The sequence below is a fragment of the Phascolarctos cinereus genome, unplaced genomic scaffold (assembly GCF_003287225.1).
Source record: "Phascolarctos cinereus isolate Bilbo 61053 unplaced genomic scaffold, phaCin_HiC Scaffold_5;HRSCAF=322, whole genome shotgun sequence".
Classification (NCBI taxonomy): Eukaryota; Metazoa; Chordata; class Mammalia; order Diprotodontia; family Phascolarctidae; genus Phascolarctos; species Phascolarctos cinereus.
Genome location: NW_027555958.1, coordinates 346,328,363 through 346,472,541, shown reverse-complemented (window position 1 = coordinate 346,472,541; position 144,179 = coordinate 346,328,363). Strand labels below are relative to the sequence as shown.

Below are 144,179 nucleotides of genomic sequence, written 5' to 3'. Positions count from 1 at the left end.
TCATTCTTCCCCCATTAGGCACTCAGAGGCCCAGACCACTAATACTATTTACATGTATATAAAGGTGCAGAGGTAGATATTGGTGAATCTATTGATCCAGGCTTATGCTTTCATTAATATAATGAAACTTCCAATAAGGAAATTGTCTTCCAGTGTATATTTACAGCAATGGTTTTGCAATTTATAGCCTTATAGAACTACTGAGGGGTACTGAGAGGTCAAATGATTTGTCTAGGGTCACACAGACAAGTATGTATCAAATGGGAAATTTGAACTCCAGTCTCCCTAATAATAAGGTTTAGCAGTTTTTTAATCACAAGGCCACACTGACTTTATCATTATCCCCATCATCACCATCCGCATTATCATCATCTCCATTATCACCATCACTATCATTATCTCCATTATCACCATCATTACTACCACCACTAGCGCATCAGTAACTCTCTGAATTCATATAATGATAAAAGGTTTTCAGAACACTTAACATTTTTGTATCTTTGATACTCAAAACATTTTAGGTGAGGTGAGTATTACAGGTAATATTAACTTGATTTTATAAATGAAGAAACTGAGGCTCAGAGAACAGAAATGACTTGTCTAAGGTCACAGAGTTGGTGTGTCTGATTCAAACCTGGATCTTCCTGACTTCAAGGCAAGTATTCTATTCACTATGCCATGTTGCTTTAAAAGAATAAAGGTGGTGTTCTTTCAGTCAAGGGACAAAAGCATACTTGGGGAAGAAATCTAGGGAAAGACACATGAAAACTATCAAGGTTCTAAATTTTATCTCACACTCTGGGAAGGATTATTCCTACAAATATTTTACCAAATAAATTCCTCAAAGGGAACATGCCACAGCAAACTACTTCCTATTATACTGACATCCTAATTCTAGTTGTCTGGTCTTTTTGCCAAAGCTGCCAATGGTATACACTAGTACCTCCTTATGAACCTCTACCCTAATCCCCCTTTCACCTCCCCAGTGTTATTGCAGCCTGGCTCACCTGTTGCCTAGTACACTTCACAGGGCCTTCGGAATCTCTACTCTGCTTTTACATCTCCATCTTTTAAGTGAACAGGACTCCCACCACCTGAAATCTAGCTCACCTCTAACGATTTTACATCTGTAGTAATTGTCTACTTTTCCCACTATCCCAATTCACAAGATCAGGAGGGGGAGTGTCCATAATTTTTGCTCTCCACTGTGGCTTTCAGACTATTTCTAACCACCAACCCTCAGTGACTGAATTTACTCTTTCAAGATTCATTCAATATGTTTGTAAATATCTTCTCTCTACCTACCCAGTGTTAGTTATAATCTATCTTATATCATGGGGCTTGATGCAATCAGAACAATGTTATCTACAAACTTGACCATATGGATAACCTCATCATTTATAAGAAATTCCTCTTCCATTTGAACCTTGGACATTTTCCATGACAGTGGCAGACCCTTTCAGCAAGCATACCTATCTCAGTCTTGTGCCATCAATAATTAGAAGATTGTTGAATAGCCTGCAGTTGCCTTTATCAAAGAATCTTGTGCGAACTTAATATAGGCATTAGAGAATCATTACTTGAGGAGAGCCTTAAAGGCTACATATTGGTCAACAAATTCTTTTGGTAATCAATAAAAAATAAATACAGTAGAATCTTGCATTTTCTGTACATTTTAGTCAGCTGTTTAAGTATAAAGATGTGGTTTTCTACAGTCATTTGAAAAGACTGCTTTTTCCCCTCATGTTTTCATCAAGGATACTCTTGCTACACCTATTAATAATTCTAAAGGTTTTATAAAGATGAGGAAGTTGGCCTATGTTTCAGTAATAATTGAGGTTCTCTAAATTGTTCTTTGAGTCATTAATGTCTGTAATTTTGTTCCTTCTTTTGGTATCTTTCTCTTTCTAAGATATATTGGGAAATGATCCACAATGCTTTTAAGATTTTGTCACTTTCAGAATAGATTTCCTTGTTGGGTACTTTGTCTAGTTCAGCTACTCTTTCTGACTTTGTCTTCCCAAATGCTATTTCTTCTTCATGTAACATGAGGACTGGGCTGTTAGAGTACAAAGTGGTTGTTCCATCATGATTGATGATGACAATAGAAATGTTGACTGATTTGTTCCATTTTACACCTATTTGTTCTCTTGTCATTTTCATGTATAAATGCTCTTGGGATGATTTGGCTTATCTGGGTCTCTTACTAAGCTTTCTATTTTACTTGTGTTTATTTCCAACACTTTCCCCTAGTTTTATAATGTCATATCACTTGTAATCTTACTCCTCTCCATGCATTCTATGGACCAGCCATACTGGCCTATTCTTGTTACTCACATAGTATGCTCCACCTTCCCTCTCTGTGTCTTCACACAGAGATGTGTTTTCCTGTACATAGCAGGTTTTTCTATCTCACCTCCTCCTCAAATTCCTGAGTTCCTTTAAGAATCACTCCAAGTACCACCTTCTGTAGAAGACCTTCCTGATTTCCCCAGTTGCTTATGCATTCATCTCCTGGATTACTTATTATCTATTTTGTATGTTTCTTGCATATACATGTTTATGTACATGTTTCCTATTTGAATGTAGGTTCTCTGAGGGCAGGGACTATCTCGCTTTTGTTTGTACATCCCCAAGACTTAGCAAAGCACCTAGCATATAGTAGATGCTTAATATATACTGGTACATTGATTGAGTCCTCCTCTGTAGTATTTTACAGATAGATTTGCATTCTAAGATGGTGTTATCTTTGGCAGCTATGTCTTCTCATCTCTTGATTTTTCCTTTAGTTAGATTTTAACTTGACACAGAAAACTCATCCTGATATGATTCTCATAACAATAGTTATTTTTGTCTAAAACATAGTTTCATTTGTGTGTGTGTATGTTTCTCTCTCTCTCTCTCTCTCTCTCTCTCTCTGAGAAGGAGAGAGAGAGAGAGAGAGAGAGAGAGAGAGATTTTGTCTGATGCTTTCTGGCTCCCTTCTGGATGAAAGTGCTATGATATATAGAAGTGAGGTTTCTGAATAGTTTAAATCTCTGGCCTTTTTCATTTTTCAATGCTCAGCAATGTTTTCCTATGTGTATTTTTTCCCACCCTCATCTGTGCTCATTTCTTCATTGAAGTTATTGGGTATCAGGGAATATACTGATTTGGTCTAGATAAGATCTTGTTGAATTTTTTTCTTAGAATTCTTAAATTCTTGGGGCAGCTAGGTGACGCAGTGGATAGAGCACTGGCCTTAAAGTCAGGAGGACCTGAATTCAAATCTGGCCTTAGACACATAACACTAACTAGCTGTGTGACCCTGGCAAGTCACTTAATCCATTGCCTAGCCAAAAAAAAAGAATTCTTAAATTATCTAAAACAGAAATTAGTACGCAAATTGCAATTTGTTTCATGGTGATCTTGTTGTTTATTATAAGCACCATAGGACACAATAATCAAATAGACAATGAAAGAACTTTTAAAATTGCTTTTGAACACAAAAAGAAACCAATTTCACCAAATAATTATATAAATTCTGTGCTTCTCCAAAGAAATCCTGTGACTGCCATATGTCCATTTAATTGTGACTTCTTTTGGTCTTCTGGTTTTACTTATTGCAGGAATATCAATATTAATTTGAGTCATTAAATCCAATGTTAAATTGATTTGCCATTACATCTCATATCTAAAGTGTCTATGGTTAAATTCATTTTTATAGATGACATATGAAAAAAGCACAAATATCTAATTGCTAGCTATACAAAATATTATACAGAATTTAGAAAGGGATTTATACAAACAAACATGTAGATATTATGTAGTATCCAATTTTTGGGTGTTTTATATCACTTCTTAATTTAAATTTGGTTTTACTTTTCCTTATATAAGGGCATTTCCACTAAAGTCTTACTCGAATGTCTTATCATAATGTGGAAGTAAGTCTGGATTCTTGAATGCCATGATGCCAGGAGCTCCTACTGAGCTGGAAAGACTTAGATTGCCAGCTTATGAATTGCCTGCTTATCATCTAAGGACCAGCCTAGCTAAATTCAGAGAGGCTCATCACTGGTCATGAAGTGACAGATTTTTTTCAACTGCATCAAGTCTCCAAGACTCCCTTTGAAGGGATTGAAGAGTTTTAATGATATCTCCATTGGTGGAGGAAAGTTCCACACTGATGAAATTGCAGAAACCTGAAGTAGGGTTTAAAGGGAACCATTTAACACAATTTCATTTGTTTAAGCACTTAAGACTCTTCAAACCTCAAAGATCCAGGAGTCCTGTTCCAGACTCCCAGCTTACAACTTTTTCTGCTGATAATCACTGGTTATCCTATCAAAACAAACAAGCAAACAAGCAACTCTTCTAGCCCTAGGTAGTATTTTCTTTGCAAAGTTACATGGCTTCTCTTTGTTCTGCCATGCAAGACTTTTAGGTATCATGGTATAAGCAAGTAACTGAACTTGGACTCTGACATGGTTTGAATCCCAGCTGTGAAGCCCACTAACTTATGAGTTATATAATCTCTTTGAGCCTTTATCTATATCTATAAAATGGAAGTACTACCTGCAGTATTGATATCAGAGGGCTGTTGTCAAGAAAAGTACTTTAGCCTTACATGCTACAATCATTATTTTAGCTTTAAGAGATTAGAGAGGCACTGTTAATGCATCTCCAAACAATATAAATATCACATGATCACTTAAAAAACAATTTGGAAAGTTTCCTTGACAGCCAAAGTCACTAACTGACTCCCCACAAATTCCTTAGATGAGCATTTTATAGCCTGATTTTATTAGGCAACTTCTTTCAGTGCTTAAAGGGACCTTATCCTCTTTCTTTCTAAATATCTTAAAACATTCTGGAACACAATGATTTTTCAACAAATAGACATGTAAACAGCAATTTTCTCATATACTGCATTTGCATTGTTGCTGAAGCTTAAGATAGTAATCGACAGTGACTGGCAAACAAACAAGAGAAAATTGTTCATGGAAGTAGTAGCAGCCCAGGACTGAATAACTGAAATGTTATCTGTCCTTGGAAAATGAGAATGTCTTTTAAACTTGGTCTGGAGGTTTTCCACATGGGGTAATAGTTATAAGTCACATTTATATGGCGTTAGATGATTACAAAGCACTACACACACACACACACACACACACACACACACACACACGATCTTATTTGATCTGCACAAGAACTCTACAAGCCTGACAGAAGTATTACTGTCTCATTTTTATAGGTGAGGAAACTGAGTATGAGAGAGTTTTAATAGCTTATCTAAAATAACAGTTAGCAAGTAATGGTGTCAGAAATTGAGAACAAGTGTCTTGATCACAAGTCCAGTGCTCATTCTACTCTATCCTGTCATCTAGGAACATTTTCTGAAGGGAAAATATTGGGACTCTGGCTGTATTTCATTCAGGACCTTGGACAAAGCATTGCCCTATAGCTTATTCAGTCTAAAACTACTGATAAAACAATTTGCTTCCCCAGCAATTTTTTTTTATTTACAAGAAAGGGTGTAAATCCTTAATCAGAGAAGGATTATTTGAAGATTTGAAGTCAATCAAGATCTTCCTTGTCAGTTTCCCTTACATATAGTCAGAACATCTTATATTATTTTTCATCTACTCTGTATATATAATTCCTCATTGCTGGTGAAATCACAAACTTGTAAATTTTTTCTGGAGTACTTTCTGGTAGTACAATGTAAAAGTTAAAAAAACCCCACAAATCCACTACTGGGAATATACTTTGAAAATGTTATTTTAAAAAACTGTCTGTTCAAAAGTTTTCGTAGTAGCATTATATGTGAAAATTGATAACAACCTAAATATCCAAAAATAAGGAAATGTTAAATTAACTATGAAAGATTAATATAACAGAATACTATAATGTCATTAAAATAATTGTGAGGAATGCCACAAATTCTAGAGAGACCTTAATGAAATAATGTAAAATGAATAGAGAAGAATGGAGTACACATGAACTACAATTATATAATAGGAAAAGTGATTGAAAATGCATATGCAAAGAATCTGGATGAGTACCTAGAGGAAGTGGCTAAAATTATTATTTTTATGCATTAAATTAATTTAAATATAAATAGTTGCTAAGTAAGATTTGTTTGAATTGATATTCAATGTTAAATTCTTAATAAAACTTTCAGTTTTTTAAAAGATCAATTCAGTGATCATAAACTCAATCAACTCTCAAGCACTGAGTGCCCACCATAAACCCACCACTGTTAGGCATTGGGGATACAATGACAAAAATGGAGTGGTCCTTTCCTTCAAGAAACTTGCATTCCGTCAGGGAAGACAATATGTAAGGGTATATATACATGTATATATACACATACATATATGTACATGTGTATGAATATACAGATTAAATGAAAATATAACTACATAATATTTGTAGTTTTGGTAAAGTATCACTAGTAGTAGCTTCGGCATCACAAAAGGGCTCATGTAAAAGGTAGAATATAATGTGAGTCTTGAAGGAAATAAGGGATTCTGTGACATGGTGGTGAGTATAGAGAGCATTCCAGGTGTGGGAAACAGCCAGTGGAAAGACACAGAGGTGGAAAAGGGAGTATCATGTATGAGTAACAATAAAAAGGTCAGTTTGGCTGGACCATAGACTGCAAGAAGGATAATGTATAATGATGCTGGAAGGGTAAGTTGAGACCAAAATAAAAACCAAGTAGAATATATTATACCCTAGAGGTAAAAAGGAACTCTGATTTAATTGAGCAGAGAAGAGAAATGGTGAAATCTGCACTTTAGGAAAATGAGTTTGGCAGTTTTGTGGAGAATAGTTTGAGGTGAAGAGAGACTTGGGGCAGGGATAGAACAGGCAAGAGGTGATGAGAAACTGAACTAAGATGATGGTTCTGTGAGATGGGAAATATTCTGGGGGGAAAAAAACACATAACAAAATCTGGTACCTGATTGGAAATCTGGGTTGAGTGAGGAAGACCCGAGGATAACACCTCAGGTTGCAAATTTTGTAGACTACAAGGTTGGCAATGCATTGGGCAGAAATAAGGAAGTTTGGAAGAAGGGTAGGTTTTGGGGGTAAAGATGATGAGTTCCACCTAAAAGATCTCAAGCTAGAAGAGACCTCACTCTTCAATCCAACCCCTCTCATTTACAGATGAGCACGTTGAGGCCAAGAAAGGTAAATGACTTACTAAGAAATGTAAATGAAGTTGCACAGGTAACAACACAGCTTAAATTTAATCACATACCCTCTTATTCCCAATACAAGGCTTTTTCTGTGAGTAATGCAATTGTAAGTTAAAAGCAAAAGATGATTATAGAACCCTGAGATTGCTTTTCTTATGTGTTTTACAAACTGAATCTAAAAACATTTTCACAGGAAGAATTCTATTCACTAGAAGTCTTCCAGAGAAATCTGGTTAACCACTTATCCAATATGTTCCAAGTGGAATTCATGATTTTGTGACCATTTGATTAGGAAACCTCTGAGGTACTTTTTGAGCAATGGTAGCGTTGGTGTAATACTCATATGGCCTCCCAAGATAACTATATTTACATGTCTGAGCTCATTTATGACTCCTGGGGTCAAGTAGGATACAAGGTTCTTGAGGGTCAGGACAATCTCCTTTTGTAGTTGTATCTATATTACCTTGTATGTTTTGTAGGTGTATACTATACTACCTGTTGATTGTCTAGTGTTTGGGAGCAAACAACTCACAGAAGTGGGTTCTACAAACTAGCTCTATGTTCAAAGTCTGTATTCTACAAATTATAGTCCATGAACCTCTAACAATGTTTAAACCTTTAGTATTAAAGCAGAGGACATCCAAAGCAAAGACATTTGAACAAATTAATGAAATGGCAAAATGATAAAATAGCATCAAAACATGTCCCCATAAACCTGGGGTTCACTCTTACTCAAACACATGTTACATCCATAGAAAGATTGGACACATATGGAGAGGAACCTACATAGGGGAAAATTTATCAAGTACCCATGTAGAAGAATGTACTTGCAGGGAATATTTGAGACCAAGGTGCAATTAACTCAATGAAAGGTCTTTTCTAGTGATATAATAGCCTGTTTCTAGCTGGTGTCGTACTCTCTGCAGATTGTTTCTTGGCTATAGACTCCAAGGTCTTCGGGTTCAGCTGAAATCTTCAGGAGGGTGCTGCTAAACTTTCTTATCTGAAACACTATAAGGACTTTTTCCAACTCTTCGAAAAAAAGGCAGAAAAACCTTTGCCCTGGTACCATCAGAAAGCCTCTCCTGATTTGTTTCCTTCCAGTCTTTGATCTACTGAGAACTTTTATTTCTCTAGATAGAGGTTATTGACACAAATAGCCCCCAACCTTCCCTGCTCTCTAGCCTCCAAGTTAACTAATGTACTTCCTTACTCTTAGTATTTTTCTTGGACTCTTCTTCCTGGTTATAGGGCTTTGTAGTCTCAGTCAGAAACCTCATCCTAACTTATGCTGATTATTCAATATGCTTCTGAATTTTCATCTTTTATAGCCAGGCTATAAAACAGATCTGGGAGTTACTTGTTCTCCAGCTTTCAGACCCAAATCTCTTCTGTTGTGAGGGTGATGAATGAACAGAGCAAAAGCACAGAGGTAAGCTAAGCCCAGGCCTTAGCCATTATCATTGCTACTTGTTCAGCCACATTCCTTGCCCCTTCATAAGAAGATGAGGCTGATCAGGTCTGAAAGGAACTTTGCTCTAAGTCTTAACTTGTGATTGCCATCATCCACTTTTCCCTCTCCAACACAATTCACATAAATCAGTTGCCAAATCTTGTGGATTTTACCTTACCAACAATTCTGCATCTATTTCCTGCTTCCTGCTGACAAAGCCAGCCAGGTTCTCATCAACTCTCACTTGGACCATTGCAATAGCTTTCAAATTGTTCTCCCTGCCACCAATTTCTTTCACCTCTAATCTATCCTCCACACAGGGGGCTAAAAAATTCTTCCTAAGACTCAGGGTCTGACCATGTTATTGCCATGTTCAAAACCTTCAGTGATTATCTTTCACTTATAGAATAGATTGTGGTCTAAACACCTAAGCCTGGCAATTAAAGTTATCCACAATCTGTCTCTAATTTTCCTTTCCAGATTTATTTCATATTACTCTATTCCCTTTCATCCACTTAAAGGATCCAGCCAGAATGGTTCACTTGCTATCCTCTCAACTCAGAATTCTACCTCTTATAAAGGCAGTCTTTCCCTCTATGCTTCCTAAAAGCCTTAATTATCTTCCAAGGTCACTTAAGGGTGCTAGTTCCTACCTGTTATACCTGACCCCCACCTCATTAATTAGTGCTCTTCCTCCTTACTTGTCTGGGTGTGTGTTGTATTCCCCTAGCAGGTTATAAACACTTTCATTTGGAATTGGCTAAGAAGCGACTAAAATGTCACTATATGTGCATATATATATATATGTATTACATACATATATGTACACATATGTGTATTACTAACATATATGTACGTTGGTAGATATGTATCAGTATTATATATTTGTCTACATAGATTATGTTCTATATAGAGAGATTCTATTCTATATATATCAGTACATATACATATACATATACATATATATGGATATATATATATATACATATACATATACATATACATATATATGGATATATATATATATATAATATATATCTCATTTTTCACCTACAGATTTTATATAATATCTATATCTATTTAAGTGTTTTCAGTATCTTAGCCCCTCCCACTATGTATACATATATGTACATATATGTGTATGAATTATACAGTGTGTGTGTGTGTGTGTACACATATACACAAAAATATATAAATTCAGTATTTCCCCCCCTCCAACCAATCCTCTTCCAAACTTCCTTATTACTTTTAATGACACCATCATCCTTCCAAGCACCCAGGTTTCCAAACTCAGTATATTCCTCAACTTATCATTCTCATTCACACTTTATATCCAGTCAGTTGTCAGATTTTGTCCTTTCTATCTCTATAACATATCTCATCTACCACCTCTCCTCTCCACTCATATCTACCACTCTATTTTAGGGTATAACTAACTACTCCTGCCTGCACTATTGCAATGGGCCCCTAATGGGTTTCCTAGGCAGTTAAGTTAGGTGGCACAATGGACAGAGTGCTGGATCTGGAGTCAGGAAGGACCTGAGTCCAAATCCTAGTTCAGACACTTACTAGCTATCTCAGCCTTGACAAGTGACTTAATCTCTGTCTGCTTCAGTCTCCCCATCTATAAAATTGAGTTAATAATAGCATCTACTTTGTGATTGAATGAAGTTGTTGTGAATGAAGTTCAGAGATAACACCTGTAAAGCACTTTGCAAATCTTAAAGCACTATTTAAATGCTAGTTATTATTGTTGTATATATTCAAATTTATTCTTCACAAGGATGCCCAATGCATCTGACTATGTTACCCAATAATCAATAAACTCCAGTGATTCCCTACCCTAAGGATCAAGTATAAAATCTTGCATCATTTAAAAAACCTTACAACTGGTCCATTCCTGTCTTTCCAGTCTTCTTACAAATTACTCATCTCCATGAATTGTTTTCCAGCCATACTGACTTATCTGCTGATCTTCACACTTAACACTCCATCTTCCATTTCTAGAACTTTTCACTGGCTGTGCCCCATGCCTACAGTGTCTCCATTATCGCTTCCTCCTCTTCCTAGAAGCCCTTGGCTTCCTCTAAAACTCAGCTCAAGGAGGCTTCTGCCTGCCTACTTTCCACCCTCTCTCCCAATTACATATGTTAGTGCCTTCACCTGTAAGGTTATCATGTATCAACTCTGTATGTAGCTTATTTATATTTATATACCTATGTTTTCTTCCCCATTAGAATGTAAACTCTTTGAGTACAGTGATTGTTTTCACTTTTTCTTTGTGTAACAGGGGGACTAGCTAATGGGAGTCCCATCCTTTGAGTCTTCTCCCTAGTGGATGCTTGGCGAAGATGCTTCTAGGCATGCATAAAGGAGGGCTTTCCTCTTCACCTCTGATTATGCGCTGGTGTTCTATGACTACTTCCTGTCCTTTGTGTAGTAAGGAAATGCTTTTTGGTTGGTTGCAGAACTGGAACTGAGTATGCACACCAAAGATTCCCAGAGGGAGCAACTTGAACTTGGTCCTCTCTGTGTTTGAATGAGAATGGGGGAGCCAAGTAAGGGAAGAGCTTCAAGCCCATTTCTACCCAAAGCTACCAAAAAGTCAAGGAGCCTGCTATTATTTCTATCTTTGTTGTGTGGCTATGACCTTGTGAACTCCAAATGGTTGGCAAAGAGCTGCCAGAGATCCAGAAATCATATCCCAAACACTCTTAATTATTTGACTGCTAACAAGGACAGAGAACACTTCTCTTCTGGAAACAATGAATAAACAAAGAGGGATAAGTCATCCCCTCCACCCAGGAGAGGGGCAAGCTTTGCACTGTGGGCCACAATGAAATCCTTCACTGACAAACATTTATTATCTCTGGTCAGTTCGCAATCTTACTTTAGCATTCAATTCTCCGATTGGCTTCCACACTCTTTTGTTCCCATCACAAGGTCAGAAGACCTGGGCTACCCTTGATTTCCCCACCTGGCTTTCCTGAAATTCTCTAGCTATACTCTCTCAGCTGTCCTTTCCTTTGGCAGTCTAGTGCTTTCAATATCAAGTCTACACCCCCACTAAACCACTAGAAACCAGATTCACTGTGCCCTGACAATGCCCTGACCACCTCCAGATTTCTTGTTTCTGCCACTCTGTGTAAAGGGACATGAAGTATGCTCAGCAAATGTGTGTTGGTTGAATTGAATTATGCACTGTGGGAATTCAGGGAGACATGACTCAGAAATGGAAAGGTCACAAAAGAGGAAAAGTAGAATTTGGATTGGGTATTGAAAGATAGGTCAGATATAGAAAGGCTGAGGGAAAGTAGGGCATTTAAGGAAGGGAAACATGTTGAACAAATTGACAACTTGAAAAATACAAGGCTTATTTGGTGGGTAATGACTAAATCAGTCTGATTAGAATGAAGCTTTTATGTAGAAAAGATGAGGCTGGAAAAGGCACAGAGATGTTGGAGAGCTTTAGATGCCAGGATTGGGAGACTGGATGTTACCTTAAAGGCAAGGGAAGGCTATCACAAGTTTTTGGTCAAGGGAGTGACATTGATTTTTTAAAAAGTTCAGAAAATTAATGTCATGGTATCATATAGAGTGAATCAGGTAGCTAGATGACTGGATTTGGCTCAGTCAGGAGTTCAAACTCAGCCTCGGATATTTACTATCTATGTGACTGAATCACTTAACCTCTATTTGTCTCAGCTCCCTTAACTGTAAAATGGGGGTAATCATAGCACCTACCTCCCAAGGTTGTCATGAGGATCAAATGAGATAATACTAGTAAAAAATGCTTAGCACAGCATCTGGCACATGGAAGGTGCTATGTAAATGCTTATAACTTTCCCTTCTCCTCCTCATTCAGATAAACTGGGAATAGGAAGATAAATTAGAGGCTATAGCTGTAATCTCAACTTCAGGTGATAAGAGTTTTAACTAGGTTAACAGCAATAGCAATAGAGAGGAGAGTTTAGATGTGAGGTATTATGAAGGAATGTGAAGTAGTTGGTGACTGGTTTCATGGCATGTTAAACTTGACTGCCTACTGGGTTAATTCATTAAATATGTGAATATCTGCTGTCAGACCCCCATCTACCATCTCCAGGGCTTGGTCCATGCTGTGTTGCTTATAGAAAAGTATTTATCTTTGTCTGTTGGAGGAAGCAGAGAGTAAAGGTAACTGCTGGGGATAAGAGAAATAACAATGAGCCCTCAACTCAGGGAAGCATGAATAAAAGAATGTTAAAGGGACCCTGATGGATTTATGGTAGACTTCCCTCAAGGCTTTCCTGACCTGAGGCATTATGGTATAAGGAAAGATATAAAGAGGAAACAGTTGCTTTAAATTCAGTAGATACAAGGTGGGGGGTGGGGGTGGGGCAAGAAAAGTTAAGGAGACTCTAGTGGTTACTGGAAAAATGGCTGTAATCAGCAGAAAGTTAGTATACATATAGACTAGCATGGATAATTAATTAAGGCTTTTGATTATTAGGTGATAGTCAATTAGAAGAGCATCATATAATCAGATGTTTTCTTTTCAGAGCCAATTACAGTACATAGCTAGGATATGGATAGGGTTGATTGCAAAAGTTTAAGAGGGAGACCTCACCCTGGGAGCTTATTCCTTCTTCCTGCTGAGGGCTGAATGAAGTACCACCAGGAAATCCTTCTGAGGCACCAAACAGGAGGATAAGCAGGTTTTGATCAATTATCGCTGGAGACCGTGACATAAGAACTATTCTACCCAAGGGCCCAATGATTGATCTGGAGGGAAGTGAGTCTCTTGGTGGGAGGGTGCTTTTGCAGGTGTCTTAGAAGAAGATAACTCTTAAGGGAGGCAGTGTGCTCTTGTGTACAGAGTACTGGTCTTAGAGTCAGGAAGACTTGGGTTCAAATCTATTATAGACACTAACTAGTCTGAGCCTAGGCAAGGCACCTAAGCTCTCAACCTCAGTTGCCTGTAAAAGGGGATAACAATAGCACCTACTTTACAAGGCTGTTATCAGGATCAAGTGAGATAAGATGCCTAAAGTGCTTTATAAACCCAAAAGCACTAGACAACCGTGAGCTCCTAATTTACCTAATTCAATTTTATTCAATTTAACAGATTTGCTAAATACCTGTTGACTGTAGAACACTGCTAGAAAGTGAGTGGGTGATACAAAATTTAAATAAAACTCTGAGCCACCTTTTGTAGATTTTACAGTATAGTGGTAATTTAGCAGTCCAGAGGTTAGGCATTTGGGTAGTTAACAGGCACAATGGATATAGTGCTGGGCCAGGAGTCAGGAAGAGTCATCTCTCTGAGTTCAGATCTGGCCTCTGACACTTACTAGCTGAGCAAGTCACTTAACCCTGTTACCCTCAGTTTCCTCATCTGCAAAATGAACTGGAGAAGGAAAGGGAAAAGTACTCCAGTACCTCTGCCAAGAAAACCCCAAATGGAGTCATGAAGAGTCAGACACAATTGAAATGACTCAACAAAAACAACAACTAGGCATTTAGCCTTGTAAGATTTATATGCCTATGTAACTGATGCCTATTCTTTATCTGTTCTGAGGATCATCCTTCTCTGGTGGACAAAGAGGTGGTGGTGAAATTAAGTTGCTATGATCTAAACTATGACCTAGTGAAGGAACCCTGAGGTGTTACCCCACCTAGTTCCATAAGAAAATGCAGTTGGATACTAAATACTCTTATCTCTTTGATGAAGTGTGAGCTTAAGCAGAGATCTTCGCCCCTTGCCCCAAAGGGAATCTAGCTCCCATTTGTCTACGGGCCCCAGCTCCTTATCTCCCTTTGAGGGCCTTGGCTCTACCCTTTGATCTTAAGCCTTTCAAACTTCTTCCTTCTAGTTCCTCTCATTGTCCATTCCATTTGTCTATAGGCCCCAGAAGACCCTTAAACTGTTAGGTTCCTTATCTACTCCCCTCATCTCCCTTTGAAAGCCCTAGCCTCACCTTTTGATCTTATACAGATGCCTTTCAAACCTCTTCCTTCCAGCCCCCTTATCTGGCCACCCAAAGTTACTTCAGTGTATAAAAAATCCACCCTGGCCCCGTTGAGAATCTCATGCCCAAAAGGCTGAGACTTTCTCATGCCAGCTCGTCCTTATGGGTGTCACCTAGCCTATGTGATTTATCACTAATAAACTTTTCCTCTGGCTGGAAGAAGAGTTGAGTTGAATTCTTTCAGGCAGGGCCCAGTGTCACAATCTCAGGGGTTCCTAGCAGCACCCCACAAACCTCTAGACCTCTTCATCTTCACTGTTTGAGTCCAATGGTGCCATCTGCCATATTGAATTTCTTTTATTTAAGTCACATCTCACATCCCCCAGGAAGCCTTCCTAGCTCAACAGTCAGCCCATTTTTCCAACTTGCCAATATAATCTCCAACACCCATTTCTCCACCAAATTACAAAAGATATTGTAATTCTGTGGATTGGATGTTTAAGGGTCTCATTTATCTCTTTATATTGGGAGGAAATTGAGGAGAGATACTTTGTTTATTGTCAAAATAAATGCTAAATACTTGGTATGCAACTAGAAGACAGTTGTAGTAGCATAGTATTAAGTGCATTGGACCAGGCATCATACAGTAAGCTTTGCCATTAATGACTGTTATTTTGGGTGAAATCACTAAATAATTATTATAATAACTGACATTTATGTAGTGTTTAAAATTCAACAAAGTACTTTGTCTACGTTACTTCATTCAATATTCACCTCACAATAGCCCTGAGAGGTGGATAGTATATTTTGCAAAACTTAAATAATTATATAATATGAACTGCTATTGTTGTTGTTATCACCTAGATTTTATAGATGAGGAAACTAAGGCTCAGAAAGATTAAATGGCTATTCATATTCACAGTTAGTATGTGCCATGTTGAGGTTTAGAGGTTGGGGTGCTGGGACCCCAAAATCACAACACATGGGTCCTGTCTGAAAGAATTCAACCCAAGCCTTCTTTCAGTCAAAGACAAGGTTTATTAGAACATCTGCCATATTGGCCATTATGAACATTACTGAGCTATTGGCTAGATTATAAGAATCTGAGCACTTTAATGAAGACAAGATGGACCTTATATACAAAAAGATTGTGGGAGGGATCTAGGAGTGGCCAAATAGTTTAGGGTGACAGGAGGATGGGTCTAAGGAGGATCTGGATGGGAGTGGCCAGTAAACTGGGATGAACAGATCTCCACTGACTTGGGGAGAATGGAGTCTAGATAGGTTATGGGTGGAAAGTGGCCAGGAGCAATTGGGAGGTAGCAGAACAGAATAGCCTCAGGTAAACTCCCAGAGATTTGGCCAGGTGGGAAAGTAGAGGATTTTTCCTTTTTGGAGTCCAGATCCCAAAGACGTGGTCTTTTCCTTTTAGGGGTTCAGATCCCATCCCCATCAGCCACTAGCAGAAGTCAAACCTAGATCTAGGTGACTCCAAGGCCAACATTCTCTTGGTCATATCAATATCATATCATATCATATCATATCATATCATATCATATCATATCATATCATATCATATCATATCATATCTCTAAAGTCACTAAACTTTTCTGAGGTTTAATTTCCTCATGTATGAAATGGTATGTGTTGGGGAGGGTTATATAATCCAATGTGATATCTAAGTTTCCTTTCAGCTCTAAAATTCTAAGCCTCCATCTCTGTCTGATCTCTACTTGTTGACTGACTCACTGAATAGATTGGGCAATGGAATGATTAGTCAACAATAAAAACTATAGATGAGTCAAGTTACACATGGAGATTGTTCCTATCCTTGCTTCTGCTTGCAACATTGATGCCTGGTTTGAAATATCCACAAACCCTTCTGCAGAAAGATAAAATATTTTCTTTCTTCCATTTTTGAGCAACGGAAAGAATTGGGTCAAAGACCCTCCATGGAGAATTCCCTGTTGGTTTTTCTGTCTGGCCTTTTAATATAGTGCTACCCAAAGAGACATAAGCATGCACTGACTCCACAAGCTTTCAAAACTTACTCCCTCAGCTAAATTTTAAATGAACCTTGTCTCCTATCTTAAGTTGCAGTCTTTGTTACTGCCTCACCCTGCCCTTTGTTTAAAGTTCATTCCTTATTTAGGTGATAAAGCACCTTTTCCTCCTTCCCCCCCCCCCCCCCCGCCTTTTTTTTTTCCTTTTTGAAGGATGTGATTTGGCTGTCTGAGAACTGGCTGAGGGACAAAGTGTTTGAATATGAATTCACCACTGGCAGCAACTCAGACTCTTTTAAAGATTTGTCTCCATGAGAAGGGCCTGAGGACTGAGGTAGCAAGGACTGATTGCTAGACTGCTAGACGTTGATTTTTTTTAAAACAGTCTAATCCTTGCAAAAAGAGAGTCAGCACCATCATTTGTGATGACATCAAAGCAGGGCAGGATTTTGTCATGTAATCTCCTATTCAAGTCCCATAGTTAGCCTGGGCTGGTAAGAGCCACAAAGCCTTGCACAGAAGAGAAGGAGATATGATTTGAGGGGTTCATAGGCAGGACCCTTCCTCCAAAATATCAACAAAATATCAACCTCACAACCTGTCATGGTCTAGCACAGGGGCTAGCCAGACCTTTGCTAGGCTAAAGGCACAAGTACTGGAGATCTTTGCCTATACCTGTCTTGACTGCCCTCATGGTTTGCTTTGGGCTCATAGCTTATTAGAGTTATCTATGTGCTTAAATAGGGGACCTAGGCTTCCAATGCTTCCATTCTACCTCTACCTCTCATTCCTGAGGCACAATTGTTTTTTTCATTCTAATCCAGGGGTGGGGGCCCTGTGGCCTCCTGGCCACAAGAGGCCCTCTAGGTCCTCAAGTGTGGTCCTTTGACTGACTCCAAACTTTAGTAGACAAATAACCCCCTTAATAAAAGGCTTTGTTCTGATATAAACATAAACTAAGACAGAAAGTCTAACCTGTGTTTAAATGCTAGGGATTTTCCTAACTGGAAGCTCAGAGCAACTGTGACTATATTCCTATCTTTTTGTCTAATACAAGTCCCCTAAAGCAGGGGAAGTTAACCTCTGGCCTCTTTGTGGTTGAAGAAAAATTCAGTTTACCAGAAATGTTTGGATAAAGACTCAGTATAGTATATTACCATATCTGTTGATAGCACTAGGAATGGAAGTTAGGAAAAGAGCAGACCTCTTCTTAGAACTATCTCCAGTCCTTGAGGAAGTAGGTGCACAACTGGTGCCTTCACCCAGATCTTCTCCTTTGATGTGTGTGTGTAGGGCCGATGACCTTTCTTGATGTTTCTCTTCTCCATCACAATGGATTCCTACTTCCTCTTTCTACTTTTGCTGCTTGACCTGGGCTGCTGGTTATTTCCAGCTCATCTCCTTCTTCTCCAAGGCTAGATCCTTAAAATCTCCCTCAAATCTGAATCTCTTATCTTTTGGCCTTGCACTGGTCTGCCATTTTATAGAAGACTCATACTGCACAAGTACATTTCTATTTGAACCATTTTCTGTGGTTCAATTTGAACCAATTTGAACATTCTTTCTGTCAATGTCATTCTGGTTTCTCCAAGGACCTTTTACACTTAATCTAAAGTTTTTGACTGATTAAGACTTGTTCTCATCTCATCAAGATATCTGGACATCTTACCACTTACTTTTTATGGGATGGATTGATTTGATTGACTTGCTCGATCACACCCCTCACTTATATTTCACTCCCCACTGAACACAATCTGATTAATGCCAAGTGGGTTCTTTCTTTCAGCATTTTTATTTTTTCTCTGGGCCAACTCTCTCTTGCCTACTCTGCCACCGCCATTGAAATGGCACCATCTGTCACTGTCTCTATTGCCATTCCAATTGGGCCAGTAACTGACACCTCATTGCTTGAGTGCCTGGGAATGGTGAAGACATTAGCTGCCTTTCATGTTTTCACCAGACTCTGTACCAAAGGAAAGAAAAGGATGCAGTCCCATTCCAAGCACAGACTTGCCTTGGAATCTATGTCCTCATGAGCTGGTCCTTGTGTGGAGAAAGATACTACTATATGATTTCCTCTTCTCTCTAGCCCACCAGAGCTCAGCAGGGAAACGAGCCTGAGAGATGGGGATTGCTTATTTAGAATATGTTGGGAATTTTGGCTCAGCAGACAAATAAATGAGTCCTCATGGCCATCTTAGGGGCAGCTGGATGGTGCAGTGGATAGAACACTGGGCCTGGAGTCAGAAAGAGGAGAGTTCAAATCTGACCTCAGACATTTGTGAGCTGTGTGACCCTGAGCAAGTCATTTAACTCTGTTTGCCTCAGTTTCTCATCTGTAAAATGAGCTAGAGAGGGAAATGGCAAACCTCTCCAGTATCTTTGCCAAGAAAACCCCAAACGGGATCTCAAAGAGTTGGATGCAACTGAAACAACTCAACAACAACAACAACAACAACAAAGCAGTCCAGTTTAGCTGTAATATAGAGTAGGTTGTCTGTTTTCTGTGTGTCTGATATTACAACCCCAGTTTCATACAGTTGGACATGACTGAAATGAGTCAGCAACAACATCTTGGCCAACTAAAAGGGTGTGTCCATCATGTGTCTCCAAAGGGGGCATACAACTCCATCATTACAGTTTTACTCCTTTGAATCCTTTAAACTTCAAGTTTACATGAAATACAAATTCTCCAAAAGGTGTCAATCTTAAGCCTTAAACAGATATTGGTGAACATTGGAATAGAGGAAGTAGGTGGGTTGTAGAGAGGTAGAAAGGTCAAGGGAAAGGGACAGGAAAGGAGGATAGGTGATCAAATAATGAAGGTGAAAAGACATCAAAAACAAATTTTTTTCCTATCTCATAAATTCCTCTCTAGAGCTCTGCTAGCTCTCCTCTCTAGCCCTGCTCACATGCCCCAGAACACCCTTATTTCCAGCTAGGGCTTTCCATAACATAAATTTATTGCACTTGCAAATTCTTGTAGCTCACAACAGGAAGAGTCTATAATCCTGTTTTCTGTAAAGAAATGCCTTTGGGATTGCAATTCCTTGTAATCCATCATACACCCATCTTGAAGTTGTTAAAAAAGGTGTATTGGTTCAGTGCTGAATTTTAGATTCAAAGCTCTTCTAGAAGGGCAATGGCTAGTGGCACGTGGATTCAATTATTCCCTTACCTCATCCACAACATGTTTAGATAGATGAAACCAGGTCAAAATGAGCATTGAAATGGGAAAAATATCTGAGAAGGATGACAGACATTCTGAGTATGTGTGTTTGTGTGTGTGGGGGGAATGAATGAGGGGCAAAGGCGCCTTTGCTTTAGTGATGTGGGCATTTATGATCTGGATATATCCATGTATATGAATTTTAGGTCTATTTTAGTAGCATCCATCTCTATCTTCCCCACCAGATGCCTCCATGAATCACTGCCCTCCAGACAGCAGCAAGAGACCTCCCTTGGGCGATTTGCCTGATTTCTTGTACCCTAGTGAATGCTTTGCAAATACATATGATAGTCCGGATAGCCAATCAGTGTCATGGGATAAAAGGTTTAGGACTAGAAGGGATCTTTTAGTACAGCTGCCTAATTTTATAGATCAGAAAACTGAAACCCAGAGAGGTTAAGTGAATTGCCCATTGTTACACAGATAATCCAAAACCTACATCTCTGACTTTGAATTTAGACTTCTTTTTAACATGCCATGTAGTTAGTGAGCCCCTAACATGGGGGTTCTTAACCCTTTTTGTGTCATGAACTCCTGGGTGAAGGCTATGGTCTTCTTAAAATAATATTTTCAAATGATAAAATAAAATACATAGGATTACAAAGTAAATCAAAGGTTAGTGAAAAGGTGTAATTTTTCTCATCCTAGTTCAAAGACCCCCAAAATCTCTCCATGGATCCTTTGGGGTCCAGATATTAGTGCTCTAGGAAATTTTGGTGAGGATGAGAACTCTTTTAGGTGGAGAGAATCAAAGTTTCATGGAGGTCATCTCTGAGTTGTGCTTGAAGGAAATAAAGAATTGTGAAAAACAGAGATGAAGCCAGAGTTCATTACAGGGGTGAGTGACAACATACCAAAACTTATGGGAGTAGGAGAAAACTAGTTTAGTTTAGAGAATTGCTAGTAGTCCAGTTTAAGGGGAGCTGGGTGAAACAGTGGATAGAGCACTGGCCCTGGAGTCAGAAGGACCTGAGTTCAAATTTGGCCTCAGACATTTACTAACTGTGTGATGCTGGGCAAGTCACTTAACCCTGTTTGCCTCAGTTTCCTCATCTGTAAAATGAGCTGGAAAAGGAAATGGCAAACCACTCTAGCTGCCAAGAAAACCCCAAATGGAATCTCAGAGAGTCAGACACACTGAAACAATTCAACAACAATAACAACAACGTAGTCCAGTTTAGGTGGAATATAGAGTGGATTTTTTGTTTTCTATGTGTGATATTACAATCCCAGTTCCTCAAAGGTAGAGGTTGATACAAAATAGTACTGTGGGAGGAAGAATGATTTGGGAGTCATGGGACCTGGGTTCAAATCCTGTGTTTGCAACTTGAATATGTAACAACATTTAAATGCCTTGGGTGGCCCTAGTTTCCTCATTTCTAAAATGAAGAGGTTGGACCAGATGGCCTGGGACCTTTTAGCTCTAGACCTAAGATCCTATGATTTCAAATGTCTGTGCCTCATTTTCTCCATTTGTAAAATGAAAGAGTAGAACTAGATGATCACTAAGATTCCTTTCAGCTCTTAATCTATAAATCTATGCCTTCCATTGTTATTTTTATTCTTCATTATACCTTGCACAGTGCTAGGTGTGCAATGAATGTTTCAAAGACCCATGATTTCATCTGTCTGGGCACTTCCTGTACTGATTCAGAAAGAAATCTCAATTTGTCATAGTATAGAGTATTTGTGAGTTTTCAAGGCAAAAAAAAAAGTATCTCATAGTAATAAGTTTGATGATGATGAGGTTGAGTTGATCCCTGAATAAGAGATATGCATTCTGTTCCTGAGATAATATTCAATGTTTTTTCCACTTGATTGGACGTGCCAGAGCTTGGATTCTTATAGCTTAACCATCTAGACTCAGGGTCACCTTCAGGCCATGATGAAGCATTACAGTAGGACTTTTGTGGAAGCTGACGTGTAACAGATTTGTTGCTCAGTTGTATCTGACTCTTTATGACCCCCATGGACCATAACATGCCAGGCCCTGCTATCCTCCATGATCTTTTGAAGTCTATTCAAGTTCATATTTGGTGTTTCCATGACACTATCTCTCCATCTCATCCTCTGCCATCCCTTTTTCTTTTACCTTCAGTTTTTCCCAACATCAGAGTCTTTTCCAAAGAGTCTCATCATTATGTGGCCAAAGTATTTAAGCTTCAGCTTTAGCATTTATCATTCCAGTGAACAGCCTAAATTAATTTCTTTAAGGGGCAGCTGGGTGGCACAGTCAATAGAGTGCTGGGCCTGGAGTCAGAAAGACTCATCTTCCTCAGTTTCAATCTGGCCTCAGACACTTACTAGCTGTGTGACCCTGGGCAAGACACTAAATCCTGTCTGCCTCATTTTCCTCATCTGTAAAATGATCTGGAGATGGAAATTGCAAACACTGTAGGATCTTTGGCAAGAAAACTCCAAATGGTGACACAAAGAGTCAGATATATAATAAAATGGCTTAATAAATGTTGAATTGAGTTGAATCTCAGTCCTTGACATTATTTGGAAATTGGGTCCATCAGTAAAGCCTCTTTTCTGTTTTTGTTTGTTGACATTACCTTCCTTATGGAATAGGATGGTTTCCAATGGAATGTACAGTATATATAGGTATAGGATGAGAGTTAAAAACATGAATAAATGAATGAATGAAAAGCATTTATTATGTACTGGACAATGAGCTAAGTGCTGTGGATATGAATACAAGAAGCAAGATAGTCCCTTTCCTTAAAGGAGTTTATATTATGATAGAGGAATACAAAACATATAAAGGAGTGGTGGAAAGGGAGTGGTTCTGGGAAGATAAAGGAATGGTGAGTAGAATCACAGAATTTTAAATTGATGCATCCTTTCCTGGAATGATAAAGTTGATTTGATTGCTAGAAGCAGGGTTGGAGGGTGGGATGGAGTGGGGTACAGATTATATGTAGAGGTATAGCAGAAAGAGGAAGTTAAGAGTGGGAGCTGGAAGAAGTTCTTCGGTAGGACTTGCAACCCCTGTAGAAGGCTATTTATGACTAAAATGGTAGGTTGATAGCAATTATCATTATCAAGGTCTCCATGAGAGAAAGATTGACTTAGATTGGCAAGTTCCATAATCTTCCCTCGGACAGACTGCTTTCCTTTGAGGAAGACAGCATACTGGCTCACTGCAGAAGAATGGTAAAGCAGCCTTTAAGCTTGTCACTAGAACAACAGGGAAAATGTTATTGGAAGATAAGCCATTTCCCCTGACTGCCCTGTACTGAACCACATATTTGATATTATCTGAACTCTCATCACAGCTTGACTATTTATTTATCCATTTTCCTTCTGGTCCACCACTTGGATTTTAGTTATTCATTGTACGTCATTTACACTCAGGTGATCCACCGTCAGGTTTTGATGGGTAAAAAAGCAAGGTGTTCTTGGGAAGGAACATACTGAGACACACATTTAACACTTTGTATTAAGCTGTCAGACCAACTAAGTCCCTAGGATAGTTGGAAGGGCTGAGGTTGTGCTATAGGGCTGGATTTGCCCTCCTTTCCTGCCATGTGCTTTCTTAAAACTCACTTTAGCCTGTTCTTTTTAGTTTTAAACCATCCATAGGGAACTTTATGGAAAATCTGAAGGGCCCCACCTTTTGAGATTTGGGGAATATAACCTATAACAAAAACACCTATAACAAAACCAGCCATCAGTTTGTTGTTGAGTCATTTCACTTGTGGCCAACTCTTTGTGACCCATCACTGAGACCTATTATAATGACTCACTGTGGCTTAGATGTGATTAGTGGCTATGCCAGAAGAGCTTAGTCCCTAGATCCATCCGAAGGAAGACTGGATCACCTAAATTTGGAGAGTTTTATCACTAGAAAGTGATGATGAACTGAGTCACAAAGAATTTTCTTTTTGTTTTATTTTGGCTGTAGCGACTCATGAATATTATGTACTAAGACACAGAGAAGTTGCTCTCTGTATTGGCAGAGGGGATACCCAAGCTAAGGAAATCATTGATCCTCAAAATATTAAAGTAACAATTTGCTAAGAAATACCTTGCTGCTCTACTATGTGACTGATTTAGTTATTTTATGGTCACATCATGCCAACTATTTAAGTAATAGTTAGTGTGTCCTCTATAAAAGAACTTAGGACACAGCATCTTCATTTAATTCTATCCCCAAAAGAGAATTTTTAAACATTTAAAAAATTATTGGTATCTTTCATTTTTACATTACCTAGATTTCCCAAGATTCCATCCATTCCCTAGATCCATCCTCTTCCTGACTCCCAGGGAGCCAGGATTTATAGCAAAGAATATAAAGAAGAGTCAACCAAGTGTCCCTCACTTCTTGCAAAGAAAAGAAGCAGTTGTATTCTCATATATCTTCTTTGGGTCCAAGTTTAATCATTAAAATTTCAGTGTTCAGTTTTGTAAAGAATAGTATCATAGAAGGGAACAATTACAGTTGAAATCAACTACTCTTATGCAATTCCATTGATAGAATTAAACTGGCTGTGGCTTGGACAGCTTGGGTGACTTGTTCTAGGCAGGGTAGCTAGCTAATTACCCAGCTCAGACCTAAACCCATCTCTTAACTCTCATATCAAGATCTTTTCTATTAGACTGACCACAATGTCTTATTTCTTGATATTAATATATTTACAAGACTTCTGTAGCACCTGAATTAAAATAAATAAATAAATGAAATGAAAATGTAAAGTAAAATAAAATGAATAAAAATAGTGTTTTCTCTTAGTTTATTTTTGCCTGCTGTAATCTTTTTTTTTTTTCTTTTGGTGCGCACAAAGGCAAGGTTCAGGGAAGGAGGAGGTCATGTCCCAGTGCCAATCATGCAGTAAGAAGTTTCCATCCCAAAACTCTCAGGACAGAGAGACATTTTGGGAATGCAAAATGATCAGAGTGCTTCAGAATGCTCCTGAGAAAGGAGATGCATGAGTTCCTTCATCTCTGTAGTCAAGCCAGACAATTCACAACAGACACTGTCTGTACCACTCTCTGGCTAGGGGACTGCAATTATCCATAAGGAGGTGAGAAGGCTGTGGAGCATAGAGAAACGTTGATAGATGGTGATGCCTTTTCAGTTTGCCAAGTTTTGTAGGGGCTATGAAAACTCCCTTGATCTGAAACTTGCCAGAACAAGTCCAGAACAAATGTATTTTGTGTGTAGTGGTGGTGAACAAGACAGCTGCAGCACATTTATTTGGAATTCACAGAAGATAATACTTTGGGGGAGAGTTTATGGTTCTGTTGAAAACATCTTAAGTTTTTTATTTTTATAGATCCTCTGGGTTCAGTTAATGTAAAATACCAAGGGTGGTAAAGTTTGTTTTGAGTTTCCTGGTTATTCCTCTCCCCCAACAAAATTCTCCCCCCACACACTCCCCAGTAAATACCATCCTTCTCCCTTCCCTGTTGAATGCCTGTCATGATGACAAGGGTGTTCAGCCTAGAGAAGTGAGGCTTGAGCGATGGTGGTGATGGAGTGGGAGAATAAGATTTGTCTTGTCATATCTAAAGGCTGTCATGTGGAAGAAGGATTAGCCCTGTTTTTATGTCACTCCTGAGATGCAGTATGGCATAGTGTCTGGAGAACTGGTTTCACTCAAGAAGAGCTAAGTTCAAATGTTGGCTCTGAGATATACTGGCCACGCAACCCTTGGATAGTCAGTGAATCTCTCAGTGTCCCAGGTCATTTTCAGAGACTATAAGTTGCAGGGTAGGTTCAGATCTGCATTAGTAATGGAAATATCTCATTGGGAGTTCCCTATAGCAATTGGTCAATAAACATTTGTTAAGGACCTACAGTGTGTAGGAACTGCTTTAAATGTTGAGGATACAAAGAAAGGCAAAAGATAGCCCTGCCCTCAAAGAGCTCACAATCTAATGGAGAATGATAAACCCACACAAGGAAGCTGAAAAGTGGGTTAAGGGAGAGAAGAGAGGATACCTGGTGGGGGCATACTCGGGGGTGGATTTTGAAATGGCTACTGTGGATACCTCTCTCAAATGGCAGATGTAGGAGGAGCTCTTTCTCTCTCTGATTAAAGAGGGGTAGGGGCAGGGGGTACTGAGAAAGTATGAGCTTAAGAGTTGATGTGATATAGCAGGATGATGAAATTCTGGAAGGAATACTGAAAGTCCAGACTTCTTTAGCTAGATGGGAAATGATAAGAGTACTAGTAAAATCACAGGTCTGGGCTAGTAGAGAGCCAAACCAGGATCAATGGTAGAAATCAGAGAGGGACAGATAACAGTTAACACTCAAATGGATTTGTGATCTCACTGATTCTAGTTGTTGTTGAGTCATTCAGTCATGTCTGATTGTGACCCTCTTGGCAAAGTTACTAGAGTGGTGTACCATTTCCTTCTCCAGTGAATTAAGGCAAACAGAGTTTAAGCGACTTGCTAGCATCACACAGCTAATCTGAGGTAAAATTTAAATTAAGGTCTGCCTGACTCCAGGCTGAGCATGCTATCCACTGAACCACCTACCTGGAGTTACCTCCAAAGATACAGACTGCAACCCACCCATGCCTGCCCATTCTTTGATTCTTGTTCCTATTCTGCCAAAAGTTCACTACAGGGGATCTGTCCAATCAAGGCCTTTCTTGATGTCTCCCAACATCAAGAGGGTACCTTTGGAACACTCTGTCATATTCTCTTCCCATCATACATTTTCTTAGTGACATACTTCACTTCTGTTCTTTAGAGTTTTTGGTTATTTATATGTTGTAGCCTGCTTATACCCACCATGCACCTCTCCATTTCCCTCTCTGGGAAATTTTTGGATCTTCAGTGACAGCAACAGTAAAGTATTAGTATGGAAAAGATGGGCCTTTGTTTTCATGGGCAGCAGAGGACCAGTAAAACAGCTTTGTAATTTCCCAAAAGCAAGTCAGCCTGCTTTCTTCCACCAGCTAGGTAGTGCAGTGGATAGAGTGATGGACATGGAATCAGGAAGACTTGAACTCAAGTCTGGCCTCAGATACTTACTAGTTGTGACCCTAGGCAAATCATTTAGTCTTTATCTGCTTGAGCTTCCTCATCTGTAAAATGGAGATAATAATGACACCTATGTTCCACGGTAGTTAGAAAGGTCGAATGACATATTTGTAAAGCACTTTGCAAACCTTAAAGTGCTCTATAAATAGCAACTGTTTTAGAGTACTAGCTATTTCAAGCTCATCATCCATCTATATTGTTTGTCCCACATAAGCATATTGTTGCACAGGCTCTGCAATGTGTCCTTACAAATCCATGTTGAAATCTAGGCAATAGATACTCTTCATCCACTTAGTATTTTCTGTATAGATGATCAAGCCAAAGTCCTTTGAATGATGACAGATGTCTTCCAGAATGATCTTTAATGTTTTAGGGTTTGATGCCATCAATACTATGCCTTCCACAAACAGGAATATCAGGAATGTCTCACCCATCCATAGGTTATCCCCTCTTGACCTGGACTCTGGGCTGGATCTTCTCTATCAGAGTGGCAAGCAAACATTTCCTTGCCTGATATCTATGATTAGAGGGTTATTGAACAGGGTTAATCTCGAATGATCTTAATAAATGGAGGGAACGTATTTTATTATAAAAGAGCTTACGAGGTAGCATTTTGTTCTATAGAATCTAATGATTTTTGTAATTAATAATCAATAAATGCAGTTGGGTCTTATATCCTCTATGTCTTTCAGGTAATTGTGAGAGAGTAAATATGTGGTCCATTTTTGAATAATGTTTGCAAATGCCTGTTTATGTCTTGTAGTAATCTCACTGAAGATGCCCTTGATTGTTTTACATAGAATTCTTATAAAGATTTTATATAGATGGGAGAGTAGGCATATAGGTTGGTGATTATTGTTGTTCCTGTTGACCTTTTAAAATACTTACAAAATCTGAGATTTTTTCCCCCGTCCCTTGGGTATCTCCCATGCCTTCAGATAGTGTGTATATTAGTCCTCCAATGCCTTCACAGTTCTATCATCTCCAGCATGCATCTCCTCTCTCTCTAAACTGCTTTTCTTCTCTGTTCTCTTTAGTACCATTTCTACCTTCTCTGTAAGTAATTTGGGGACTGTGATGTTAGGAATAATGTAAAGCTCAGTTGAGAAGCTCATTCCTTTGTTGATTACAAGCTTATAAACTTTTCAGCCTTTACAACTCTCAACCACATACTGTCATAGAGACATTAGCATTGATGTTGGTGGGGGCAATGTGCACAATAACAAAAATCAAAGTGGAATGTTCTACGTGGGGACAAAAATCAACTTCACAAAAACAATGTTGAAGTGGAATGGCTAAATTTCAATTCCTGTGAGAAAGATTTAAGGTTTTGAGTGGATTTCAAATACAATATGACTTAACAGTATGTTTTGGCATCCAAAAAACCTACTACTGTGCTAGAATGCATTATTCAGACAAGTCATAGTGTCCAAACGAGGATGTTGATAATTCCATTGCATTCTGTCTTGTTCAGAGCATATCTATAATGCTGTGTGCTATTCTAGATACCACATTTTAGGAAGGACAATGACACGTAGAAGAGATGAAACAGGTGTGCCAGAAACCAAGTCGTGAGGATTACTTGAAGGAAGTTGAGATGTTTAATACAGAGTAGGGAAGACTTGGAAGATAACGTGACATTGGTCCCTAAACAGGATTGTTATTTAAAAGAGGGATTGGATTTATTTGGCTTGTTCCTACAGAGAACTAGAAGTAATGGGTAAAAACTGAAAAGGAAAAAAAAATTAATTTAAAGATCATAAAATCCATAGTATTACAAATTTTGAGCTGGAAGGATCCTTAAATCCATCTGGTCAAAATCCCTCATTTTAAAGACAAGGAAAAGTTTGTTAACAGAATTCTCCAAAAGTGGAATGGGCTACTGGGTTATTTTGGAGGGAGAATAGTGGGTTGCCTATTACTGCAGGTTTTTAACTAGAAGCTAAATGATCAGTTGTTGGGAGTATTGTGGAAGATGTCCTTGAATGACATCAGGGGTCTCTCCTGACTCTGAGGCTTGATGATGCTTTGATTTGGTGCTATCTGGCACTTGATGACTCCATTTGAAAGAAAAAAAATTGAAGAAAGGAGTGTTGATGCTAGATTTCCTGCCATTTCTTTGACTTTGTACTATTTGAAAAGCAAACAAAAAAATCAGCATATTCTTAGGTTCTTTTGCCTACACAATAACAAACTTAACTGACAAACCATTTGTACACTGTGCTGACATGCCTTTAATCTAATATAAGCTCAAGAGCATCTTGATAAATGCCTTAAAAAAAAGAATTAAGTCTCACAGTTCTATTTGTATTTCCCTTCCATTTTCCTTGGCCAGTTTGGGATCTTGTTTTGGAGGAAAATTGGCAGGGAATCTTTGAGATAAGCCTGTACTTATCTCTATTGAACTGGAAATTACAGGAGTTGTGAATAACACCAGAAAGAATAGAGGATTTGAGTGTATTTGGATGGAGGTTTGAGAAATAATACTGGGAAAGGGAGTTTATAGACTTCTCAAGCTTTTCTTTGTGCTTTCTGATCTCTGGAGAGATTCCAGCCCAGATTATATTACAAGCAGAAGAATTTGCAATTTCAGAATTATTTGCCGCTGATTAATGCCTGACCCATGGGCACAGTGGATAAGAGGTGGAGAAGAATGTATTTTCTTTACCTGCTACTGTGGCAGATCAGGTAAAGAAAACAAAACAAACCAAAACTACAATTACCCATAACATTTGAAATAGACTTTCAGAAAGCTCAAAATAGAAAATATAAAATGAAAAAACAATGAACATTTAAAAAACCTATGGTAACATTTGAGGCTTATATGCCAGCATGTACTAAAATTTTACTGCATTTATATACTTCCTCCATTCCAAGAACTCCAAATGGAATCTGAAGGGACCCTAGAAATCATCTCATCCAACTAAGCATGATTTAGTTATTGTTTTTAGATATCAAACCAAAGTTTTGTATCTAAATTTTAGACACTAAAACCAAAGACAATTGGTTTTAGAATCAAAGAACTTGGCTCCAAATCCTTCTGCTGTTTACTGCTTATAACCCTGGAACATCCATTACCTTCTCTGGGCCACACTTACTTCCCTGAAACGAAGGAATAAGCCTAATTGACCCGAGTTAACTTCCCACTCTAAAAGCTTATGACTGCCTCATTTTACAAATGAGGCAGCTGAAACCTAGGGAGCTGAAGCAATTTGCCCAAATTTATATAACTAATTAGTGTCAGGGTTAAGACTGGGACCTCTGTGTTTTGATTTTTCCCAGGCTAATGCTTTCCTGTATGTTTTGGTGATTAATCCTTATATTATTGTGTGAAAGTCAAATTTTACCATCCTCCAACTTATCTGTAAGAGTCACTGAGGTTATTTCTGCACAAAAGGAATGTGGAGATTAGCGATTTTCAGGTGGAACAGAAACATTCCCAATGAACCAATGTTGGTCTGTGGATAGCACTTTTAGAACCATGGGACTAATTTTTTAAATAATTTTTAATGGATTAGTGAGTTGTGAAATTTGTGGAAATTGTGTTATATTTAGAGTCACAGGATTTGGGTTTAAATTCTGACATAAGAACTCCTCCCAAAATAGTTTGAGGTAGTTGCCTGAAGTACACCTCTGTAATACTACATGCTGGGTATGGAAAAGAGATGTGACCCCTGTGTGGAGAGACTTAAGAGGAGAGAGAGAAGCAGAGAAGGGGTTTGTGAGAAGGATGAGAGAGAAGCTATGAATTTCTGAATGGTGGATGAGAGATCTCAGAGTCTGAAACATGTAGGGAAACTGCCATCCCCGTTCCACTGTATCCATTAATTCCAGAACCTGAACTCCCAAAGACTGCTAAGATTGACTTCCTAGTGAGATTGTTAATTCATTGGTTGAACTGATTTTATCTGGTTCCTGAACCAAGATCTCCTTTACTCTTGTATTTTTTTATATATATACTCTGATCTATATAATTTACCCAATTTCTGTTTTCTGTTTGCTTGGATAACTTTTTTTTGGTGCCACCTCTGTTTTTCGTATACCAAGAATTTGATGGGAAGATGCTAAATTAGTGGGAAATAAAGTAACTGTAACTCTTTCCTTGAGAATAATTAGAGAAAGTTGCTTTTTTCTGAAATCCTAAAAGAACATGCCCCTAGACAACAAATATCTTAAGTGTAACAGATAGTTATAATTCTAGTCCAACATCCTTCTTTGATATAACAAATTGAAGGAACAATTTCCCAGTCATGGCTCTCCTGGATCCTGCTTGACTCTACCCAGTGAGGTTATTGGCAGAGTGATTGAAATACTCCTTCTGCTCCACACAATGGTGGAAATTAGTCCCCCAAAGACAGAACTGGCCAGATCCCAAAGCAGGTAGCTATATAATGATGCTATATACACATGGACCAGTTGATCAATATTAGACCATCTATCCATAACTAGGTTATACTATTTTACCATTTCCCCCCCTCTGGTTCAGGCCTAATTTAGGCTTATCCTATGGTTCAGGTTCATGATTAGAATAACATGAGACTTCATAGAGAATAAAAGATAGCAGAGACATCACCTTGCCAACAAAGGTCCATATAGTCAAAGTTATGGACTATAAGAGTTGGATTATAAGGAAAGCTGAATCTTGCAGAATCAATGCTTTCCAATTGTGGTGGTAGAGAAGACTTTTTTTTTTGGCTAGGCAATGACTTGCCCAGGGTCACACAGCTAGTAAGTGTTATGTGTCTGAGGTTGGATTTGAACTCAGGTCCTCCTGAATCCAGGGCTGATGCTCTATCCACTGTGCCACCTAGCTGCCCCTAGAGAAGACTTTTGAAAGTGCCTTGGGCAGCAAGGGAATCAAATAAGTCAATACTTGAAGAAATTAATTCAGGCTGTTCACTGGAAGGTCAAATACTAAAGCTGAAGCTTAAAAACTTTGGCTACATAATGAGAAAAACAGGACTCATTGGAAAAGTTCCCTAATGTTGGGAAAGATTGAAAAGAAAAAGAGATGGCAGGGAATGAGATGGATAGATAGTGCCATGGAAGCAACAGACATGAACTTGGTTAGACCTCGAGAGATAGTGGAGGATAGAATGACCTGGTATGTTATGGTGCATGGGGTCACAAACAGTCAAGCATGACAGAACAACAGCAACAACAGAAATAGAACACTTGGCAAAAGAAGTTTATGTAATAATAGCTTAGAAAAGATATTCAGCAAAGATGCAATGTCAGTTCACTCGGGCTTATCTCCTTTACCTCCTCATTTGTCATGGTATCATGTCCAGTCAGGAGGCAGTGGGACATCTTTCAATCCTGAAGAGTACCAACTATTTCTAAGCTGGGATTTTATGGTTTAGGAGAAGCCATACAACAATAGTTTGAGTCTTAATTTCCTGGACCTAACATGCTTTGAAGATGGTTTCTTTGCCTTTTTAGGGAAAAACTTGCATATATGCAATACCCTTCCACTCTTACTGCCATGGAGTCAGGAACTAGCTAGCAGTTATATAACAATCTATGATCCAATGAGGATGCTTGACTAAGAAGATATATACACAAATCAGCTGACTATCAACTTTTCAAGCATCTTTGGAGCATACACAATGCAGAATTGGAAGAGACATTATTTGGTTCTACCTGTACCCAAAATATTAATTCTATCTACTATCTACTTGAAGAATTCCAGTGACAAGAAACTTGAGATTTTTTCCCCTTCCCTAGGAAGCAGCCCATTCCATTGTTCAACAGCTCTAAGTATTAGGAAGTTGTTTCTTATGTTGAGCTGAAATCTGTCTATAATTGCAACCCATTTGCATGTACTTCAGTCTTCTAGGTCAAAAAAAATTAATACCACACGTTTATAATATTCCTAAGCAGGAAAGCATTGGTAAGTGTTTACAGCTGGCTTTCTGAAAAAAAAAAGTATATACAACACACCTTTAAGTTTCATCTGCAGTATAGTAACATTTTCTCCAGCACTTTCTTAAAGTCTAGATAATCACCACACCCTGATTTGTAGTGTTTATTCTTTTCTGATGTGTAAAAATATCACACTTAAAATTTAATATTTGGCTCTCAAGAGCTAGTTCCAGCTAGCTCCAACACACCCTTCTTTATAAAGTTTACAAAGGTCTGTTGGAACCTATGATGTATGTCCACATATTTTTTATTATGGAAAAGATAGATAGTTGTATATTATATCAGTTGTTCTCAAAGTGTGGTCTGGTGATCTTTGGGGTTCTCTGGGATTCTTTCAGTAGGTCTATGAGGTCAAAACTTTGATAGTAAAATCTTTTAATCTCTGATATTTTGTAAACATCAATAGAAATAACCCAGATAAACAAAAGTTCTTTGGGGAGGTCCTTAATATATTTAAAGAGTCCCGAGACCAAAAAGGTTGGGAACAATTGGATTAGATGATAATACAATTAGGTAGATTTAGAAGTATAGCCATTAATGCTTTGATGTCATATTGGAAGTTTCCAGTGGAGTGCTGCGTAGATCTGTGTTTGGCTCTATCCTGCTTAATATGTTTTTTTTTAAATAAGTGTCTTATATAAAAGCATAGATGAAATGCTAATTGAATTTACAGGTAATGCAGAGCTGAGGGGAATAGATGACACAGTAGATGACAGAGCCAGGACTCAAAAAGAACTTGACAGGCTGGAACATTAGACTGAATCAAATAGAATACAATTTAATAGGGACAAATAGAAATATACTTGTGTTAAAAAGTTAACTTCACAAGGATAAGAGAGGGCAGACATGAATATAAAACTGTCTGATGAAGATCAGATTAATTTAGTCAACCTTAAGCTCAATACAAGTCAGTATTGTAATATTACAGCTAAAACAGTTAATGCAAGAAAGCTAACAAACTAAATTTTACTTCCTGGAGTAAGGATGGAGACTATTGTACTCTATCCCAGCTATTCCCACAGACTGAGTATTGTATTCAGTTCTGGGTGCCACATTTTATAAGGAACATTGTTAACATGGAGAGTGTAAAAGCCTTGAATTCATTCCATTTTGGGATCACAGAAAGAAATCAGTGATGTTTCGTCTGAAGAAGAGAAGACTTTTTTTTTTTTTTAGTGGGGGGAGATCACTATATCTGTTCCAAGTATTTTAAGGACTATTCCATGGTAAAGAGGTTATATTTGTTCCTTTTGGCCCCACAGGGCATAAACTCAGAGCATTGCACAAAAGTTGCAAAGGAACAAATTTAGGCTTATGTAAGGAAGAATTTCCTAACAATCAGAATTACCTGAAAGTAGAATATGCATGCTATCTCAAGAAATAACGGCTTCACCCTCACTGGAGATCTTTGAGCAGAGGTTCAATGACCCTGTGGTGTTTGTATTATATAGAAGATTAGTTTTTCCATTTTGGATTGGATGAGATGATTACAGAGGAGGTGATTTCCAACCCTGAAACTCATTGACTCTCTGATCTTTTTTCCTCACAACTGCACCATGTAGTAGGTAGTACAACTGTCACCACTTTCATTTTACAGATGAGAAAGTAAAGTCTAATGTCCTTTCCATAGCAACACACAGTTTTTTGCTATGTTACAAACCTTCAAATATTGGGAAAGAATAATAGTATCTGTCTCAGGTATCAGACATCCCCATTTCATGAAACCTGTTCTTGTAGATAAGGATTTGATGCCTCTCTCCTCTGCAATCCCATCCCCTGTCACTCTAGCTGGCTGCCCCTGGATATGCTTCTTGTTCTGGAATTTAAATCTCTCATTCTTAACCTTACAAAATCTCTTGAATAGACAAGGCTGCCTGTAAGTTGGATGATCGTGAGTATGATCCAAACAATATACTATATGCCTATTCTACAAGTTTGTTTGCCATCTCCCTAAAATATTCTGGTAGTCAGTGTAGAACAGCTTCTTCTTGCCAGGCAGGTGTCCTGTATGTCATGGTATTTATAGTGTTAAGAATATGTTAGGAGACTCGGAATCTGTGGCCATATAAGAGCATATCCAGAGTAGAACCTTTCCAATGTTGTTATGAAGGCAATTGAACACCTTTATTTGACCATTTAACCCTTAGAGGATGGCATGGAGAAGTTCAGAAAGATCCTTTGGGAGACTCAAAGCTTGTCTTCTATTTTGTTTAGTTTTTGTCTTGTTTTGGGGTCTGCATACTGTTTGGTAACTCATTCATCATCTGAGAACTGGATAACTCCTTATTCTGAATTGTTCTCCTGCCAGAAAAAGAAAACCATTATTTTCTCTTCACACGAGATCTGTATGTCATTGAACATCTCATTTATCTAATTTCATACTATTATCCATAACTAATTCACTAAAATGATGGTGCTAATGATATGTTTGGGGTTGATGACTTAGTGCCCACAGGAGATGGCACTTGTTTGATAATGAGGAAATGGAAAACCACTCTCTGATCTTTAATAAATATCATAGCACTTAGTGAATGACACCTTAGCAAACAGCCACACAGAAAAGAGCCTGGCTGAAATGCAAAATATAGTAGTAGATGTTTGAAGTACCCACCAATTATTTCTCCTTTTTTTTTTCTCTTCAGGATTTGACTAATCATTTCTAAATACAGATCTTCTCACTGGGCACCTGCAGGCTTCATTAGTGGGTGCAGTACATGTCTACCTTATTCCTGTTGAGCTTCCCTAACCAGATGTAGAACCATTTTCATTTCCCAGTGAAGAAGCTATGTAGTCAATTAGTTTTCATGATAGTAAGAAAGCAATTATTTGACATCTCTTTGAATGCTCTTCCATCCTTATTGTTCTAAGCCTCTTGGGGGGAAAAGAAAGAAATGTAATTAACTTGGCAAAGTCAGCCTTTTCTCAGGAGAGTAGAAAGTTTTGCATGCCAGATTGCTACTTTCATAGGTGTTGGTAGTAGATGATGTAAGTGAACGGAATACATAGCTTGATTAATGAGGTGTATTATTTGGTAATTATCAATCCAAACCTCTGTCCATTCTTTTTCTGCCAAAAAGGAAACTGTTGCCCTATATCATCTTGTTGAGTGGAGGATTCATGCTTGACAGCTGTAAAAGTCTAGAAAGGTCTGGAGGGGAGGGTGCAGTGTGGTTTAGTCTTTTTTGTCTTTCTTTCAACAGGCTGTCTCTTCTTTAGACATGCCCTTTCTTTTGCCTGGCATCTCTCCTTTCTTTTGAATCTGTTGGAAAACTTCCACACTTGAAACTTATCTCCCATGCAATCTTCCTTCTTTTCACCCCCCTCACTGTGACATCAAGTGTAGAAAACCAATCAGACATGCCAGAGGGAGACCTTGACTCTCTTGATAGAACACCTGGTATTCTTCTACAGATAAAAGGTGCCTATTTTGTGGTATTAGCCCAAGTGTACCTACACTGGACTTGGTGAGGGATGACAAGAAAGAGCCTGAAACACCTGGGGTCAAGTCCAAAAGGCATCTCTTGCTGCATAATCAATTCCCTTCCTCCTTCTGCAGTCTGGAGGTCATCAAATCTTTACCAGACCCAGATCCCATGTGTCCCACCTATCTCCTCCAGATTATCATTCCATCCTTGTCTTAATAATGGCTATGATCTGGATTTATCTCACACACTGCCCCCCCATGCTGCTCCCACATTGTGCCCTTGGGGTTGCCTGGTAAGCCACAAGCCTTTTCTTCTTAGTTAAAATATGGCTATCATAAAACTCTATTACTGTGCATTAGTGACCAGCCTAATTCTTCTCTAAAACCTCCTTTAAGTCTCAGCAATCGGCCAGGAAAACAAGATAACAATTATATGACAGAGAAGGAATCCTAGCCTAGAAGTGAAGTAATACTTCTGATGTGTGTGTGTTGGTATGTATGTATGTATGTATACACATGCATATATGTGTGTATATATATGTATGTATATATGTATGTGTATATATATGTATATATGTGTGTATATATATATATACATATATGTATATATGTGTGTATATATGTATGTATGTATATATATATATATATATATGAAGGACAGGAGATTAGGAGAAGTGGGGAATGTGTGCATACAACCCTGAATGCTCCATGGACAGAGGATAATGTAGATTATTCTCTTAAATCTGCAATGACTTTAATATCTATTGGTCACATAAGACTATTAGTTATGCTTCTGAGTATTGAGCCTTAACCTAAAGCCTGAGTGATGCTGAGCCATATTTTAAGTGACAAGACAATCCTATAACACTCTGTAGACATGAAGAAAATCAGGACTGGTTATATATAATTGCTGGCATACAACTTTGGGTCTGGGGCAAAATTCTCCTCTCAGGTTCATATTTCAGATTTCAAGTTATGGCAAAGAACTGACTCTTCCTATGTGCCTGGAATGTTAATACTAAGAGATAGAACTGGAGCAATCTATTGGAACTGATTATGTGACTGTAAGAAGAAAGTGCTGACCTGACTTAGCCTTTAGGAAGAGGAAAGAATATTTAGAGATTACTAAAAACTCAGGGAGATCTGATCATAACTAGGGTGTCATTCCTGCCACAGTTTAAAGCTTGGGGACAAATAATGAATGAGTTGATTTGTCCCTCTTCTAGACTGTGTCCTGACCTTTAGTAATTGTTACTGGGAGATTTTGAGCTTTATCAGGCTAACATGGCAATGGAGTACCTGCCCAATACATGGACCTCTAAGATTGAAGACTTTAACATACCAGAAAATTATTAAATCCATATTTATGTTTTAAAATGTAAATTATAATTTAATTTGTATTAAATTATAAATAACACAAAATCAGCTATGTTAATATTTGCTAAATACCCATTATGAGCAAGATACTTTATCAAATAGATAAAGCAAATTATACCAAGGAAAAGAGTACAAATCTCTAAGTACAAAATGTTATAATTTGTTTACTCTTAACTTGACTATGAATAATCTATTTTGGTCCATTCTACTAAGCATCTTCCTAGTTGTTTTAAGCAGTCTAAATCCTAGTTTTTAATAATTATTTACATTATTCTTTGCTGCTAATTGAGCCATAAGTGAGCATATACTCACTTTACTTGGTCTGCTTCTTTCTTGTCCACTAAAGCAGTCAATCTCTTTCCTGATCTTTCTGGAACAAGACTCCTGGAATAATATGACAAACTTATTCTTTCTATGGTGTCTTGCTGAAGTAGAATAAATGCTGGACTAGATCACAGAAGATCTGTATTTCAGTCCTGGTTCTGTTACTAACCAGCTCTGTGACTTTGAGCAAATCACTTAATCTCTATGGGTTTCAGTTTCTTCATCTGGGGTAGGATTGAAGTAGACAATCTCTAATTTTTCTTCCTTATCTAATAATCTACAGGATTACAGCAAATACTTTCCCCATCTAAAACAAAAAGCTCCCACCCCTCCTTTTTGTGAAGTCTTCCCTTAGCAATAAATCTTTTCTTCAAGATGCTTTTTATATGGTAGACCTGTGGTTTTCCTCATTAGTAAAACATTTACTCACTTAGACTACTGCTTATTAAATTACTCACTGACTTTAAAGAAGTCAGACTCTTACCCAACAATCTATATATGTTAAGTATTGTTGAACCATGATAGCTTCATGATAGTAGAGATTATTTAATTCTTTGTATTTTGTATATTGAATACCAAGGACAGTGCCTAGCACATATACTGGGCACCCAATAAATGCTTATAGGTTGATTAAACCATTTAACATAATAATTACAAATGAAACAAACTGCTTCCCCCCCTCCCACATGCACTTATGAAATCACAGAATAATATATATGAAAACTAAGTAGGGACAGGGTCATTTCTGAAATAATGTAGAGCTGGCCCTAGAGACAGAAAGATCTAGGTGCAAGCCTTGTCTCAGCCACATCCTGGCTTTGGAAAATGGGCAAGTTACTTAACATCTCCATGTGCCAGGCTACTCTCCAAGACAATGTTATAGAAGTGTGTTGACCTGCACTGGTGTTAGTTTCCAAATCAAGTGTCCTAGAACCCTGGGAATTTCACCCAGCCAACTGTGCAGAACTCATATAATTCTGAAAGGATACATTGCAGGATTATTCTTTTTCTATCTCTAACTCTTTCTCTTTGTCTTTGTCCACGTCTTTCTTTTTCATACTCAAACTTACACAATTAGGAAATCTTTCCTTCCTTCCTTCCTTCCTTCTCTCCCTCCCTGCTTGCTTGCTTGCTTTCTTTCTTTCTTTCTTTCTTTCTTTCTTTCTTTCTTTCTCTCTTTCTCTCTTTCTCTCTTTCTCTCTTTCTCTCTCTTTCTTTCTCTCTTTCTCTCTCTTTCTTTCTCTCTTTCTCTCTTTCTCTTTCTCTCTCTCTCTCTCTCTCTCTCTCTCTCTCTCTCTCTCTCTCTCTCTCTCTCTCTCTCTCTCTCTGTTCCTCTCTTCCTCCCTCCCTTTCTTTCCTTTCTTTCCCAGCTGAGCAACAGTTAAGGGGGAGAGATGGCTATAATATCATAAGCAAGGCTGAATGAGGCAGACTCCAAACAGCTGCTTCTCTGATTCACAGTGGCTTTCCTATATGGCTTCTCAGTGGGAACCTGGAAAGGAGAGTACCAAACCTGGCTTGTCATTAAGATGACCCTGGGAGGACTAGACAGACTGAAAGTTTCACTTATAGTGTGTAGAAATGGTACAAACATTCTCAGGAAGCACAGTAAAATAACCAAACAGGTTGCTTTTTGATGTTCTCCCTGAGAAAATAGGATTAAATTTCACCAAGGGAAATCAAGACCAAAAATGTTCAGAGGCTCATAGATTTAAAGCTATAAGGGACCATAGGAATCAATGAGTCCAACTGTCTTTGAAGCCCAGAGAGAAAGAATGAGTGACAGACCCCAGGGCTCAGATATAAGTAAGTGGCAGAGCTGGGGTCCAAAGTTGGGGCAGCTAGGTGGTGCAGTGAATAGAGCACCAGACTTGGAACCAGGAAAAGTCATCTTCAGGAATTAAAATCTAGCTGCAGGTGCTTCCTAGTTTTGTGACCCTGGGCAAGTCACCTAACCCTGTTTGCCTCAGTTTCTCATTTATACAATGATATCGAGAAGGACATGGCACACCATTCCAGTATCTTTGCCAAGAAAACCTCAAAATGGAGTCACAAAAAGTCGGACATAACTGAAACAGACTTAACAGGAAGAATTCAAACAGTTCCTTTGACTCCACTGTACCATAGTCCCTCTCCATCAGCAGATTTTTTTTTTTAAGCTTGAAGGCTTAGTGGAAGTGATACCAGTTAGGGAACTGGAGAAGGTAGAACCAAATCCTTAAAGGGAAAGGAGGATGTAGAGAGTGAATGTGTACTGGTTTTTCTAAGAAGGTTTGAGTGTGGTGTGTGTGTGTGTGTGTGTGCGCGTGTGCGTGTATGTGTGTGTACGTGTATAAACCTCACAGAAATCTTGACATTCACTAAGTCTAAGATTCACACTGGCTTTAAACATGAAAATTGACCTTACCAGATCTCTATGATCTTTTGGTTTTCTGGAACCCCCTTGTTTGATTTTTAAAAAATGTCCTGCAGTATTGGAGGTGGCAAGGCAGAAGAGGTACATTAGTGTTTGCTGATTCTGTTTATACTTGTCTATGTTAATTGGTAATTCCTAAGGAATGAAGTTTACCTTACTCCCCATTATTCCCTCCAGCTTCTTTAGTTAATAATAGGCTTCTGTCATCATGCCTCACTCATGGGCCCTGGGATTATTCTCGTCTTGAAGGTCATGAGGGCATAGGTGAGAATAGTGGGACACGTAAATTGTTGATCACTGGGCCTTTCCAGTCCTGAGGATACTGCTGCTCTTTGTAGGGAAAGTAGAACACTCTGGAGATAATTTATAAATGTGGACCTGTGGGTCCCTAGGTTGAGACCATAGTAAAGTGTATAATCATGTAGTATTTCAGAGTTCACAAAAGGCATAGAATACATTATCTCATTTGGTCCTCACAGCATCCCAGCAAAAGAGGCAGTGTGACTTTTTAAAATTTTGTTTTTAGATCTGTGATTTCACTGATGTATGAAACTGCTGATAAATTTACTTCCTCTACCAATGCAGATCAGAACTGATCTGTAAATTGTCTAACCTTAAGAATCCTCTGGGAAAAAAAAGGGGGAAGCAGCTAGATGGCGCAGTGGATAGAGCACTAGCCCTGAACTCACAGTGAACTGAGTTCAAATCCGGCCTCGGACCAAGCACTTGACACTAGCTGCGTGACCCTGGGCAAATCACTTAACCCCAGTTGCCTAAAAATAATAATAATAATAACAACAACAAAAAAGAATCCTCTGGAACACTGAGTGGTTAAGTACTCAAGTCATACTACAAGGATAAGGCAGAAGTAGGATTTGAATCCAGACCTTTCTGACTCTGAGGCTGCCTCTCTGTCCACTTCCCCTTGTTGCCATATCAAAGTACTGATACACTCTTTGGGACTTCTCCATCATGTCCTCTTGGAAACTGTCATTCTACAAAGCCACATCAGCCTTGGTACTCACAGCTCATCAGTGTCTTCTGGCCCTGAGGCCCCTCTGATTGCACAGTGGAGTTAGAGAGCTCTTCCCAAAACCTTCATTTAAGAAGATCACCCCATCCAGCCTTGTCTTGATTTTCCACCTGGCTGTACTCCTTTGGAGTTCTTCATCATGTTCCATTTTTCAGCTTCCTTTTGTGTGTGGTCTTCCCTCATTAGACTGTAAGCTTCTTGAGGGTAGGGACTGTCCCACCCTATTCCCCTCCATCTTTAACCCCTCAGTGCTTAGATCTGTGCTTGGCACATACTGGGCATTTAATAAATGTTTATTGACCAACTGTTGTCTCCTTTTTATAGATGAGCAAACTGAGGCTTAGATAAGTAAAATTAGTTATTCTAAATCACACATGTCAGAGTCAGTAACCGTGTCAGAGATAGCGTTCAGTCTCAGGCCTTCTGAACCCAAGCCCAGTTCTCATTAAACTATAGTACACTTTTTTTTTTGATGTTACAGCAGAGTCCAGTTTTAGTCATCTGAAGCTTTTTTCATCATAATTATCATTATCATATATTTATTGTGTTCTCTAATCAGTCATCTGCTGAGTGCAAGGACCATGGGGAAAATCTGCCATTATATTTCATAGGTCCCTAAATTTTTGTGAAAGATATGAATGACAATATGACTTGGAAAGTGAGGTGGCCTAAAGGTCAGGAAGACCAGGGTTCAAGTACTGTCCCTGAGCCATAACTGTCCACATGACCCTGGGTAAGTCACCTGATCTCTCAGGCCCCTGACAAAGCTCTAAAATTTAATTTGCACAATAGCTTCAGACCAGCATTGGCACAAGAAGTTGTCTATACTGATGAAATCACAAGTCCCAACCCACTCTCCTACCCCAAAGGCATGGTATTAGGAAGAAAGAATACCAAACAGAAGAAGAAGAAGAAGAAGAAGAAGAAGAACAACAACAACAACAACAACAACACAGCACTTGGCTTCAAAGAGTCTACAGTTGACTGGCAAAGAACTGAAGAATAATCATAAAATTTGCCTTGCTCCTGCTACCCCTGTCAAATGAGGAAAGGATAATATATTGTCTCAGCCTTGTTAACATTTGAGCTGTGGGGTAAATAGAATGTTGGACTTGGTTTCTGATCCTAGTTTTTCTACTAACTTAATGTAACACCTTGGACAAATCACTGAACCTCTTTTAGTCTCAATTTTCTCGTATAGAACATGAGGATCTCATTTGTATTTTGTTCCTCGTGGTGATGAGATTTGAGGAAGGGTTCTAAGGTAGAACCAAGATAGTATGTAAGTCATTTCCTATTCACTATGTGAAATGCTTCAATTCACTCTGAAGCTCCATTAATCAGAATTGTATTTAAGATGACAAGCTTTCTCTCCTAAAATGCAGATATTTATGAGAAAGGTTGCAATATTAATCATTTTTATATTAGCATAATTCATAATCATGGACTATTTTTCTGCTAATGTCTTGCTGAACTCAACAACATTAAGAGGACAGAAGTGTAATTGAGGCAGGTAGAGGGAATTTTGGAGCATGGGGAGCTAAGAAAATAGAATATTACATTGGAGGACTGTAAGCCAGAAGAGGGCAGCACCGAGTGCTTGACCTTTGGGTGGGATGGAGAGAGATTCTAAGGCAGAGAAAGAATAAAGGAATAAATTTAGGATGACTGATTGCATGGAAATCCCCTTTAGATCCAAGTCAAATAGAAGCCCAGTAAAGATGTCAACCCAGAACTGGTAGATGTGGAAAGAGAATGGAAGGTCTCCTATAATGGATTTATACTAGATATGTCAAAATCAAATCTGACAGTAACATTAATCCACACCTGAAGATATGTGTGAGTTGCATATCAACACAATTAAAAAATGTAATATTATCTATGTTCTATTGTATTTTTATTTATTTTGTTTAAACATTTCCTAATTACATTTTAATCTGGTTTAGTTGGCACTGGGGAGCATTGTGGGCCACGAAGCCTCTCATTTACATTATTGGTTGTTTTCTTTGAGTTGTTTCACTTGTATCTGACTCTTCATGATCTATTTGGGGTTTTCTTGGCAAAGATACTGGAGTGGTTAGCCACTTCCTTCTTCAGCTCATTTTACAGATGAGGAAACTGAGGCCAACAGAGTTAAGTGATTTGCCCAGGGACACACAGCTAGTAAGTGTCTGAGGTCAAATTTGAACTCAGGTCTTCCTGACATCAGGTCCGGCACTCTATCCACTGCACCCCTAGCTGCCCCTTAATAAGTTTTTAGTGATGTCATATAGCTTATCATCATTCACATACATCAAGATGTTTTGATTTGACTCTCTCTTTAATTTGGAATAAATAAATACTTAGTTTTATCTAGGAGAGGTAATAATAAATTTAAACCTAAGCAGAACCAAAGTGAGCTTAAGCTGTCCCTCAGAAAATGTTATGTTTTATATTAATTACTCTTGTAATTACTGTGTTGGTGGCTTATTTTAAATAGAGAAGAGTTTTCCATGTAGACATTAAATACTCTCACATTCTCACCATACTTAGGTTAATTTAACAGATTTGCAGTATATGAATAAACCATGAATGCATAATTGAATTGAAGGCTTTACAATAATTAACAATGACATATCACTTTCAGATAGCTTGTTCAAATCTTCCCTAATTAATCAATATTAAGTTGCTCTTTCCACCACTAAAACTTCATTTCTCATCTGGCTGTCCTCCTTTGACTTCTCCAGCATCTTCCCAGGAACCTCATCATTGAGAAACCTCACCCTCCTGTAAGGTTGAATCAGCTTTGGATGAAGGGCTTTTGTGAAGCTTCATGTGGGGAGGATAGCCAAGTACGCTATCTCTTCATTTCCTATAGGCCCTCAGCTCTAGCCCTGCCTCCCCCAGATTTGGGGCTTCCTTTTGCATGCTGTTGTTCCCCATTATATTATAAACTTAAGGGAAGGGACTGCCATTCTTTTTTTGTATGTATATACCCAGCACTTAGCACAGTGCTTGGTACATATATTAGGTTCTTAACAAATGTTTCTTCACTGACTTCTTTGTGCCCTATTCTTCTCCTTAGCCAATTTTCTTATAAGTGTTTACAGGGTTTTTTTTTTTTTATGATCCAAGCAGTGAATGTTTTATATAATGTATATAAACATGTAACTGGCCTACAGTTGGAGGAGTTACTGGTATTCTCACCTTTTGGTAGTAGATACATTATATTAATATTTATGGAATCAAGTTTGCATCTGGAAGGAAGCTGTTAATGCGCTTTATAAGTAATTCATGTGCCCTGTGAAATATTTGAGCCAATGATTATGGATTTTAACCCAGCCCCACTTTCTCATCTTGCAGAGAAAATAGTTTCAGTCATTTCTCTCAGTGCCATTCATTACATTAATAGTACAGCAGCTTCCTGTTTCTCATTTGATTCAACTTGCTTTTTCATTGTTAGACTTTTTGTGACTATATAGCTAGCCAAAGATTTTCCACATCCTCCTTCAAGGGTTCTCTCTGGCTTCTGATTTCTTTCTTTTAAAGTCTCTTTAATAAAGTTTTTAATTGACATTGCGTTGTTTACTTTGTTCTTTATACTATTTTGACTCCTTGTGTTATCTTAACTATTTGACTTTCAATTGCTGATTAAGGAAGGAATCTAGAATTTCTGATATACCTTTGTTTTTCCAACTTGCATCTTGAAGTGTAAACTGTAATCATTTAAGACAATGAATGAATATATACAAAAAACTAGTATTACTATTAACTTTCCACATGCTTCTTAATGTTTTTTAAAATTTATTATTTATTTTTAACAATATTTTAAAAAAATGTTGAGTTCCAAATTCTCTTTCCCTTCTTTCCCTCCCTAACCAACTGAGAAAACAAACAATATGATATCAATCATATATATAAAATCATGCAAAACATATTTCCATATTAGCCATATTACAAAAAGCAAGAAAAATAAAGTGAGAAAATTATTCTTCAATTTGTACTCAGAGTTCATCAATTCTCTGTCTGGAGATGGATAGCATTTTTGATCATTGTCTTAAATCATTGTATTAATGGGAGTAGTTCAGTCTTTGACAATTAATCTTCATTATACTATTGCCGCTACGGTGTACAATGATTTCCTGGTTCTGCTCACATAACTCTCCATCAGTTCACATATGTCTTCCCAGGTTTTCCTGAAAACATTAATCTTACCATTTCTTATAGCTCAATATATACCACAACTTGGTTAGCCATTTCTGAAATGATGGACATCTCCTTAATTTTCAATTTTATGACACCATAAAAGAAGGGTTATAAATATTTTTTGTATATGTAGGTCCTTTTCCTTTGCTCTCTTAGGGTAGTGCTTTTGTAGGTCAATACCTAGTAGTGGTATTGCTGGATCAAAGGGTATGCACAAATTTGTAACCCTTTGGGCATAGTTTCAAATTATTCTCCAGAATTGTTGGACCAGTTCACAACTCACCTAATAGTTCATTAGTGTACCTATTTTCCCACATCTGGAAGAATAAAAGTGCAAATACATCTCAGAGCTCCACAAAGAAGGTTTTTTTTTTTTTAACAAAGAGAAAATGCTATTAGTATTAGCCCACTTGGGGCCCTGTGATCCTTACAACATATGGAGTCTAGTTATCATTTAGTTTAGGAGGAAAATGAAGCAAAATAAGCAATTATTTGCAGTAAAGGGACGTTATATGTATTTGTAACATCTGTTTGTGATTTCTAAGCCATGAGTGTCTAGAATGAAAGGGAAATCACAAACAATAGTAAATTAGACTAATAATAACAGAACAAATTATTGACAGATTACCCTTGTATTATTGCCCAGTTGCTTTGTAACCCTTTCCAGATTAAGTTTGGAGTCCCTTATTACCTGCTCCAAGTTGGAGCAAGACTTTACAATATCAAAGAACAAAAATCCATTGTGAAGGTATATGTGGGGAAGGGTGTACTCCAATTACACATTTGCTTATTACATGCCAGAAAATTTATGGCCCAAATTTTCCACATGACATTAAGAGCCTTTAAAACCATGTCCTCCTGGTTCCCCAATCCCTAGAGCATCCCTGATACTCATCACTGATGCCACTTCCCTGACACAGCATTGTAAAAAGCACAAAACAGCTAAAATTTAGAATCTTCTCAAGAAAGAATACAAGGTGCAAAACAGGAAATTCTAGAGGCAAACTAAAAATAATTTTTCAATATGTGTAGAAGAATAAAAGCAAAACATGAAAGAAGAATCCTCCACTTCAAGGGTTAAATCAGGTTCAACCTCCTCCACAGAATTTTCACTAATGTCCCTAGTGGCTAATCTTTTCTTCTCAAATTACTTGATGTTATCATTTATCTGTGTACATTTTAAAGTGAAAGCTTCTCAAAGGAAGGGACTATTTTTCTTTTTTTGGGAGGCAATGGGGTGAAGTGACTTGCCCGAAGTCACACAACTAGTAAGTGTCAAGTGTCTAAGGCCAGATTTGAACTCAGATCTTCCTGAATCCAGGGGTGGTGTTCTATCAGCTGTGCCATCTAGCTGCCCCCCTATTTTTGTTTTTGTGTTCTCACAGCCTAGCAAACTTGTCACTTAAAAAAATGAATTGAGTCACTGAGTTCTTCAGTGAAGCCTGGCTTATTTTTTTCTTCATCTTGATAAATCTAGCCAAAGGATGGTGATAGTGGAGTGGATTAGACTCCATGGTTGGGTGCTTTCAATAAGACTAGGAAAATTCCCCTGAAATCAGTGTTTTAAGGAGTTTCAGGCCACAGCTGTTTCCATGTTCTCTGAGAAAATTTCAGACATTGAGGTTAACCTACAGACCACAGGGCATAGGTCCAAATATCCCTTGAGGCTGCTCTCCAAAACAGTGAACTAAACTTTCTAGTGTCTGAAGCTCAGGAAATCAGGAGTTCCTATAATGCTTGCACATAACAAATAACAAACTAGTTTGTCCTTATATTTCCCAGAGATAAAAAGTGAGGTCTGCCAAATAATCATACAAAAACTGCAAATACAGCTCATGACAAGTAATGAAATAGGTTGTTTTTCCCTTCTGAATAATGAGCATTGCATGGCCCCGTAAAACCATTTTTTAAAATGTCACTTGAAAAGCAAACAATAAACTCAACTTCCACACTAAGCCATCTGAATGACTCAATTTGGATCTGTAGAAATTGGATTAAAGAAGCATTAGTCAAAATGGCATAACAAGGTGTAATTTTCCAGTAACTCAAGTCTGGGATCTTTTTATTTGAGAGATGTAGTGAATTTCCTTCAAAAGCCCTGGGAAATATGGCCTTCTTTGTCAGTGGATGAAAAGAGGTGGGAAACTCATTTCTTCTTAACCACCAACATTCTTTTTAAATCACCCTCTTTTCTCCCAGCACTATATATAGAAATGAAGTCTTTCAAACTCAACAATTTATTTTATTTATAATCTGGGAGTTAAATTTTGGCTCCCTGGGCATTTCTGAATTTTCATCCACATGGATAGCAAAGAATAATGGAATTAAACATTTAGGTTCATCACCACCAAGACCAAAGCAGAGAATTTAGGAATGAAAATCCTGCATACAATTCACTCCAAAACCCCAAGTGGGTTAATACTAATAGCATTTTCTCTTTGATAAAAAAAAAAGCAAACAAACAAAAAAACCTTCTTTGTGGAGCTCTGAGAGGTATTTATACTTTTATTTTTCCAGATTTTTATTTTCAGTTTTCCTGGGGGCAATGTAGAAATATTAAGATGATTAAACAGCCTTACAAATTTCACTGCTTCTCTACTTCTTGGTGGAAAGGTGGGTAGTGGTATCTGCAGAAGGTACTATGTGGAATATCTCTCAACTTCTAGACTCCCTAGGGTGTGGCTGCTAAGGAAAATTCAAACCTGGAATAGATGGTAAGCTTGTACACACTCTAGGATAGCCATGGAGCATTCCTAGAATATCACCTTAATAGTGCTCTTTGCCTAATTCTGTCCCTGGTCAAGCCACATAAATTCTCAAAACTTTTCAGGGCCATCTCCCCTTTCCCTTGTAGGCCCCTTCTACCATTGCTGAGTTCTTCGTGGAGCCTTCATTTTGAGGAATGACTCAGGCCAGCCTTGCTCCATTTTCTGGATTTCATCACCATGTCCTTGTGCAAGTACCTATTCTTATCTGGCCAGCTCCTTGTAATATGTCATCTTCCTCTATTAGAATGTAATCTCCTTGAGGGCAAGGACTATCTTTCTTCTTGCTTGTATTTATATCCCCTGTGCTTAGCACTGTGCCTGCCATATAGTAAGTGCTTATAAAAGCTTGTTGACTTGACTGAAACCACAGAGATATAAGGAAGATGGTGCTTTGGGGGCTTTGACCCAGGGTACTGATAACACTTGTATTGGTATACCTCCATAATGTAGAAATAACTGAACAGTGCCTAATTGGTAAAAACAATTAATTGAACCAGGAAGCTACTTTATGACATGCTTCTTTCCCTTAGTGGCCATACCTCAGGGTGAACTCCTCCTCGAACTCCTTCCTGCCCAGCTGTCCTCCTCACCACCTCATGTAATGCATTCTGGGGTCCCTTCTGCCCAGGCCCTCTCCCCCAACAGTGAACATGAGTTTAAAAGCTGATATAAGGGTGATTTTTCAAAAGTTCATGTCACTTCAGGCAACAAATTTGCTAGTTCTGGCTCTGATAGGTGAGCATTCCCTACACCTGTATGCTGGGTAGGGAGAGACTTTTGCCTTCTTCCACTCAATACTTTACAAATTTATGATGGTCAGCTTTACCTACCCTTAGCCACTTAATCCCTTTCAGGCAAGAGGCAGACATAGCTTATTGTAGTAGAGATAGTAGAGGGATTTGAGGGCAGAGCCAAGATCATAGAGAAAACACAAGAACTCATGAGAGCTCTCCCAAATTCCCCTCCGAATAACTTTAAATAACATCTTAAAACAAATTCTGGAGTGGAAGAACTCACAAAAGGAGGGAATGAAACAATTTTCTAGCCCAAGACAACTGAGAAGGTCAGAAGCAAGACACTTTTGAAGATGGACAGGGTGAAAAGAAAAAGAAAGTATAATAAATGGGGAAAAAATAAGAGGGAGATACACAGTAATCATAACTATAAAAAATTACAACAGGGTTCTCTAATAAAGTCCTCATTTCTGAAATATAGAGAGCTGAGTCAAATTTATAAAAATAAGAGCCATTCTCCAATTCATAAATGTTCAGAGCATACGAATAGATGATTTTCAGATGAAATAATCAAAGCTATCTATAGTAATATGGAAAAATGCTCTAAATCACTATTGATTAGAGAAATATAAATTAAAACAACTCTGAGGTACCATACCACACCTATCAGATTGGCTAATATGACAGAAAAGGAAATGACAAAGGTTGGAGAGGATGTAGTAAAATTTAGATACTAATGCATTGTTGATGAAGTTGTGAACTGATTCAACCATTCTGGAGAGAAGTTTGGAACTATGCCCAAAGGGTTATAAAACCATGTGTACCCTTTGACCAAGCAATACCATTACTAGGTCTGTATCCTAAAGAGATAAAAAGGAAAAAAGGAAAAGGATCTAGAAGTATAAAAAATATTTATAGAAGCCCTTTTAATGGTGGCAAAAAACTGGAAATCAAGGGGAAGTCTATCAATTGGGGAATGGCTGAACAAGTTGTGGTATTTGATTGTGATGGAATACTATTGTACTGTATGAAATGATGAGCAGGATGCTTTCAGAAAAAACTTGGAAAGACTTACATGAGCTGATGCTAAGTGAAATGAGCAGAACCAGGAAAACATTGTACATAGTAAGAGCAATATTTTATGGTGATCAACTGTGAATGACTTAATCATTCTCACAATTCAATGATCAAAGACAATTCCAAAGGAATTATGGTGAAAAAATGCTATTCATCTTCAGAGAAAAAACTGATGGAGTCTGAATACATATTGAAGCATACTTTTTTAAACTTTGTTTATTTTTCATTTTTTTTCTCCCCTTGGTCTGTTTTCTTTTACAATATGACTAATACAGAAATATGTTTTGCCTGACTGCATATGTATAACTTATATCAAATTGTTTACCTTCTTGATGAGGGGTGAGGAGAAAGAGGAAGAGAATTTGGAACTCAAAATTTTAAAAAATGAATCTTAAAATTGTTTTTATATATAATTGGGGAAAAATAAAATATTAGATAATTTTTTTAAAGTACAGAGATTTGACTAGATTTAGACACTGGCTTGGAGCAAGATCCAGAAGACCTAGGTTAGGATGCCAACTCTGTTCCTTAGCTTTCATCCTTGGGCAAATTTCTTCTTTGATCTTCAGTTACCTTTTCCATTAAATGAATATCCTGACTCTTTTGAAGAGTTATTACAAGAAGCAATGAGATAAAGCTCTTTGTAAAATACTAATGCTTATAAATCTAAGGCATTACTATTATTTCTCCCCACGTTATATACATATATATGCATATTTATGTCCCATGTAAAAGAAACTCCTTTAATCTCTCTTTTATAGTTCGTATACAATTGTGTACACAAGGATGACCTACTATGATTGATGATGATCTGCTATTGATTAAACTGACTTAGAATCATAAGATTTAAAGCTGAAAGGACCCTTGGAAATCATCATGGTACAGTTACTCTTCTACAGATGAGGAAACTGAGGCCAAGAGAAATGAAGCCACTTGCTTCATTCATACATATAGTAAGTAGCAGAACTAAGATTCAAAGCCAGATGTTCTGGCTCCTGATCCAGCTTCCTCTTGGTCCTTGGGTTACTTCTGGGTTGCAGGCTGCTAACCCCAACCCCTGTCATTTACTTATCAGGAAATGAGTCGCAACTATTGTATAATTTTGAAAATATATAAATTAAATTTCAAGTAAGGATGGAAGGAAACAGGCATTTATTAAACAGCTGCCATGTACCAACCACAATGCTTTATACATATTATCTTTCTTGATCCTTACAACAAGGGAGGTAGGTGCTATTGTTAAATCCATTTTACAGTTGAGGAAACGAGGCAAACAGAGGTTGTGACCTGCCCAAAGTCACACAGCTAGTAAGTGTCTGAGGCTAGTTTCGAAGACAAGTCTTCCTGACTCCAGGTCTAGGGCTCTGTCCACTGAATCACTTAGCTGCCCAATTAGCACAATCAGAGAGGTAAATTGTCCATGAATTTAATCTCCAACACTGTTAGAGATTTTCTAGTCTGCTGTTTTAGTGTTGATACAGGTGACCTTGCTGAGAGATGACTCCTTTTCCATTAAATATTGAGTGTCTACTATGATAATAATCACAGTAAAATTTATGTAGTACTTTACGGTTTAGTTTATGAATGCTCTCCTGACAACATCCTTTGAGATAGGCAATGTATGCAAATCCCCAAATCAATCAGCAAGCTATTGGAATAAATGATTGGAGTAAGAATCCTAAAGTGAAAAAGTGAGAGCCTAAACTAAAGTGGTAACCACCTGGAAAGGAGAGGAAAAGGTTACTTTAGGAGATCTTCGGAAAGAAGAATTCAGAGGACTTGGTAACTAGATATAGGACCATCATTATCATCATCATAATTTATGTGGCGCTTTAAGGTTTGCAAAGTACTTTACATATATCATCTCACCTGATCCTCACAGCAAGCCTATAATGTAGGTATGTTATTATCCCCATTTTATAGATAAGGAGATGGAGGTTGAGAGAATGTCTTTAACTTGCTCACATCGTGAGTCATAGGGTCACAGAGCTAGTGATCATTTGGGACAGGATTTAAACTTAGGTCTAACTCCAAGTCACTTACTATTCACTGCACCACCTAGCTGCTCATTTAAGAGAAGGAAGAAAGGTAGCTGACCCCAGTGATCTGGGTCTAAGTGATGGGAATGTCACTTGGGGTCAGTGGTACTGAGATCAACAAAAATAAAAGAGGTGGAAAAGTAACCAGTTTGACAAAGTTCAAAATTGGACTTGTGGGGTTTGAAGTGACAGAGGGAAATGTTTAGCTGGCAGTTGGGACTGTTTTTTTTTTTGTTGTTTGTTTATTTTTATAATGATCCTACATTGCAATCTAGGAAGGTAGAGGGTAAAGCGTATAGAGTCCATAGTGGACCTGCAATTGGGAAGACTTAAGGTCAAATGCAGACTGAGGTGTGAGACTGAGCAGTGACTTAACCTCCATCTCAGTTTCCTCATCTGTAAAATGAGAATAATAACAGCACCTCTTTCCCAGCCTTGTTGTAAGAACAAAGTGAGATAATATTTGTAAAGTGCCTTGCAAACCTTAAAATGACATTTAAATGGTAGCTAGGTGTCACAGTGGATAGAGTGCCAGGCCTGGAACAGGAAAACATCTTCCTGAGTTCAAATCTGGCCTTAGACACTTATTAGCCGTGTGACCCTGGGCAAGTCACTTAACCCTCTTTGCCTCAGTTTCCTCATCTGTAAAATGAAGTGAAGGAAATGGCAAACCACTCTTAACAATGAGATTGTTCAGAAAGAATTTCTTTGCCAGGGAGGCTTGCTTTATTGTTGGCTCAATTATAACAGACATCACAGATAACATTCCTGTGGAATTGTGCCTAACTAAATTTTGTCCCTTTCCCCTCTCTCTTGGACTATGGTTGACTGAGTTCCCATTGTCTTCTAAAGTAATTCCTTCATCTGAAGATAAAGAAAAAGCATAGAAAAACAAGAGTAGTTGGCTACCTTCCATCTAAATCTATAATCAAACACTGTTTCCAACATTAGGCAAGCAGGAATATATTGCCTTTCACCAGAAAAATGAAAAACTCAAGTTTTGAATGTGAATAGCTTTGGGAAATACAACAGGATATGGAATTGTAAGCATTGAACTGGGTGTCAGCAGTCCTGAGTCCTACTCTTGATGTAATATACGTAATATTATTAATAATAATATATATAATATTATTAAATGTGTGTTATTGTATAATTATATATTAGTAGCATATCTGTATTAGGTAATTATATATTGATTATGTGGTATTATTAATAACAACATGGTAATGATAACAGCAACAATTGTGAGCAATTACATTGCACTTTAAAGTTTTCAAAGCGCTTAGTAAATGTTATTTTATTTTTGTCATCACAACAGCCCTGGGAGGTTAGTGCTATTATTATTCCCACTTAAAAAATGAGGAAATTGAGGCAGATAGCTGTTAAATGAATTGCTGAGGGCACACAGCTGGTAAGTGTCTTTAGGCTGGATTTGAACTCAAATTATCCTGTGGCTTCATTGCTGTATCCACTGTGCCGCACATCTGTCTCCATATATGAACTTGGGGAAGCCACGAGTAATTTAACCTCTTTTTGCCGTAGTTTACTTACCTGTAATGTGGGCGAATTAGCCTACGTGATCTCTAAAGTCTCTTCTATCTCTCATCTATGATCTGTGACTACAGTGGCAGAGAAGCAAATCCAGGCTTAATTGAAGGAAAACTCTAATGAATAGAGTTGTCCAAAAGTGGAAGGAACTGTCTAATCAGGTAGTGAGTTCTCCAGAATTTAGAGCTCTAATATACATATGTGTACAATAAACACATATGTGTATTTATGTACATACAATAAACATATTGTATGTGTGTATCTATGTGTATAGTGTGTGCATGTTTGTACAGCAATGTGTGCACATTCACCCACAACTTGGGAGAATCTGGTTTTTGTCCTGCTACGTACTACAAGTACTCCCACTCATCTATTCTTTCTGGATAGGAACAAAAAAGCCTAACACCTATGTAGCAAGAATATTCAGTTCAAATAGGAAGTTACCAGATGACACAATTTCTTTCTATCTCAAGTGAGCCCCTATTTGTCCCCAACTCCACCCACCTCATTGGCTCCACAAATAGATTGCTCCTAAACAAGAAAATTGCTAGTTAGGCCTCTACTTCTCCCCACAGATCCTTGAGCAAAAGTTGGGCAAACTCTTGTCAGTTATATTTGAGAAGGATTATTGTTCTGGTAACTGTTAAACTTGGGTGACTTTACACAGCTATAGGATTCTGTGACACTAAGTTTCATTTTTATAGGAACTCATTCCAGAATCAAATAATCAGACTTGAAATCCCAAGTTTTTAAGACTCCAAGGAGCTGGAATTTATGGCTAAAGTTGAAGTTTACTGCTGAAGTATATGACTTACCTTTTGAGTTTGACCTTGATAAAATGCTGCATAATAGGAAAACTCGACTTGGCAGTAGGAGAGAAGTAGCCAGGAAATTTGAATTTGGCAAGGTGGTTAAGACATGAGATAACTTTTCCTTTGTTTGTCAAGGCTTGATCTTGTATGAGGGCTTGGTGAGATTGAGGCACTTTGAGGATCAGTTGGGTAAAATACTCCAGAACCAGAAGGCAGGTGAGAGGTGCCAAAATCCAGCTCTGACAGTCAGAAGCCATCAGCCACAAATGTCTCTCAGCATGCCATTATCTGGCTCATTCGAGCCTTCTTAGTCCTTAAAGATGACCTGTTTCTTGAGCTTCCCTTTCTTAGGTATTGAATAATTCTGGGTCCATCCCTGTCATTCTCCTTGTGGTTTGACCTTCTGGTTTTTTCCTTTGCTTAATTTTTTTTTATTGATTTCTTATTTTTATATTACCTTCATAACTCTTCCCTCTCACTTACCCAGAGAGCTATTCCTTATAACAAAGAATAAAATGAAAGTTAAAAGTCCTAAAACAAACAACACTGAATATTGTATAATTATAGTGACCAAGGTTGGCAATGGAGAAAAGAAAGGAAAAACATTTTCCTCCTCTTTTTTTTTTTCAAGACAGATGGGGGACTCTAGATATGGAACATATTATGTACTTTCTGTCTTAGTTAATGTTAGCAAGTTTTGCTGAACATATTTTTTTCTTTATCACTTATACAACAAACATTTATTAAATGTCTGCTATATAAAGGCATTGTACAAGGTGCTGGAGGTAACAGAGACAAAAATGAAACAGTACCTTCCCTCGAGAAGCTTATATCCTATTGGAAGATTAAAAATATATACATAGGAAAGTATATGCAAAATAAGCACATGTAAAGTTAATAAAATGTAATTTGAGGGGAGGCATTGGTAGCTAGGGTTATCAGAAAATGTATCATGTAGGATATAACATGGGGAAATGAGGACAATTTTGAGAGACACTATGCTGGTAGAATTTACAACTTGTAAATTGATTAAATATGTAGGATTTGTGAGGTTGAGGACTCAAAGATGTCTCCAAGGTCACAAACTTGGGTTACTGGGAGGACATTAGTGACCTCTATAGAAATAAAGAAGTCAGGAAGAATGTTAGTTTTTGGGAGAAAGATGAGACATTTCATCACTATTATTGTTTCCCTTTGTTTTGAGCGAACCATTTGTTTAAAACATTGTTTAAAACAATGACGTCTCTTTTTTTCTATCCTTTCTTCCAATTTATTATTTATTTTTACCTTTGCTCTAACAGTTCCGACTTCACACTGGCAGCTGAAATGACTGGTCTATCTTGAAACAGACATGGTGAGTCATCAGTTTCATTTAAAAACAGTTCTATCTCTAGGTACTTACATCCAATCAAACAATCAAACCTATTATGTGCTGGGCTCTGTTCTAAGAGCCTGGGGATACAAAGATAAAATAAAATCCCTGCTTTCAAGGATCTTTCATTCTATCTGGGAAACACCATATGCATATAGAAATTCATGCAGAATAAATATAGAACAAACTCAAGGTGATTAAGGAGAGAGGGATGTGGTGATGTGTAAAGCTTGCTTTCAGCTTATTAGAGCTGAACGTTAAATTTTTAGTGTGAGCATTTAAACCTTGGAAATTGATAATAATTAAAATCAGGGCTTGATTTATAATTGTGTTGATTGTCTTGACTTAGGAAAGTTATGTAGAAAATGTGCTTAATGCAGATTAAACTGAAAAGTATGTCATGCATACATTACCTAGATGTTTACCAACATACCCCTGGCCTGGAGGACACTAGCAGATACGGGATTAGAAAAGGCTTGATGTAGATGCTGCTTCAGCTGTGTCTTGAAGGAAATGAGAGCTTCTTTGGGGTGCAGGTGAAGACAGAGTGCATTTTAGGAATGGGGAATGATCCAATGTGAAAGCATGGAGGTAGGAGATGAAGTGACTTGTAAAGGGAATAGAGAGAAAACCAATTTACCTGGATCTTCGAGGGATGTAAGGATAGGGATGTCCAATAAGGCTAGAAAGGTTGGGATCAGGTTGGAAAGGTATTTCCAAGTCAAAGAAAGAAGATTGTTTTTGATCCTAGAAGAAATAAGGAGCCACTGGAGTTTATGAAGTAGAGGAGAAACATGATCATACCTACAATTTGAAAACAACTTTGGCAGTGGTGTGGAGGATGGCTTGGAGGAGAGAAACACTAGAGACAGGAAGACCAATTAGGATGCTATTGCATGTTCATGCAAGAAGTGATAGGGGTTTGGTGTAAAGCAGTAGCTACATGAGTAGAAATAAGGGGTCACATGCAAAGGATATTATAAGATTTGGCAACTGATTGCATATGTGTGCTAAGGGAGAATGAGGAATCAAGGAAAATACTAAGGCTAAAACCCAGGAGAGTGAAAGAATGGTGGTCCTCTCGGCAGAAATAGAGTTCAGTAAAGGGAAACCTTTGTGGGGAAAGATGATGAGTTGTTTTAGGTGTGTGGAATTTGAGATATTTCTAGTATGTTTAACTCTCTTTTTGAAGAAAGTATTTATATTATCAAGGCATAAACCTTCTGTCTAATCTGCTAGTCATTTATCCTTTTCACTCCTGGATTCCTAATTATATTTTCCAGCCTAGTTTTTTTTTTCCTCATCCTCTCTGCCCACTTTCAAGTTGAAGTTGCCAAACATCAATGTATTATCAACTCAGAAGGATATTATAAAAATTTCCAGATAACTTCTCTATTTGTCCTCATCAATGGATATTGGTATGTAAGTTGCAATTATCTTCATAATATATAGCATGTGAATCAATCAACTCTGAATTGCTGGGTTCATTATGGGGTATTTTGGAGGGTAAGAATATCTCATTTGGTTCAGGCTCCTATACCAGAACCTCTGAAAGCATCTGAACTCACTTTGCACCCATACTGGTATACTAGCCAAGGAACATACACTTAAAAAGTAAAACATTTAATTAGCATTAAAACAATTTGCAAAGGAAGAGAGAAGTGATTTCACACACATTCCTGAGGAATTACAGTTTAATTCCACCTAATCCCTCTCTAATCCCCCTCACCTCTAGCACACTAAGGGGAAGGAAAAAAATAATCACCTACAAGAGTCATGGTCCAACATGGGAAAATTAGGTCTCACAAAATCTCTAGCACAGTTGGGCCAAGGTTGACTAGCTCCACCCACATAGTACCAGTTTCTCCTAATCAGCTACATACTGCACAGCATGCTGGGATATGTTTGCCTTTGTCTGAGTCCTGTTATCATAATATCCATTTGCTTTCCTGTATGTCTCAAGTCCCTCATTAGAGTGTAAGGCCCTTGAGAGCTTTAGTAAATAGTAAAATATCTTTCCAAGAATGTTTATGTGTACATATACATATGTATTTCCTATATATATGTTTATTCGTGAGGTAATTAGCTTTTAAAACTTCCTGTAACTTTTTTTTGTTTTTTGTTTTTTATATTTTTTGTTTTTTCCAATGGTACGTTTTCAGAGAAGGAAAAAGTTGAAGAAAAGGTACATTTTTCTAATCCCAATGTATCCAAATGCCTCTACAAACAAAACAAAATTACCATCTCAGAAATTTCACCCATTTGTCTTTTAGCTTTTGAACTCTAATATTCTTACAATTTAGAGTGATTTTTTGCCTGTGATGGAAGAGAAGTAGGTGATGGCTTCCCTTCAAGCTGTGGAAGCATGTTTCAAAAAGCCTTATTTTATGACACAGCCTTCAGGGATTTTTATGGAGAGAGAAGCAAATGGATGTGCAACAGGCTCCGAGTGCACCCAGAGCCATGATGTGGAAATCACTGTAACAGGAAGATGATAGCTTCGTTCATTTGTTCCTTGAAGGGATATGGGGGGGGGAAGGGAAGGAGAAAAAGGAATTAGGGCAAGATGCTTCTAGTATAAAACTTTGCTAATTTGAATTCCATTAATTTGGAATTCCTAATAATTCAGATGAGGGCTGGTTGATATTAACCTTGGCCCTTCCTTTGAAGAGAAGGCTTATTAAGTAAATTAATAGCATAAATTAGATTTGGGACATTTAGATAAATTACTTAACTTTTTCAAGGCTTATCAAATGTTTTAGAAATATTTAAATATATGCTTACAGCTGCTGAAAGACTAAACTCTTATTGTTATTTATTTGAGCACTTTATCTGAGACACTTTATTCAATTTAATTGAATAACCATTTGTTAAACACTTGCTGTATAGAACACTCTGTGCTAGGCTCTGGAGTCACAAAGACAAAAATAAAACAGTCTCTGACCTTAAGGAATTTATACTCTATAGGCAAATAATAATAGGTATGCTTTACAAATATTACCTCATTTGATCTTCACCACAACCCTGGGAAATAGATGTTGTTATTCTCCCTGTTTTATAAATGAAGAAACTGAGGCAAATAAAGGTTAAATAACTTGCCCAGAGTTGAAAATTAAGTGTCTGAGACACAGATCTTCTCATCTCCAAGTCTAGTGTTCTATCCACAGAACCACATCTATTTCTAGTTTGTTACCCTAGTTCTAGTTATGGCATATACTTGAAAATTAACTGCATTTCTTTTGTAGAAATAGCTATAGTTTAGACTTTTCACAAATTCATATGGGTTTTTCTAAATCAGTGAAATTTTCTTTGAAAACTTGGAAAACATATAGGCGGCTGAGGGGCATGATGGATAGAGTGCCAGGGCTGGAGTTAAGAAGACCTGAAATGAAATCTAGCCTCAGACACTTACTAACTGTGTGACCCTGGGCAAGTCACTTAATTTGTTTGCCTCAGTTTCCTCATCTATAAAATGAGGATAATAACAGCACCTCTCTCCTATGGTTATTGTGAAGATCGAACCAGATAGAAATTGTAAACCCTTAGCACGGTGCCTGGAACCTAGTAAGCACTATATAAATATTAGCTATTATTATTATTATTATTGTTGTTGTTATTAGTAATAGTAGTGGTAGTGGTAGTAATAGTAGTAGTAAAGTGCTCAGCATAGTACCTGGCACATACTTAACACTATATAAATGTTAGCTATTTTTATTATTGTTATATTGAAAGGTAGTTTATTTTCATCCAAATCTATATTCAGTTTTTTCTTCTTTGGGCTTATGCTGCCTTTCACAGCAAGAGCTTGATGCAGCATAATCCTTCTTTTTCTTTATAGGTCAAAGTTGAAGTGACATCCTTTAATTTTGACCTTTAGCTGTTAAAATTGTGAGAATGAGCACATCATGTGTCATCTGACCCCATGGTTGAGTTCTCCTGTGAAAATAAGCAGTTTGGAATCAGGTTAAGGGCAAAAGGTTGTTGTCTTCTGAACAGATAACATATTTAGTTAATAGGAATAATTCACATCTTTGGGATAAAAAGAAAAATCTGGCACTTCCAGAGGTTTCTCAAGCCCAGGTGCTAGTGATTCAACCACTGGCTTGTCTCCAGACCCCCCACTCCCTCCCTCCCCCAGCAAGAACGCTTTCTGTTTCAAGCAAAGTGGCCAAATTTCTTCTTCTGGGAATGAGCCTTGAATACAAATCCTGAGACAAATTTCTTAAAAAGACCATTGATGCACATGAAAAAGTATAGAAACACTCCAGTGTTTTACCAAATAATATGCAGCACATGTCAGGAGTATTGTTTGGGAAACTCTCTAATAGACCAAATAGGGAAAAACGCAGCTGGTTATTTAAAAGATAGATAAATAAAAGCCTTTATCTTTTTTTAATGCCTGTAGGGCTGAGAGACAGGAAAGAGATTTAGGTTTTATTTTGAGAAAAGTGAGGCATATTATTTAAAGTTCCTTGTTCTTCATGGCTGAAAAAGGAAACCAAACTCGGTCTTTTGGATTCAGACAAGAGCTTCCCAGATGTTCAGTTGATTTGCTGACACCAGCTGTCATTTACAAGCACCTTAGTGGAGTGGAGTGGTGTGTGTGTGTGTGTGTGTGTGTGTGTGTAAAAATATAGATTATTCACATTTTTGTGTCAAGATGAAAGAAAAAGAAGTTAAGTGATATGGTTAATGAAGTTTAGCAAAGTAGAAATCTAGCTGGGTTTCTGTTCTGTTTGTTTTTTCTTTCTCTAACTAGAACAAAACACATTTGGGATGGAAAGGTGGTGGAGGGAGCTGCTTGTTGCAGAGAGTATTTGGAGTATAATTGTGTCAAGGGAGGAAATGGTCTGGCCCCTTCTCTCTCAGGAATTGGAGGGGAAGGTAAGTTTGGAGAGGAGTGTCACAGGAATGAGAATAGCATTTATGTAGACCGGTATGAGGCGAGGCATGTGAGTAAAGGTTACCATGGGGTAAAATGTTCCCCCCAGATGTTAGTGTCTTGGTGGCAAAACCCATTTATCCCATGTTTCCCTAGTTAGAGCTCTGCTTCAAGAAAACAGACTGGAACAAAACCAAACTTTGTTTTGTTCTTAGTCCACCAATTAGCTCACACATTGCCTTTATTAGATCCTTGTTCTGATAAGAACTTCAAGGCAATTGAGAAAATAGCCCTTCTAAATGTTCATGTCCTTTCTCAGAGTTTTTAATGTTTGTTTATTAAACTTTCTGACTCGAGGCTATGGTTAGACATTTATAGAGCATCGCTTTAAAAAAAAAATGGACCACCATTTTACTAGCCAAGTTGAACTTGAATCGACTTGAAATGAAAGAGCCTAATATGTTGTAAATGGGCAATTTGGATAATGCATTAATGGTATTAACTTTCCAGAATGGAAATTGAACCTATTACATGTCAACAGTGAAGGTTGTATAAGGTGTATGAATCAATCATCTGTGCTAGCAAGCTGAATTCAGGACAGTAAATTTATTTTCTATGGCCATTTGAGAACAGAACTTTACTTTTAGATGAAAACCACATTTAAAGAGAACCAACCATGTTATACAGGCAAAGCATTTTCCATGTGAATAGCCATGTCTTATGAATGAGTTCATAAAATGAGAGGAAATGCAGAGACATTGGAAAGTGAACGTGCCAGAGATGTGGCTTGGTGGTGATTGCTATTATTACTATAGTGTTTTAGAAATCTGGGACCAGAGGTGATTACACTATGAAGTATACATAGTTTTGTTGAGTATCTTTGTCCATAAACAGTCTTGATTGATGACATGGTAAAAAGTGGGCTTCTTCCTAGAATCAAACCTGAACCTTAAAAAAATGTCCTGTCAGATTGATACATCTGATGTACTTAACCTCTTGCTGCTTTGGTCATTATGGTCTACTTATACTGAGCCCAAACCTGCCATTTTGGAAACTACTAATAATAATATCTAATATTCATATAGTGCTTTAAGATTTGCTCTGCATTGTACAAACATCTTCATTTATCCTTACAATAACACTGGGTATTTTCTTCTTTTTAAAGATGAAGAAACTGAGGAAAAAATGGTTTTTACTTGCCTGGGGTCACTCAGCTAGCAAATGTCTAAGACTGTATTTAATCTCAAATTCTCCTGACTCCAGTCCCATAGCTGTAGCCGTTGAACCTCTTACCTACTTCTCACTCATTTCTGGCAGTATTTTACTCTCAGCAGAACAAGTCTAATCCTTTTTCATACATGACAACTTTTCTTTTCTTTTTTAATTTATTTATTTTATTCTGAACTTAAGAAATAAAGCATTTCTATAACATAGTTGAATAGAAAAAAAGATTGTACATGAAACAGCAAATTAATTATACACAACCTGCTATTCTTTTTAAATATTAAATATTAAAGTTATCATATAACTTTCTTTTTTTTTTTCTTCCTTTCTCCTCTAGAGCTGGCTACCATTAGACACAAATACATACATGTGTACGTGTGTGCATATGTATACATATGTACATACATATATGTAAGATCATTCTATATATAATTGTATTCATTGGTTCTTTCAAATTCTTACAAAAGGCCATTGTATCAACAATTATGTTTTTCTTTCTCCTACTTAAACCTTCCTGGTTCCTTTCATTTGTCCTTCCGGATGACATCTCAACACATGTCACTATTTTGGTTGTTCTCTGAGCACAATAGTGCAGATATAGTCTGACCAGTGAGTAGTACAGTGATACTGTTCTTTACATAGGCCTGAAACTTATGCAGCCTAAGATGGTGCTACTCTTTTTGACTATCACTGCTGATTCATATTGAGTTGGTGCTCCTGTAAAACCCACAGATTTTTTTCCATAGCAATCACTTGGTAACTATGGCCTCCATTACGATATTCTACTTGCAAGCTGATTTATTGAATGCAAGTGTAAGAAATTATTCATAAGGTCTTAGATTTAGAGCTAGGACAGACCTTAGAGTTCATTGAGTCCAACTCCTTCATTTTACAGATGAGGAAACAGAATCCCAAGAGGTTAAGTGACTTGCCCAGGATTACAGAGATGGTAAATGTCATTTATCTCTAAGTAAATTTCATGTTGTTATATATTTCGTCCCTGAGAATTTTTTGGATCCATGATCTGTTATACTCACATGTTAGCTATTAATACTAGTTTTTGTCATCTGCAGTTTAAAAAGCATTGCCATCCAAGTCACTGATGAAAAATGCGAGGAGAGTCAAGCACAGATTCCTTGGGACTTTACATCAAAGGCCTCTTTCCAAATTGACATTGGACTATTGATGAGCTGTCTTTGGATTTGCCCATTCAAACTGGTTCAAATCCACCTAATTGTGCTATTGTTTGGCCTACACTTTGCCATCTCGTTTACTATGATATTGTGTGAGACTCATCAAATGTTTTGATTTAAAAAAAGTAAATTGTATCTGCATTAAGGTAAAGGGACAAACATTGATTGGACTTCTGGGATCCATTTCTTTTTCTGGAGCACTGGTGAGTAGGGAGACAATGGAGGATAAGTTCAGCCAGTGTTAGAAGTTTGCAGATGCCAGGAAGCACCGAATCTTCTCCCCACTGTCTGATTTGTGCATGTATGAATAAAGTTCAGTTCTAATGTGAGTTACCCCACACACTTCTATTTGAAGTCTAGTATGGAGGCTACAGATTTAAAGAACTCATTTCTTTCTGATCTCTCTCTCTCTCTCTCTCTCTCTCTCTCTCTCTCTCTCTCTCACACACACACACACACACACACACACATTCTCTAGTTTCACATAGAAGAAGTTTAGAAAATCTCAAGTAATGTCATTTAACAAAGAGGTTGTAATCGGGATGCAGTCAGTCATTGAATTAGCATTTATTAAGCACCTACTATGTATGTATCAGGCATTATGCTTATGAGATACAAAGAAAAGCACCAGTCTATTTTCTCAAGGAATTCACAGTCCAATGGGGGTGACCACATGCAAACAACTATGTATAAGCAAACTACATACACATATACACACTTATATAGAGAGGAAAAATTGAAGGTAGCTCAGAGGAAGGTACTAAAATTAAGGAGGATGGAGAAAGACTTCTTTCAGAAGGTGGAACTTTATCCAAGATCTAGTAGAAGCCAGGGAAACTAGGAGGCAGAGACCAGGAGGGAGAACCTTCCAGATATGAGGGATAGCCAGTGAAAGGGAATGAGTCAGGAGATGGAGTGTTGTGTGTATGAGGAACAGCAAGGAGACCAATGTCACTGGATCACAGAGTACATGATGGGGAGTAAGGTTTAAGAAGACCAGAAAGGTAGGAGCGGCAGGTAATGAAAAGATTTTAAAGCCAAGTGAAGGATTTTGTATTTGATTATGGATTTAAGTAGCACAGTGGATAGAATGTCAGGCTTGGAGTCAGGAAGACTCATCATCTTGATTTCTGGCCTCTTACTGGCTGGCTTACTAGCTGTGTGCCCCTAGGCAAGTCACTTAACCCTGCTTGCCTCAGTTTCCTCATCTGTAAAATGAGCTGCAGAAGGAAATGGCAAAGTACTCCAGGACTTTTGCCAAGAAAACCCTGAATGGAGTCATAAAGAGTTGGACGTGATTGAAATAACTGAGCAACAAAAATTATCTGGAGGAGGAAATGGCAAACCACTCTGGTATCTTTGCCAAGAAAACCTCAAATGGGGTCATGAAGAGTTGGACATGACTGAAAATGACTCAACAACAACAACATGGAGGTAATAGGAAGTCGCTGGAGTTTATTGAATAAAGGGATGACATGGTCAAATCTGTGCTTTAGGAATATTGATTTGTCAGCTGAATGGAGAATGGATTGGAGTGGGGAGAGATGCAGTGTGGTATAGAGAGAAGGATGCCAGACTCGGAGCTGGGAGAGACCTGAATTTAATTACTGTCTTTGATTCTTTTGAACTAGTGACATTAGCTAATTCATTTCATTTCCATAAGCCTCAGCTTCCTTCTACATAAAATGGGGGTAATAATTCTTCTATGATCTTCCTCACTGGATTGTGCAGTAGAATGTGGTTGCTAAGTTTTAAAGCTCATTAGAAACCTGAGCTATAATAACATACTGAAATGTGGCTGCTGCTATGAAAGAGAAAAAATGGCATTACCATGCGTTGCTCTCCAGACATGGTGGAGTTCCTCCAGGAACACATTTCTGAACTCCACTAGAATGTCTACCTAGTCTGTCTCTGGGATACAGGTTGGTCTATCCTTCTAGACCTATTGCATATCACAGATAAACAGGCTATATATCTGGGTAGTGTGGTAAATTCTTCTGAACTGCCATTTTTTTTTTGCACAAAAAAAGAGAGAAAGAAAAGTTACCATTTCCTTTCTCTATTCCTATAAGACATCCCTATGCTAGTCTTTTCTTCCATCTATATAATATTCTAAAGACTTCTTATGACTTTCTTTTCCAATGCTTAACAACAGGATATTAGGTAATGATGCTCTTACATTTTGAAAAGGAAGGATGCAGGTCAGAGTTTGTTGAGGGAGGTTGGAATACTGTTAAAATCTTGTTAATTGGCCCATCCTGGATCTAAGTTCATTTTTAATTAAGAAGCAGCTATTCTATTTGAAGTAATATCACATTTTAGTGGCTAGTTACTCTTTTTTCCTGTAGTTTTAAGCACTTTGCTTCCACATTGACCTATTTGCTGTTCTCACCTCCTGACATTTAATTTCCCATCTTCATGCCGTGCAAAGTTTGTCCCACATATCTGAGATGTTCCTCTGCCTCACCACCTTTTCTTGGAATCCCTAAGTCTCTTCAAGGCTTTGTTCAATTGCTACCTTCTTCAAGAGGGCTTTCCTGATGCTATCCTCTCCCCTAGTTGTTAATCCATTGAGGGCAACTAGGTGGCACAGTTAGAGTTCTGGGCCTGGATTTAGGAAGACTCAACTTCAGTAATGGTACCTGTGTGCCTAGGATTTTGTGAGGATCAAATGAGATAATATTTGCAAAGTGCTTAGCAGAGGGCCCAGCATATAGTAGGTACTTAATAAATGCTTGTTCCCTCTCTCCTTCTCCCCCATTGCCTTATATTGGTTTTATATTTATCCATTATTTATTTTTCTTTTAACAAGTTGCATCCCCCAGTATAATGTAAACCCCTTGAGAAAGGGGATCACTTTGCTTTTATATTTATATTCACATTGACTGGAATAGAATCTGACACATTGGAGATACTAATTAAATGCATATTGAATGATTTAGTCAATCACCAAGCATTTATTAGGTATTTGCTATATGCCAGGCAGTGTGCTAAAGCTGTGGATACAAAAAAAAAAGGAGCTAATATTCCAATGGGGTAGATAACATGTGAGTAAATAGGAATATATATTTAAAAAAGAGGAATATGGTCAGATTCTCCAGGAAGAAGATGTGAACTACGCTTATTTCTTCTGCGTTTTTAGAATGTTTTTCTGTTCCCTTTTTGTATGTGTGCCTTTAAATGTGTGTGATGATGATGATGATGATGATGATATTTAGCATTTACATACTGCTTTAAAGTTTTGCAAAGTGCATTATGTTATCTCAAATAAGATATTGGGATCAAATGATCCTTACAAAGTCTTGCAAAATAATTGTTATTATTATCCCTATTTTACAGATGAGGAAACTGAGGCTGAGAGAGGTTATGTGATCCGCCCATGGTCATAGGGACAATAAGTATCTGAGGCAAGATTTGAACTCAGGGTTCCTGACTCTAAAACCAACATTCTATTTACTGCACCACCTTGGTGTCTAGCTGCACTATTATGATTATTGGATTAATTCATGGTCAGTAGACCACACCCATTATTTTGTGTTTGTTCTTGGCTTAGCTATGCTATGCTCTCTGAACCAATTACCATTCTGAACACACATTTATGAAAATAAATGGTTCATGGCCATGGAACAAAATAAAGCATCTGACCCATATAGGGATTCAGCCTGAAACTAAGTTTCTTTTGGTGTTATATTCTCATCAAATGAACTAACTGTCCTGAGTGTGTACTAGGCATTCATTTAATGATGTCCTTTAATGATGAGTCAGGTTCTCAACTTGGGAAAGATTTCAGGGCACAAGAATGGCACTTAGTAAATGATCTCCACCAGGAAACTAAATTAAGACACAAGAGAGGGAATGATGAGCAGCTAACTTCAGATTTTGTTTAATCCACCAAAAATTTAGGCAATGCCTGAACTTTTAGGGGAGCAAGAAAAAGAAGGACTGGTATAGTTGCATAGCAGAAAAGGAATAATAGAGGCTAGAAATGGAAGAGCATAGTGAGTGCAGGGCAACAAAATCAGAGTTTTCTCCCATTTGCCTCTTTCTCTCCAACATGAACTTAAAAGATTAGGCAATGAAGAGTGAATGAATCAATATATATTTACTGAATATGTTATGTAATAGGTTCTTACTTGAGTTGGAATGCAAAAGGAGAGGTAGAAATAAATTTTAGCTGTGAAACAATTTAATTAGGGAAGACTTCATAGGAATAATGGAACAAATGAATGGTGGATTGAAGCCCTCAGAGACACTGATATGTATGAGAGCTGGCACCATCATATTTCTTGACCTCTAGGGCTTTCAACTCTAGAGACTGCTGCGAAGGGACCTTTATTAAGTGATATCATTCCCATGTTCCTGATTTGAGCTGAGATCTTATCTCTTAGATGAAGATCTTATTTACCATTGTGTACTCTTTAATTTATTCTAATCTGAAGAACTTTAACTTCTTTATGCTGTTTTCTTTGGATAAATCTTCACTATTTACTCTTTGTGAGGGTCTCTTTTTATAACCAGTATTTAGTGGGAATTAGCTAAACTGGTGAGTCTAAGCTAAGGGCTGCCTTAGCCCTTATGAGTAACTAGCAAAGTAGTTTTCTTTCTGAACCTCCTCTAAATATTGTATACCTAAACAATAGATATTTGAGGGACTGACATATAGATATAATTGTAGCCTAATACCCATCTTGGAAACCAGACAAGAGATTTCCCTTGGCTAGCTTGGATTCTATCTGCTACTCATCTCAGCTAGCAAGTCTGAGATGGCTCTTCTCCCATTCTCTGCAGGGTGGGTAGGTTGGGGAGAGACCTCAGATATCTGTCCATAATAACCTAGAAATCGTGTCCATAGAGTTAGATAACACATACATATATATAGTACATATACACATATACACATATATACATATGCATACATATACATGCTCACTGAAAAAAATAATTATTTTCTTATTCTATTAATAATCAATTTTATATGTAGGACCCAAAGATCCTGTTTTATGTGGGGTGTGTTGTGTGTGTGTGTGTGTGTGTGTGTATTCTTGCAAAAACAAGGAAAGTCGAACGTCTCATTTGCTGTCTGTTCTCTAATTCTTGGGGGTAGCAATAGAGTAGCACTTAGTGAATAACATAACTAAATGTTCCCCTGTGACCTGAAGGAGTTAATATGTCTTCAGAAAAATATGCAACAACCACCTTGGCTAGATAGCATCTGTTTCTGTTTCAGAAAAACTCAACTATTTTGGAAAATGATTTTTAAAACCCAGCTACACATATTTCCAAAGATGCTCTGACTGTCTCTTCCACTGTGTCAAATGCCTCTCTAAATGGAGAAAGTTGTTTTTGCTTCTGATCCCAGTTGGATTGGGCTCATGATATCCACTGCTGTTGCTGGCCAGCCTTCCTTAATGAAACCAGTCTGATCAGTATGGCTTAGGCATGGGGAGGTTTGATTTGTTTTCCCTGAATTGCTTTTCTACCCTATTTTTAGCACCACTGTTCACGAAGAAAATAAAGATAATCATTCCAGAGATTGAATATCGAATCACTGGGAACAGAATATAAATTATAGCCTAGGCGCAGGGATTTGGCCCACATTCCCCTCCTCACAAAGAATAAAAATGGTTGCACATTCAGGAAATACGGGTTTAAGGATAATCAAAACTCAAGGAAATTTGAGTGGAAAAACCTTCCCTAGCTAGGTGGAAAGTTAATTGAACCCTCTAGAAGGCCAAGCCAGATCCATCTGCTTCCTTTTTCCTTAACTTCATGTTATTAATCTGGACAAGTTCTTCAAATGTTATTAAAGGTAGCTATTAGTATTTCCTGAATTCCGATTTTGAGTAAGGCAATGACCAGTGGTAATGGGGTGCTACAGAGTATAGGTAATATAGTCACACAGGTGCAAGGCATAGTAGATAGAGTGCTAGAGTTGTAGTCAGAAAGACCTGAGTTCAAATTCTGCCTCAGATAGCTGTGAGACATTGGAGAAATCACTTAACCTCTGTAAGTATCTATTTACTCATCAGTAAAATGGTGTTAATGATAGCACTTCATAGCATTGTGAGAATCAAATGAGATCATATTTGTATACTGTCATATGAACATTGCCTTTTTAGGGGTAGCTAGGTGGTACAGTGGACAGAGTGATGAACCTGGACTCAGGAATACCTGTGTTCAAGCTTGGCAAGTCATTTAACTTTTATTTGCCTCAGTTTCCTCATCGGTAAAATGGAAATAATAATAGCACCTACCTTCCAGGGTTATTGTAAGGATCAAATGAGATAATAATTGTAAAGCACTTAGTAGAGTGCCTGGCACATAGAAAGCTCTATTTAAATGTTAGTTACAATAACAATTATATTTATTATTATTTTGAGGAGGAGAGAGAGGAGGAAGAGAAGGAGGAGGAGAAAAAGGAGGAGAAAGGAGAGGAAGAGGACAAGAGGAAGAGGAGAAGGAGAAAGAGGAAGAAGTGGAGGAGGAATATATGATATCTCGTTCCTATATTCTAGGACTTTACAATCCTCCTTTCTCTTCTGTGGCAAAGATAACTTGAGTGTGGCAAGTTGCCCTCTGGATTCTGCTAAAAGCTTATCTGGTGGCAACCACATCAATTAAACAACCACACCTTTGTTCTGATTTGCTTACAGCTTTCCTCCTTTTCTGGTCTGCTTCCCAATGACCCACCTCGCCTCCTCCTCTGTGAGCATCACATCCGTGGCTTTGCTCGGCTCAATTCTCCCTTCACAAGTTGAGAGTTTAGCTTGCCTCCATTCTCTAACCGAGCTGCTTAGATTGCAGCCCATGGCCAGAGTACTCTTCTTCCTTGACTCTGCCTCATAGGATCAGCTCATGTACCATCTACTTACAGGAAGCCTTTCCTGATCTCCTTAGTTATTAATGCTTGCTCTCTTTTCCTCCTCATCCCCAAACAATCATGTATGAATCGGCCTGTTTATATGTTGTATCCTCTAGTAAAATCTAAGCTCCTTGAGGGCAGGGACTATTTTTCTTTTCATCTTTGGATGCTTAGGGCCCAGCAAAGTGCCTTATGCCCATGATAGGTACTTGATAGATTCTTGCTGCTGAATTGGAGTGGGCTACATTATAGTAGTCTCCAGTTGAAGCATATGCATTAGATAAAGCAGAGCCATAACTAGAATGGGACAAATGGGGTTTTGCATGTCAGTACTGACATCTATTGGAGTCAGAAATCACTTCTTGGGTGAGCACTTCCTCCCTCAACAGTAATGCTCTTGCACTTCACCTCAAAATCCTTCCCTAGTCCATACTATGAATGATGTATAGTCACCACTGCCACCTATCCTAGTCTTGGTGCTATAGGGTTTCTCTTATGGGACCAGCCTTTCCCCAATTCTCTCTCACTGGGGCAAAAGTTAGACTTTGCCTTCTCCAAGTATGATTTTGCCTACAATGGGATTATTCTCTGTTCTGGTACTGCCTGCCACTACCCCCATGATTGTTTTTTCCTATGGGTAAAAATATTTCTATTTATACTTCTGGGAAGAAATAGAGAAAGTAGAGAAACATACAGGATTTGATCATGCTTTATTATTAATAAAAACTTCCCAAAATTGTGATAACACATTTTTATATGGCTTTAATGTTTTTGAAGCTCTTTCAGATCTATTGTTCCCATAACATCTACATGGGGAAGTAATATGATTCCTCTTTAACAGATGAAAACTCCGAATGAAGCCTATGACGCCTATGTGACTTGCCCAGAGACATTCAATAAATAAGTGGAAAATATTAGCATCTGTCTCCTGTCCTGGTATTTTTCCACTGATATAATGAACAGAAAAATTTCACTTGGAAAAGATAGAAATTAAGTTACTTTTGACTTTCCCAAGTTCTTATATTCAGGCAGTTGGGTGGCACAGTGGATAGAGTCAGGATCTGGAGTCATAAAGAACTGAGTTGAAATTAGCTTCGGCCACTTATTAACTGTGTGACCTTGAGCAAATTATTTAAACTCTGTTTTAGTTTCCCCATCTGTAAATAGGGATGGTAATAGAACTTATCTTCTAGGTTCGTTGTTAGAATAAAATGAGATAATATTTGTAAAAAAAAAGTTAAAACATTTTGCAGACCCTAAGTAGTTATATAAATGCTTGCTATTATTATTATCAAGGGCAAACAGTGGCATAGCTAAGATTTGAGTAGCAGGTCAAGTGCCTTGGGGTGATAGGGAAGGTAAATGAATGGGCATACATAGGATCAAGGCAGAGTACCGCATATAAACTTGTGAATAGAAGAAATTAGGCATTGAAGAGAGGGTTCCTGGCAGAAAACAGGTCATGGTTAGGAGGAAGGAAAGGAGAAAGGTGGAAGAGTGTAGATAGGTAGCTTTGCTGCTCCAGTAACAAACATTGCTACCGACCCTCTGGAGTCAGGTGATGGGCAGGTGCAAGGATAGCCATAGTTCCCAGCCAAGCATCAAATTTACTTAACTTTATGATGTTAAAGGAATGGAGAGATAGACAAGGGGGAAGAAGAGAGACCAATAACCAGAACAATGAAGATGAAGAGGAGAAATAGTACAGAGAAAACCAAGAAAAATGCTGAGGAAAATAGAATTTCCTAGAAACGTATCTTTTATTGGATTTATGTAAGAAAGTCCATTTATGTCAGATCATTTCAGAGAAATATTGGCAGGGAGGTTTGATTTTGCTTGTCTATGGTATGCTATTAGAAGTATTGCAAATCAGAAGCCTCAGTGGTAGCAGGTAGAAAAAATTTTTTTTTCCTTTTAACATGTTCTTTTGAAATATATGACTAGTTTTTTCCTCAGAAGTTGTAGGTGCAAAATCTTATGCTATGGTGTAACTCTAATTTCGCTTAACCTCAAGACTGAAAATCGCTCTTCTCCATCCCCACTTTCACTTTGCCCTTCTTGATTTTCTCCACCATTTCTTCCTCCTCCACTTTCTGCTTTGGCCCCGAGGTGATTACGGTTCTAGAAGGATACTATATGTATAACAGCTTCCCTTTTGTCTTCTCTAGGTTTCTGTATTTCATGACTGTTAAAACACATGAGAACCTTGAACCTTAACCTCCAGTCAACCATCCCATAATGTTTATCCAGCAACAGGTTAGCTCCCCCGTCTCTTTGCATCCAGACTGTGATCTAATCTTAGACGAAATTGCCAAGTTTATTTCTTTGTCTTTCGAGCTTCTAACAACTTCCTTTTTCCCTTTTCAATATTGTTTCCCCCTTTTAGCCCTTCTCCTTTAGGAAATAAAGGATGTGCTTTCGGGGCATTAGGCATGTCAGTCACCAGCCTCAATAAATTTATTCTTACTAAAGTGCAAATACTGAAGTGTCTAGAAGGGTATTTGCATTTTTAAAAGCTTAAAAAGGGTAATGATTAGTACAAAGAAATGACATGCTAGCCGTATTTCAGCTTTTATTGGAAACAACTTTAGGGAGATTTTTCTTAGGATTCTGAAACTAGGAAGGCAACTAACTACTTACAGGCATCAGAGGCCATCTTTGCTCATAACATGAAAAAGGGTAGTATTAGATATGAGCTTATGGGATTGGCACAGTAGTGTTGTAAAAGTAATTGCAATGAGCTTGGTGGTACACTGGACAGAGTGCCAGGCCTGGAGTCTGGAAGACTCATCTTCTTGAGTTCAGATCTGGCCTCAGGCACATTTACTAGCTGCCTGACCCTGGGCAAATCACTTAATCCTTTTTGTCTCAGTTTCCTCATCTGTAAAATGAACTAGAGAAGGAAATGGCAAAGCACTCCAATATCTTTGTCAAGAAAATCCCAAGTGAGGTTATGAAGAGCTGGACATGACTGAAATGTCTGAACAGCAACAAATCACAATACTAACAACTCATAGTTATATAGCACCTTAAGGTTTAGAAGGGGTTTCTTCAAAACAGCCTTTTAAAATAGGTAATATAACTGCTTTAAGAGGCACATTATACATGTCACCCCATTTTACAGGTGGGATAACAGGACCTGTTCAGTGATTTGCCCAGGGTCATACAGCTAGTAAATATTAGAAGTCAGATTTGAACTCGGGAAGAAGAGTGATTCCAGGCCCAGTACTCCATTTACTACAGCACCTAGCTGCCGTACCTGAAAGTCTTACATGATAATAAGTGCCCAGCTCCTTCTGTTCCTCATTCTGACTATCTACAATTTTCTCTGCTTTATAAGATAATGTTGTTTAGGATCACACAATTTTCTTTTTCATAAGATTTTTCAGATGAGTTTAAATTCCAATCTAGTGTTTGGCAACCACGTCTCTATTTGGCAAGCAAGTCAAATGTTGACTGATCAAAGCATTTTCTGGGCTTATTTTTTCTGTTTTGTTCCCTTGTACCATTTAATTTATGTTGGGTTAACTTCTGGATGAAATTATATATTTTGTCAATGACATTTCTGTTGTCCATTTTATATGTTTGATTTCCACTGATGTATTTAAATAATTAAATAATTCATGGTTAAATCTTATTAACTTTATACCACTTATTTTTCTCAGTATTGGTTTTATTTATTATAATTTCTGATTTTGGCCTGAACCGTCAGTGATCTGCAGATATACCAACCCTATTGGGAATATAATCCTCATTTTTAAGATTTAAGGAAAATAGTAAAATTAAATAAAATTATTTGGAAAAAAAAGTAGTCATGCTTAAAAATAACCATCACGTATGTAGTGCTTTAAGGTTTTAAAGAAACTTTACAAATCTTGTATCATTTCATCATCATAACAACACTGGGAGGTAGATGTATTATTATCCCCATTTTATAAATGAGAAAACTGAGGCAGCCAGAAGTTAAGTGACTTGTCCTGAGTCATATAGCTAGCAAGTGTCTGAGGTTAAATTTGAACTCAGGTCTTCCTGACTCCAGGTCCAGCCACATACTACATAGCTACTTGCTGGACTAGAGAAATTTCTTGAAAATGTGGTATATAAATTGGGGATTGGGAGGGTGAGGAACCTAGGATTGTGGATACTTGGTACCATATGCACAAAGAGATTGTGATGTTCTCAAGTTTCCCTCCAAAAGCAGGAAAGAATGGTGTTGTAAAAAAATAAGCAATATATACATAGCTGATCTCTAGGTCTCTTTTGGTAGTCAACTTTTTATTCTCCACACTTACTAAAAGGCTCAATGTGAGTGGAGAGCATCCAAATGTCATGTCTGCTCTTTCAGGAGCTATATTTCTGCTCCTGTTTCATGCTCTGGAAATTAACTTCTGACAGAATAATTAAACCTGACCATAAAGGTCTGACTGAAGCTGCCTCATCATTTACCTAATCAAATCCTTCAGAGATTATTTGGCCAACAATCAACCAGCAAGCATTTATTAAACACTCTGTCAGGGACTGTGCTAAAGGCGGATGACAGAAAGACAAAAATGAGACAGCTTCTGCCCTCAATGAGCTTACATTCTATCTGGGAAATGAACATATACACATATAAATATTAAACATTTATATGTTAAATGTATTTGTAATACATTTAATATATTTATATATAATGTATTTGTAATATGTGTGTACATTAATATAATATATACACACATAAATATATCATACATAAATACATAATACATTCAAGGTGGTTTTTGGCAAGGAGGGGGCTCTAACAGATGAAGGGGATCAGGAAAGGCATTTAAGCTGAACTTTGAAGGAAACTGAGGTCTCTAAGAGATGGAGGTTAGGAGGGAGGGCATTTCAGTTGTGTGAGACAGTCTGTACAAAGTCAAGGAGACAGGAGGTGGAATATAGGGTGTGAGAAAGAGCAAAGACTGGACCAAGGAGTACATGAAAGAGAAAAATATAATAATGCTGCAAAGCTTGGTCAGAGCCGAATTGTGAAAGGATTTAAATGCCAAAGAGAGGAGTTTGCATTCGATCCTACAGGAAATAGTGAGCCATTGGAATACATTGAGCAGGATAGTGATATGGTCAGACTTCTGCTTTTGGAACGTCACTTTGGTATTTGTGTATAGTCCCCACTTTACAGATTAGAAAACCAAGTAACATAGATTAAATTGCTTGCCTAACATTGCAAAATTAGTGAGTATTGGGTATAGAACTCAAATCTGCCATCTTGTTCCAAATCCAACTTTGTTCCATGAGGCCAGAGGCAAATTTTTAGGGAAAAGATAATGAGTTCTATATTGACATGTTAAATTTGAGATACCTGAAATGGTGTGCTGGTAAACGTTTAACAACCAGCCATCTGAGGAAAAAAAATGCCTTGATATGCTTAATTTTAATCCATATTATTAACATTTTCTCCATCATTTTCTTAAGTTATCAATCAAGAAAAATCGAGCCCTGATTTGTAGCATTTGCTGATTTCCAAGTTCTAAATATTCATACTGAAAAATTTAACAATTGATCCAGCTCCAATAGATTTCTGTGCTTTTCAGACATCTACTTCCAATAAAAGTTGGTATTTTAGAGCTCAATAGAGAGATCAAGAAGATACTTAAATCCACATAGCCCTCAGGACTCAAGAATGTAGAAAGAAATAAGAAGAGGACAAGGGACAGAGCCTTGCGGAGTGAGGGAAACACTCATAGTTGAGGGCCACTATACAGATGATGATGCGACAAAGAAGATGGAGTAGTAGTCAGGTTGGAGGACAGCAAAAAGAGAACAGTATCACAAAAACTCAAAGAGGAGACAGTATCCAGGTGGAGAAGGTGTTCAACAGTTAGAAATATTGCAGGGATGTCAAAGGCGGGAGGGCTGAGAAAAGGCTATAAGATTTAATTAGAATAGACATTATCATCATCTTTCAGAGTGATGGTAAGTAGTAGCTAAAGTGGAATGGGTTCCTTCTATAAACTTTCTGGTTCATACTTTCCTTGATAGAAGGTAAAGTTCTTTAAAATCTGTTAATGTCTACTGGGCTAGAGTAATCACAAATCTGATTTACGCTAACAAATCAGGTTAAATGACAATGCCATTAAGAATTTTAAAGGGAGATTTGCTTGGATAATTTGCAATTTGATAATCAGGATGGGAGACTGACTATAGGCATAATATAACTCCGAAAAACTTGTCTCTGGCTTACCACCTACAAAGCATTATTCTTTTTTAAAATTCTTAGTATTTTATTTTCCCCTAATTACATGTAAAAACAATTTTTAACATTACTTTTCAAAACTTTGAGTTGCAAATTCTCTCCCTTCTTCCCTCCTTGTGCCCCCCCCCATTGAGAAGGCAAGCAATTCTATATAGGTTATACATGTGTGGTCATGCAAAACACATTTTCATATTAATCATGTTGTGAAAGAAAACATAAACCAAAAAAAAAACCTCAAGAAAAATAAAGTTTAAAAAAAAGTATGCTTCAATCTGTATTCAGACATGATCAGGTCTTTGTTTGGGGATGGATAACATTTTTCATTATGGTCCTTCAGAGTTGTCTTCAATCATTGAATTGCTGAAAATAGCTAAGTCATTCACAGCTATCATCTTACGATATTGCTGTTATGTTGTACACAGTACTTTTTACTTTGCATCAGGTCATGTAAGTATTTCCAGGTTTTTGTGAGAGCATCCCACTCATCATATCTTGTAGAACAATAATATTCCATCATATTCCATCCATCCATAGCAAAATTTGTTTAGACATTCGCCAGTTATGGGCATCCCCCCGATTTCCAACTACCTGCCACCAGAAAAAAGCTGCTATAAATATTTCTGTACATATAAGCCCTTTTCCCCTTTGTTCTTTTAATCTCTTTTTGGATGAGGACCTAATAGTGGCACTGCTAGGTCAAAGGGTATGCGTGGTTCTATAGTCCTCTGGGAACAGCTCCAAGCTGCTCTTGGTTGAATCAGTACATGATTCCACCAGCAGTGCGTTAATGTCTCATTTTTCCCACATCCCCTCCAACATTTGTTATTCTCCTTTTCTGTCCTATTAGTCAGTCTAATAGGTATGAAGTAGTACCTCAGAATTGTTTCAATTTGCATTCCTCCAATCAATAACCATTTAGAGCACTCTCTCATATGGCTATGATAACTTTGATTACTTCATCTGAAAACTGTTCATATCTCTTGACCGTTCATCAATTGGGAAATGGTTCCTATTTTTATAAATTAGACTCAGTTTTCTATATATCTGAGGAATGAAGCCTTTATCCGAGAAACTTGCTTCAAAATTTTTTCACAGTTATGATTACTCAATGTTTTCGCTTCCATCCTATTCCCCTGCTGTTTATTCTCTTCTCTCTCTCCTTTCATCTTGTCCCTCCTCAAAAGTGGTGTGGTTTTTTTTTTGGTTTGTTTTTGATGAGGCAATTGGGCAAAGTGACTTGCTCAGAATCACCCATCTAGGAAGTGTTATGTGTGTGAGACCAGATTTGAACTCAGGTCCTCCTGACTCCAGGGCTGGTGCTCTATTCGCTGTGCCACCTAGCTGCCCCCTCAGAAGTGTTTTGCTTCTGACTACTGCCTCCCCCAATCTGCCCTCCCTTCTATCACTGCTCCTCTCTCTTATCCTCTTCTCCTTCTACTTACCTGTAGGGTAAGATAATTTTCTATATCCAATTGAGTGTGTATAAGGTTCCCTTCCCCCTATTTCCCCCATCTTCTCCTCCACTGTAAAAGCTTTTTCTTGCCTCTTTTATGTGAGATAATTTACCCCATTCTACCCCTCTCTTTCCCTTTCTCCCAGTGCATTCCTCTATCTCACCCCTTAATTTTATTTTTTTTAGATATCCCTTCATATTCAATTCACACTTGTCTGTCGATATATACTCCTAACTGCCCTAATAATGAGAAAGTTTTTGTGAGTTACATTTATCATCTTCCCATGTAGGAATGTAAACAGTTTAACCTTATTAAATGTCTTATGATTTCCCTTTCCTGTTTACTTTTTTTTTGTCTAGGCAATGGGGTTAAGTGACTTGCCCAGGGTCACACAGCTAGTAAGTGTTATGTGTCTGAGGCTGGATTTGAACTCAAATGCTCCTGAATCCAGGGCTGTTGTTGTATCCACTGTGCCACCTTGTTTACCTTTTTTGAATCTTGTATTTGAATGCCAAATTTTCTATTCAACTCTGGTCTTTTCATCAAGAATGCTTGAAAGTCCTCTATTTCATTGAATATCCACTTTTTCCCTTGAATAACTGCTAAAGCCTGTGTTATCCTGATTGTGGCTTCATGATACTTGATTTGTCTCTTTCTGGCTACTTGCTAATATTATCTCCTTGACCTAAGAGCTCTGGAATTTAGTTATAATATTCCTGGGAGTTTTTATTTTGGGATTTCTTTCAGGAGGTGATTGGTGGATTCTTTCTATTTCTATTTTGTCTTCTGGTTCTAGAATATCAGGGCAGTTTTCCTTGAAAGATGATATCCATGCTTTTTTTTTTTTAAATCATGGCTTTCAAGTAGTCCAATAATTTTTAAATTTTCTCTTCTGGATCTATTTTCCAGGTCAGTTGTTTTTCCAATCAGATATTTCACATTGTCTTCCATTTTTTCATTCTTTTGTTTTATTGTTTTTTGAGTTCTCATAAAATTATTAGCTTCCGTTTGCTTACTTCGAATTTTTAAGCAATTATTTTCTTCAGTGAGCTTTTGTGCCTCCTCTTTCGTTTGGCTAATTCTACTTTTTAAGGATTTTTTTTTCTTCAGTGGATTTCTGTGCCTTTTTTTCCACTTGGCCAATTCTGCTTTTTAAGGCACTCTTCTCGCCATTGGCTTTTTGTACCTCTTTTATCATTTGGCCTATAATGTTTTTTAAGGTGTTATTTTCTTCAGTATTTTTTGTGTCTCCTTTACCAAGATGTTGATTTATTTTTCATGATTTTCTTGCATCATTCTCATTTCTCTTCCCAGTTTTTCTTCTATCTCTCTTACTCCATTTTAAAAATCCTTTTTGATCTCTTCTGTGATTTGTGATCAATTCATATTTTTTTTCTTGGAGGCTTTAGATGTAGGAGATTCGACTTTGTTTTCTTCTTCTGAGTGTATATTTTGATCTTCTTTGTCACCATAGTAACTTTCTGTAGTCAGAATTTTTTTCTGTTTTGTTTTGTTTTTGTTCACTTTCCCAGTCTATTTCTTGATTTTTAACTCTTTGTTAAAATGGGGTTCTGCTTCCAGGGTGGAGGGCACACCATCCCAAGATTTGGGGATTGTGTGTAGCTATTTTTAGGTCTCTGCTGTACTGCAGCTGCAAGCTTTGGTGTACTAGTGCTCCTCCTCACCCAGGGATTGCCACCCAGGACTGTGACCCAGATCTGAATATGGGCAAAGAAACAACATCTTGCCCCTAGTGCCAACAAAGAGACCCTTGAATCCCTTCTGATCAGTTGTTCAACCTCCTTATGGTCTGTGGGCTGAGACCTTCAGAAGCAGATGCTACCACTGCTGATTCAGTGCTCCCAAGAGTTGCTCCTGGTTTGCTGGGTCCTGGTCTGTACTAGCACAGCTTGCAGTGTACTATGTTCCACTCTCATCCAGGTATGACAGACCTTTCCTGCCAAACTTCTAAGTTGTCTTTGGCTGGAAAATTATTTCATCCCTACTTTTGTGGGTTCTGCCACTCCAGGAATTGTTTGGCATTATTTAAAGGTGTTCAGAGGTGTTTTGGGGATAACTCAGATGAGTGACCACCTTTTATTTGCCATCTTGGCTCTGTCTCCAAAGCACTATTCTTTCAAACTCTGGGGTAGCCTCTCCTTTCTGATGCAGATATACTGTTTTACAATATACATTAGGGTAACTATGGACCCAAATACTATAATTTCTGAATCTGTGCCTTGTTGGAAGATATAACTCCTTGAATTTAAAGTATAACTTTCATGTAAAAGGATTGGAAGGAGTTCTTTCAGGTTGCTTATAGGAATCCTTTCAAATACCTTCTCACAGTATTCTTGCCCCAGTAAAAAACATAGATAGCCTAGGCAATATTTTGTAGAAGGCAAAAAAAAAAAGTTTCCTTAAGACATTCTTGATACTTTTCTTGTTCAGAGTAGCCAACAACCTATGACCTAGACTCATAAGTGAAGTGTAAGGTCCTTGAGGTCAGGGACTGTTTAGTTTTTATTTTTGTATCACTGGTGCCTTGCAAATTATAGGGATTTATTTATTATTTATTATTTATCATTACTTGTTGAATAAGAGCAACTGGGAATGTTCAAAGGTTTTGGCTGAGAGAGTACTTGTCCAGTTGGTACTAGCCCCTCTTACTTCTGGTAACCATGAATGACCACCAGAATAAAAAAATATGGCCTGTTGGAGGAGATGCAGTAAGACTCTGTGGAGTGTGTTGCTCAGGCCCTAGAGAAGCATTATATAGAGAAGGACATCATAGCCCATATAAAAGAGTTTGACAAGTATGTAGTACAACTCCACTTGGAACTGCATTGTACTGTGGAACTTAGGCAGTTATGGAACCCATGAGATTAAGAACTTAATCTACTTTTACCTGGGATAAGTTGCCATTCTTCTGTTTCCAATTTGATTAGGCGAGGGTCTCTGCTACTTACTTAATGATCCATCCAGAAAACAAAGTCTGCAGCCTAAATTCCAAATAAGAGTCCAGTGGAATACTTCAGTCTTCAGGTTTTTATACTATTGCTGCTATAGGCATGCAGCCTAAATTCCAAATAAGAGTCCAGTGGAATACTTCAGTCTTCAGGTTTTTATACTATTGCTGCTATAGGCAGCATTCTATATACTAATGTGCTGTCGTTATGAAATAATGAACAAAACAGCTTATATTTGTATTTATTTTCTAGACCATATTTCATTTTCACTCTCTCCCACTCTACCAAATCCAAATCTTCCTTTAAAAGTAAAGCTATTAGAGATATATGTGTTATCAAAATTTCTTAAAAGATTGGCTAAATCTCAACCAGTATCACTTTAGGGAACCCTCATCCTTCCTTGCCAATTGCTAAACATCTCTCCTGAAGAGTTAAATCCATTTCCCTATCATTTCTATCACTTTTTAAAAGTCTCCTTACAGGAAGAACTTTAAACTTCTGTCAGTCAGTCATACATTAGTGCAAATAGAGGTATACGTTTAGACTTTCTCAGAGGTCTAAGAGATAAATAAAAGAATGTTTGATTCCATAAGTATAGGAAACTTCCTCCATCAGCAGATTTATTACCTGTCATTGGCTTAGTAGAATCTAGAGAATTCTTGCCTGAGTCTCAGAAACTTACCTAGGCTTACTGTAATAAGAATCAATGGTGGGATTTGGACCCAGAGCTTCCTGATTCCAAGTTGAACACTTTGTCCCTTATACCAGACTGCCTCTTCTCAGAGGAATGGATTGGATTGTAATGTACTGACTTTTAGAGATGTGAAGAGAAGACAACCAAGGTTGGCCACAGAGTGTTCAGACTAGGAAGCTGGTAGTAAATATACTCCACAATTGTATGTAGGACTTCTGGGCTCTGCTCTTTCTCCTATTACCTACCAGGATCTAAAAATTGGTGGAGGAATGGGCAACACTTCCTAACCAGTAAAGCTTGTTAACTATTTGACTTGACTCTTCTTAGATGAAACCAAATTATGCTTTTGGTTTCCACGGTTCCATTCTCCAAAGAACTATGGTCATTGTTTTAGTGATCACTGAAACCTACTCATTTTGCCTGGGAAAATAGAATAATGATAGCTTACATTTATAATTAGTTTTGTGTTCTCATCATGATAAGGCTTTTATGTAGGTTATTGTTGTTTAGTCATTTTCATTTGTGTTCTACTCTTCACAATCCCATTTAGAGTATTTTGGCACTCATTCTAGAGTGGTTTGCCTTTTCCTTTTCCAGCTCATTTTACAGATGAGGAAACTGAGGCCAACAGTTAAGTAACTTGCTTGGGATCATATAGTAAGTGTCTGAGGCCATATTTGAACTCATGAAGATGAGTCTTCATGACTCCAAGCCCAGTACTCTATCCACTACACCACCTTGATACCCATTTGAGTAGCTAGTTTGAGTATTATTGCCCCAGAGTAGAAAACCAAAACTCTGAAAGATTGTTTACTTGTCTATAGTCACACAACTAATAAGTTTCAATCCCAGCTCTCAAACCTACTGTATGGTTCCAAATCCAGTTTTGTTTGTCTAATCTAGGCTGTATAGATGGTGAGAAATTGATACAGGGGCAGAGTGACTGGTTTTCCCAAGGTTACAGAATTGTTTAGAAATAGAAATAATAATACAACATGGAAAATATTAATAGTGGATGACAAATCAGTGCTCTAACTGAAATCAAGATACTCTTTTAATCGAGTTTTTTAAAAAAATTCTTGGTATGAATGTTTGCAAGCAAAATGTACTTTATCAAAATTTGCATTTTGTCCTTCATGGAAGATAAAGTAGTTGAATTTTTGAAAATGTTCTTTTCTCAGAATTAACAATAAAGATAACAATGTCACTGCTTTCTTTTAAGTTTTTTTTAAGTGAAAAGCTTTCAAATTAATTACAAGTGACCACGATTTGTATCAGTCTATATCTCCACCAGCATAGGGAAGGAGCTGACAAATATAGAAAGCATACCTTAGATGGGCTTGAATTCAGGAGGACCTAAATTCAAATCCAGCCCCAGAAACTTAGTAGCTAAGAAAGAAAGAAAGAAAGAAAGAAAGAAAGAAAGAAAGAAAGAAAGAAAGAAAGAAAGAAAGAAAGAAAGAAAGAAAGAAAGAAAGAAAGAGAAAGAAAGAAAGAAAACAAATTACCTTAGAATCTTAGTTGCTTATCTGATGGTAGAGAGTAAGGGTAGATTAGTTCCTTCATTCACATAGAAGAATATAACTCTGCTCTAGTACATACCCTGGAACAGCTGGGGTTTAACTATGTGGCTGGGAAAGGACATGTGGCTTGAGATTCAAGAGCAGTAAAATCATAGAATGTTAGAACTGGAAGAGACCTTGTTGGGCATCTCTAATCTCATCTTTTTGCTCTCCTTAAATAGAGAGAGAGGAGGGTTTGGTGTCTGTAAGAAGGCAAAATAAAAGTCGTTAACTTTACCCTTTTCTAATCTTTCTGTGGTGATTTGCATGGACCTAAGCAGTCAATTTGGGGCAAAATAGTAGTTTAAAACAATGCATGTACCCTAATTTAAATAGCAGACTGAGCTCAGAAGCAAATCAAGTTCAAAAGACAGACTAAGTGCTTTTGCTAGTTGACTAGGTGTTGCTTGTGACTCACAAAAAGTCTCAAAAGAACTCCTCTATGGGGAAGAAAATGCACAGAAGTTGCAATCAGAAGACCATCAGCAAAGAAAAATATGCCATAAAGACAAGCTCAACAGAGAAAAATAGCAAGTTGGAGCACAGTTTGCAGCTCATTTACATCACCAAACCAGCAGATGACATTGGTGATTTTGCAGGAAAGCAATAAGCAACAGCATCAGGGGCAGAGGGGAGTCCAGGGAAAATTACAGCTCTAAAAGCATGTTTTGTTCAGCTTATGTATGTTCCCTTTGCATGTTCCCTGGCAATAAGGGTTCCTTGCATCTGTCTCTTCTCCTTCCAGTGACATTAGAACCTGTGTGAATAGACCCTCGTGTATATAGTGAACTTTTCCTTGTCATTTATTTTGGTATGCTGTTTAATTAAATGTCTTTTGCTTTAAAATAACATGTGCTCTAGCTGTTCTGGTAAAAGGAACATTGGTAGCAGCTTGTCAGCCATGGTTTTGAATAGATTCTAATTCCAAGCATACCTTAAACTTGTAGTTTTCAGGGGACACACATTTGAGTGGATCTAGGATATGAGGAAATCATCTGAGGCCCAGATAGAAGAAGCAATTTGCTTAATAACACATGACTTGTTAGTGCCCTACCTGGCAGTAGCAAGTCTTTCCCATGAGGCAGATAACAAAGTGGATAGAGTCCTTGAACTAGAGATAGGAAGACCTTAGTCTGAATCCTATCTTAGTTTCTTGTTAGCTGTGTGACTGTGGGAAAGTCACTTAACATCTTCCAGTCTTAGTTTCTTCATCCATAAAATAGGATAATAATGTCACCTATCTCACAGGGTTGTTATGAGGATGAAATGAAATAACATATATAGTTTTACAAATCTTAAAGCACTTAATAAATACTAGGTATTATCATTAGACCAGGAGTTCTTAAACTAGAGTCCGTGAACTTACTGGTTTTTTAAAAAATATTTTTTTGTGGATGGTTTCTGTTTCTTATATCACAATGGTATTTCAATGTATCCCTCCTTATCTTCTTCCCTAAGAGCTATTTCATATGACAAATAGTGGGTTTTTTTAAAGGAAAAAAATGTCAGCACAACTAATCAATATATTGAAAAAGTCTAAAAATATGTGCAATGTGTAACACCTGTGGGCATCCCACTTCCACAAAGGGATATGATGGGATGTCTTCTCATGTCTCTTCATTTGAATCCTATTTAATCTTTATAATTTTGTACATTTACTTTAGGTTTTTTTGGTGTTTCATTGTTCTATTTACTTTGTTGTAATTACTCTGTATGTTATTTTCTTGGTCCTGCTTACTTCACTCTGCATCAGTTCACATAGATCTTTCCATGCTTCTTTGTGCTCATCACACGTCATTTCTTCCAGTGTAGTAGTATTCCATTATATTCATGTACTTCAATTAGTTTATCCATTCCAAAATCAATGGGCAAATATTTTGTTTCCAATTCTTAGCTATCACAAAAAGTGCTTCTATAAATATTTTGGAGTATATGGGAACTTTTTTCTTTCCTTGGAGTGCAGTAATAGAATCTCTGCTTCAAAGGGTATGGGCATTTTAGTCACTTCATTCACATAATTTCAAATTGCTTTCCAAAATGGTTGTGCCATTTCACAGCTTCATCTGCAATTAGTATCAGTGTGCCTGTCTTCCCATAACCACTCCAACATTGGCTTTCGCCATTTTCTAGTCATTTTGGGGGGCCAATTTTCAGGGTGTAAGGGGAAACCTCAGACTTATTTTGATTTGCATTTCTCTTATGCATTTTTGTTTATTAGTTCCTCTCTTCTGCTTTTATTTGGATATCTATCTATCCATCTATCTATATTCTGCCTCTTTTTTTTTATTACTCTCTGCAGGTAGATTCACTCTTCTCCACTTAGCTACTTCTGTTCATTAGGCTTTTTAAAATTTTCATTTTTTTGTACCCCTTTCAAAAGTATTTTTTAATTCTCTTCATTATCCATCTTCTCTTTGTTTATTCTACACCCTTATTCTCTGATTCTGTTTTCTCTCATTATTATCTGTTTTCACTCTTTTCTCTCTATTCTTCATACAATCAAAGTTTCCAAGGTATCCATTCTTGGCTCTGCCCCCTAGATGCTTTCTGCCATTGTTTTGTAAGATTATCCCATAGATTCCCCTTTTCCATTGTTCCTCACTCTCAGAACAATGCCAAGTATTGAAGGTTTACTTATCTATGCCCTGTCTTGCTGACCTTTTTCCCCCTACATTTCCCTGGGTCCATGCTGTCCCACTCCTCCAAGTGCCAGTTGACCCAGTGGTTCTGACTCCCTCCTCCCAGAACAAGTAGACTTTTTGGGCACCAAAACCCTGATCCCTCATCCACTTTAAAGTCCTTATCTCCCTTCACCCATGGGAGCATTCATCAGTAGAACTTCCACCCACCTCAAAAGTAAGACTTTTTTCCTTCCCTCCCCTTTTCAATTTCTCCCCACCCCTTCCTCATGCACTCCCCTGTAGGCTTTTCTCTTTTTGAGACCACAGAGGTTACCCTTTCCTTCACTGCTAACTCTTAATTTGACCTAAGTCCTCTCTTTCCTCCTACTACCCCCACCCCTTTCATGTACTCTACCATGTTGTAATGTATAGGCAGGGTATTACCAGATTCTGTCTGTAATTTCCTTAGCCTGCCTCTTCATGTTGCCCCTCCTAGATTTCTGTATTCCCTCCTGTCTCCTTGTGTAATTTAGCTGTTGCTATCTGTATTTATTCACTCCTTCTGCATTTCTGGTCTGCAAGTCATCAGGAGAAAGGCCTTAACATATAGAGGGAACGACATTCAAATAATGCAAAGCTATTCTATAGCCACTAGAAAAAGAAGGAAGAATGGAATAATGTGTTCCAAAGATAACTGGAGTCTTTAGTACTTTCAGTCTTTTTTTTTTCTGACTCATTTTTCTTATTGTTCATTTCTGACTCCCTCTCCTCTGATTGTGGTTTCCTTGGGGGTTGGATCTCAAAATGTCTCAGTCTCCTCCCACACAGAGCAATCCACATACCACCAGCCTGGGTCTTTACTCCATCTGACTTTTGGGTGGTTAGAAGTGGCCCCAGCTAGATTCTGTGTTCTTCCCTCAGGCTATACAGCATTCCACATTGTCTTGTCCTGTTGACCCATCCCACATCCTCTGTTCCTTAGTTTTCTGGCTTGGCACCAGAAGTTAAGAGCTTACTGATACCAGTAGTTCTCCAGCATCAGTGGTTTAGTGCTCTCAGAAGTTCAGAGCTTTGCAGCAATAGTGCTGGGGTTCAGAGAAAATGTCTAGTCTGCCATCTTCCCATAAAGTAATTAAAAAATTTTTTCATAAATATTTCAACATAATTGGCTTCTTATCTTTGTGAAAATATTATGAAGTGACCCCTGGTAAGTGTAACTCAGGGATTTGCACACTTTTTGCCCTAATGGATATAGTCAAACTTAAGCAGTGATAGTCATAAGGCAGTAATGGAGAAAGATGAAAGGAGAGGAAAAAGATAATTAAGAGAAGAGGGAAGAGAGAAGAAAGGAGAAATAAGCAGTATATCTATACTAAAGATTGATAGAATCATGTTAGAGTCTACCTGTGGGCAAAAGGGAGAGCTGACCCAGTCCTTGCTGCCATCCCATTATGTGACACTCTGCCAAAGCTCATATTTTCACCCTCTGCCAACAACTGACACCTCCTTATGTTCCTAGCCCATCCTCCAGCAAGACTGATAAAACTCAAGTTATTTTCCTGACGTAGAAACTATGCTTAAAATCTATATTATGTTGCTCTGGTGAACCATCACTTTCTTTTTTAAAAAAAAGTTTAGCTATCTATCTATCATCATCAGCTAGCTCTCCAGTTTTTACATTACCTTTATTTCCAATACATGTATTCCTCCCCATGTCCATACCCAAAGTCTTCCCTTATAAAAAGAAATAAAAATTAAAGATAAAACAGTAAAGGTAACAAAAAACCCAAATCAAAACAACAACAACAAAAAATGGTCAGCCAAATTAACCAAGGGCACCTAGGTGGTGCTGTGGGTGGAGCACTGGGCTTGGCATCAAGAAGGCTCATCTTCATGAGTCCAAATCAGGCCTCAGACACTTACTAGCTGTGTGACCCTGGGCAAGTCACTAAACCCTCTGTGCTAATTAATATTTATATAGTTCTTGATGGTCTTTTATTTTTTTTTTATCCCCAGTGTTTAGCACAGTGCCTTGCGCATAGCAGGCATTTAAGAAATACTTGGTAACTTGGCTTGGTGGAACTGTGCTTTTATTGATGTGGGAATTGCTCACAATATTGTGAATATTCCCCACAAATGCAGATTGAAACTGATCCATATCTGTCCTTCTTATGATGTTCTTGTTCATGTCTTCCAGCAAAGCTCCCCAATGAATCCACCTCGCATTCTGGGGAAGGGCATTCTCTAGATCAGGGGTGAGGAATCTGCAGCCTGGAGGCCAGATGTGGCCTTCCAGGACCTTGGTTTCAGCCTTTTGACTGAGTCCAACTTTTCAAAATAAATCCTTTTATTAAGAGGATTTGTTCTGTGAAGTTTGGATTCAGTCAAAGGGCCGCACTTGAGGACCTAGAGGGCCACAGGTGGCCTTGAGGTCACAGGTTCCCCACCCCTGCTCTAGATTTTTTCACTGAAGCACAAAGGCTCCTATATCATTTATCCCTTGCTCTCATTATGGGACTGGCTCACCTTTTTACTAGCTATACATTTTCCTGATCCTATCCTTTACATTGCTTTTTCTATATAGTTCTTCATTGGTAATATGTTGTAGGCTACTTGTGCCCATCTTTCACCTTTCCATTGCCTTTGGAGTAACCCTCAACTTTTAATTTTTAGAGACAGTGGTACCCTTGAGTCATAGTTTTCTTTATATGTTATATACATATATATCATCACAAGGAAAGGGATTATGAAAAAGAATTTAAAAAAATTAATTTCCAAAAGAAGGTTGGTGTCACAATCTAGCGGATAAGACAACATGCAAATGTCTAGGTACAAACAAGATATGTACAGGGTAAATTGGATATAATCTCAAATGCAGGAAATTAATATTGAAGACTAGGAAGTAGTATATCTCCATAACACTCTGCATTTAAGAAATACATAATTCACACTCTCGGAAAAGATATAGTTCACAGAAGATGTAGAAAAAATAATAGTAAAACATTCAACTAGGCATATAACTTATTTAAGCAAGAGATACAGGGATAGTATACCTTTCTGTGACTTGAATCCTTTTAATCTTGATTAAGGACTTACTATAATACAATAATTTTTCTTTTTATTTTGTTTACTTCACTCACTATCAGTTTATATTAACCTTTCCAGGTCTCTCTGAAACTATCTCTTTCTTCATTTCTTATAGCACAATAGTATTCCATTTCATTCATATATCATAATTTGTTCGGCTGTTCTCTAGTTGATGGGCACTTAAGTTTCCAGTTCGTTGCCACCACAAAAAGAGCTGCTAATTTTTGTGTGTGTGTGCTATGCATAGTTTTTGTACATATAAGACCATCTCCTTTTTCTTTGATATATGTGAAAGTATAGGCTGAGTAGTGTTATGGTTGATCAATAGGTATGCAGTTTTAGTAAATTTTGGGGCATAATTTCAAATTGTTTCTAGATAGGTTGTGCCAATTCACAGAGCCATCAATAATGCATCCATGTACCTGTTTTTCCACTAGGATAGCCAATATTTATCTTTTTTTTGGTCAGCTTGGCCAGTCTGAAGGAGTGTAAAGTGAAACATCATACTTGCTTTAATTTGCATTTTTCTAATTATTAGTGATTTGGAGCATTTTTTAAAAAACATGGCTTTAGATAGTTTGGGCTGCTTGAGAACTGACTTCTGGGGGTCCTGAGAACACTTTCTCAGGGTCAATGATGTGAAAACTATTTTCACAATAATACTAAAATGTTTTAATTTCAAATATGGTAAATACCTATAGATATAATCCACATAAACAAAAGCTCTTTGAGAATTCTCAACAAATTTTGAGATTGTAAAGGGATCCTGAGACCAAAAAGTTTGAGAACCACTGCCTTAGATCATTTATCAATTGGAAAATGACTTATTCTTATAAATCTAAATCAGTTCCTTACATATCTTGGAAACGAACTTTTTATTAGAGAAACATAATGCAAGGACTCCTCCAGCCCCAACTCCCTGTTAGTTGTTTCTCTTCTAATCTCAGTTGTATTGGGTTGGTTTGTGCAATTTAAAAAATTTATGTAATCAAAATTGTCCATTTTATCTTTGATGTTAGTTTTTGTCTCTGTTTTGGTCATAAACTCTTCCCCTATTCATAGATTTGAAAGATAATTTTTTTCCTTCCTCCTCTAATTTGTTTATGATGCTATCCTTTATATCTAGGTATCCATTTAGATCTTATCCTGGTATAAAATGTGAGGTGTTGTTCTAAACCTAATTTCTGTTAGACTTCTGACTAGTTTTCTCATAAGTTTTTTTCCAATCAAATAGTGAGTCCTTACCCAAGTAGACGGATCCTTTAAGTTCATTAAACACTAAGCTGCTAGGCTTGTTGGGTTTGGTATACTTTGTTCTATTTCACTGATAGATCTATATTGTGTTCTATTCCACTGACTGATCTTCCATATTTCAACTAGTACCAAATTGTTTTAAGAATTACTTCTCTGTGGTATAGTTTGAGACCTGGTACCACTAGATATCTTCCTTTCCACTTTTTTTTTCATTATTTCCCTTGATATTCTTGAACTTTTGTGCCTCCAGATGAATTTAGTTATTATTTTTCCTAGTTCTATGAAGTAACCTTTGGCATTTATATTGGTATGGCAATGAATAAGTAAATTAATTTAGTTATTATATTGTCTCAGCCTACCCACAAGCAATTCATATTTCTCCAATTATTTAGGTCTGTATTTCTATAAACAGTGTTTTGTAGTTGTATTCAAAATAAAGATAATAAAGACAATAAAGTTGTACTTTTTCTCCATCCAAGTTCATGAATCCCTGAAATCTATTCATGAACACCTTAGGGGTCCATGGACCCTAAATTAAAAAGCCTTATTCTAAGGCTTAAGTAATAAGAAACCAGCCCTAGCTGGTTGTCTATCCAACTACATTTCACAGTCTGAACTACTTTCTCCCTCCCCCTTTTCCTCCTCCCTCTCTCCCCACCTCTCTCAATGCTACATTGATGCTCTTCATAAACATATATTTCACTACAGTTTTCCAGTAATCTTTTTCTCCCTCCAAAAAGACCTTACATTATAGCACTTTTTTTCCCCTTGGTGAATCTCGATATACTCCCAAATAGTTTAGAGAATCTGTAGTTACTTTGAATGCAGTTTTCCTTTCTAACTCTTCCTGAGAGGTTTTGTTACTTATAGGTAGGAATGTAGATGATTTATGTGGATTTATCTTATATCTTGCAACTTTATCACAGTTATTAATTATTCCAAATAATTTTAAAGATTGACTCTCTATGGTTTTCATTCAAACAGAAGCATATTTAGGAACTCATCACCTATAAAGAATCCATATTCTATTTGGACTCTGCCTTGAACTCTTTTAAACATTTTTAGTGAGAATATGTTTCCTTGTTTTATGCCTCATTTGATATTAATATCCAGAGGCTTTTCAAACAAATTTCTTCCTATTGCTGCATTTTTCAAAGAATTTTGTAGAACTTTGAGATATGTTGGGAGACACCTTGCTAGAGCCTTTAGGGCAGTCCTTTGCTCTGTGGACTTTATTGCTTTTTTATGATCAACAAATAAGCATAGTACGACCTTTTATTTGTTATGCTTTTCAGTCAATTATGCTACAGTACAGATGTTATCTACTGGAGAACATCTATGAAAGTTTGTATTATTAACCCTCCATCAAAGATGGCCTCTGTGTGTTACATTGCCTTTGTAAAAATCTGGAGAAAATAATCACATGAGTCATTAGTTATTGATGTTGCACCATGTACTCCCTTCTTTTATAATAATAAGGTTGGGAGATTTTCCTCCCTGAAGTCTTTGTATACTCTATCTTTCAAATACCTTGAGAACTGATCACTCAGTGCTTTCAAAATAACCTAGCTTCCAGCACAGTCTTCTTCTGTTTATTTTTGGTCTTGTTCAAGAGCTTCTTTCATCTCTGTTTTCTACAGTACAGTTTCCATTTCATATTGAAGAACATCTAGGACTATGATGTCAAAGTCCAAATGACTCCACTGTTATTGATGATGAAAAAAAATTTTTTTTTAATAAAAACCCTTACAGATCATTTCCATTTTTTATCTGCTTGTTTTCTTCCTCCCAGTGTCATCTTTAAATGCTCTTAACATGACCGCTTACTTTGATGTCATATCAAGCTCTTGGCAAACTAGTTTTTATATAATTTCTTGTGGCTTTTTAGGTGATACTACTCATAATAATCCTCTAGTCTCCTTCTTAGAATTTTATGTTGATATATAATTCAATAGGATAACTGATATTTATATGTTCTCAGTTGTGGGAAGCACTTTACATACACAGATATATAATATCATTTGATACAATAACTTGTGAGGCATTGGGTATTTTTATCCCTTTTCATAGATAAATAAATTGAGGCTGTACAAGTCTCTGTGGCCATGGTTAACCAGCTAGTAAGTGTAGGAAGCAGGATTTCAGTACACATCTTTCTGGACTTCAAGTCTGGTACACTTTGCACTGAAGTGTTCTGTCTTTAAATTAATATTACATGATAATACAAAAGAAAACTTCAATATTATCAGCATGGGAGACTCCTATAGTGGGAAGACCTCTATCAGTGTAAGTAAACACCCCTCTGTATAGTGCTAGGGAGTTGCCTGAGGCATAGTGTAGTTGTTATTTATGGTTCTGCAGCTAGCAAGGGTCAAAGGTGAGACTTGAACACTGGTGGCTAACTCTAAGCCCATCATTTCATCCATTATGAGGATAAAGACCTTTTTTTTTTTGATCTGTGAATTTATTGATATGTAGGACATTTCCTCTACCAATGTTAATCTGCAAATGCTTTGCAAGTTGCATTCTTAAAAAAGTTGCTTGGGAGGCACTGGAAGGTTAAATATTTATCTTCCAAGGGTCACACAGCTAATACATGTAAGAAGTGGAATTTGAACTTAAGTTTTTGTAACTATCTCTGCCTTTCTCTTCATCCACTATGAAACTCTTTCCCTTGCTACCTCCGTTATGTGACAATATTATTAAAAACAATTAAAATCATGAAAAGAAATATAAACCTTAGATACCTGTCTCACTGATGTCATTTGGGCTCAAGTAGAAAACCACTTTTTAACTTTCTCTGAATATTTTCATTTTTGTTTTAGATTAAAAATCTATTCCTTTATGTATTATACATGTATAATGGAGGACTGGCCAATTAACTCAGTCACTCTGAGCATTCACAGAGTGCTGTAGAGGTAATTCCCCATGTGGAATCATATTTCCAGGAGAATTATGATAATGTATAATGGAAGTTCTTTGGAAAGATGTTGGAGTACACATAGATGTTCTGTAACTTGTTCCAGGCTAAACACATGCTGAATTGGAGATTCTTAATTGCCTGTAGCTGCGGAGCTAAAAATGGGTGGTGATAATGGGGTAAGATTCAAAAGGCCTTAGTTATCCTCAGCCCTTCTCTCGGTTGGACTTCTCTCTTGATTTGACTTCCTTGTTTGGCTAGATTTATTTTCTTCAGCTGACTTATTCTTGCTAGACAGTGTTCAGTGAGAGACAAGTGCTGTAAGGAGAGGCACTTCAGGCCATCCTCCCATCCAAGGCTGACAGATGGTCCCATAAATATGGGCCTTGGTTTTTGTTCTTTTATTTTAGGAGAATGTAGTTAGACACAATGATCTGAGTTTCTAAAGGCCAGGGCAATGATCGTGAGTGTATCAAGGAGTTTAGCAATCCAGGAACTCAGGAGTCAAGTCCGTGATTGGTTTTGAGACTAGTCTAGCATTGATGCACCAAGGAACAAGAAGTCATTTTGGAGACCCATCCAAATCGTAGTTGAAACAGGGACTCACTCAGCAATGATGAAACATTTAGATTGGAATTTGGTGGAATTAAGGCCTCACAGAAACTGACCAAGTTGGAGCTCACTTTCTGCAGAGACAGAGTTGGTATAGAGGAGACTATGCCCTCAAGATGTTGAATGCATCTTGGTTAAGACTAAAAAGCCAGCTGCTAGAGAGATCACTAATTGGGTAAAAAGTCATTGTGGAATTTTATACAAGCCAATGGCATGTAGTGTTGCAAGACTTTTTTTTTCCCTTTCAATTTTTATACAAAGGGAAATAAATCCTACAAAAGCACTGATCCAAGAGAGTTAACATTTTTACTTTTTATGCTTGCTACATCTTCAAAATTAATTTCCCTTTGTAAAAACTAATTGACGTTAATTGGTTAAAGGAAACTGGGATGTTAGACACAGGTGGAAATAGCAGTGGGAGGACACAACTAGGATGAGGCTAAAACTGATGATATTAGTGAAAAGACATTCCAATCCCTCAGAAGTACCCTTAGAATTGCAAGAAAGAGATGGAGCAATTCAATTCTAGGATAGCAAATGTATTTACTAGATGTGAAATACCCTTTAGGATAAAACTGGATACTTCACATTGTTGGGGGATCCTGAAGAAATGTTCAAATATTTTTGGGTATTTTGGTTTAAATTAGAAATGTGGCAACCTAATCCCTTAAGAATACTCCCTAAGGACCCTGATGGGAGATGTACCAGGACTGATTCTGAGACAATGAGGCCAGAGAGTACTCATGACATATGATTTCATTAGACTATGACTTCAGAATAGTTTGTTGTTGTGGTTTTTATAGTTACATAGTTTTATGGTTAGCTTTATTTTAACTGTTGATTTCTAGGTAGGAAGAGAAACCTTTAACTGCTTAATTGGGATGTTTGCATCCCAGAGATGTTAAGCTGCCCACTTCTCATTACCAATTAACTCTACTCAAGTCTACTCATTGAACCCCAAACTGATATTTCTAGCTGCTGGGCTTATGAGACCTGACCTCTTGGAAAATTATCAAAGTCACAATCTACTTTAGAGCTTACCTTTTGAAAACACATTTAAATGAGGTACCAGTTACTCTTTAAGCTAAAGCAAGAAGTGGTTTCCTCCCAGAGGGAAAAAAAATGATTCTAGAAATTAGAAGAAGATAGCACAGCAGAATTGGACACTTCTGCAAGAGATCGGCAGCAGAACATGTAAAAACAGTATCTTTCTTTATTGAATGGCAATGAAAATGGTACAGAACTAGAATATTTTACTATTTTTCCTTCAAAATGACCAAGGGATGATTCTTAAATCTTTTCCATTTCTGTGGTTTTATGATTTTTGAAATTCAGTTTTTAGGCAATATATAAAGATACATTAATTTGGTATTTGGGGAGAAGTACCTTGGTTTCCAAAATAAAATTCAAATCATATCTCTCTCCCCAAGATCTTCAGCTTGATTCATAAGATTATCTTGAACAAATAGCAAATTTTCTAGGAAGCTTTTATTGTAATTTTTTTGCTAGTGAATTAGTGTGCTCTATAAATGCTTGAGAATAACAACACTAACAACATTAATCATGCTTTTTCATTAGGCATTTATTTGTGCAGCATAAAAGGTTAGTAAGAAGCACAATGACTTCTATAATTATGCCTTTATGTAGGATTATGCCAGACTTCATACTTCTTCCTATTGGACACTTCTGCAAGAGATCGGCAGCAGAACATGTAAAAACAGTATCTTTCTTTATTGAATGGCAATGAAAATGGTACAGAACTAGAATATTTTACTATTTTTCCTTCAAAATGACCAAGGGATGATTCTTAAAGTCTTTTCCATTTCTGTGGTTTTATGATTTTTGAAATTCAGTTTTTAGGCAATATATAAAGATACATTAATTTGTGATGATCTTTATCCTTTTCTTGGATTTTTTATGTCATCAACTAGAACCTCTTGTCCTTTGGAGAAGATTGGCGGCAGTAGAATTGGGCTTTGGGGATTTTTTTGAGGGGTCAGGGTTCAACCAATATCATCATTTAAGTCAACAAATTGAACAAAAAAATTAAGCACCTACTATGTGCAGAATATAAGTTAGGGGAAGTTAGGGAAAGCTTTGATTAGATATTGTGCTTGTCTTCACAGTCTGCAGTCTGCTAAGAGTATAGAAACAGGTAACTACGAATACTAATTATTACATCATAAGTATAATCTTGAAGTATATATTTTTTTTAAAAAGAGTATGTTGTGAGGTCCAAGAGAGAAATGCACAACACATAGTAGCTGCTTAGTTCATGCCTTGTTGAATTCAATTAACTTTGTCATTTGTTCATCATTAACCCCCTATATGCCAAGCACTGTATTAAGGAAAATGAAAGACAAAAATGAAACAGTTCCTTCCCTCAAGGAGCTTATATTCTGCTAAGGAAATAACATGTGTACTTATACATGTACATGTATAAAGAGATTACATATGTGCGTATATATACACATACATATATACGTATATGTATATGTGTGTCTGTGTATACATTACAAAGGAATTTCGGGGGAAAAGAGATCACTAACAACTGGAAGAATCAGAAAGGGACTTATGTAGGAGGTAGCACATGAACTGAACTGGGAATCCCAAGAAACTCTAGTAAGGAGGAAGAACATTTTAGGCATCTAGAACAGCTTGGACAAAGATGTGAAAGCAGGAAATGGAATGTTGTATATGGGGAAGAGTGAAGTGGGCTCGTTTGACTAGCATACGGAGTAAATGTGAGGGAGTAATATGAAATCAGCCTAGAAAAGTAAGTTAAGTTAAATAAAATTGCATCTCTGGGGATTGGCCAAGGCTTCATGGAGGAAACAGCATTTGAGTTAGGCTTTAACAGGGTGGGTAGGAATTGAACAGGGCAGCTAGGTGGCCCAGTGGATAGAGTGCTGGGCCTTGGGTCAGAAAGACTCACCTTCGTGAGTTCAAATTACTAGCTGTGTAGCCATGAGCAAGTCATTTAACCCTATTTGCCTCAGTTTCCTCATCTATAAAATGATTTGAAGAAGGAAATGGCAAACCACTCCAATGTCTTTTCCAAGAAAACCCCAAAATGGGGGAATGGAAGAATTGTACATAACTGAAATGACTGAACAACATGTGAATTAAGGGTATATATGAAACAAGGTTGGAAAGGTAATATGGAACTTGATTTTAGAGGGTTTCAAATTCTAGACAAAAAAGCTAGAACTTTACTTGACAAACAATAGTGAGCCACTGATGTTTAGATCAGAGGAGTGACAAATATATACTCAAGTAATATAAGCATTGCAACACAAAGTATAGAGTGGAGAGGGGAAGAGGGTAGAGTTAGGATAATCTATTAAGAGGCTGTTACAGCAGCACAGGCAATGAAGGATTCTTGTGGAGTAGTAACAGTGGATATAGAAAGGAGAGAACAGACAACATGAAATGTTGCAGAGGTGGAATTGACAGGGTTTGTTAACTCATGAGATAGGAGAGGGAAAAGTCAGAGAAAACTAACTACATGGTTGTGAATAAGATCAGCTAGGCAAATGATGGTATTGATGGCAGAAATAGTACAGTCAACAAGAGGAGGGGGTTGTGGGGAAGAGAGTAAAACTGGTTTTGGAAAGGTTGAGTTTGAGTTGGCAGGTGCAAAAGTAGGTCTAGAGGGCAGAAAGGCCAATAAAGATTTGAAAGTCTCCTACATAGAGGGATTAAATGAGGCAGAAGGAATGAATGAGAAGAGAGAAAACCTTAAAGAAAGGAAGAGATGAAGACCAAAGGCAGAACTTGTCACTTTTATACACATGACGTTATCTGCATCTCAACCTGTGATCGAACATGAGAGAGCTAGCCTTAGATATCACCCACATGTTGTTGTTGTTCAGTTCAGTCATGTCTGACAGTTCATGATCCTGTGGACCATAGCATGCCAATACTGACCATGGGGTTTTCTTGGCAAAGATACTGGGGTGGTTTGTCATTTACTACTCCAGTAGAGTAAGGCAAACAGAGGTTAAGTGACTTGCCCAGGGTCACACAATTAGTGTCTGAGGTCAGATCTGAACTCAGGTCTTCCTGACTCCAGACCTAGCTCTCTGTCCACTAAGCTACTTAGCTACCTCCCATACACTAAGTAGGCAAGCACATATATGGCGATTTTCCTGATCACACTCATCTCACTATTAGCCCTGCCAGTATGATAAATACCCACACTACTTCATACTTACCAGGCATCCTACAGAGTGTCAGGGGAAGAACATCCTTAATTCTACCTGACCATGAATACATTCTTAGGTTCAGGAGCACTCATCCCTGGACCCCAAGTATTGTGAATCAGGAAAGAAAAAAGAATTTATTAAGTGCCTACTAAGCGCCAGGAACCATGCTAAGCATTTTATTCGTGGTATCCCAGTTGATCCTCATAACAACCCTGTAAGATACATGTTATTATACGCATTTTACATCTGAGAAAACTGAGATGGATAGAGGTTAATATATTTGCTCAAGGTCATACATATAAGAAGTTTTTGAGGTTGGATTTGAACTCAGATCTTCCAAGCCCAGTCCTCTGTTACCTAATCAGCTTACAAGGCTAGCCATAATGTGTGATGTCTACTCTTTTCCCGTAGTACTACACACTACATCACCTTTCAATTACATGTTCTTGTCTCTACTTTCAGTCACTCTTTCTCTTACTTTCTAAAACCTTATACACCCCTAACCCCACCCCATCCAGAGATGTCTCTCCCACCTAGAGGAAAAAGATCCTAGAAACTCACCTCTGTTCAGATGTGAAGGATTTGGCATTTACTTCTTCCAGAGGCATTTATGGTTTTATGAGAAAACTATAGGGAGGACATCAGAACATAGAATGTTAGGCTTGGAGGAGAGATTTAGGGTTTTCCTAGTGCAAGGGTTCTTAGTTTGAGGTCCACAGACCTCCAAAGATCTTTGGACAGATTTCAGGGGGTCTGTGTATTTTTTTTTTACTCGTTTGATGCCACATTTCAATATAGTTGGTTTCTTTTATAATTCTATGTATTTTATCTTAGGATTTTAAAAGCACATTCCGAGAATATATCTTTTACCATACTGCCAAATGGGGCTGTGACACAAAGAAGGTTAAGAATGCCCATTTAGGCCAACTCTTCATTGCGTAGATGGGGAAACTGAGGACCAGAGAGGTTTAGTAACTTTCCCAAGGTCCCACAGTTGATAAATGATATGACTAGGACTCAAAACCAGGTTTTCTGACTTAAGCACAGGGCTCAGATCCCCATTTCCAAGATGAACAAAGGAATGAAATATACATTTCAACACTTAAGTGACAGCAGTTTTGAGCAGGTGGTCTCTTTCTAGGTATTCTTCAAGTAAATCATTTGGTCAACCCTTTCTTGAATTAGGTATATTTTTCTTCTGTTGGTTTTGTATCAACATGTACTGATCATTTGTGGCAAATTTGAGCATTTTCCTAATTTGCTCATTGATCCTATTCTATTTGACATCTCAGGACACTTTGTGTAGACCAGATCAATTCTTATAGAGACTGAGATTTGGGGTTCTTAGATTAATGTCTTCCTCTGACTCTGGTATGACTCACATTTTTATCATGAGAAGTCATCATCACCTCTGGCAATGAGACAAATAAAATGAGTCCTTAGTTTTTATATCTGTTCTCATCTTGGCAAGAGATGCCACCCATGAAACTGAAAACCAAGCAATGCCAGAATCTTTCATCCTAGGATATCCCTCCTAAAAGAGCATTTCTATTAATCAACTCTTGCTGCCTTGGTTGGATCCTGGCAGAAGGCTTTTGGGTTTCTTGCCAATGTATTCACTTTTAGCCAGAAGTAGAGGAAGTGCTGATTATGATACCAGAAGGTCCAAACCTAGGAATAAAACTGCACAAGACCTGCTCTTACACTTAACCTTTTGAAGAAAGTAGTATAGGGAGAAAAAACTCTGACTCTTGAGTCTAAGTATCTGGATTCAGATGCTACTTTTGATACTTACTAAGTGACTAGAGGCAGGTCACTTAATACTTCCAAATCTCTTTTCCCTCATCTATTAAATAGGAATTTGGAATAGTCTTTTAGGTCCCTTCCAGTCTAAATCTGTGATCCTATGATCTGTCAGGGAGAGAATTTATCATTCAATGGTGACATATCGGGAGCTAAGTTGTGTAACATAGACTGCAGAGCTTGGAGACAGGAAGACCTGAGTTCAAATCCTGTATCAGACACTAGCTTTGTGACCCTGGGCAAGTCACTCAGCCTCTCTCACACTAAGAGTTAGCTTTAAATCTATGGTCTATGACTCTGATTCTCCTGAAGAGAACATTTCTCTGCTAATTAATTAAAGAAGACAAAACTGACTCTTGGTTCTGGGCATCTTTGGTGTTTATAAGTAGAAAAAAGAGTTGATAAACTGGTTTTTAATTTGGGAAGCTATATTTCCCCCCACCCTGTAGCTTTAATATCATGTTGTTGTTTTCAGTTATTTCATTCATGTCTGACTCTTCACGACTCCATTTGGGGTTTTCTCGGCAAAGATGCTGGAATGGTTTGCCATTTCCTTCTTTAGCTCATTTCACACATGAGGAAACTGAGGCAAACAGGGTCAAGTGACTTATTCAGGGTCACATAGCTAGTAAGTGTCTGAGGCCACAGCTTAACTCAGGAAGATGAGTCTTCCTGGTTTCAAGTCTAGTGCTCTATCCTCTGTGCCGCCTAGCTGTCCTTGATTTTATATGGCTATCCTGTAATCAAGTCATTGATTAGCTAAATGTTTATTGGGTACCTTATTTCATTGAGGCATGATGCTGGAGCCCTAGGGTATAGAGAAAGGCAATTTAGTTCCTGCCTATAAAGGAGTATACAGTCTCATTGGGATGGCAAGGCTGCCACTGTACATAAGAAAGTTAAGTTAACAATCAGTCAAATCAAGATGAATGGCACAGAATATATTAACAACAACAAGAGCTAACATTCATGAGTTTACAGGAGGACCTCTCTGCCTGCACATGGATGCATCACAAGAAGGATGACTTATTTTATTTCACATTAAGAAAAGAAATGCCTTGCTCTCCATTGAGGAAATATTGACTGCATTGACTCCATCAAGATAATCCTGTCAGAAGACAAGAATGAAGAGTGAGGATTTATGAAGCCTGAATATAGTGTGCTATATGCTGAATGATAGAGAAGCACTCACAGTCTTTCACTAAGGAGCTTGCAGGCTTAGGTTTTGTACTGAATCTACATGAGTCCTTCAGAAGGAAGGCTGAAATGATGGAACAAAGAAGGGTCGCACAGTAGCAGTGATGGTAAAACCCGGCCTGCAACTGACAAGACCCACTGCACTTATTAGGAAAGTGTCCCTTAGTCAATAAAAGCAGAGAAAAATCCTTTCTCTGTGTGTCACACAACAGAGGAGATGATAACTGGAGAGGCATTTTAGTGTGGAGAAAGAACACTGGACTTGAGAATCAGGAAGACCTTGATTAAAATCCTGTCTCTATCACTCTCTGTGTAACCATTGGCAAGTCGCTTCACCTATTTTCTCATCTGTTAATGTGGCTAATAATACCACAAGATGTATGTCACAAGTTTGTTGTGAGGCTTAAGTGACATAAAGCTCCTCATAAACAACTACTATACAAATGTCAGCTCTTGCTATTATGGCTTTGCTTCAGCAAAAGCCTGCTCAGATTCTCTCAATGACTCATCTCTCAGCGCAAGATGGGACATTATCAAAATCTACAGGGAGACCTTCCAGACTGTGGAACAATCATTACTGTAGAAATCATTACTAATAGCAGCTGACGAATCCCACCGCAATAGCGATTTCAGTGAAAAGGTTTCTTTCTGGAATAGCATGATGGCAGTCCTTTCTGGGGACAAAAGGGTTGAACTAGAAAACTTTGCAGAGTCTTTTCCTGCCCTAATGATTCTAAAACCTCTAGATAACAGCAGAAGGAATAAATAGAAGTGACATGTATTTCTTTTTGCTTTGGGAACATGTTTTCTCTAAGAATGGAAGTCATCATTGTGTGTGGACAACTGGGTAGTTTTAAAGTGATGGACATGAAACTCCCATCTCCTCCCACCCTTGATTGTTTGCATAGTGTATCTTGCAGTTTGCTCATTCTCATTCTTCCATTTTCCCTCTATCATTCCTTCTTCCCTCCCTCCCCCAGCCTTGTGTCTGGTGAAGCAAAATGTATTCCTGGATCAGCATGTGCCAACAATCATAGCCTTGCCTGACTTGGAGCTCTTTTTTCCTGCCAATTCTTTAAATTTGTAGTTTTTGTGAACATAAGTATAGGATTGGAAGAGCAACCCCAATACAGAATAAGTACAAGATTTTGTGCATCATAGTTTAGCTTTCTTCAGGAAACCCATTGATCATTTAAAAAAATAACAGGTTCAAATTAACTTGGGATCCTCTCTCTGAGTGCCTTTGTTTTTAAGAGGTTACTCTGTGTGTGTGTGTGTGTGTGTGTGTGTGTGTGTGTGTAGAGAGAGATAGAGACAGACACACAGAGGCAGAGAGACAGAGACTCGAAAATTTCTCCAAAAATAAAAAACGAAAAGGCATGAAAGAAAAATGAAACATTAATTAACCTTACCAAGAACCATGGATTCTACTTTTAGCTCTTCCCATTACATGGGTCTACCAAAGACCTTCCATAGTGCATTCAAATTACTAGTTTGTAGGGAAAAAGGACCTCTTTAAAAGATTATGTTTCCTTTCCAGAAGGCTGCTTGAGGCTCATCATCCTTCCTGGATACCAGGATTTTAGCAGAAAGCTCAGAGCTCTTTCTAAAGCAACTACATACTTGGAAAAGAGATTAGTATAGTAATATAGTTCTTGTAGGTTCTAGGGGAAACACACATTGGAAGAAATTACTGTGCAATTACAGACTAAAACAATAGAGGAAAGAAATTGCTAATTTTTCTCAGGGGATTCTGAATCTAGGGAATGCAATAATGTTAGCCCTGGGTGAATAATCTCTCCGATGGGTAGCCCAAATGTGAAAAGACAAATATTTATCCCAGATAAGGCCCTATATGCAGTCCTTATAAACTAAGGGTGGGAGATGGAGGGGAGAATAGCGTTATCCTAACTCTAGCTTGCACTGGCAAGTTGTGTCTCCCAGCATTAGGCTAACTTTATCTCCTCCTCAGGAATCTAGGGTAACCCAGGGGGATATGTAGTATTCTCATTAATGCTGAAAGTTTGAGCTCCCATTCCAATGTATTCTCCCCCAAATTATTTTTCAGTGTTCATCACACTAATGCCATTTAACTAGTTAACATCAATTAGCTTTTACAAAGAGATTTTTACTGAGAAGATATGACAGAAACTGAAGTCCATTTTCCCTCAATACCTTGGGGCACATTCTGCCCTCTATCACTTGGGGGCATCTCCAGGAGAGATTGGGATCAACTGTTAGGATTGCTTCAGGCCAAGCATTCTGTTTGTACTCATAGAGACTGAACTGCCATTGGCCCGTGCAACATTTTTTGTTGTGGTTCAATCCTTTAGTCATGTCTGATTCTTCAGGACCCCATGGACCATAACATGCAGGCCCTTCTATCCTCCACTATCTCTTGAAGTCTGTCAAAGTTCATGTTCACTGTTTTCATCTATCCATCTCATTATCTGCCATATCCTTTTCCTCTGCCTTGAATCTTGCTCAGCATCAGGGGCTTTTCCATTGAGTCTCATCTTCTCATTACGTGGCCAAAGTTTTCAAGCTTCAGCTTTATTATTTGTCCTTCTAGTGAAGAGCCTGAATTAATTTGTTTAAGTGTTGACTGACTTAAAATCCCCCTCCCCCTTATTCATCCACAGCTGAGGTTCCATTCAGTTTTGGCCCAAACACTTCATGAGTACTGGAGCTACATGTAGTTGTCTTCCATTCTTCCCCAGTAGTGTGTGGGACACCTTCCAATCTGAAGGGCTCATTTTCCAATGTCATCTCTTTTATCATTTTAGTGCTGTCTATGGGAATTTTCTTGGCAAAGATACTGGAGCAGTTTGTCATTTCCTTCTCCAGGGAATCATCTTCTGTCAGAATTCTCCACTATGACCTTTCCATCTTGATTAATCTTGTACAGCATAGCTCAAAGTTTCATTGAACTATGTAAGTTCCTCTGCCAGGACAAGGCAGTGAAGGGCGAGTAGAAGGAATACAACATTACAGTGATTAAGAATTTGTTAATGACTACTGATCATTTGTCATTGGCTTTTGTTTTTATTTCTATTTTCTACTGTTAAACAAATATATCACAGACTTTTACTCAAAAAAACCCCTATTATTTAAAAACATGTATCAAGCCTACTCCCCAACACATACATAGAACAACTGTTTGCTGAGTATGGTCCCTGACAATATGCTGGGTTCTTTGGGGCTGCTTTATACTAGGCAAGACCCTTGTGCTTAAAAAGCCTATAATCTTCCATGTATTTTCTCTTTTCATACTCTATATAACATTCAACATGCACTAAATCCAGGGATCCTGTCTTTTGCTTCTTCAGGAACACTCAGTGCTGGGCATATAGTTGATATTCAATAAATCCTTTAAAGATTGATCCCTTCAGTTTTACTTTTCAGATTCTAATGCTAGCATTTTCCTTTCCTTATTTTTCCAAGCTATTTGGTATTTGAAGCTATGTTTTTATTGCTTTAGGGAACTCCCAACAAGGAAACTCTCTCTACTAGCAGATCAGCAATTGCCCTGCAAATTATAGTTTTATCAGAGAGTTGCCTGAGGTAATGAGAGATTAAATCATTTGCCCAGGGTAACCTAGCCAGTATGTGTCACAGGCAAGACTTGAACCAGGGTCTCCTTGAGTGTGAAGCTATTTTTTCATCTACCAGGCTATGCTGCCTCTCTAGTACTTCCCTCAAGTATTGTTAGATTTGATTTTTGAAAAGTTTACTCCAGATTGGCAGCCTGGATAAGTAAGTATAATCCCATATTGCTGCTGATTCATTGCTGAGTGATTTGACTCCTGTCTCCATAGGTCTATGTTCCCCATTCATCCAACTTCTTTTTGCCTCTGATCCTCCCATTTCCTATTTTCAAAGTTCTCTCTTCTTTTCCATCTTGTTTACTGTCATATCAAGTAAAATCTCTTATGTGTATGTAATAGGTTTCTGGTGCAAACACAATACTTTGGATGGTGTCTGTCCATGTGGAGAGGTTGGGAGCCTGCTTCTGGGAAAGCCTTGGTGACTTGTAATGGAAGAGACTATACAGCATGTGCAGACATGGTTCCCATTTTCCAACCACTTGGTTGAGAGGATTATTTTTCAACACGATGAGTAGCGAAAACTTGGGATATTTTCAAAAAACTGCTGGCTCATATTATCTGATTTGGTAACTCCTTCACTCGTGATGAGAGACTCTATAAGAGGAGAGACCTTCAGGCCTTTCAGGTCATATGCCCTGAAAAATGGGCTTTGGCCATTGGCCTGTGCTTTTGTTCTTTTTTTTTTCTTCTTATAGGTGAAGAAAGTAGAGTCTTTGACTTGTGAGTTTCAGAAGAGTGAATCAGAGGAATAAAGGACTTAGTGTCTAGACTGGATTTTATAGCCAGTCCAGCTTCAATGATCCAAGGATCAAGGTGTGACTTTCAGGAGTGATTTACTAGACCCAGGCCAGTGGAATCTGAGAACATTCATCTGGCATTGCACCTCATCGTAGTAGGAACAGTGCTAAATACAAACTGAGCTAAGTATTCTGAGCCTATTCCTCAAGAGAGTGATGTAGCACAAGTGAGAGTACTCCCCTAAGAACTAGGGGGTAATGTTCACTCTGTTTCCTTACTATATCTTGAAAGTAAACATCCTTTTGTGAAAACTATTTGATGTTAAGTTGTTAAATGGAAGTGGGACAAAAGTTCCTGGAACCTAATAATGAGTCAGGGAATACAGTCTAGTACAGACACTCCCAGTATCCCTCAGGGTATCTTAGAACCCTGATGTAGGAGGGTGAGAGTTGAGGCAAACTTTCTGTATCAGGATGCTCCAGGAACCCATAGTTTGTGGTGTCTTGACCTCTTTCTATTATGCCTCAGTATACCTAATCTTGGAAAATTACAATCTATATCTCACCATTGTCAAGTACTGTTCAGAGGACATGAACTTCAAAAGTGACTCTTCTGTCACTGAAGAAACCACATATTAGCCCAAACCCACGTAGAAAACTTGGAGGTAGCCCAACCCACTAATAACTTGGTCATTTTCTCCCTTAGCCCTCTTACTGCCTCATCACTCAGAACTTTCATGTTTTAGTTTATAATACCACTAAAGTGAGCAGGTAGCCTGTATGAATCACATAGGCTATGTGAATAACTTGGGGGTTTATGTATTCCTGCAGTGACAACACCTGCTTATTTTTTCCAATCTCTGCTGGCACTCAGCTTTCTACTTTTAGACCCTATTAAGTCAACACTCTGCACTAAACAATTTTCTCAAATTGAACTGGCCCTTTTGATAAACCTGGCAGTTCTTCTTCAGTGTAAACCTCAAGAGTCAGAAAATGTTTCCTAACTCAAACAGACAGGGAGCAAAAAGCTCTTTTATCTTCTCTTCACTCAGTGTGCAGTGTAGGCATTCAACACCCAACGATGGAGTCCAGGGTGGGGCAGAAGTGTTCCAGATGCCGTGAGGATTTCCTTACATTCGAGTGCTGAGGAAGAGAAAATTGCTTCAGGGAGAGAAAAGCATTCATTCTCAATGTCAGCTGAATCTCAGAATGCACCAGACTGCAGCATGTCTGAGAGGGCTTAGGTGATTTTCTCCCACTACTGCAAAGAATGCTCAGTCAACAGTGTCAATGTTGATTCATGTAGCCCACAACACTCCATAGTGAGACCTAAACCAGATTAAAGTGTGATTGGGAAATATTTAGGAAAATAAATAAAAATACAATAAAACATAGGTAATATTAACATGTGGTTTTTCATATCAATATGTGACCCACAGGGATTCTTTTGTATCATTTAGTTCAAGGGTGGGGAACCCGCATCCTCAAAGCCACATGTGGCCCTCCAGGTCCTCAAGTGTGGCCCTTTGACTGAATCCAAACTTCAAGAACAAATCCCCTTTAATAAAAGGATTTTTTCTATAAAACTTGGACTCAATCAGAAGGCCATATGTGGCCTTGAGGCCACAGATTCCCCACCCCTGGTTTAGTCCTTCCCAATTTCTATTTTGGTTTGACACCACTGCTTTTTGTGGTGGTTGTAATTGTCCTCTCTACAGGTGAATCTTTTTCTTTTTTTGCTGATCCACTGAAAGGGAGTTAATTCTATCAGCCACCCAGGGTATTATTTGGTGATATTTCCTTCTTTCCAGACTTGGAAAATCGTCCATCCCCAGAATTCTTCCACCTTGTATGAGTGAACAACTTCCTCACAGAGAACTTTTCAAGGGGGTTGTCAGTGAATCAGGAAGGCAGTCAGGGGACTCTATTCTGCTGTCAAGATGCCACTCAACTTCTGCTACCCCTGTCCATCAACAAACATTTATTAACAGTATACTAGGTACTAGGGAAACATATCCCAAAAGGAAATAATCTCTGCCCTCAAGGAGCTTTTATTTTATAGGGGGAGATAACACCTATACATATAAGTGCAGTAAACACTAAATATCATAAGCATACATAAAACTCGTGATCACTACAATGGGCAGTATTTTTTCCACTCATGTACTCCCATAGTGATAACTGACATTCCATTTTGCTTGCCACTCATACTATTTTGTAAAGTCTTAACTTTTCTTGGGTAGTGGGATGGGGATAAAGTTGGGGGGAAGGGTTGGCTTCTGATGAGGTTGAGGGGTAAGGTTTTGCTAAAGAAACTCTACTTCCTCATTCCTTATGGCCCACAGAGTCGGTAACTTTCTGACTCAGTTACCAGTCTTCTTTGAACCAACCCTTCCACCCCATACCTCCCCTCCTCCCATTATAGAGACCAAGAGATAACTCATACTTAGGTCAAACATGCCCTTTAGCAAGTGCCAGAGTCCATTCAGCAAAAATATACATGCTTGCCTATATAGAAAATGTTCCAATGTAACCCTCTCCCTGCCATGTATTTATATGATTTCCCCAACTAGACTATGAATTCCTGAAAGGCCTGAAGGGTATTTATAACCCCACAGACTTTTGTTTTGTTTTTGTCTTTGATTTTGTCTCAGTTTCTTAAAGACTTGGACTCTCATTTTTAATCTTTTGAACCCCAGTGCCAATCACTGTGCTTTATATATTCTATTCACTTCACTAAACAATTTTTAAGCACCTAGTAGGTACAAAGAATTGAACTAAGCACTAGAGTTACAAAACCTACAATGATTTAAGCTCTGCCCCTAAGGAATTTGCTATGTATTTGGAGGAAAGAATAAATGCATGGATTAGAAAATGAGAAGTACATGCAAGTACTTTTGGTGGAGTTGTAGAGAGTACTCACAACTGTAAGTGGATAGGGAAAGGTGTCATGAAGGAGGTGACACAAGCTAAAGGAACTAGGGATTTCAAGAGGAGAGGTGACAAGGGAGACCATTCCAGGAATGGGGAATAGCTTGTGAAGGTACAGATGTGACAGATGAAATGTCATATACAATGAATAGAAATCAGGGCTGTTTGGTTAGAACGTGGTCTATGTAAAGGGGACTACTATGAAATCAGACTGGGGAGATATATTGAAGCCAGATTGTGAAGGACATTAAATGCCAAACGGTAGAGTTTGAATTTTATCCTAGAGACAAAAGGGAGGCACTAAAACTTCTCAAACAGGGAAGTGACATTGTGAGCAATTTGGCAGCTATATGGAGGAGAGATTGTAGAGAAAAGGGACCTGATGCAGAGTCCTTTTAGGAGGCTATTGCCACAGTCTTGGTGAGAGGTAATGAGGGCCTGAACTAAAGTAGAGACCATGTTCACAGAGGGAAGAGGAGAGATGTGAGATATCTTTTGGAGGTAGAATAAACCAGACTTGTCAATTGATTTGGGATGGGGTAAGGGCAGTGAGGGAGAGTGAAGAAGCTAGGGTTACTCAAATTGTGAACTTGAGTAGCTAAAAGGATGGTGTTCTCAATGAAAATAGGGAAGTTGGGTTAGGTTTCAAGGGGAACGACGATGAGCTATGGTTTTGATCTATATCGAGTATTCAGGTGGATATGTCCAGCAGAAAATTGGTAATATGAGATTGGAATTCAGAAGATAATTGAAGCTGGGTATGTTATTTGCAGAGTCATCTACATAGAGATGATAATTGGGGTCTTGGGAACTACTGAGATCAGAGAAGAAGAGAGAAAAGGGCTCAAGATAGATTCCCTGAGATATAAGTGGCATAGTGGATAAAAGTGGTAGATTTGGAGTCAGGGAGACCTGTGTTCAAATCCTACCTCAGGTAATAACTACTGTGTCGTCCTGAGTGTACCTTTTTCTCATCAATTGGAGCAAAGGTGGAAAGGCAGGGATGGTGTTGAATATAGTGGATATAGCACTGGACTTGGAATCAGAAAGACTCATGTTCATGAGTTCAAATCTGGCCTCAGACACTTCCTAGGTATGTGACCCTGTGGTCAAGACACTTAACCCTGTTTGCCTCAGTTCGTCGTCTGTCAAAGAGATGGAAAAGGAAATGGCAAACCACTTCAATATTTCTCCCAAGAAAACCCCAAATGGGGTCATGAAGAATCAGATATGACTGAAAAGTGACTGAACAACAACAACAAAAATTTGAGAGGTCAAATTAGGAAAAAGCAGAAGTTCACAATGGATGACCTTAATTTTCTTGGTAAAGTATGAAGTAAGGTCCCTTGCTATGAATAAAGAGTTGGGAGGAGATCTGTAGTGGGTCTGAGGAGAAACAAGACAGTTTGAAACAGATGTTGTTGGATTTGTGATAGGGAGTCAGGGAAGAATAAAAGAACAATATTGAGGGTCCACTTGAAATTAGACATCATTAATTTCTAGAGGATCCAGGTAGCATGGTTGTTTGACTTTTTCCAGTGACATTTAACACCACAAAAGTTAAAATGGAGAAGGTTAATGCGGGAAATAGGTCAGAACTGGGGCTTGGAAAAGGATGAGTGATCATAAGTCAAAAGGATAAGGTATCTGAGGGTAGAGGACAGTGAAAAGTTGAACTGGATAAGGATAGCATCAAAATTACAAAGGGAAGAAAGTAAGACTGAAACAGAGGTGATAGACTAGGAATGATCTGAGGGGTAGAGTGGAGGTTTCAATGAGAATGAAGAATAGGCATTGAATGAAGAAAGAGTAGAGATGAAGAGAAGGGAAAGACGGAAAAACAAGAAGACAAAAGGACAGGAGGGAGAAGGAAATAATCAAAGGAATTTCATACTTTTGAACTGGGGAGGAGTAATATCTGCAGGTGATGATGATATCGTGGATATGTCCCTCCCTGTGTGTGCCTGTGGTGCAGTGAAGGTGCTGATCATAGGAGTTGAGGTGGTTGACAAAGTAAAAGCCAGAACATTTGAAGGAATATTATTGATGTGTGTATTGAAATTCTCAAGTAAAAAGACATGGTTGGTGTAGAGAGAAAAACTATGAGCCAAGTATTGAACTTTTGTTTTTTGTTTTTTTAGTGAAGCAATGGTGTTAAGTGACTTGCCCAGAGTCACACAGCTAGTAAGTGTCAAGTATCTGAGGACAGATTTGAACTCAGGTCCTCCTGACTCCAAGGCTGGAGCTCTATCCACTTGCCACCTAGCTGCCCCCAAGTATTGAACTTCTTAAGAAAGAATGGAGAGTAATTTGGGGACCATTGCTGATTTCCACCAGGATTTTGAGAGACTAATATAGCTGGATAGAGTGAAACTCAAAAAAGAAGAGGTAGCTGAATGATGATAGTGATAAGAGAAGGATCTCAAATTACTAGTGAAAAGACACCTATTGCAAAGTTGCAGGATATAAAATAAACCCACATAAATCATCAGCATTTCTATATATCACCAACAAATCCCAACAGCAAGAGATAGAAAGAGAAATTCCATTTAAATAACTGTTGACAATACAATATTTGGGAGTCCACCTGCCAGGACAAACCCAGGAACTATATGAACACAATTACAAAACACATTTCATACAAATAAAGTCAGATCTAAACAATTGGGAAAATATCAATTGCTCAAGGGTAGGCCAAGCTAATATAATAAAAATGACAATTCTACCTCAATTAATTTACTTATTCAATGTCATACCAATCAGACTACCAAAAATTACTCTATAGAAATAGAAAAAAAAAAATAAAATTCATCTGGAAGAACAAAAGGTCCAGAATATAAGGGAATTAATGAAAAAAATGCAAAGGAAGGTGGCCTAGCTGTACCAGATCTCAAACTATATTATAAAGCAACAATCATCAAAACTATTTGGTACCGGCTAAGAAATAGAGTGGTGGAATAGGTTAGGTACACAAGGCACAGTAATAAATGACTGTAGTAATCTACTGTTTGATAACCCGAAAGACTCAAGCTTCTGATATAAGAACTTGCTATTTGACAAAAAATGCTAGGAAAACTGGAAAATAGTATGGCAGAAGCTAGGCATAGATCAGTATTTCATACCCTCTACCAAGATAATGTTGAAACAGGTACATGATTTAGACATAAAGGGTGATGCCATGAGCAAATTAGGAGAGTAAGGAATAGTTTACCTGTCAGATCTATGGAGAAGGGAAGAATTTATGACCAAACAAGAGACAGAGAACTGCAAAATAGATAATTTTGATTATATTCAATTAAAAAGCTTTTGAATTAATAAAACCAGTACAATCAAGATTAGAAGGAAACCAGAAAGCTGAGAAATAATCTTTAGAGCCAGTGTTTCTGATAAAGGCCTCATTTCTCAAATGAATTGAGAACTCAATCACATTTATAAGAATACAAGTCATTCACAATAGTCAAAGAATATGAATAGGCAGTTTGCACTTGAAGAAGTTAAAGCTCTCTATAGTCATGTGAAAAAGTACTCTAAATTACTATTGATTAAAGAAATGAAAATTAAAACAACCCTGAGGTTCTACCTTATACCTATCAGATTGTCTAATATGACAGAAAAGCAAAATGATAAATGTTAGAGATGTGGGAAAATTGGAGCAATAATGCATTGTTGGTAAAGTTGTGAACTGATGTAACTATCCTGAAGAGCAATTTGGAACTATGCCCAAAGGGCTATAAAACTGTGCATGCCCTTTGATCCAGCAATACCATTACTAGGTCTGCATCCCAAAGAGATCATTAAAAATAGAAAAGAGCCCACGTGTAAAAAAAATATTTATAGCAGCTCTTTTTTGTGGTGGCAAAGAATGGGAGTGAAGCTAGCAGAATCAGAACATTGTACCCAGTAACAGCCAATCTGAGAGATGTAAAATGATATCTCCCCAGACCTCAGCTTAGACGTTAGTTTTCTCCTCCTGAGTGAACGTGGAGAAGCAGTGGAGCTGTGATCCAGCAGTCCTAGTGGCTGGTGATAGGTCTGGCAATGTTACACATTGTTTATGGACTATATAGAAAAGAGACTAGAATCAAGGCATTAAATTAGGAAGCTATAGAAATATTTCTAGGTAAAAGGTAATGAAGAGGAGCAGCTAGGTGGCACAGTGGATACAGCACTGGCCCTGAAGTCAGGAGGACCTGAGTTCAAATCTGGCCTCAGACCAAATACTTGACACTTACTAGGTATGTGACCCTGAGCAAGTCACTTAACCCCAATTGCCTAAAAAAAAAAGGCAATGAAGATCTGAACTTGGGCATTGGTCATGTGGATGCAGATGCTAGATATCATGTGGAAGTAAAATTGACAAGATTTGACCACTGAATGTATGGGGTGGGGATTGGGGGGGTAGTTGGCAGGTTGAGGGAGAATGAAGAATTGATAATAATTCCAGGGTTGCTGGCTAGATGGTGATGCCCTCAATAGAAACAGGAAAGTTAGGAGAGGTGAGTTTCAAGAAAAAAAGACATTAAATTCCATTTGATAAATGTTCAATCTGAGGTGAAAGGAACATCTAGTGAAGATGCTTAATAAGCAATTGTTTACATAGGGCTAAAGCTCAGGAGAGAGATGAGGGCAGGATAGGGAGTTTGGGGAGTTATATGCATAGAGATGTTAATTGAACCCATGAGAGGGGATGAGATTTGCAAGAGAGAGAAGAGGTTCTAGGCAGATCCCTGAGGTATGGTCACAGTTAAAGGTCAGGATATGTGATGATATAGCAAGGAAGGAAAAGAAGTAAGAGTCATAAAATTCTATGATACTGCGGACAATGTCATAGAATCCAAAAGCAGAAAGGTTATCCAGAAAAAGGAGTTAGTCACGAGTATCAAAAGTCCTGAGAAGTTATAAAGGATAAGGACCTAGAAGAGGTCATCAGAAATGCAAGTAGTAAGAGTTGATGACCCTTCCAAGGAGTCTGGCAGTGAAAAAGATATGGTATAATAAGAAGAATAGCTTGAAGGGATGGCAAAGTCAGTTACAGATATTTTAAGGATAGAGGAGATATGGGCATATTTGTAGGGAGCAGGAAAAGAATTGATGAATAAGCATAGATTGAACATGTATGAGTATATGTGTAAGTTCATGTGTATGCATGTGTGTGTGTGTGTGTGTGTATGTGAAAGAGAGGAGAGGGAGAGACAGAGGGACAGAAACAGAGAGATAGAGAGACAGACAGACACAGACAGAGAGACATATATAAAGCCATAATAACAATGGGGTAACTCTCAAGAAAGTGAATACCATGTGATTAAGGATATAAGTAGAGGGTTTGTGCTTTTTGGGAAAGGGGAAAGGTTATCTCTTTTTCAGAGGATAGAGCAAAGAAGGATAGAATATCAAGGGAATTTGAGGTGAAGAGGATGGAGCTTTTGATGGATGGCCTCAATTTTCTTGGTGAAGTATGAGATAAGGTACTTTGCTAAGATTTGAGGCACTGGCAAAGGTGATGTTCTGAGATGGAGGAATAGGGAGGAAGAGGGAGATCATGATAGATGACCTCAATTTTCTGCATAAATTAGGAAGTAGGTTTCAGTGCTGGGGGGAGGGAGAAAGGGATGGTATGAACTGCTTGAGAGGAGAGATTTTGAATAGTTGCATGGCAGTCAATCAGGCAAAAAAGAAAAGATATTCATCCAACAGTAATGGTCCTATTGAGATTAGATAGTAAATTTAAAGTGGACACAATCAGCACAGTTGTGTGACTTTAACAGATTTTAGCAGAAAAGGCTGGTAGTGGAGGAAACCCAGAAATGGGTTTGCCAAAGTATGAGTGCCAACAAGACAAGGGATTAAAGAGCAGAGGATAGTGTATCACCCCTGTGAAGTCAGGCCAGAGAAGGGGTGATAGAATGAGAGAACAAGGGAGGGCAAAGGGATTGGAGTTCTTGTTGTAGACAAAAAAAATAGATCTAAATAAACTGGAATGAATTCATACTTGTTACCAGACCTGTAGGCTTATCTCCAGGTGGCAGGGTTTGGAGCGATCTCTAGGATAGCAGTCTCAGAATTCCTAGAACCTTAGGCCATCTAGCACTTTTGATGCCCTTGTGCTTGGAAATTTTGTTGTCTCCTTTGAGAATCTCTGATGGATATGAGTTTCCTTAGTGTAGACCCCCTAGTATCCCTAGTTCTTGGAAACTTGGTATCTTTGATGGATGATAGAACCTCTTTTAGTCAAGGACTGCTACTACCTTCATTTTCATAAGGCATGGCAAAAATTTGTTGATTTGAATTTCCACCTCTCTGGTCATTGACCCAGATTTGTTAGAATGCATCTTCATCCATCCTCAGTAATGTTTGTAGACCTGATACCTTGTAGATTACCTTTGGTGTACCTTTGGTGTCCCAGTCTTCTTCAATTTAAGATAGAATTTATAATAGAACACGTGTTCCTGATACGTACTTTAGCTTGGCCAAACTAGATTGACTTACAGCATTTTAGGAATACATATAGACATATTTGCAAGATACAGTAGTGTTTATAGACCTGACATCTTGTAGATTACCCTTGGTGTGCCAGTCTTCTTCAATTTAAGTTAGAATTTATAATAGAATATGTGTTCCTGATACCTGATTTTGCTTGTAAAAATTTAACAGTATTTTAGGAATACATACATACATGTACACACATTTTGCAAGTTGACACTTACCTGTGTTTATATATATATATGTGTGTGTGTGTGTGTGTGTGTGTGTGTGTGTGTGTGTATGTATATATATGTATATGTATATGTGTATATATATATATACATATATATATATATATAAGCTACTTGAGTTTGAGGGGCAACTAAACAATCAAAATATGAAAATAATTATAGGCTTCAGCAAAAATGGACATTTGAACTAGGGAATGACATGATCACTTGATGCTTAAGGCAGAGGTATGCGGAATCTGTTGGAAGAGGGAAATGTGTTGTAGTCCAGACAAAAAGGTGGTAGGGGCCTGAACTAGGATGGTGCATGTGGGAATATAATGGATGGCAAGCGACAATTCAGAAGAATATACAAGGCTTGGCAATTGGCAATGGAGACCTCGAAGATGATTCGGAGATTTTGAGCCTAAATGTGGTAGAGGAATCAGGAAATGAGGAAATTGGGAGAAGGAGCTGGTTCTTTAGTTTAGTTTTGGCAAATGACGATATAATCCTACCTTTCCAACCCATGGAGATTAAGATGCTCATGGAACACTCTGCTGGAATTATAAAACAGTTGATAGCAATGTAAATCGGGGGCTTGGAGGAGGAATACTGGCACTAGACATAGATTTGAGAATTGTCTGCCAGAAGGTCATAGGTGAAACTGTGTGAGTAGATGGGGTTGGTAAAGGAGAGAGTTTAGGAAGAAGGCCAGGAAGAAGAATCTGTGAAGGAAACAGAGAAGGGATGATCTGAAAAACCTTACAGAAACCAAAGTAGAAGAAAATTTCAAGCAGGATGGAGCCTTTAGGAACAGCTCATATCTCTATGTTTTAAGTTTTAAAATATCCTCGATTGGTAAAGACTAAGAAAAGGTCATTGCATTTAGACATTAAGAGGTCATTAGTGAGCTTGTATAGTTTTATTAGAGTGTGGGTGGAAGTCAAACTGTAAAAGGTTAAGGAAAAAGGAAGCAAAATATGTCATTTCAGACAATGACCAAGGCAAGGATGTCTCTTCACTTACTGGAACTTCTAGCTTCATTTTGTATAGGTCTAAATTATTTAGTCATTGAAGTATCCAAAATGCTTTATAATAAGGCAGTCATACCTATTGGGATCTCTAAGGCCAAGGAGTAGAAGACAACAAGATATGTATAACAAGTATTTTGATTTTCCAATAAAATAACTTTCTCCCCCCAAGAAAGTTCTCTATTCATGATCTTATTCATCCTTTCTAGAAAGAATCTATAGTGCTTGACATTTGATTCTTTAATCACTTTCATTTGTAGTCTCACCAATTTAGACCTAGAAGGGAACTTGGAGTTCATTTAGGCACAATTCTGCACCCCAAGGCCCTCACCTTCACCCCCAATTTGCAGATGAAGAAGCTGAGATAGAAAGAAATGAAGGGATTTGCCCAGGGTCAAGGCTTTCGAACCCAGGTCTTCCAATTCCCAAACCTGGTATTCTTTCCATGTTTCTGTAGCTGAGTTCAACAGTAACTGACCAAGTAACCTAGTCTGAAGGCAAGAATCCAAGGTCTAGTACATGGTACTTTTGGAAGTTGCTATATGACTGCATAATTTAACTCAGTGGTTTTTTTTTTCCAGCAAACTAATATTTATAGTTCTTATTACAAATGATAGGATTCCTGGCTTTGTGGTAGCTGTTTGGCTAAGATTGGGTTCTATCTCTGGAATAAGGGCAACTCTTTGGGAGTTCATGTTGATTTCTAAATGTGGGCAGATTTTAGCACTGCAGTTTACAGTGTGATTTGAAGATTTCTAATCTCTCTAGAGGTGTTTAGAAATGTTACTACAAATATTTGCCGAGTTGGCTTTATCACATTGAAAGGTGTCTGTGTAGGAGATAAATAGTAGAAATTGAAACTGAGTTTTGACATTTTTTTCATAATAGGGGGTTTGAGTGGGGGAAGGGAAATAAAGGCACAGACAAATCAGGAGGAAACAGCTGACTAAAATGAAAAAAAAATATTTTTCTAACCTCCCCATCTGCTACATACTGTATTTCTTCTGCAAATACCAAGTTTAATGAAACACACACCACCAAATGCAAAATGCATTGAAGTGGGAATAACAATCACCAACTTCTGACTGGTAATATGTTTACTATAATAAATGAGTTGCCTGAACAGCTGTTCATTTTTTACAATTTCTCACATCATTCCTGTCTTTGTAAGGCTTTAAAAATATCTAAGCTTAGAGAGGCTATTTGGTTTTTAAATCAAGCAGATTAATGATAATCTTGTTAGTATTAGGATGGTAACTTTCATTTAATGGATGAGTCATCCCATGAATCTTGGGAAATCCTAGAGACTTGCTACTATTACCTGAAGCAGCTGATCCCTAGCAGCTTCTGGCAATGGCCTTCATGAGGGCTCTGATATTACTCCCACTCAGGGGATAACTTTGGGCAGTATATCAAAGCAGAGGGAGCATGGAACTCTGAGGAGGTATTTATTATAGACTGCCCATAATTCTGTAGTTGCAGTTTATTTAGAAATGGATTAGGCTGGATAGGGGTAAAGAGAAGGTGCTAGGTGAGATTTCTCTGTGAAAATACAGGAAGGCTGTGGGCTTCAGTTACTTCTGGAAGGCTTTCTTTTGGTTTCCCTGGGTTGTGAATGCTCCCAGACTCTAGAGAATCCTCATAGGCTGGGCTATGTTGTGTAAAAGGTTTGCGTGATGGTGACAGCTTTATCCTTAGCACTACCTCAGCCCTTCCTCATTCTCTTCACCATGCTAACACCATAGGACACAGGACCTTTGCCGGCACAGTTTTAAGAACTCTGACAGCTGCTTTCAGACTCTTCCTACCATTTTACTGAGTGAATGAAAAAGAAACCAATGTGTAACACTGAATTTACAGTCCTCAAAGAAGATATAGTCAAGATTAAACCCTCAGAATGATGAGGCAGAGTTTCCTCTCATAGTGTACCAAATGAGGTTAAAGTTAATTAATGATGAATTCTTATTAACAAACATTCCTTGTTTGTTCTTCATTCTCAATCAGGATCATGACATCAAGAAGATGAAGTCATGACTTGCAAGTGAATTGGATTTAAGTAAGGGAGGTCTGTACAAAGTCACCAGCATCACGCTGTCCTCCAGAGCCATCTGGGACCAGTGGCAAGATATAGATCAGAATGACTGGCTATGGCCCCAGATGGCCTTTACTCTTAATCACTGAATGGGTGTTGCCTCAGTCAAACTGAGACCTGTGAAAGACCTTTGCTTATTAACAAACACCAACATATTGAGAAGCAGTCTAGTGACATGGAAAGGGTGCTAAACTTAGAGCATTGAACTTGAGGTTATGGGTACTGAACTCAAATACTAGCTCCTCTCCTCTTCTCCCTTCTCTTCTTTTCCTCTTTCTGCTTTCCTCTTTCTTCTTTCTGTTTCTTCTCCTCCTCCCTCCTTTCCTCTTTTCCTCTCTCCCCCCCTTTTTCTCTGTCTTCCCTCCCTCTCCCTCTTCTCCCTTTCCCCCATATTCTCACTCAGTTCTAGATCTGTGATTTCAAGCTTCTAACCTTTCTTATAGGTTCATGGAGGAATAAACCTTAGAAATCATCCAATCTAGTCATCTCATTTTATGGGTAAAGAGGCAGCTACATGACTCAGTGGTTAGAGCACTGGGTCTGGCATTAGGAAGACCTGAATTCATATCTAACCTGAGGCATTTAACTAGCTTGTAATTCTGGGCAAATCACATAACCCCTGTTTGCCTCAGTTTCCTCAACTGTAAAATGGGCTAATAATAGCATCTACCCCACAGGGTTGTTGTGAGGGACAAATGAGTTATTTGTTTTAAAAAAAAGTGCTTAACAGTGCATATCACAGAGTAGGCACTATATAAATGCTTTTTCCCTTCCTGTACTCTACATCCAGCATTACTTTTACTTTGCTGTCAGGACCGTGGGCCAACACCACATGATTCTTATCTCAGTATACAGTAAGGACTAAGGGATGGCTACACCCGTTCCGGTTTTAGGAAAGACTTCATCTGTAATGAGGACAATCACTGCCTTTTACCTAAAACTTGGAGGATGCTTGGGCCAGAGATGGAACTATTATCTAGTGAAGCCAGACAGCCCTCCAGGGCAGAGATGTCAAACTCACTGCCTGCTGGTCCCAGGGGGTTTACAACAGTCTGGTCTGGAGTGCAGCTGAGCCAGATTAAAATGTAATTGGGAAATATTTAACAAAATAAATAAAAATATGATAGAACACAGATAATGTTACATTTTAAAACTAAGTCAATAAGCTGCCCATGGGGATCCTTACGTATGTATTAGTGGCTCCCATTTTCTATTTGAGTTTGATATCCCTGGTCCAAGGTCTAGGCCTCTTAAAGGTCCAAAGTTGTGCTGCATGGAAAGCACTGAGAATCTCTATTATTCAATTACTCAACAAGCATTTGTTAAATACCTTCTTAGTGTTTGATCCTGAGCTTCCAGTAAGAGAGAGAGAGAGAGAGACAGTCCTTGCCCTCAAGGAGCTTACATTCTATATTATATTAAGGTATGCTACTTAATAAAAAAAAAAGGTCTTTTTGGAAAACTTGCTACATCATCTATGTTGGTGGCTTTGAACTCAGTTCAGCTCTAGTCTCACCATCTTTTGGTTTTGTTGACTTTGGCTCCATCCTCTACCCATAACTAATTCCTATTGATGACCACCCCCTTCACCTTTCCTGCTTCTTAGAATAGTCTGTCTGTCTGTCTCTTCACTCTTTTCTGTCCCCTTCTTTTATCTCTATATCTCTACCTTTTCCTCTTCTACTTCTCCCAACCTGTCCTGTCCCCAACCCAGATTTGATGGTTTGATATCATTTTACCACTGTTGTAAATGATTTCTTAGTACTATTCTCCCACTGATAGTATTTGTCCACTAAGTAGACTACCTCAACACCTGTGTATTGGCTGAAACCTCCCTGTCCAATCCTGCATATTCATTCCTAACAACTTGTAGATTTGAGTATAATCCTCACTTGGTTTAAAGAGTTCTAGAGATATACTCTTTTTCATCCCAATTCTTATAGGCCCATCCTGGGTACCAGCATGCCAGGAGGCCAAACCACTAGACATCTGATATGCTGAATAAAAACGAATATAATATCCACATATTCAGTCTTTTGGGCCTACTCTGAGAGTCTCAAATTTCTTCCATTATGGGGGGAAGAAGTGTTTTAGAATTGATATGCTATCACAGGAATACTTCAAGGTCTCTAGGGCTTGTAAATCCATCTAGTCCTGGGATTTTTACCTTCGGGAGTTCATAGCTTAGAATCAAAGTTGGAAACCTTCACCCAAATAGTAGACTCCCTGGAAAACAGAATGGAGCCAATAGAATTCAATGATTCCATGAGGAACAAGAAATAGCAGAATAAAGTTAAAAGTTGTATTTCCAGACATGGTCAATATGGGGACTCTTTTAAGTTTTCTATGCAGATTTGTTACAAGGGTTATGTTTTTGTTTGTATTTTTCAATTGGGAAGATGAGGTGATAAAGAAAGATAATAAATGCTTGTTATTTTGAAAAAAAATTTAAATTATCTCTAGGGTTCCTTTGGATTCAAAGCTGCTTTACTGACTGGAACAGATTCTCCCTTTCCTCCATCTAATCTGGTAATCTTAGGAGGTCCTCAAGCTGCCCTGAGATTGCAAGATAAGGATCATCGGTGTTCCCATTGTCAAAATTTAGGGTTCCCTATCCATCCTACAGATTTTCTGGAATATACTGAATGTATTCCTGAGAATTCTAGAGTGATCAAAATATACTTAGTTATTCAAATATAATAGTTCCCCTTTAATTGAGGAGGAAGAAAGGGAAGCTCATAATGTGTTACAAAGTGTGCGGCTACATTTTAAGGGAAATTACAGCCAACGATTTCAGTTCTAATGGTATAATTCAAACAAATAGCACATGGTTATAAAAAATGTGTCCTGGAACAACATTGAGCAACCTACATATATTATTGAGATTGTACAGTTGTTCATTGTCTCTTAATATTTTTGTTATCTTCTATTCCACTGAGGTTTTCCAACAGCTTTTGTCTTATACCTGCATTTGCAACTTACTCTTGAATAATCCACATTATTGAAGTTCAGTTCTTTCCTTCTCAAGGCACTGATCTTACCCACAATAGTGATCTCTTCCATTACATGAGGAATACCACAGGCTTACTGTAGGTGTCCAGCTGAGAAGGGACTTAGCCTTTCTGTTATCATGTTGTTGGATCTTATGGGCATAGTTGGAGTGCTATCTGTATTATGATGTGCCTATGGACTTCTCTGCTGCTTGTTGTTGTACCCTACTTTGACTTCATGTCAAATCAATTCTGTGTATTAAGCAGATGGCTACATTAATGATGCTTGTAGATCAGAAACTGGATTTGATTTTCAGCCTTCAGCTCAGTGATTTGACAGGTATATGTTCAGTTACTTTAATTTTTGGAACCATTCTTATAATACTCTTTGTTAGAAAATTGGATTTTTGCTGACCTTCTAATCTATTAAAATGATAGGCTACTGAGGGATTTATAAGAATGTTCCACATTTAGAAGTTTTGTAAAGGGGTTGAAAGGAGGGGTTGGGGTGGGTCTTCAACGTTTATTCACAAATAAATAAGTTTCTGTCTTTTCTCAAAAAGCAAGGAAGGAAGGAAGGAAGGAAGGAAGGAAGGAAGGAAGGAAGGAAGGAAGGGAAAAAGAAAGAAAGAGAAGGAAAGAAAAAGTAGTTTGGGGCTATAGGGAAAGCCAGAGCTGGGTAGAGAGCATTGTGGCTCAGTGATTGGTAGGACTAAGTCCATTTATCTTGTGAATTGTTTGGCATTTCCTCCAGTCAGGGTCTGAAAAGATCACAAGCCTTTGAAATGAGTCAGTCACTTATAAGGGCTCTGCCTCCCCTGTCAGAAGCATTGCTCCTCAAGCCTTGATTCAGTCTGTGCTAGCTTTACCATAAAGTCTGTCAGCTGATTGGCTTTGATTGTCAGATTAAATCAGACACGGTCTCATGTAATCACCCTTCCATCGAGCCCCTTGTCTTTGAAGTCAGCTCTGTTGAGCTTTTAATGACTTCTGTAAATCCAGAGCCCCAAATGCAAAGGAAGAATAAGAACTTCGCACAAATAGAATTTTTTTTTAAATTTTGCTTCTCTCTCACTCTGTTTTTGACTCTTTCTGTATATCTTTTTCTCTCTGTTTCTCTGTCTCCATCCATCTCTATCTCTCTTTCTCTCTCAGTCTTTCTTGCTGTCTCTGTCTGTCACACACACCTGAATGAGCATAGATGAACACCTAAGATTGTGTGGACTTTTTTAAATGACATGTCAGTCTTCCAGATTATGTTAATGAAATTTCCACATAGATTCATAGATTTGGAGCTGGAAGGGACTCTAGCCATATCTTGCTGAATTCTCTTATTTTATAGTTGAAGAAATGGAGACTCAGAGAGAGTAAGTGATTTGCCTAAAGACGCAAAGGTAGTAAGGGACAGATTCAGGATCTGAACCCAAGGAGCCAGTGTTCTTTCCACTGCATCACCTGCCTCTTTGATGGGTAATTTTTTCAGTTGGTCATTAGCAATTGGTTCAAAAACAATCAATCTATTGCTTTTGTCACATTTTTTCATCTCTAAGGAAAATCTAAAAGATGAAGACTAGGTAAAGATTTTGGGCCTTTCTGTTGATTATGACCAATTAGGTCAAAACATATTGAATGAGACTTCTTTCCCCACCTTGTTCAGTAGTGAGAAAGAAGCTACCGGTATGTTTTAAAGTCTTTCATTCAAGGAATCAGTAATTTGCATTTTACCAATTTAGGACCAAACACAGTGACTAGGGCAGTTAGGTGGCATAGCAGATCAAGCGCTGGGCTTGGAAGCAGGAAGATTCATCTTCCTGAGTTTAAATCTGGCCTCATATACTTCCTAGCTGTGTGACCCAGGGCAAGTCACTTAACACTGTTTGATGCCTCAGTTTCCTTATCTGTAAAATGAGCTGGATAAGGAAATGGCAAACCACTGCAGTATCTTTGCCAAGAAAATCCAAAATGGGATCATGAAGAATCAGACATAACTTAAACAACTAAATGACAAAAATGACTGGAAAGAGAAAAGATGAAATCATCTTTTATGGTTCTGAAATGACAGATAACTCTACATTTGGTAGTTAGAATACATTGGGAATAAATGTTCCTGTGTTAATAACCTCAGGCAGGAGCACGTAGCGTGGATGCACTAGCGTGGTACAAAGTAGGCAAGGAAGGGGAGAGATAGTTAAGTACAATAGTACCTTTTGCTCTGAAACATTCTGGATTTAGGTAGCTAAGCTTTCAATATATTTTATGCTGTCTTAGCCATAGCTACTAATAAACACTCAGAGAAGCAAAGTTCTCACTATTAAAGTCCTTGGTACTACAAAATAGTTCAACCTCAGAAACTGATATGATTTTTATCAGTGGAAATATCATTAAAGAAGAGGCATTAAATCTATTTTGCCACTGTACCTTAAGGACCACAGGACTCTACCATCTGACTTGTGGCTGAAACCTTTTGTATGTGTTGTCTCTCTCTTTAGAATGCAAAAACTCTTTGAGAGCAGAGACGGTCTCACTTTTCTATTTGTATCTTTAGCACTTAGCACATTGCTTTGTATGTAGTAAAAATTTAATAAATCCTTCCTTCCCTCTTCCCTTTTTTTCCTTCATCTTGACCAGACCCAAACCTCTACCCCTCTTCCCTGCCATCTCTAGACCATGACACTGTATCTCCCGATAGGATGTAAGCTCCTTGACGGCAAGAATATGGTAAGAACTCAATACAGATCTGTTCAATTTACTTATCCATCCATCCATCCATCCATCCATCCATCCATCCATCCATCCATCCATCCATCCATCCATCCATCCTTCTATCTATCTATCTATCTATCTATCTATCTATCTATCTATCTATCTATCTATCTATCTATCTATCTGTCTATCATCTGTCTATTCTGGGACACAATACTTGGGAATCCTGTTCCCAATAGGACTAGTAAGTAACCATAATATATGCAAAGGTAGGCTTATCCAGAAACCACAGCTTTGGAGAAAAATCACAGTTTTTTGGAGGGGGGAGGTTACACCCTCCCTCCCCCCCCCCAGCCTAGGACAATAAGTAAGCCAAGATTAGGGACTACAAGGAGCCAATAAAAAGGATGGAGGCTTTAGTGAGAAGGATCAAATATAACAAATGGTTAGTTTCTCTGACATGCCCCATATTTGCCCTCTTGATCCACTCAATACTGACCTCCAGGCCAGAATCTGCATCACAACCTCTGGTTTTCTTCTTTTTCTTAGTCCTTTAGAGCTTGGTGCTAGGGAGAAGCAATTATATTGATTTGGCTGGGTTCTTGCTTTACAGCTAGATCTGATTCAGAGACTATCTCCTTTTCCCAGGATAGAGTTTCTCGTCCTCTACCTGGCTGCCTAAGCACTAGAACATGATAGCCATCCCCTAGAAAGGATACCACAGGGTTTATCAGAAGGCTGCAGATCAGGAAACTAACCAATGCTGTTCCTCAGGAGAAGTAAGGTTCAGCCGTAGGTCAAATCATAGTTGAAAGCTTTCTCAGATACAATGAGTTGATGAGGTTATAGTGCTCTTTGGGAGCCCATGGTTCTCTTCTTTGTATGTAGACTTCCGTAGCCATCTGTAGTGTCTACTTACCCTAAGAAATCTCAAGCACACAGATGTGTCTCACTTTTGTTTATGTGCCCTGGGGAAAGTGACATCAAGTCAAATCAAATCAAGCATTTATTACAATACTTATTATGTGCCACTTACTATGCTAAGTGCTAGGGCACAAAAAACTAAACAGAACAAAAAAAGACAACCCCCCCAGGAGGTCAAGTTCTAATAAGGGAGATGACATGTAAACACACACACACACACATACACACACACACACACATTATATAGATATATAATGTGTGTGTGTGTGTGTATGTGTGTGTGTATAAACATATATACAGAGTAAATTGGAAGTAATATCAGAGGAAAGGCACCAACATTAAGAAGGACAGAGGAAAGTTTCTTAAAGAAGAGTGGATATGAATTAGAACTTGAAGGAAGTTAGGGAATTTAAGGTGAAAGGGTGAGAAGGTAGAGCATTTCAGACACAGGGGACTGTCAACGAAAGGAATAGAGTTAAGAAATGAAGTGTTTTGTGCGAAAAAGTAAGTCAGTGTCATTGGTCATAGAATCTGTGAAGGGAAGCAAGGTGTGAGAGGCCTGGAAAAGTAGGAATGGGCCTGGTTGTGAAGGGTTCAACAAGCCGAATGCAAGATTTTTTATTTAATCTTGGAGGTGGTAGGGAATCACTAGAATTGACTGATTACAAGAGTAACATGATGAGACCAACACTTTAGAAGGAGCCCATTGGCAAGCTAATTGAGGATGTGCTTTAATGGAGACAGAGTCGAGGCAGGGAGAACAACCAAGTTAGTTTATCTAAATTGCAATAATCCAGGCATGAGGTGATTCTGCACCAGGGTAGAAATAGTGTAAAAACAGAGAAGGGAGTATATATGAGAGATTTTGCAAAGGTAAAATCAATAGGACTTAGCAACATGCTGGGTATAGATGAGAGAGTGAGAAGCTGAGGATGATACCTACATCGTGAGTCTTGAGGACTGGGAGGATGGTGGTGCCTTTGGCAGAAATAGGGCTGCTTGGAAGAGGACAGGGTCTTGGGAGAAAGATAACAAGTTATTTTGGATATGTTGAGTCTAAGATGTCTATAACAATACTACTAATAATAATTAGCATTTATATAGAGCTTACTCTGTGCCAGGCACTGTGCTGTTGTTGCTGCGTGTCCTTTGTTTTTGAAGAGGATCAGTGACATCATGGGATCATGTCTTGACTGGCACATGAATTCTTTAAGTGAGACAGAGTTGCAGAGCCTCGCTCTCCGTTCCAGAGTCACTGAAGTCCGGTGGCAAGACAAAAGTCAGGACAACTGTCGACGGGCCCAGGACACAGTGGATGACATTGGCATCTTTGATGTCTGACCAAGCTCTAAGCCCTCCACAGCGCCTGCTCCTAAAAACACAGATATAATGTTGTTTTTGTCAGTTATACTGATCTGAGATATAAGAAGAGATTTCAGAAGAGAGCAGTGGGTTTCAGAATTTGAATCATTACAATCCTATCACAAAATGAGATCGGAGCTTGTAGACCATGACTTAAAATATAGGAATTGTGATTTCTTGGTGAGGGATGGAATCAACAACTGGGGAAAATGTATTTGCCTTGAGCATGGATTAACTGTTTTTGTGTTGCGGAATCCTACAGGAGTCTGGTGAAGTCTAAAGACACCTTTGCAGAATAATGTTTTTAAATGCTTCTCACCCAAAATTTTATAATGCTATACCCCTTACTACATATGTGTGTTGTATATGTGGATTTGTGTATATGCATGTATGCATACATGTCTACATACATGCATATACATTGTTTACATATTGTATATACCCCCACACATGTGTACATATATATATATATATACATACAAACATGAAAGAAATTATTATTTTATAATTATATTAATAACCAATTATTAAATTGGGACCCAGGCTTTTCTCCTTTATTTCCTGATTAAGGCCCAGCTCCTATAAAAAGTCAGTCTCTGAAGGACATGAGTGATTGATGAGATTATCCCTAGCTGTCAAGGAAACATGCTATTCAATCTTGGGTGGAACCCCACACAACTAGGAGACCTAACTTCTGTTTAGAGTGTAAACAGAATCCAGTCTGACCTTCTCCTTGTACCCCTCCATTAGAGTTTAGGGTGACCCAGCCCATGGAGGAGAAAACCAGCCAGAGTGATCTGGATGGTGATGGATTCTCCTGTCCAGATTGCTGGAGGCAGCTGAATCTTATGATCAGGAGGAGCTAAAGACTTCTAGCCTACCTCTTCATTAAATGTCTACCAATCAGGGTTGATTTTCACTTGTCAGGTGCATTCCTTTTTATAAAGATATTTAAGGCATTCAGTGTCTCCACTGGTTGTCTTTGGTTACTGAGAGAAACCACTGACCTTCAATTTATTGGTTGCTGGCTAGCCTAATTAATCAATTGATTATCAATTACCCAGAAACTCTTTTGGAGTTTTTTGCCACACGTATTTGCTACATATACACATGTACATACATACATAAGTATGTATGTATGTATTGCAAGTTTATGGACTCTGTGTTAAGAACCCCTGGCCTAAAGTCTTGTAAATCTAATCAGAGGGGCTTAAACTGAAAAGGACAGGGAGAAAGCAATGAAAATAATACAATGTGGGAGGAAAACATATTGGAATTGGGGTTAGAACATCCAAATTCAAATCTTGGCTCTGCCACTTAGTAACTAACTGTGTAACCATCAACCAATGATGTAGCTCCTTGGGTCTTAGTTTTCCTTATTTGTATAGTTAGGGGCTTTGACTATATGATTTCTGAGGTCCCTTCCAGGTCTACAGCTCTGAGTCTCTGAAGCCTTCTACAAAAATGAGGGAGCTGGTCTAGAGATGAAATCGAAGGATCCTTCCATTTCTAAATCTATGACCCTACAAATAAATAACCTCATCAAACTAAAGTGAGTGGGGTTCTCTGAAGCAATAATCAACCAGGAATGGGGGCTACCTCTTGGTGCTTTGGTCTCTGCTGTGAAGTGAATGCTGGACATGGCTCCATTCAAGTTTCCTGAAAGTTTGAACCAACCTGACAGCAATCATGCCTACATGGTACTTTGTATCAATAGCTATAGTTGGTGTTTTAATCTAGAAGGTGTCTTAGAAGCCCTCTATTCCAATCTCTTCCTACCCTCTTATTAGGTGGCTCAGTAGATAGAGTTTAGGAGTTGGAATCAAGAAGACCTGAGTTCAAATACTGCCTCAGATATTTACTAGCTATGTGACTCTAGGCAAACTACTTATCCTCTCAGTTTCTTCAACTCTAAAATGGAAACAACAATAGCACCTACCTCTCAGGGTTGTTGTGAGGATGAAATGACATGTAATGCACTTACTCTGTGCCTCAGTTTCCTCATCTGTAAAATGGGGCTAATAAAAAGCAGTTACCTCCCAGGGTTGTTGTGAAGGTCAAATGAGATCATAATTGTAAAGTTCTTAGCATGATGCCAGGAGCATACTAAACACTACATACATGTTAACTATTATTAGGTATTCTTATTAGAAGAGCTATGTAAATGTTATTGCCATTATTGTTTTGTGATTGTTATTATTTTTTTAGTTGAGGAAACTGAGGAAACCCAGGGAGGTTCAGTGACTTCCACAAGATCATAAAATAATAACTAGAATAGTTGGGATTTGAATCCAAGTCCAACTCCAAATCCATCACTTTTAAAGAATGTTGTGAAAGAGATCCTGGTTACTGTAGCTACCAGGTGCCCAAGAAGCAGAGTTGTACCCATCTATCTAACGTTAGTACTGGGAAGGACACACTAATGAGTGTATTTACAAAGCGCTTTGCAAATGTCAGTTGCTATTTAAAGGTAAGTAACTTTGGGCACATTAAAATTTTCATCAGCATTGATAATGGTCTGTTTTAGCCCTAACCTCCCTCCCCTCCCTTCCTTCAAGAAATAAATGCAGATATATAATCAAGGAATGGCAGCTGGAGACAGATCTCAAGGTATCCAAAGGTGCTGGATTTTGCATATATACATTTTCATCATATCTAGTCACTTGTCAGAGATTCAAAAAGGAATCCTGTTCTGTCTTTGAGAGGTGGGAGAGGGGCAACAGTTTCTTCTCTCAAGTGGCTGTCAGAACCTGCATCAACCTAAAGATTGTTAATATTTTTGCATCTAGCAACTGGAGAGATCCAAAGCAGAGAGTCTGGTTCAAGGGTGGGGAACTTGCAGCCTTGAGACCACATGTGGCCTTCTAGGTCCTCGAGTGTGGCCTTTTGACTAAGTCCAAGTTTTAAAGAACAAATCCTTTTATTACGGGGATTTGTTCTGTGAAATTTGGATTTAGTCAAAGGGCTGCACTGGAGGACCTAGAGGGCCACATGTGACCTCGAGGCTGCAGATTCCCCACCCCTGGTGCTTCTAATTAATGTACAGATGGCAACATCACATTAAAAAAAAATCAATATTTTATCTGCAGGCGAAGAATTCCCTCATTTGATGCAAATGTAGAAAGACTGGGATGGAGACAAAAAAGACCTGGAATTTTTTTAGTTCAGCTATTGGGAGCTATAGGCATCCAACCAAAGCCTTAGTGTGAAGCATTTCTTGTTTCATTATCACAATCTGAAGGCTATATTGGGTTTGTCAAAGTAGAGAGCAACCTCCTCTATATACATAGCTTTTTCAGGGAAATTTCTTTGGTGAGATAAATGGACTATGATGGAAGTCTTTCAGAATTATTATTTATTTTTTACATTTCAAGTTGAAATTTCCTATGTGTTTACTTCATGGGGCTATTTTCCTCAACCCCCATTACTCCAGTAACTCTTGGTTCTTCCTTTTCTCTTGGCTTTATTTTTAAAATAAATTAAACATTTTTACCCTTTCGTTTTATTGATGTAGTAGTTTTGTATATTTTCCCCTTTTGTTTTGGATAAGGCTAATGACATGTTTTGTTTTTATATTACATACATTTAGGGTAACTCCCTTTTTGTAAGCAGTCTCTTGTAACAAAGTAAAACATTTAAGTAAAGCTAATAATACTGTGACCTCATCTGAAAGTATATGAGACATTTCACATCAATAGGACTCCCCTTACCTCTTTATTAAAAAAAAATAGCAGAAATCTACTTTCTCCCCTTCCCATTCCCGCTCCATTAAAAAAATTTAAGCAAATTTCTTAGAACAAATATGCATATTCAAGCAAAACAAAATCCCCTACTAGCTATACAAAAATACATATACATATATCTGTATGTATATGTACACATGCATACACAGATATATGCAGATACATATATGTACACGTGTATATATACACAAACATATATGTGTATATATATGCTGTTCAGTCATCTCAGTAATGTCCAACTCTTTGTAACCTCATTTGGGATTTTCTTGGCAAAGATACTTGAGTGGTTTGCCATTTCCTTCTCCAGCTCATTTTACAAATGAGGATACTGAAGCAAATAGGGTTAAGTGACTTGCCCAGGACCACACAGCTAGTAAGTGTTTGAGGCTGGATTTGAACTTAGGTCTTCCTGACTCCATGCCTGGTGTACTATCCTTTCAGCAACCTGGCTTCTGTGTGTGTATGTACATGTGCATGTATGTATACAAACACAAGTATGTTTGTGTATACATACTCATGTCTCATTCGAAACCTGCATTCATCACTTCTCTGTAATGGATTGCATGTTTCATCATTGATCCTCTGGAATCATAAGCTTTCAAAATTATTTGTTTTTATAATGTTATTGTTGTATACATTCTTATTGTTGTATACATGTATTTACAAACTCAAGGAAGCGCGTTCTAAAGCAATTCGAACACTGAATGATGAGCAGGGAACTGTAAAGAAACATGACAGAGTCAGTTTATGACCAGCATATTGATTGAGTGTCAGGATTCCAACAGGCTAAAATTATGAGCATAATCTAATAAAACAAAATTTAGTATTGACCAAGGTAAAGTTCAAAAAATCAACTTCAGAAGTCTAAGGTGGGAGAGGTGTGGCTAGACAATAGGCTGTGTGAAAAAGATCTGGAGATTTTGATTGACTTCATGCTCAATGTCATTAAACAGTGTGACATGACAGCCTTAAGAAAAACTAATGCACTCAGACTGAATAAGTGAAAGTATAGTATTCCAAATGAGGGAGGTGATAGTCCTACTATCTGATGCCATGATCAGACTGCTCTGAGTATCATATTTAGTTCTAGGGAAGCCATTGACAAACTGAAGAGAGTCCAGAACAGAGGAACCAGGATGTGATAGGATTCTAAACTATGGCATATAGGGAAGTGTAGAAAAAATGGGATGTATAGCCTGGAGAAGAGAAGAAATGAGGATTTGAGAGGAACATTATAGTTGCCTTCCGGTGTTTGAAAGGCTATTATGTGGGAGAGTTTTAGACTTATTCTGTCTGGTCCCAGAGGACAGAAATAGGAATAGTTTTGTAAAAATTTGAGAGAAGTAGATTTTGACTTAATATAAAAAGTAATGTCCTAATAATTGAAGCTGTCAAAAAAATTGAATGGATTGGTTCGAAAGATTATGGAATCTCTATCACTGGAGATCTTATAGTAGAGTCTGGATAAGCACTTATCATGAATGTTATAGGATGCATTCATATTTAGGAAGAGATTGAACTAAATGGTTTCTAAAGTCAATTTCAACTCTAAATTTCCATGGTTTTATATATTTAGGACAATATTAGGTAATAGAAAGAACACTGGATCTGTAGTCAGAAGACCTGTCATTTATTACCTGTGTCATTCTGAGCAAGTGGCTTCCATTCTCTGGACGTCAGTTTTCTTGTGTATAAAATTAAAGTGTTGTGTTATGTGTTTTCCAAGGTCCCTCTCAGCTTCTGAATCCTTTAAGCCTATGTTTTATAATGTTTCCTGGGAAGAGTCATGAGCCGAAAGTTGGCAGAACTAAATTTTAGCCTTATTCTGCAGCTAACTACTATGTAGCCTTAGACAAACTCATTGTAGTGTTCCAGAACCCTTCTCTGTGAAATTGGTGAGATTATATGCAAAAGTGTTCTAAAAAGTAGAAAGTGATGAAAGTGTAGTATTATAGCCAGAATGATCCTTGGGGTATTGTAATGGGACTATGGCCAGCTTCCAGGATCCCCACTACAATTCCAGGAGTAAAGGAAATAGGCTCAGATTCAAACCCTGACCTATATCTGTTCTATAGTCTTAGATGACACTCCTACCTGGGCTTCTTGCCCAGCTTGGATCTCTGACCTCTTACCCTACTAAAATACCGAATCTTGGTCACAACCTTCAATTTTGCAGGATTCTTCCTAAAAAAGTAAAATGAAAATTAGAGTCAAATTCCTGGAAATTGATTAGAAATGTTAGAAAATGTTAGCAGTAAATGTGATAATGTTTTCATCGCCTCATGCTTCCATGATAATGGAGTGGAGTTCAAGTATAACAAAGTCAGATTGACACAAAGGTGTATAGGGCTTTTCATCTAGCCCCCTTGTTCAGCTCTTCATTTTATCCTTCATATTAGGGAAAGATATTATCCCTTTCCAGGCTGATATAAAACAGCCACCTAAAACAGAGTGGCCTGCCAAGACCACCCCTCTCTTTTTATTCCTGTCTTGTTACTATTAGGAAACACCTGGTTTTCCAGAGTGAAGGCTCAGCAAGCAATCTGTGCCCTGAGCTTGGCATAACAACAATCCTTCACATCCACTCTCTGTATGAACTCAGCCACAGCAGAATCTCAGAATTGTTTCACACCAGCACCAGCACACCCAGTCTCTGATTTGGGACAAGCACCTGTAGTACCCGAGTTCTGGTCATGTATTCCTGTTATGAATCGAACTTGGCTCATTGCTGCAGTTACCCTTCATTGTCAGGGCTACAACTGACTGCATAGCCATTAGTACAGGCATTGAGATTTGTCCACACTAAAGTAGGCCCTGCTAGAGGAGGACCAGGCACATGTGTCCAGTTTCCAGCCTCCAAAGGAATAAAGAAAGCTTTTTATGACCACTGTTAGCACTTTGGTTTTCTTTCTTTATGTATTTTATTTTTCAGAGTTAACTGTGGTTGTGATCACCTTTGGGATTTTTAGAGTTAACGGCAGTTGCAAAACCTCTGTGACTCCTTGGCCATTTGCTTTCAGAGTTGACAGCTTAAAGTTATTGGTTCTCCAAACTCAGGCCTTCTGAGGGGCTGTACCAATAATTAAACACTTGTTTAAAAGGCTTCAATGTCTAGCTGCTCCTGGGCTAACCCAAACAGAGCTCATTAAATATGTTAATTAAATACAGTAGTTAGTGATTTCAAGAACTCCAGAGCCAGATTCTCCGTGGATAAACCCTGCTGCAGATAATTGAGAGCTCTCTGTATGAACTCATATTTCAAGTATGGCGAGAGATGGGCAGTTGAACCTTGCTTCCTGTGCTGATTCCCTACATGTTTCTGGTCAGAGAACAGACACGTACTTCTGTAGGTGAATGAACACTTACAGGACAGAGTGATTTAAGGGCATTTGGAAGACGTTGCCGATGCAAGGAGAGTCATTCATTCATTCATGAGTCGCCATTATTTCTGGTTCACTTAATTTTGTTGTTAGCTGCTGCATTTCACTAGAAAGGATTTCCTCTCTGGTCTCAGATGTATGAGGATACATTTTCTACCTTTGCTGACTGTATCACAATTTGCTTGGCAGCTGGTCTATTGTAAGTCCAGGAGAGATTGGATAAATTTAGCCCTGATTAAAAACTGAATCATTGAACTGAGAGATAGTTTAAAGCACAATTACTCAGCACAACTGTTTTCCCTCTCCACCAAACCTCTTCTCCTTGTCACCCTAGGAAATAGCTTTTCTTTCAAGCTCTGATGCAAAACAGAAAATTTTGGAGAACTTATTAGTGGGCCATGAACTCAAGCAATTATATGTTCACCAAAGAAAGCCAGTGGGGCTTTGTGATGCCCTTTTTATGCTGTCCCTGACTCAACAGCAGGGAAGTCACTGATAGAAAGGCTGACTTCAGAGCCGACAGTGAAGAAGGAGTGCCTCTCTCTTCATTAAACTGTCAGGATGATGGAGAGACTTGTGGGAGGAGCTCCCATGGTGAAATGCTCTGCAAAGGCAAGTGGCAGCAATATTCAATGAAAAGATTACATAGCATCATGAGGCAGTGTGATGCAATAGAAAGAGTTCTAGATTTAGAGTGAGAGGGTCTGAGTTCATGTCCTTGCTTTATTACTTTATTAGCTGTTTGGACTTGACAAAGTAATTTCATCATTCTGGGTCTCAGTTTCCTCATCTGTAAAATGAGGGGTAGGACTAGATGACCTTAAAGGTCCTTTCCAGGTAGAAAATCCAATCATTCTATTTATAGTGTTGACTGGTGGATCATCATACTCATGGTGGGTCTCCTGCTTTAGGTAGAGTATCAATCTTTCATCAAATTAATCATCAATTAATCAAGCTTCTACTAGAAATACTAGATGCTGTACTAATAGCAGTGATACTTTACTTTATAGTTTCACCATCTCTTCTGCCACTACATGCCTTCCTGTCATGCCCCTCCCTGCCCTACCCCTCTCCCCACCACCCAAATTACAGCAATAGAAACATAGTCAACAATATTGTATTGCTACTGAAAAGGGTGAGTCAAATCTACTTCCCTATGGTTGTGTCTACCTATGGTTGTATCTGTATGGTAGATACAACAATCCTTGTGACTTTCTAAGCCAAAATACTCTTCCCTGGCTACCACTCCTTCATCTCTCACTGTCAGAGTATAAGGTCCTTGAGGGAAGGGACTTTCTTTGTTTCTGCATTGCTTAGTGTAGTTCTTAGTACTTTAATAAAGTAAATATAATACATATAGTACATATAATAAAGTAAGCATACACTAGGCTTAATAAGTGATTTTTCATTCACTCATTCATCAACCTGCCCACAGTCTATCTTTAGAGGCATACCCCAAACACTAGCCCCAAATGGTAACCCCAATGCAGTTTGGCCTAAAATTTTGCACACCAGACTCTTCTTTTTCCAGAAAGTTCCTAACATACAAATGCTACCTAGACATAATAATCCACATTTATGCAATATCTTAAAGTTAAATGAAGCACTTTTCCCTACATCTGACAACCTGTGATGGGTAGGCACTCAAATACATGTATTTACATTATCCATATTATAGATGAGAAAACTGAGGCTCATTATAGCTCAAGGTCACATTTACCCAAGGTCACATAACTAATAAATGTCATATCAGGTGTCCTGAGTTCTGGTCCAGTGCTTTTTGTTGTGTCAAGCTTCTTCCCTAAAAAGAGATAAAACGTTAACAGTTGCCATTCCTGAATGTGTCAGCAAGATAACGATTTCTTATCATACAGCAAAAAGATGGGACTATATACATTTTGATGGAGAATCAGGAAAGACCTAGAGAATAGGATGTTAGTAGACATTGGAGGACTAGGTCTTTGTAGAAGCCAGAAAAGGGCCTGGGAAATCTAGGAAGTGATTTGAGAGCCAAATGTGGAATATGACATGAGAGTAACAGTGGTGATGGGGGAAAAAAAAAGCTGTACTATCCTATGATGTACTTTTGCTGAGGGCTGACCCCATTTACAGATTATTCTGTTTTTGTTTTTGGCCAGGCAATGGAGTTAAGTGACTTGCCCAGGGTCACACAGCTAGTGAGTGTTATGTGTCTGAGGCCAGATTTGAGCTCAGGTCCTCCTGAATCCAGGGCTGGTGCTGTATCCACTGCGCCACCTAGCTGCCCCCAGATTACTCTTTAAAAAAAAAAAACACATTTGCTTACCCAATCCTCTCTCTAGAACGGTATTTTTGTCTTTAAAAAAATCACATTATCTTTTCTCTGCATCTCTGAAATCCTGTCCTAAAATGAGCCTCTCTGTGATCACCGTATCACTCACTGAGAGTATGGCCCTCTAGAAAGAAGTCAAAGTATCTATCTGACCCCTTTGAATCCTGTTTCTCCCACTTTCTACCTGTGTGACCTTGGATAGATCACTTAAATTCTTTGGGCTTAGATTTCTTCATCTGCTTTTAACACCTACTCTCTTTCTTCTCCCACCTTTGGAGTATGTGCAAATATTTTTGTCTGTGGGAGGGGGAGAGGCCAGTAGAAATCTGAGCGTGTATACATATCCTCTGCCTGCTCCTGGCTATATATGACTCATTGGCAGGTTGAGTTTCTTCCCTCCTCCAATTGGCTCCTGAACCTCAGTGACAGACAAACACCAGGGACTGGTGTAGGTTGACGACCCCTGAGGTTTCAATGAAGCAGTGCCTGGCTAGTTACTTCATTAGATGGAAAATGAAGGGGTTGGACAATATAACTTCCAAAGTATTTACCAGGTTTCACTTGTGTAAAGATGTTGTATTGAGGATATGGGGAGAGAAGCCAGGGGATACAATGTAATTCCACCAAATATACAAAGGGAGTAGTATACTGTTCTCAAAGTAGCCTTACTGAGCCACGTTGAAACAACAAAATCTATGAGGACCTACCTTATTTTATCATTTACATATACAGTTAGGACATCTGCTTACTCTCCTCCCCTTTCCCCTGCCCAAACACCCTCTAAGGATACTTAGGAGGATGCTACATTTTCTTGTAGATTGGGTTCTACCATGTTCTATGCATGGCCTTAGAACATTAGAATGAGAAGTGTATTTACCTATAAAACATTTCATTGCACACAACTAAAACAAATAGGCCTGACCTGCTATGTACTCCTTTAGGACAATGTGAGACTTCTTGCTTATGAGAAAGAAATTAGACCAGGAATCCTATCCCAACTTCCCACAGCCTGATTCTGAGCCATAGTTAATTCTAGGTGGCACTATATAAATTCACTTTTATATAGGTTTTTTTGAACTTTAAAGTTTACAAAGTACTTTCTTCATATAGCTCCTCACTCATAGGTTTGTAGGGGGTGGGGTGGGGAAAAGACCACTCTTAGGTTTCAAAGTACTTCCTGAGGATACGCTCTTAAAAGTGTAGCTCAAAAGAACCTGCAGTGCCTTATTATGAACAGTCAACCAAATGATACGACCTGCTTAATGTAAAAGCATTTATCAAAATGCCTCCCTAGAGTCTACAGGGAGCTTTCCTTTGGGTGAGATCAGGACCTCTCTCAGCTCACCCCCATCTAAAGAATTTCTTCAATCTTGTACATTTTCTTGTATACTTTACCTGGTAGAATTCTGTTTTCTGCTTAGTACCTAAATAAGGGGTTTGCTCCTTATTCACTACTGTAAAGGTCTTTTGTGAGACTCGCATTGGGTAGTCAAGCCTGTGGGTGTAAGCAGGCTTCTGGGATAGTGAGTAGGGAAGCCAGTGCCTTTGTTACTTTTGAACCTAAAAACGATGTACCCCTAAACCCCTAAATATTTAGGGAAGGGGCAAATAGATACAATTCTTGTCTGGATCCTCTCAGAGAAGAAGTGAGATGTTTTATCTCTACAGAGTGTTTATGTTGATCACATTGTGGTTACTTTTTCCTTTCTCCTTCAGAGATGCCAAACTTTCTTGGTTTATAAGAACTAACACTTCTATGGTACAAAGGTTTACAAAACATTCTTTACATCTTCATTCCTATTTTGTAGTTGACAAATCTGAGACCATGATTTTCTTATGATCCTGTAGAATGTCTGACATAATATTTAAGGAGGTAACCAGTGGATTCTTTCAGTTTCTTCTTTGCTCTCTAATTCTAAGATAACTGGCAGGTTTCCTTTATAACTACTTGAAATGTGATATCTAGGCTCTTTTTTTAATTGTCATTCATGGCTTTCAGGTAGTGAAATAGTTCTTAAACTATCTCTCCTTGATCTATTTCCTTGGTCAGTTGTTTTTCCTAAGATATTTATTTCATGTTTTTTTTTCCAAATTTTTTTTCAGTCTTTTGACTTTGTTTTATTGTTTTTTGATGTCTTGTGGACTCAGCTTCCATTTGGCCAATTCTAATTTTCAAGGAGTTATTTTCTGAAGAGAGATTCAAACCCAGCTCACCTGACTTTAAACCCAACATCCTTCCCACAGTGCCATGCTATTTATTTTCTTTAGCTGTTTCTCTTTTTTCCTCTTTTACTAGACTCTTGTTATCATTTTCCCAATCCCTTAATATAGATTATATCCCAAGGTTGCGCCCTGGTCCTCTTATCTCTTTTTTGTATATTGCCTACTGGGAATTTCATTTAGTCTTCAGTCTTTCATCTCTAAGCAAATCTCTGACTTTACTTAGGAGCTCCAGACCAGAACCACCATTTCTTTCGGTGGCATAACCATTATCTCAGCATGCCCTCTCAGTCACTCAACAAGTATTTATTAACTGCTTACTGCATTCCAAGTCCAGTGCTAAGCTCTGGAGATAACAATACAAGCAAAAAGTAAGACATTTCCACACCCTCAAGGAGGGTATCCTAATGGAGGAAGACAATACATCAAAGGGAAGTTGAAAAACTGGGGCATAAGGGTTGGAAGTATTTGAAGGAATTTCAAGAAGAAGAGGGATTAGATCTCTTGCTGGCCTTGACTTACAGAGTGGGAGTAATGGGTAGAAGAGGCATGGAAAGCAGATATTGCCTTGATGGAAGGAAAAACTGTCTAATAATTAGAGCTTTTAAAATACAATCTGCTGCTTTGGGTTCCCCTTTCATGAAATATTGTTAAACAAAGGCTAAATGACTCAGTATATGGTCAAGTGAGTTCTCTTATAGTATGTGTGTGACTTGTTATTTTTTGAGTTTGCTCCTAGCTCTGAAATTTTTTGATTCTATTAAATGTGGCTTGCCCATAGTCACTGGTCTAGTAAGATACTAAAGTGAAATAAAAGATTACTGGTCTTGGAATCAGGAAATCTGTGTACTAACTTAGCTCTCTGATCTTGGGTGGGTAACAACTTCTCCCACATAGTTTTCTTCATCTCTAAGCTAACAGCAACTCCCTCAAAGGGTTATTGTTAGATCAAATAAGGTAATATAAGTAAAACATTTTGCAAACTTTAAAGTGATATATAAATGTTAGCCATTATTACTATAACTGTTATTGTCATTATTGTTATTAGTACCTAACCTTAAAGCAATATATGAATGTAACTTACTTTGAGTGTCAGAGCTGACATTTGAACTCAGGTCATTTGACCCCAAGCTCAATGCTTCTTGTGCTATGCCATAGTGGCTCAAGTGTACTAAAATTTACTTTGGAGGCTGACTGGTTGTGTGCCCAGGTCACTCAAGAACATGGGTTGTGGTAGTAGATGAAGCATTGACATGATAAGGCAAATGGCGGAGAGGAGAGAGCCAGTGGGTAGGAGGAATCCTGCCACACTAGGCCATTACTTGGGTTGGGATGCTAATTTACACCTTCTCAGTCCTACAGTAGTAAGACTGAATCTGCTTTCCTGTCACAGACAACCTCTATCTTCCCTACATGCTTCCCTGAAGATTTATCTGGGAGTCCAGGAATTGCCCTCTTTAGCATCTTTGTAAGAATAGATACCTCAGAGAGAGGCGATTACAGTGCTTGATAATAAAAAGAGCATTCATAGGAGACTGTGGCTTAAACAGCTCCCATTCTAGGCCACCTTCTATTTCCCTCCCTTGCAACGAGGAGGATTCTTTTGATCGATAGCCAGAATATGTGCTGAACTAGTCTTCGGGGAGGCTTGGCTCTGTTATAGAGATAAATGGCCACTTCCTTTTCAGTTTTTCACTTGGTCTGATGAAATCCCAGTAGCTCAAGAAAGATTAGGTCAGCTGTAGGAGTGTGGGGGCAGATTAGAGAGTATTAAGAAAAGGCACTCTGTGTTTGATATGCAAACCACTTGTCTTTTTGAAGGAAAAGTAATCACTCCTGCTTTAACAATGCCTATTGTTTTTGATGATTACAGTCAAATTTCACAGGGCCCACGATGGAAATATGCAAGTTGGTCATGTCATTGTATAGCAGAGCCATAACTAGCAGTTCTTGCCTCATAGGTCAAGCACGATGCTTGGGGTTATCCCAGGAAGCCACAGCTAGGGAGTAGGTTGGAGGAAGAGCTTTTTTACCTTAATTAATGATTCCTAACTAATAATTCAAAGTAAAGGCTAGGGTTGGTTGTTTATATTCTACTGAAGGACTGCAAGTATTATAATCACCTAAATTTGGTTCCCTGGAATGAAGCTCTGGTTGCCGTCGTATAGAGTCTGCCTTACATACAGAATAAGTCCCATCTCTGTCACCAGTCAATGATTTCTCACCAGTTTTATTACTTTAAGGGGCTCTAGGTCAATCAGTTGTAGGGAGACAGGAGGTTATCTGTTTATTGCTTTGCCTTCCAGTTCTATACTTTAGAATCTATAAGCCTTATAGCAGGTTGAAAGGAGAAAAGGAAGGAGAAGGGAGTATGACTTACTTTGTAGTTGACTTCTCAAATTTATTGTTCACCATATAGAGGTGGGGAAGGGACTACTTGGGTTGGGAGCCTGTGAAGTATTCTTGTCTGTATATTCCTAGATCGAGGTCAGCAAATAGCAATAAGAAAAAAAAATCAAATTCCGTTAAATTTGTTGGTGGTCTGAATTTCTGACAAGTGTTAACCTTCCCCAGACAGCCTTCAGATTCCAAAGATTCTGTATCTAAAGGTAGAATTAACTGATAAACATCTTCTCCTTTATTCAATAAGCATTTCTTAAATACCTACCTATCCCACTAGGTCTTAGGGATACAAAGTCAAATTTGAAAATAGCTCCTGCCCTCAAAGAACTTACATCTTAACAGGTGGAAAGAACATTAATATAAGATAAGGTAAATTCAGAGGAGTCCAGCCTCTTACACATACTAGCTGTGTGATCCTGGGCAATTCACTTAACCTCTCTATGACAGCAGACAATTCTCTAAGACTGTAAGTTGCAGACAGGTTGCTGATCCACATATAGGTGCTTAAGAAATAAAATCTTCCTCCACCAATGAAAAAATGCAGAGTAATTTCTGGGGATTTTTGTCCACAACTTCATACATTGGAGACAGTGCATCTATGAACTGGATCAGCAGGCAAGTACGGAGGCTTACAAAATGCTACCAGAATTGCAAGTCAGAAACCTTTCATGGCATCTGAGCTCCAAGTGTGAAATTAGAAGGGGACTGAGACTTGGTCAAAGTCAGCCAATAGACTTACTTACTAGATACCTTTAAATATAATATTCATTAAAGTGCTTATAAGTGAAGTCCTCTGCCAAAATAACCTCAATAGAAGGTAAGGTAGAAATAGAAAAAAAGAAATGGAAAGATGTTTTCTCATTTCTACATAATGAAGACTGATGTGTGTCAAGTCATATTAATACATTACTACCCATAGAGGCAATTAACATTCATAAGCTTGACATCATCCAGGTGTTTATTTTTTATGTCTAGACCCACAAAATGTCATGTTAACAACCAGCAAAAACAGCTGGTTTGAGTTTCATCTTATTTTATGCCTCCAGTTGAGCTCAAGTGGATGTGCTAGCAAGTTATTGAAGGTCAAGAAGGGAAGGGAGCAGGAGATTCTAAAATGAGGTCTGAATAATCTTCAGAGGAGCCACTCAGCCCTTGAATAACTAACCACTGATGACTGTCACTAGCCATATTACTACAGAACAGCAACAGAGGTATGTAGCCAATCAAATTTCCTCTGGTAGTGTTTGGAGGGTCTTATTTGCATTGTAGTTTCATAAATTGTGAAATTGAGGAGTGCGTGTTGTTTCAACTTATTTTAAAAAGCAAATCCCTGACTAAAGTTCTATATCTGACTGCTGTCTGATTCAAAAAAAAAGTTTTAGAACCCTTGATTGAGAGATTTCACATACAAACACATCCAAGTCACCTAGAAGCTTGTGGTCCTGTCTCCACATTCAGGCAACCACCTGTTTCCTTACTACTAGCTAGGAGGAAAGCTATTAGTACTGTGAACTTTATTGGTCTGTCTTGGGATAACTCATAAAAGGAACACAAAGAAAGGTGGGGATGGAAGCTAAGATAGGTTATCAATTAATATTTTTAATGCACCACATAATGCTTTCTGGTCTCCTACCCTAGAAAGACCCAGTTAGACTGACTATCTCAGTAACAATTAATTAAATGACTAGTACTCACCAAACATCTACTGTGATCTTAGCACTATTCTTAATACTAAGGCATTTTGGGGGCAGCTAGGTGGCGCAGTGAATAGAGCACTGGCCCTGAAGTCAGGAGGACCTGAGTTCAAATCTGGCCTCAGATCAAACACTTGACACTTACTAGCTGTGTGACCCTGGGCAAGTCACTTAACCCCAATTGCCTAAAAGCAAAAAAAAAAAATACTATGGCAGGTTCAAATAACTTTTTTTTTCTATTAATGAGCCACATGTGAAAAAGCAACCTGAATATTTTTCATCTTTAAAGAAATAGAGAACATAGTTAGCTTGGCTGCTTTTTTAAAAAATTGAATTTCATTTAATAAATTGACCATGAAATAGAACTGAAATCTATGTATTTATCTATTTACATATATGTTATTTAAATAAAGTTGAGGCTGATGGGGATAGATAAGGGAAATAATAGTGAAGAGAAACAGAAGGGAGGAAGAAATCTAAGAAAGAAGGAAAGAAATTATAGGTCCTGAGGTTTAAAAAAAAAAGAGGGTTGGTAATAGGTAGAGGGAACAGAATAAAGACTATAAGAAATTGTACCCTGCTATTGACATACAAACCTTTTGGTTTTTTTCTCCTTAGTTTCTATCCTTTTTTTCTTTTTTTGTGTTAGTTTTTTGTTATGGGCTTTAATATGGTCATCATCATGGTCATTATCATCATGGCTTCTTTTCCACAGACTTTAGAAATGTCGATTAATTCATTAATTATTTTTCACAGCTCTTCAAGTCTCTAATGCTTACCATTTTAGAGGCTACATTCTTAATAGGCTCACCAAAACACTACCCTACAGTTGAAGTTATTTGGGGGCAAATAGTAATAATGATAGTGATTAAAGACTAATTTTTCATCGGTAATAGCTGATATTTATAAAGCACTTTGTTTTCAAAGGGTTTTTCATCTGTTATCTCATTTGATTCTCACAATAACCCTGTGGGGAGAGTGCTAATAGTAGCCTTATCTTACAGATGAAGAAACTAAGATTCAGAGGATAAATGAATTGCCCACAGTGACATGGCTAAATGTGTGAAAAATGATTCAAATGCACGTCTTCCTTATTCCAAGTCCATAGCCCTATCCACTACACCACCTGTTCTTTTAAATAAGATGTGGGCTGCAGTTAGTAGTTACACTGAGTGGTGAGGGGGTAGACAGTAGGGAATATAAGGCATGATTCTAACCCACAAGGAATTTCTGGGATATTTTATAGAAACATAGAATCCCAGAGTGGTAAGCTACTTCAAAAGTCATGTAGTTCAAAACTCATAACACAGTAGAAAGATTGCTGAATTTGCAGTCAAAACACTTGGGTTAAAATGCAAGCTTTTGTGACCTTGGGTAAGTCACTTAACTTCTCAGGAACTTAGTTTCCTCGTTTTGTGATTCTCAGTTCATGATCCTATCAACTCTTATGTAAAACAAATACTTTATCTGCTATACATCCCCAACAAGTGATCAGTCAGATCTTGCTTGAAACAAGTAATAGGGAGCTCACTACTTCCAAAGGCAGTCCATTTCATTTTTGGAAAATTCTTACTGTTATATAACAAATTTGTGAATTAGAACATACATACTCAAAGCATTTAATGAGAAAGACTATTGTATGTCTATTTGTGTATACATATATATGAAGGTGTACATATATATTATTGAAGTATTGTATAATATACTCAAATGGATCTGTGGTCCCATATATATGGATATTCTCTCCACTGATATGGATCACAATGTATCCATGCCTACCTATCACATGTGACTCTTGCCCATGTCCTCCAATAAATTCAGGAGAGGGCATCCATGCAAAGTGTCAGAGGTCTTCCTTGGTTTTTTTCCCCCTTTACATAGTGAATATAATGATGGAGCACATTGGCAGTCTGACAATAAGGAGGTGGACCAGACTAGAGTGATAGAGTTTATCACATTGAATATTGGTAGGGTCATATTGAGGAATAATAGGGGCTAGTGTGGTACAGTGAACCTAGGTTTAAATCTACTACATCTTGGGCAAGTCACTTAACCTCTCTGGGCCTCAGTTTCCTCATGTGTAAAAGTGAGGGGGGTTGGACTAAAGGGCCTTTAAGGTCCCTGCCAGGTTGAAATCTATAATCTTCTAATACCATAAATATAATGGGGGCAAATTATGGAGGACTTTCAAAGTCAAGTGGAAGAATTTAGTCTACATTGTGAAGTAATAGTAAGCCATTGCTAGTCTTCCAGTAAGGAAGTGAATTGAAGAAAATAGCCACCTATCTATCCAACTTTATTTCTCCCTACTCCCTTATATTAACTGTTTGTTCCTAAATTGATGACTTAGAAAGATTAATTTGGCAGATTATGTATGGGATGGATTGAAGTGTTAAGAAACTGGAAACAAGACTAGTTAGGAGGCAGTTGAAGTAATCCAGATGTGAATTGATGAGTCCCTGGATTAACATAGTGACACTGGAAATGGAAAAGCAGGAAGAAGTAGGAGAAACACTGGGGGAAAAAAAAGAAGAAATGAGAAACTTATTAGATGTGGGGGACAAAGTTATTCCAAGTTGTGGGGAAATTGGGAAGAATAGCTGGTTTAGAATGGTGGGAGATATAAAACCTATCAAATTTGAGGCAACACTAGAGTGAAAATTATATTGTTGAGTTGGAAATGTCAAACCAGACCTGGGCTAAGAATCTGAAACTTCAG

General features: G+C 38.0%; 1 long non-coding RNA gene across 1 annotated transcript; it reads right to left on the bottom strand.

The window, feature by feature from the left end:
- Nucleotides 1-123,843: 123,843 nt before the first annotated feature.
- LOC110205469 (uncharacterized) lies at nucleotides 123,844-125,710 on the bottom strand. Its single transcript, XR_002323584.2, has 3 exons — nucleotides 125,459-125,710; nucleotides 125,291-125,363; nucleotides 123,844-124,391 (listed from the first exon to the last, which is right to left on the bottom strand). It is a non-coding gene; the product is annotated as an uncharacterized LOC110205469 (long non-coding RNA).
- Between the last annotated feature and the right edge of the window lie 18,469 nt (nucleotides 125,711-144,179).